The sequence below is a fragment of the Elephas maximus genome, chromosome 1 (assembly GCF_024166365.1).
Source record: "Elephas maximus indicus isolate mEleMax1 chromosome 1, mEleMax1 primary haplotype, whole genome shotgun sequence".
Lineage (NCBI taxonomy): Eukaryota > Metazoa > Chordata > Mammalia > Proboscidea > Elephantidae > Elephas > Elephas maximus.
In genome coordinates, this window is record NC_064819.1 from 154,301,201 (window position 1) to 154,445,379 (window position 144,179).

Below are 144,179 nucleotides of genomic sequence, written 5' to 3' on the forward strand. Positions count from 1 at the left end.
CAACTCCATGCAGAGGACAATGCCTGCCCCGAGGTTAGTGGTCCACAGGCAGGACTTGCTGAACTTTTACCCAGTGATGGCCCTCTAAGCAGAGATCAGTCCTCAGTCCTGGCCCTGGTCCTGGGTGTTCCTGGTGACATCCAGGGGGTGGAAGAGCCTTCAAAATAATTTCCCGCCAGACTCCACCCCTCCTGATCTCTGGAATTCCCCTGGGATCCAAGTTTATGGACATCTGTCCCTGCCTCCCCTGAGCTCAGTATCCCCACTCCTCCTTGACCTTGCTGGCCTAGCCTGCTTCCCCAGCTCCCCTCTAGGGCAGAGGTCTCCAAATTTGCTTGATTGTGCACCCCCATCAGTTAGCACATACCTCACTATGTACATTTACTAAATATAAATAAACCTCAAACCCATTGCCATTGAGCTGATTCCGACTCATAGCAACCCAATAGGACAGAGTAGAACTGCCCCATAGGGTTTCCACGGAGCAGCTGATGGATTCGAACTGCTGACCTTTTGGTTAACAGCCGAGCGATTAACCACTGTACCACCTATTAATGTATTATGTATATTATGAAACATACAAAAATCAACATTTTAGAAAGATGAGAAATTAACATATAGATAGATGTTTTAATGCTTTCTTCCTGTACATTAGCGTATTATTTAGCCCACTTCCTAGAGTTGGGTGTACCCTTTCACAAAGTCTAGTGGCCTGGGGCCTGGATGCTGTCTCCGGCTGTAAGAGCTGCAGCTTGGCATGGGTGGTTGTATCTCAGAAGCTGGGATTAGGTAAGAGAAGGTGGACATACAAAACTGGATTCCTCCTCAAGCTCCTACCTAACGGGATTCTCCTACTGTGCCTCATTCTGGAATTGCATTTTCCTCAGGGATAGCTCAGCCTGGGCATAGCTATGCGAGGTGGAGAGCACTGGGCAGAGGCCTCTAGCTTTCTTGCCTGGTATTATGAGATCTCCTGATTCTCCTGAAAGGACCCTAGTTCTCCAGAACCTACTTGGTTTTAGGTACAAGCATTACTGTGTTACTGTTTCATTTACATAGACCGTATCATTGTCTCAGTCATCTAGTGCTGCTATAACAGAAATACCACAGCTGGATGGCTTTAACAAAGAGAAATTTATTCTCTCACAGCCCAGTAGGCTAGGAGTCCGAATTCAGGGTGCCAGCTTCAGGGGAAGGGTTTCTCTTTCTGTTGGCTCTGGAGAAAGGTCCTTGTCATCAGGCTTTCCTTGGTCTGGGAGCATCTCAGCGCAGGAACCTTAGGTCCAAAGGACACGCTCTGCACTCGGTGCTGCTTTCTTGGTGATTTGAGGTCCCCCACTCTCTGCTTGCTTCCCTTTCCTTTCTTCTCTTGTAAGATAAAAGGTGGTGCAGGCCACACCCCAGGGAAACTCCCTTTACATTGGATCGGGACGTGACCTGAGCAAGAGTGTTACATCCCACCCTAATCCTTTTTAACTGCAGGCAGAGATTATAACACATAGGAAAATCACAAAAAATGGAGGACAACCACACATGGCCTAACCAAGTTGACATATATTTTGGGGGGACACAATTCAATCCATTACAATCATTTAATCTTCAAAACAATCCTGAGAGATAGGCCAGCTCCCCATTTCATAAGGAAGCTGAAGCTAAGAGAGGTTAAGTAATACCCTTAAGGTCACATAGCTAATAAGAAGTAGAGCCTGACTGTTTCTAAGGCCCCAAACTAATTTTGCAAGTTCACGGTCAGAATAGTCAGCTTTTGATAATGACATTAACAGAAAATCAGTTAATGTTCATGGAGTGCTTGTCCTAAACAGTGCTAAAGGCTTTACAAAGACTTCACGGTTGCATTTGTTCCTCACAAACCCACCATGAATTGATACTATGATTAGCCATTTTATAATTTTTATAAACTCAGGCTTAAGGAGGTTAAGTAATTTGCCCAGAGGTGCCAGTTCTAGATAGTTGTGACTCCACAATTGGAAATTGTAACTTTCACCTCCTTCTCTCGAGTCAACACAGTCCAGGTGTGCTGATTGGGCCTGGTGGATGCAGCATTCAACATGCTCTGAAGGGTTCTCCCACACCTGAATGCTGCCTCTGTTGGGAGGGGTTTACATACAAGAGAATTAGTGTATCCGCAGAGTCAGGAGTCCAGTTCATCGTCTCTGTGACTCTCTGAACCTCTGTTTTCTTGCTGTGAAAAGCAGGGTCTGGAGAAGATACTCGCCAAGACCTCATTACCTCTAACTTCTATGGCTCTTATAAGATGGAAAATGGGCATTTTTGTGTGGTGAAGAGAAAAGTCTGAGACCAAAGGTGTGTCCGCTCTTTGACACAGAGTCAATTCTGCCCTTCTCCACCTCTTAAGCACATGCTGTATTTGGTTTTGTTTTTAAATATTACCTAAAAATCAATCCCTCATTTAATTCCTGAATTTCAAATAAATCTTCCTAGCTTCTGAAGAGTCCTTGGTTTCAGAAGGCTGAATCGTTCCCCTGAATCCGCTGCCCTAAGAATATCAAATAGAGCTGGCCTGGCCTTGTTCTCTGTGGGTGGTTTACTCCTTGATGCAACAGCATGAAGTCAGGGCTTCTTTCCAGAATGCGCACAGTCCCTGAGATGCAAAATTCAAGAGTTTATATTGCAGTCTAAATTCAAAATCTTTCCTATGAGTTAATAAGCTGTAAATATAATATTTTTACTGTTCTTACCTGCCATTTAGTCACCCCAACTCATGGCAACTCCAGGCACAATGGAACAGAATGCTGCTTGGTCCTTCATTATCTACGTGATCAGTTGTGGATCTGACTGTTGTGGTCCATGGTGTTTTCTTTGGCTGACTTTCAGAAGTAGATGGCCAGTCCTTTCTTCTTTGTTCATCTTCGTTTGGAAGCTCTGCCGAATCCTTCAGCAAGCCATCCTCAAGCCTCCACTGACCGATGGGTGTTGGGTATGCATGAAGTGCCTTGGCTGGTCTCCCATATGGAAGGTGGAAATTCTACCACTGATCCATCGATCGCCTCTAAATATGATTTTAGCTAATTTTTAAACTTATCAAGTGTTGGGTATCAGTAGGGAATGTTTACAGATAAAAACTTAAGCCTGCTTATAACCTTCCCATCATAGTTTTCTGTATCTAAACTGTAACACCGGTCAGTGAATTCTCACTCATCTACTAGACCATATTCTCCTGGAGGTCAGGGCCACATCTTATACATTTTGTTTTTCTACAGCCACTAGTTCAGTGTTGTATATATTTGTTGAATTGAATGGGTTTTCAGTGAAACGGAACTCACAGCTCTAATAGAAAGTTACTCCCCAGTAGAGCTAAGACATCCTTGCACGTAACCTGTACCTCATAGATAGGCAGAAGTTAGAGGATCTCACAAATCTTCACTATTAGGGAGCAGGAGGAGACAGTAAGAATACTGGGACTCTGTGCAAACCAAGAGTTGTGGGAACTGGTCCCTGCTAATTCTTGGATATTTTAGCAGATGCCCACATTACACAAGCAATGTGCTGTGGAAATTGGCCAAGTACGAATATATAACTGGGTTTCCTTGGCCTCACTATGATTGACAATAGAGAATTTTTTTTTTATATACCACCATTTACCTTAAGAGCAAGGAAGTATCCTGCATTTAGTCTCCAGGAAACTGTGGTTTTCCATGTGGTAGGATATGAGGGTCTCACATGTTCCCTCATCTTTTCCACTAACCTTCTGTCATATGAGCTAGAGGCTCTCAGCTTTACACTTTATCTTATTATCAGAACTCTAGTGATGGAAGGTGCTTAAGAGATAATCTACCTGCTTTGTCCAATACAGTAGCCACTAGCCACATGTGGCTATTTAAATTTAAACTAGTTAAAATAAAATTAAAAATATGTTCCTCAGGCACACTAGCCACATTTCTTCCAAGTGTTCCATAGCCAATTGCATGTTTAGCAGTGCAGACCTAGAATATTTCCATCATCACACCAGACTACTTACCATATAGGAGGTGACATATAAAATGTCCCAGGAGGGATTCCTCAGTGACATGCCAGTACACATCATTACAAATGAATAGACAGGATCCTCTGGCCCCTCCCTGGAAGAGGCCAGATCAGGCAGGGTGAAGAGCCAGGGAGGATGAGTCACAGGAGACGATGGTCCATCATGATTCAGAGGATGGAGCAGGCAAGCCCATATCTCATCCATCTCCGTATTCCCAGTGTTGGGCCCTAGAGCTGGGGCTCCGTTATGCTGAAATAAATGACTAGACGAGGGGTAGCACAAGAAGTTGGATACCAAGAAAGGGACTCTTAGAGAAGATTGGAGAACTCTGACCAAGGTCTTAGATAAGAAGTGGGGCATCCTTGTGCCAGCTTGTCTTGTCCTGGTTCTCCAAAATTACGTTCTACCTCCCGGTATGTATGGCATCATTCTGGAGGTGCTAACCTTTGCCTTAGTTCATATACCTACCAGGCTTGGTAGTGAATTTCAATCCACTGTGAAAATGTAGACCAGGGGTGAGTTAAAATTTTTTTGTTTTCAGTAGCTGTAGAGCCATTGAAGGAGTATAGGATAGGAACTCAAAAGGCTGTGGTCTAACCCCCAGCACTCTTTGATCCTGGATACCTCACTTACAATCAGTAGCCTCATCTGTGAAATGGGACCACAATAAGGACAACTTGTCAAGATTGTTGAGGGGAGATAGTAAGTGAGACAGTTACTTGCAAAGGAGAGAGCTCTGTACAGATGTTAACTAGTTATTATTTTTATTATTGTTCCCTCTTTCGGCTTCCTCTTTCACAGCAATTACAGTACTGAATTCTGGGTGGCTACCATTACCTTAGGTTTACCAGATGTATGTGTTTCCCTCCCTCCTAAGATTTATTTTGTTTAAACAATTGATGGATTTACCTAATATGCTTATTTGAAGATGATGTAGTCATAGCCTCTTTGGTGTTATGAGCCAGCAAAGAATAGCTTAATGGTTCAATTAGCTCCTTGAGGAGATACACAGTACTTGAGATATGCCAAATAAGCAGCATGCAACCTCTGTGGGGAGAAAAGAAGTCAGACGACTTCTTGTGAAGACACAGCTTCCTGCAGAGCCAGATGTAGCTCGCCTTTTTCTCTTGCTTTCCCCCAACAGCAGTGCTCAGGGGGGATAAACTTTACTTAACCTAATTAATTTTAATCACAGCTTTCAAATCTCATACTGTGAAAAGAATTACAAATTGGAATACATTAATAGAAGCCATAGTTTATGCTGCGAGCTAATCATGAAATGTGCGTTTACATTTTCTGCATGAGTTTGCAATTACTATTAAAATAAAATTCTGTTATGTCCTTTTAAATTACCAAAATGTGAAGAGCAGATTGAGCCAGGCCCATTTTTGTGCTAAATGACTAGAAGAGCATGTGAATTTCCAAGAATTAGATGGCTTCCTCCATTTGAGTTACAGTGAGGAATGATTTCCAGCCATCGGCTCCCAGACAATTTCCATTTTTAAATAATAATCTTTTAAACTGATTTTGCAAACATCTTACTTGCTTTAGCAAGCAGTCGTTTGAGTTTAGTAGAGGAGAAATTATAAAAGTATATGATTATATATGCACATGTAAATGTATATATATATACACACGTATGTGTGTGTATACATAAGCATACAAAAAGAATTGCTGTTGAGTCCATTTTAATTCATAGCGATCCTATAGGACAGAGTAGAACTGCCCCATAGGGATTCCAAGGAGCAGCAGGTAGATTCGAACTGCTGACCTTTTTGTTAGCTGCTGTAGCTCTTAACCACTGCACCACCAGGGCCCCGTACATAAGCAGATATATATCTATTTTACTTTTAGGTTACATATAGATTTTTATGGGTATATGTATATAAGTACAGGCCATCTCGTTCCTCAAAAGATCTGAGGCAGTTTAGAGGAAACACAGAGTATAACAATAAAAATTTAACATGGAATTAGTTCCTAAATTAGAGCAGAATGACGTGACATCCGTTGAATAAAGATCATGGCTTATACGTTTATAGGATTTGACAGTTTTTACTTCCTTCCACACACATCATCTCACTTGATCCTCACAGTAATGGTCCTGGAAGGTGGGCACTGCAGGTATGATTGTCTCCATTTCACAGGGGAGGAAACTGAGAGCCTGTCAGTGAGCAGCAGAGTGGGTCTTCACTCTGGTCTGAGACACTTTCTATAGGAAGGGCTCTGACATCTATAAACACAATATTTGAACAAAGATAGCCCAAGCAGGAGTGATAAATACGCATAAGGAGTGACTGAGTGCTGACGACATCCTGATGTCTGGATGTCAGACATGCAAAATATGAATGAATGATGCATCCTTCATCACACATTACGAAGCTTGGGCTGGCTGGTTAGGCCACTTGGATGAATTCATTCAGATCTTGATTTCTCAGGAAGATTTCATGTCTAGTGATCCCTAGCATATTGATGATTGGGGCTCTCGCAATGCATAGAAATGCAGCCAATAGTAACAACAACAATGTTTTTGCTATTGTTGTTGTTAGGTACCGTCGAGTCAGTTCCAACTCATAGTGATCCTATATACCACAGAAACAAACACTGCCTGGTCCTGAGCCATCCTCACAATCGTTGTTATGGTTGAGCTCATTGTTGCAGCCACTGTGTCAATCCATCTCATTCAGGGTCTTCTTCTTTTCCGCTGACCCTGTACTTTACAAAGCATGATGTCCTTCTCCAGGGACTGGTCCCTCCTGACAACATGTTCAAAGTATGTAAGATGCAGTCTGGCCATCCTTGCTTCTAAGGATCATTCTGGTTGTACTTCTTCCAAGACAGATTTGTTCGTTCTTTTGGCAGTCCATGGTATATTCAATATTCTTCGCCAACACCACAATTCAAAGGCGTCAATTCTTCTTCAGTCTTCCTTATTCATTGTCCAGCTTTCACAAGCATGTGATGCGATTGAAAATACCATGGCTTGGGTCAGGAGCACCTTAGTTTTCAAGGTGACATCTCTGTTTTTCAACACTTTAATGAGGTTTTTTGCAGCAGATTTGCCCAATGCAATACATCTTTTGATTTCTTGAATGTTGCTTCCATGGGTGTTGATGGTGGATCCAAGTAAAATGAAATCCTTGACAACTTCAACCTTTTCTCCATTTATCATGATGTGGCTAATAGGTCCAGTTGTGAGGATTTTTGTTTTCTTTATGTCGAGGCGTAATCCATACTGAAGGCTGTGGCGTTTGATCTTCGTCAGTAAGTGCTTCAAGTCCTCTTCCCTTTCAGCAAGCGAGGTTTTGTCATTTGCATAACGCAGGTTGTTAATGAGTCTTCCTCCAATCCTGATGCCCCGTTCTTCTTCATATAGTCCAGCTTCTTGGATTATTTGCTGGGCACACAGATTGAAGAGGTGTGGTGAAAGGATATAACCCTGACACAGATCTTTCCTGACTTTAAACCAATCAGTATCCTCTTGTTCTGTCTGAACAACTGCCTCTTGATCTCTGTAAAGGCTCCTGAAGAGCACAATTAATTGTTCTGGAATTCCCATTCTTCACAGTGTTGTCCATAATTTGTTATGATCCACACAGTTGAAAGCCTTTGCATAGTCAATAAAACACAGGTAAATATCCTCCAGGTATTCTCTGCTTTCAGGCAGGATCCATCTGACTTCAACAGTGATAGCCCTGGTACCATGTTCTCTTCTGAATCTGGCCTGAATTTCTGGCAGTTTCCTGTCAATACACTGCTGCACCCACTTTTCAATGACCTTCAGCAAAATTTTGTTTGCCTGTGATATTGATACTGTTCGATAATTTCTGCATTTGGTTGGATCACCTTTCTTCGGAATAGACATAAATATGGATCTCTTCCAGTTGGTTGGCCAGATAGCTGTCTTCCAAATTTCTTGGCATAGATAAGTGAACACTTCCAGTGCCGCATCTGTTTGTTGAAACATTTTAATTGATATTCCGTCAATTCTGGGAGCCTTGTTTTTCGCCAATGCCTTCAGTGCAGCTTGGACTTCTTCCTTCAGTGCTATCAGTTCCTGATCATACGCTACCTCTTGAAATGGTTGGACGTGAACCAATTCTTTTTGATATAATGACTCTGTGTATTCCTTCCATCTTCTTTTGATGCTTCCTGCATCGTTCAGTATTTTCCTCATAGAATCCTTCACTATTGCGACTCGAGGCTTGAATTTTTTCTTTAGTTCTTTCAGCTTAAGAAATGCCGAGTGTGTTCTTCCCTTTTGGTTTCTTATCTCCAGCTCTTTACACATGTCATTATAATACTTTACCTTGTCTTCTCAAGCTGCCCTTTGAAATCTTCTGTTCAGTTGTTTCACTTCATCATTTCTTCCTTTTCCTTTAGCTGCTCAATGTTTGAGAGCAAGTTTCAGGTCTCCTCTGACATCCATCTTTGTCTTTTCTTTCTTTCCTGTCTTTTCAATGACCTCTTGCTTTTTTCATGCATGATGTCCTTGATGTCATTCCACAACTGGTCTGGTCTTTGGTCATTAGTGCTCAATACGTCAAATATATTCTTGAGATGGCCTCTAAATTCAGGTGGGATATCCTTAAGGTCATACTTTGGCTGTGGCGTTGCTCTGATTTTCTTTAGTTTCATCTTGAACTTGCATATGAGCAATTGTTGGTCTGTTCCACAGTGCCCTGCTGGCCTTATTCTGACTGATGATATTGAGCTTTTCTATCGTCTCTTTCCATACATGTAGTCAATTTGGTTCCTGTGTATTCCATCTGGCAAGGTCCATGTGCATAGCCGCGGTTTATGTTGGTGAAAAAAGGTATTTCCAATGAAGAAGTCATCCATCTTGCAAAATTTATCTTGGGCATTGTTTCTGTCACCAAGGCCACATTTTCCAACTACTGATCCTTCTTCTTTGTTTCTACCTTACTCATTGTAATCACCAGTAATTATCAATGCATCCCGATTGAAATTCGATGAATTTCAGACTGCAGAACCTGATAAAATCTTCACTTTCTTCATCTTTGGCCTTAGTGGTTGGTGTGTAAATTTGAATAATAGTCGTATTAACTGGTCTTCCTTGTAGGCGTATGGATATTTTCCTACCACTGACAGCATTGTACTTCAGGATACATCTTGAAATGTTCTTTTTGATGATGAATGCAACACCATTCCTCTTCAAGTTGTCATTCCCGTCATAGTAGACTGTATGATTTTCCAATTCAAAATGGCCAATACCAGTCCATTTCAGCTAGCTAATGCCTAGGATATCAATGTTTATCCATTCCCTTTCATTTTTGATGATTTCCAATTTTCCTAGTTTCATACTTCTTTGTATATTCCAGGTTCTGATTATTAATGGATGGTTGCAGCTGTTTCTTCTCGTTTTGAGTCATGCCACATCAGCAAATGAGGGTCTTGAAAGCTTGACTCCATCCATGACATTAAGGTTGACTCCACTTTGAGGAGGCAGCTCTTCCCCAGTCGTCTTTTGAGTGTCTTCCAACCTGAGGGGCTCATCTTCTGGCACGATATCAGTCAGTGTTCTGCTGCTATTCATAAGGTTTTCGCTGGCTAATTCTTTTCAGAGGTAGACTGCCGGGTCCTTCTTCCTAGTCTATCTTAGTCTGGAAGCTCAGCTGAAACCTGTCCTCCATGGGTGACCCCGCTCTTATCTGAATACAGGTGGCATAGCTTCTCTTGTTCCTTAGTTCTGGTCTTACTTAATTCCTGTCACAGCCATCTGGGCCCATTTTCTGAGCAAGCATCAGGCCCGTCCCACAATTCTTCCTTCCTTCCTTCTCAGTTCCACCTTCCAATTCTAGCTCCAGGAAGCCAGCAGCCCTTGCCTACTAGTCAGTTCTCTGCTTGCTTGGGCTCCTGGTGAAGGTCAGATCTGGACACAGTCCTCCACAGCCTCTGCACTGAGGAGTACTGAGTTGAGGGAGGTGACTTCTCTCCGATCTTTCTCAGTTGGCCTGCAGTCAAGACTGGGGGCAAGGTGATTAGATCCTAGCTACTCAAAGTGTAGTCTGTGCATCAGCAGCGTTGGGATCACCTCGGAGCTTGTTAGACGTTTAGAATCTCGGGGCAATGAATCAGAAGCTGCCTTTTAACAACTCTCTTATGATTCAGATGTACGTCAAAGCTTGAGAAGCCCTGGGTGCGGCCCCCGCAGGGCACCAGAAGCCAGTAGTCCTGGAGTCAATTCCATTTATGGTAACCGCATGTGTATCAGAGTAGAACTGTGCTCCATACGGTTTTCAGTGGCTGATTTTTTTAGAAGGAGATCGCCAACCTTTCTTCTGAAGCACCTCTGGATGGAATCGAATGTCTAACCTTTCGGTTGCAGCTGAGTATGTTAACTGTTTGCACCACCCAGGGACTCCCCCAGAGGGCACAGGGTCCCCAAATCACCTCTACAGAGAACTGCAGACCACCTGAGTTCTTCCCTCCAGAAATCAACGTTGGTATCTGCAGGGCCTCCAACAGGTGTGTGTGTGTATTTGCAACATGTACTAAAGTCAAATCTATTTGTGCAGTATTCATTTTTTTCTTTCTACAGTTTCTAAAGTAAACCTTTGAACCTCTTTCCCTAACACCCACGTGTAATGTAGGCTCCTATCAGTTTGTTGCCTATTAGTTTGCTGGTCCATCATGCCACTCAGTAATGCCCTCAAAGCACAGGACTCAGGTCCCTTCTTATTAAGGACTCAGGTCCCTTCTTACTATGGGAACCCAATTACATACACACACAAGCCATGCTATTTCCTGCCCCTGAGCCTGAGCTTATGTTGTCTCTTCTGCCTGGGATGTCCCCTCCTTTGGCTAAATTTTAGTCATCCTCGAAGTTTCATTTAAACAGTCAGCTCTACCTGAGCTTCCTCTTTACTCCCCCAAGGCTCTATATAGCATGGTACACAAACACAGAAAAAGGTTGCCATAGGGTTGACTTCAACTCATGGTGATGTTATGGTATCGCTCTCATCACCACATTGCTTTATAATGATGGGTTTATGGCTTGATTATCTACTTGAAACACTGAACACAGCGAGGGCAAGAACCGAGTGGTGTTTATTCACCTTTGTATCTCCAACACCCAGCACTATGTCAGGCACGTTGGAGAAGCCCTGAAAATGCTTATCACATAATGAAGTGGAAAAAACAAAAAGCTTAGCATGTTATGATGGCTTTTCGTTTTGTCGTTTGAAATTCAATCAGAATGAAATAAAATTACTGCAGACTCAAAGTGTTTGGGGAAATTCCTTTAAAACCTTGCAACCCAAGTAGAAAAAAAAGATCAAAGGAAAATTAGATGGCAATTTGTTAATTTTTTTTTTTTTTTTGTAGCAGCATTTTAATTAGAGAATATTCTTCTTGTTGAAATGAGGAGCTCCCAGAGAAATACTTGATATGGTAGCATATCCCTGTTCACATTTTTTCGGCAGTTATTACAGGGTCTGCTGAGTAGCCTTTGTGAAGGAAATCTCCTAGGAGGCTGCACGAGAAAGACACTGAGCACTTACACAGCACTCACACAGCACTCCCACTGTCAACAATTAAGCCTTTCACCCCTCCTCGCCCATCCTCGGTAGGGGGAGAGGGGAGAAAGCCAGCATTATTGACATGATTTGATGGCTGAAGTAAGAGACTGGAGAATAAGTGACTTGCTCAATTCCGCACGACTGGACTGTCACACACAGAATTCAGTTTTGAATCTTCTTCTCATGGTGAGCATTTCTTTTTTTCCTGCCTCAGAATTTAATCCCTTTTGACAAATATCATACATCATACCTGAAGACTCTTCATAAGGAAGCAAGCGGGTTGGGCTGGATCTGTGGTTACTGGACTTTGTGGTGTCACACAGATGAGTAAAATTTTTTAAACTAAATTTGGGGGTGATTGTAGAATTACCAGCTTTTAATTTTGCTAATTAGGAATGCTAAGAAAACTTATTAGCAGAATTGTGTCATAAAAGGAAATAAATGTGGATGCAAAAACATGGGGAATTATTCCAGAATAAAATTCACTATTTTACAAATACATTGAATATATTTAGCTTTAGGAAAAAGTCACCACGTTGCTGTTATTTTTCTCATTCCACAGTAGACCAATGGAAACCAGCAATAGTTTGGAGAAGTATTTGTGAACCACTAGCTTTGATGCTCTTTAATATGTGTCAAAGAAAATCACACCAGACAATGTAAAGCCGATAAGGGTGACTTTATTAGAAAGGATTATTGCAAACAAGGAGGAGGGGAGGGGAGACTATTGCAATAGGAAAGAATGACCAGAACTGAGTCTGATCTCAACAATGTTGAAGCAGAGGGTGGGATGGTTTTTAAAGACTGAAGTGAACTGGTGGAACAATATTGAAGTACTGAAGCACCTTCCTGTTGCAGTTGAGTCAATTCTGACTCATAGAGACCCTACAGGACAGAGTAGAACTGCCCCATAGGGCTCCCAAGGAGCAGCTGGTGGGTTCAAACTGCCAACCTTTTGGTTAGCAGATGTAGCTCTTAATTGCTATGCCACCAGGGCTCCACGAAAGGACGTTAGACGGAGGTTAAGCAATGGTATATGTCGATCACATGGGGTTATCTCCTGAACTTACTGTTAAGGTCAGATAAAATATGTCTCATCTGGATTCTGTAAGGGCCAGGGAGCAGGGACATCAGTCATTTTCTGGAGCACAAATGGTGGGAGGATTTTTTCAACCATCTCCGTTTTTCATGATCACATGGATTAGGTATAATTCAACAATGTCACATGCCAAATCCATGCTTTTTGTTGAAACCCCAAAGCCAAGCTTTTGTAGCAGGATAGGGAGGTCAGGTTCACCTGCTTGCATTTCTCACCCAGGCCAGTTACCTATTTGTATAGGCACAACTCACTTGTGGCATTACTTTTCCAGACTCCGCGTGTTATGTTTCTGCTTTATGTTCATTAAAGAGAGAAGATGGAGGACTAAGAAAGCCTTGACATGATATTTTTAGTGAGTTTTAGGTGGTTATTGTTAGCTGCTGTTGAGTTCAGCCCCCAACTCATGGCTACCCCCCTACACAGCAGAAAGAAACCCTGTCCAGTCCTGTGCCATTCCTATGATCGCTTGCAGATCAGACTGTTATGAGCAATAGTGTTTTCATCGGCTGATTTTCAGAAGTAGATTGCCACACCTTTCTTTCTAGTCCATCTTAGCCTGGAAGCTCCACTGAACCCTGTTTTGCATAATGGCAAAGTGCAATCCTCCAATGACGGACGGGCGGTGCCTGCTCCTGAGGTGCATTGACTGGAATTTGAACCTGGGTCTCCTGCATGGAAGGTGAGAATTCTACCAATGAATCACCACTGCCTTCTCTGAGTTTTAGAAAGGATTAGGCTAAGCAAAATTTTGAGCTGAGGACATTATCCTGTGGTGTGCCCACTCTTACTTTTGCTTTGTCCACACAAGAAAAACAACTTACACTGTAAATTAGGGAAATTATGTGTTAAGGGGTTATAAAAGCACAAAATTCTATGCACACTAGGAAATTATGGAGGGAAAGGCTAAAAATAATTGCTGTGATTGGGTTATGGAGGGGATGGGGGACAGATTTTTCTTTTACATTTCTAAGTCTTGTTACTGTATTTACAGTACTCTTGGAATTTAAAGCAATTTTGCAATTATAAAAAAAAATGAGAAAAATAGAGGACTTACGTTTTTATCTTCTGACCTGTAGGGATGTCAGTGAAATACTGTAAGTGATAAAAGCAAGTTCCAACCAAATGTGTTGTGGCAGATTGTGTTTTCCAAAGATGGCAATAACATTATCTTCCCTCCCACCCGCTCTTCTTATAATGTGATCCTAAAACTCCTCCCACTGAGCTCCACCCCTTGGCCTTTTGTAACTGCCTCAATCAATTGAGCACTGAGAAAAGTGATGGAATGTGAATTCTGAGGCTGTCGTTGTGTGATAGTCGGTTGTGACTCATAATGACCCCATGTGACACAGAACTGCCCCATATGTTCCCTAAACTGTAATCTTTATGGAAGCTGATCACCAGATTTTTCTCCCGTGGAGTCACCAAGTGGGTTCTAACACTAATCTTTTGGTCAGTAGTTGAGCGCTTAACTATTGCCACGCTAGGGGCTGTATGTTGTAAAAATGCCATGTACTTCTGCCCTGCTTTCTTGGGATGCTCACTGCTCGTCCAGTTCAGCTGCTGAGCTCTGAGGAAGTTCACAGAAGCAGCCCATGTGGGGAGCTCACACGCAGGTGTTCCGGTGGACAGCTCAGGCCCGGGCCCTGCAGACAGCCAGCACCAACTGGCAGAAATGCGAGTCAAGAAACCTCCAGATCATTCTGGCTCCCAACTACTCAGTCACCTCCAGCCTTTGAGTCGTCCCAAAGGAGGCCTCAGAAAAGCGACAAGCTGTCCCTTCTATGCCTCGATCCCATTCCTAATCCACAGAATCCCTAATTCGAAACGTAACCAAATGGCTGATTTATACCATTCGGTTTTGGAGTTTGTACATAGGAATATGTGTATAATTCTCTTTTAGTAAAAGTAAGCAAAAACAAAACTGAAACCCAAAAAAAAAAAAAAAAAAACCCAGCAGCTGGTATATCTGTACATTTAAAAAAAAAGGTTTTTTTAAAATGTATACATGAACAAAGCACAAGCAGAGAAAAACATCCACTAGGGTATTATGTTAGGGTGCGTGTATTGGGGAAGGAGTCCTATGGTACAATGGTTAAGTGCTCAGCTGCTGAACAAAAGGTTGGAGATTCGAACCCAGCCAGAGGCAAAGACCTGGTCAACTACTCTCGTAAAGATTGCAGCTTAGAAAGCCCTGTAAGGCAGTTCCACACTGTAGTATAGTGTTGCTATGAGTTAAAACTGACTTGATGACATACAAAAACTTGGGGGATGGAAGAACAGGAAAAGTGATCTGCCTTCACACGTCCTTGCGCTGAAGGCTTCCACTTGTCACTAGCATATGTTACCAATCAAATAAAGAAAAAAAAAATTATCAGTAAGTTGCCATTGTACTGATCTCAAAATATCTAACTTGGGGTTTTTAATAGTTCAGCTAAGGAAATGAAATCCTTGAGCTCAACCTCCAAGCAGATTTCATTGGTAAAAAGAATTTAATAATGAGAAGAAAACTTCCCTTCATTGTTCTAGTCCCAGATCTGTGGCCTGCCTTCCCCGCCTCCTCCCTTCTGGGAAGAGCTGCGACTAGGAGGGGAGCCTGTCTCTCTGTGAAGAGATTATTTGTTTCCATGGTAACTTGCCTTCTTCATCTTCGGAGTTGTAAATTGGGAAATTCTATTAAAGGGTTATCCAGGCAGTTGCTTTTGAAATGGTGTCTGATACTAGCTGTTTGCTTCATTCACCTTGGGCGCCCAGTAATCTTTTGAATTTGGTGTTTTCTGTTTCTACCAAATGAAGCAAGTAAAATCAAGCAATCTGAAGCTGATTATAATCTGTCGGCCTGTTGTGCGCTTTTGACAGAACGTTGTCAGGTATGGTGTCCAGGCTGTCGTGGTGGAGCCCCCTGGTGACCGTGTGATTTGTGCGACCCGGGACGCCCTGTGCTAGTTTCCGGCGTCTGGGCCAGTGGTGCGCTCCTAGGGCAGCAGAGCCGCTTGGAGATGGCCCGTGCGTTTTTCCGTGGGGGAACAAAGAGAAGCTAGCTCTGCTGTCAAAAAAAAAAAAAAAAAAAGACGAATTTGATTGTTAATGGATTTCAAGTCTTCTCTACGTTTTTTTTTTTTTTCCTATGAGATTGTGATTTGGGTATGGTGGAGTTGTTTATACTCCTGCTGTGAAAGCAACTGTAACTCAGACAGGTGCAAATGAAGTAACCATATGACCCAAGGCTGCTTTTAATTTTTCCAGTAGCATCTGTGTTTGTAGAGCTACATTTACTGGCTATTGTAATAAAGGTTTGGGGGATATTTTTGATCAGTGTGGCTGATATGCATGAACGTGTATCAAGTTTTTAATCTCTCCAGACCCTTAACAAATGGCATTGTAATCACAGTTCGTGAACACTGAAAATATCTCTAAAGCATCTTTTGTACTCAGGAAATTCAGCTATTTTATTTCTCTTGAAAGTAACTTCATCTAATTATACTAAAAAAAATTTTTATTAGTTATCGTTTTTTATGACTAATCACTGATCAATACCTGACCTCCAAATTTTTAGCAGATTTTTATGTAAAATATCAGCATTTTAAAATAATATTTAGAAATTTCCAATTGGAAAATAAACATTTCTGCAATTGCTGAAGAAAAGCACATTAAGCAAAAACAATTCTGAGAGTTTTAGGCTCTTAGCTTTATATGAAGTTTTTCTTCTTACACTTAGGTTCTCCCAAGAAAACCCTAAATTACAGTTTAGGATCCTCTGACCTGGGGGATTCCTCAGTCTTAATGGAATGCAGAGACTACAGAACTCGGGTTCACCGCGGTGAGAAACACAGGGACTATCAGGGAGCTGGTGCAGAATACAGACACCTTAGACATGTGATAAATCAGAAAACTGGGCTCACTTTTGCTTTTTCTGAACAAGCTTTGTGTATATTAATATTTCATCAAAATGAGGGAGTAAACCAAGAAAGACATGAAACCCAGGAGCCAGGGATCCAGCCCAGGAAAAAGGTAAAGGGAAGTCACAGAATGTCAGCTCAGCGCTGGCCCGACAGCATAGGCTCTGGAGGACGGACAGCTGTAGGACAATGTCTCCAGGGGGAGGGAGAGGGGTGGATTGGATGGGAGCTCTGTAACTGTTTGAGAATATGAGAAAAACATTGACAGATGTCTTAGTTACCCAGTGCTGCTACAACAGAAATACCACAAGTGGATGGCTTTAACAAACAGAAGTTTATTCTCTCACAGTCTAGTAGGCTAGGAGTCTGAATCCAGGCTGCCAGCTCCAGGGGAAGGTCTTCTCTCTCTGTCAGCTCTGGAGGAAGGTTCTTGCCATCATACTTCCCCAATCGTAGAGCTTCTCAGTACAGGGACCCCAGGTCCAGAGGACATGCTATTATCCTGGCTCTTGTTTCTTGGTGGTATGAGGTTCCCATGTCTTTCTGCAGGCTTCTTTCAAAAGAGATTGATTTAAAACGTGAATTTCACCTCATTCACATCATAGAGGTAGGATTTACAATACACAGGAAAATCATATCAGATGACAAAATGGACACACAATACTGAGAATCATGGCCTGGACAAATTGACAGATATTTTGGGGGGACAATTCAATCCATAACAATAGGCGTGGGTGATAAATCAGTTGGAGCATTGATTTTAAAAAGTGATAAATCTATAGGCAAATGAAACAGGAGAAACAAATAGTTTTAGGAGAAAATCAATATAATTATAGTAACACATTACTTGGCAGTTCACTCAGCAGTGAACATTAGTTATATAGTCAGAATAATGCAAACATATTGACGGTTGACTTAATCCAAAATTGTGATCTAACTAAATTGGGATGAAAGGGTAGGGGAAATGGGAGAGGTATGTGTAAACAAGCTAAATCCTCTGCTACTACAATAAGAAGTCAGAATTTGGTATGCAAAATTGACAAATCGAGAAATACCAGTGTAAATGTATTGTTAACTGTAGCTGAATTGAGGACCTTATGTCGTCATGGGGAGCTGCATCATTCTCACAATCACCAGTATGTTCAAGTCTATTGTTGGCGGCAAAAAAAAATAAACAAATAAATACATAAATTTTTTTTTATTTTTATTGTGCCGATCCATTCACCGAGGGTCCCTCATGCCCTAGCTGGCCCTCTACCTCACCAAACATGGTGTTTTCTTCTAGCAATTGTTCTCTCCTGATGTCCTTTCCAAAGCAAGCCAGTTGAACAATGTTGTGATACATAGGGTTTTCATTGGCTAATTTAAAGAAGTAGATCACCAGGCCTTACCTCCTAGCCTTAGTCTGTAAGCTCCACTGAAGCCCATCAACCATGGGTGACCCTCTTGGTATTTGAAATACGTGTAGCTTCCAGCTTCACAGCAGCATGCAAGCCACCACAGTACGACCATCTGGGTCGAGTGTAAACATATTATCTGCAACTGTGGGGTAAATATCAGAAGAAATAGGTTGAAAGAAGAGAGTGGGGCAGCAGCTGCTTGTATTGTGGAAGACTTTAAATGCTATTTGACTAGAAAACTATGTGCAGGTTTTACTTTAAAAAATTAATCTTTAAAATGCATTCAAAAAATAAGGCAAATTGTTGCTGAAATGTATTCTGCTTCTTTGCTCTGAGGTTCCTTCCCTTCCTCCAGCCTGTGGCCATATCACCAAGGATATACTATAAACTCATGTCTCTTAATGAGCTGACCCAGCAGGCAGCAGTGGAGGATCCAGTCAGCATTTCGGGGCTTGTTTTGCCCTCTCGTTAAACAAGAGCCAAGTTCTGAGGAGTTTTAATTAAGCTCAAATTGGGAATGAAGGAGGGGGAGGAATGTGGAGAAAAGATGAAAACCCCACTCCTTGTTGCAGCATACCTTGTCATCCATTATTGCTTACATAGCAACGATCAGCCCTACTCAGCTACCCCTGGGGAAATTACCATATGTAAATATGAAACTCAGGATTACAAAAGGTCATTGAATTCTCGAAGTGATTACTGTTCAACTTAGTCTTCAGGGATTAGTTATTTACACCAAGTTAATAACTGAAAGAGTATTTCGTAAATGATCCATTTAGTCATAGTGTACATTTAAGGTTTTACAAAAATAATCACTACAATTTATGGTGATTAGAGTATTAAGTTCAATTTCCACTTCTGTTTGGAGGCAGCTGTTTCTCTCCAGTGTCCCTCAGGTTTAATACAGCAGGGTTCATGGGTCATATGTTGTATCTGCGACTGCTACCCTGCCGTTTTAGCCGAGAGACTCTTCCATTGTGCTGACCTCACAAACGGATCCCTTGCACAAGGCTGAGCCCAGTGCTGAGGGCAGTCACTCTTCCCACAGTTCTAGATCCTTCACTGGGAGCTTGACTTTGAAATTTGTTCACAGGATGTTCACTGATTCTTAAATTAAAGCAACATTTTCTTAAGGACTGTGAAAGAAGTTATGTTAATATTGTAGTAATTTGTGGGAGGATTTACAATCTTTTCTGAAAGGAGAAAACAACAAATCCATATAAAATTACATTTTTTAAACATTTTGATACATTTTTCTTTTATCGTCATCAGAAGTACAGTAAAACTTGTGAAAGCTGGAACCTACCTGTGTAAGACGGAAACTTATCAGAGAAGGAAAACTCAAATATTTTCCACTAAAAGGAGAGAGAGAAAAGTAGTAAGACTGTACCTTGTCAAAGGTGGAAAGCTTTCAAGACGCAGAAAAATAGGGCAGTCTGGTGGAGTTCTGGCTTTCACAGAACTGTCACTGTATATGTGACAGAGGAAATGAATTAGCCCTACTAGGGAATGAGTAAGGTTAACAGTACAGAGAGATTATAGAACTGGATCAAAATCATCCCTGTGAATCTGCAGATGAGGAAACTGGGGCTGGGCTTCAGGACTCTCCTAAGACCAAGCAGTGAGGAAGCAAGGCAGTGTCCAACCAGGACCAGAAGGAGGTTCTTCCCAGGTCTTTGCTAGTCCCTCCTACAGTCAGTTCCAATTCTCCAAAGCAAAGCAAAAGCCCAGTTGACGACTGCACCTCCCTCCCTTCATCCTGGTACAATTCTCAGAATCAAGTCTCTTCAGGGTGCAGAGCCACTTGGTCTTTGCAGCTAAGTGTGTAAGTACAAACTTCTTGGGAGGGAGAGAATATCAGAATGTCAGAAAATTTTGTCTATAATACGTGTTTTTACTTAAAAGATTTCCTTTAGCACTTTTGTTCCAAATCCTATTTTTGCTGAATGTTAGGAGCATTCAAACCCACCCAGAGGCACCTCAGAAGACAGGCCTGGTGATCTGCTTCCAAAGGTCCAAACAAAACAAAGCCATTGCCCTCAAGTTGATTCCGACTCATAGCAACCCTATCGGACAGAGTAGAACTGCCCCTTGGGTTTCCAAGGAACGGCTGGTGGATTTGAACTGCTGACCTTTTGATTAGCAGCCCATCTTAAACGATTCACCACCAGGGCTCCTCCTTGAAAACCCTATGGAGAAGTTCTACTCTGCACACATGCAGTGGTCATGAGTTGGAGTCGGCTTTTGACAACTAACAAGGAATGGGGTACTTTATTGTCCATTAAAACGTGACGTATCTACCTCACAAGACTGTCCACTTCAAGCTGATTTTGAGAACACACTGATACATTCCTTTAATTTTCTTTGGTAAGTAACCGTCTTTTTTTAATAAAGAAAAAAGAGAAAAAGGAAAATCTTAGTAATGGGGAAAAAAGGTCAGACTATTCACTGACAAGACATTGGCAGTTCCTATCATTTGTAATCCCAAGGGAGACATGCCAACTAATGGATGTCATGGTAACAAGTACATTTCTACTTTCTCTTAAGTCAATAGTCTAAAAAATTGCTTTGTTTCCCAGTAACTCCTTGTGTAGAAGTATTTATTTCCAAATACGAGATCTGAGATAATAGAAAACCAAGGGACTAACCTACGAAACACTTCATAGAGAATCTAGGGCACGGTTTTGTCCTAAATGAAGCAGTGAAAGATGATTTTGAAACTATTTCCAAATAATACTTTATTGTGTCTCTGATGGTTTACACAGCAGTTTAGGTTCCCATTCAACAATTTCTATACAAGTTGTTTAGTGACATTGGTTAAATTCTTGACAATGTTGTGGACTTTCTCATTTCCATCCCGGTTGTTCCGTTGAAAACATTTTTTCTTTTTGAAATAATTTTTATTGTGCTTTAAGTGAAAGTTTACAAATCAAGTCAGTCTGTCACATATAAGCTTGCATACACCTTACTACATACTCCCATTTACTCTCCTCCAATGAGTCAGCCCGCTCCCTTCTTCCAGTCTCTCCTTTGGTGACCGTTTTGCCAGTTTCTAACCCTCTCTACCCTCCTATCTCCCCTCCAGACAGGAGATGCCAATACAGTCTCACGTGTACACCTGATATAAGTAGCTCACTCTTCATCAGCATCTCTCTCCAGCCCATTGTCCAGTCCCTTCCATGTCTGATAAGTAGTCTTCGGGAATGGTTCCTGTCCTGGGCCAACAGAAGGCTTGGGGGCCATGACCACCGGGATTCTTCTAGTCTCAGTCGGACCATTAAGTCTGGTCTTTTTATGAGAATTTGGGGTCTGCATCCCACTGTTCTGCTCCCTCAGGAATTCTCTGTTGTGTTCCCTGTCAGGGCAGTCATCGGTTGTGGCCAGGCACCATCTAGTTCTTCTGGTCTCAGGATGATGTAAGTCTCTGTTTCATGTGGCCCTTTCTGTCTCGGGCTCATAGTTACCGTGTGACCTTGGTGTTCTTCATTCTCCTTTGATCCAGATGGGTTGAGACCAACTGATGCATCTTAGATGGCCGCTTGTTAGCATTTAAGACCCCAGATGCCACACTTCAAAGTGGGATGCAGAATGCTGAAAACACTTTTTAAGTCATGTAAGTCCTTGTAAGCATTTTAATACTTCTAAGTCCCATTTTTTTTGTGTGTGTGCGCTAAAATAAGACGCCCCCTTCCACCCTATTGTCAAAGCACCCTCTCCTTTTGAGTTGAGGCATATTTTACCATGTCTGCTTAACTTTGGTGAATAAGACTTGCTTATTTATGGAATAGTCTGCTTAACACAACCTGCTTCAATCCATTGCACTGTGGACCCATCACCCCCGCATTTGTCATTAAGACAAGTTGTTATTTATGTGAAAGGGCAGGTTGTTTAGCTCCTAAAGGAAACTCTAAGGTACAATTACAGCAATGTTAAGACATTTCAGGCAGGAAAACTGGCTCAGGTACTAGCTTAAAAAAAAGAAAAATAAAGCTTGATTTCCTGTATTTTTTGGCTTAAAGATCTACCCAAAGAATGCATGATTTTTGTTGCTTTTAAGATTGAGTCACTTAAGTTACCAGCATGCAGTTTTAACTGTGATTGTTGGTATGGCTAATATTGGGAAGAAGTGGATTTGTCTCAAGTGTGAAAATAAGCTAAATTAGCTTATGAACTAAGGTATCACCCTGCAGTTTTTTCACTGGCCTTCTGTCATGTCCCCTGGTAGGCAATGTCATCTGATGGCAGGGCCTGAACAGGAGCACTGTGGAAAACTTCTCCTTCATCTGCTTAAATGAATAAGCAGAGTTAAATGCCGTTTCATTGCTTCTAAAGATAATGCAAGCATGAAGATGACTCAACTCCTTTGGTTTCTTTTACATTCCTGGATCCTATCCTGTCATTCTGAATCATAATTTCCAAGGTGGGGCGGGGGGGGAGGGGGGGAGCAAAGTGTGTACCTTTTTTAAAGAACTTTTAAAGCCGTGGAAGTTCTTATTTATCACACGGGTACTGTGCTTCATCCTCATCAAATCCATGGGAGTACCTTTGGAATGAACCCGCTTTCAGATCCACCCCTACCTGCAGTGATTGAGGCTGGGGGCCTGTGCCGGGAAGGGAAAGTTCCCTCTCCTGTGGGATGCATGCAAGGGCTTCAATTGCTGTGCCCATGACAAAGGGTACTGAGTTCCTGGCCCACTCAGCTGTCATGCGGGGTGCCTCGTTCTAAGGAAACATAGCTGGAGTGGTGGCTAGAGTTCTCTCCCTTCCGGGTTTTTTTTTTTTCCTTTACTGCACAGATAATAAAAAGAGAGTTTTAAAAGGGAAAAATCACCACAATGCCAACATTTGAAGACATTCATCACTTTCGTTTTTCTATTTTCGTCTATAGTCTTCGTTATAATTGTTCCATCCAATGGTATTATTTCTTTCCCATTACGGAACAGGTAGACTTTCGTGAATGGGTTTAGGAACCTAGCTCTCCCTGGCTTTATGATGTCTACAAGTAAATACATTCCAAGTCCTAAACCAAGTAAAAATAAGCTTTTTGTAGGCCCCAAGGCTTAAAAGCCCTGGGTTTGAAACTGAATCCATCATTTACTAGCTGGGCAAGTTATTTAACACCAGAGTTTTAGTTTATTTCTGAAGCAAGAGTTGTTATTGTTCAGTGCTATCAAGTCCTCCCGGACTCATGGGGACCCTGTCTTAGTTTAAAATCTCCACTGAAACCTGTTCAGCATCAAGGCAACAGGTAAGCCTCCACTGATGAATGGATAGTGGCTTCCCATGAGGTGCACTGGTTGGTAATAGAACCTGGGTCTCCCTCATGGAAGAATTCTATCACTGAACCACCATTACCCCAGAGCAAGGATAAGAAATATCTGAAACATAGTATACATTAATAATGGTTTTTTTTGGGTCTCTTTTCATCATATCCTTACAACACCTCTAAATTTGTTAAAGGCGTTAAAGGTATCTAAGTTTTACCTGATGAATTTTGTTTTCTCTTAATATTTGCGACATCATGATAGAGTGCCTCCACCGAAGTCCCCCACCCTCCCCACCCCAAGGAGCATTGTCTGTTATTGAATATATTATCTCATTTCCAACTTAAAGCATATTTTGAAATTTTATTTTTCCAAGCTGCAGCAATTATAAAGACAGGAAAAGTATGCGTACAACATGTTGGTCAGATTTAAACATTAATGAAAATGTAAGTTGCTTTGTACATTGTGGTTGAGAGGCCAGCTTTTCATGAGACTCCTACTTTTACTATGGAGAACAGGGACAGGGGAAGTTGTGGAGGCAGTGGTCTACTTTTCTTCCCAAGGGACTGTGGCAGAGGCTGTCCTTGTCCCCTAGATCCTATAGACTAAGTGCTGGTCAATGGAACTTGAGTGTAACGTACATCTTCTGGATTGCATGTTAATAGGAAGGTGCAGGTGTTGGCCTTCTCTTTTCTTTCTTCCCTTTGACATTATATATGAGAAACAAATAACTGTTATCTTGTTTAAGCCATTATCTTGGGTAGCAGCCACACTTCTATCCTAATGAATACAATGAATGTATATCCTACCAAGATAGCGTACACTGTCTTGCGTACTAAGACTCGGGGATTTTCTGATAAGGGAAGAAAAAACAAAAAAAACAAATGTTCAGCTTAGGCCAAGGAAATCTATAGCAGTCCCAGAAAGCCTCTTATACAGAAAACTGTAACCCTGAACGGGCAAATAGGATTATGTAGTCAGACATGAGTTTTACCAAGATTTTTAAAGAAAGACCGTTGTCCAGTAATATATTAATGGCTCTAATATACAAAAAAAGATGTTTTATATGCATATAAATTCACCAATTTCATATGCAGCTTAGAGAATAAAAGACATTTCCAATCCTCAAAGAACATCTGTTAAAAGATTCTCATGATAACACTGTAAAACGAACAAGAGTGGTATCAATTTTTGCAAGGAAGAAGATGTTCATCACACTTCGGATGGATATTTAGTCAAGGACCTTTGTAGGAAACTGATTAAAAAGCTAAAAGAGTTCTAGAGAGTGTAACAAGGGAATATCATCATTCTTCAACCACAAAAGAAGTTTCATCCATTTTCAGATGTTCCCAGTCTCTAATTTGAACTTATAAATAGATCAATCAGTGATTAATATAGTCATTTCTGTAGTAACTAAAAAATAAAAAAACAAAGAATAGGTATCCACAAATAAAAGTATTAAGTCTAAAAGGTAACTGTGTTTGGTAAATTACTTTCCTTTTTTCAGAGGATAACTAGCATTTACTCAGTAATGTTCTGCTGCTTTTAAAGCAATTATCCTGCTGCCACATGGCGTCTGTATCACTGACCATAAATTACAGGATAAAGAATGCATTTCACTACTTGGAAATTTGAAAGCACCGTAAAACTCAGAGAAGTTAAATAATCATTCATTTTTCAGAAAAGCTTCATTTTGGAAGGTCCAAGTTACACATAATACAGAAGCCACTGATTTTGAAGGCTGCCCTGAAATAACTGACATGAAGGGCAGGTCATTTGAACAGAAGCTGAGTTCTCATGGGACCACATGGTAGGGAACATGAGAAATTGAAAACATCAGTCACTGATGGGAAAGGAGCACAGGTCCTGGTGGTAAGTGGGATATGGTCTGCCAGAGCAATCTCACCCATTTCTAGGTGCACACCTCTACCAGGTAGCACCACTGACAGGATCTGTACGAGAGACCATGCCAAATATAAATATTTTTAAAACTGTGTTCACTGTTACTTAATATACCGTTCTGCATACTTTTCTGTGGTGTAATGATCAACCTAGTCTTAAGATTCTGAACAAGCAGAAAGCTGTAATCTGAAAAAGAATGAAAGGCAGATTTTTTCTCTTTTTTTTCCAAGTTAAACTAATCAACCGTATTAGCTGAAAACTACCATGGACCTACCAATGTGCTACTTGCCACGCTACTCTGGGCAAATCTATCGCACTTCTATCAAGTAAAGCAATACAGATATAAACACACTTACTTTAACATGGATAACCAGTTTAACTTTGTGTGGATCAAATACAAGGGATTTTGTGAGAAAAGTATTAAGGTTCTATAAAAACAAAGCTGATTTTAGAAGTTTTAGAAGATATTACATAGTCAAGCTGACTATACTGAACATGTCTACAGTCTCCTAAAATCTGGTTTCTCACAGACTGTGCTAACAGTGAAAGATTTTCAAGTATTACTAAAAATGGTTTAAAAATTCCTTTCAAGGGAATTTAAAAGTTATTCAAGTGAGGAAAAAAGGCTTAAAAACTAAAGTCTCACAAGAGCATATACTGAATAATCTCATTCATGCAAAATTCTAAAAAATGCAAACTAATCTGTAGTCCTGGAAAGCAGATCAGCGGCTGCCTTGGGTCTGGGGTGAAGGGACAGGTAAGCTGCAAAGGAGCAGAGGGAACTTTTGGGGGTGATAGGAATGTTCAGTATCTTGATTGTGGACACGGTTTCACGAGCGTATATATATCAAAACTCAATGAATTGCACACTTTAAATGGATGCAGTTTATTGTATATAAATTATACCTCAATTTAAAAAACAAAGAATATATACATACATTGAAATATTATTCAGCCATAAAAAGGAATGAAGCTTTGATACATGCCACAACATGGCTGAATCCTGAAAACATTATGCTAAGTGAGAAGTCAGACACAAAAGGTCACTTATTGTATGATTGCATATATACGGAATATTCAGAACAGATAAATCCATAGAGACAGGAGGCAGATCAGTGGTTGCCACAGGCTGTGGGGAGGGGGATGTTAAGACACTGCGTAATGGCTATGGGTTTTCCTTTTGGGGTGATGAAAAATGCTTCTGAACTAAATGGTGGTGTTTGTGTAACACTGTGAATGTAGTAAATGCTACGGAATTGTTCACTTTAAGACAGTTAATTTTAGGTTATGTGAATTTCACTTTAATAAAAAAAGAAAAAATACAAAGACAAAAACTCAAACAAAACAAACCCCCAAAACCCCCAAACAAACCAAGCCCCCATCCCCCCCAAACAAAACCCAAAGCTAAGCCTCACTTTCCTGTAAAGTGGAGAACAAGTCTTCCAGACCAAGCCTGACAATACCATTATTTGTATTTTCACTCTTGCCACACATCTTTCAGCTGGGGGGGAGAGGGATGGACGAATGAAATGCTCCTCCTCCTCAAATAAAGGGATGAGAAAGCTGAAGGCACCTCAGAACTTGGTGAGCATTTAAAAATGCAGTACAGCAAAGTTGTTTAGAGCATAGACTTGGGTTTAAAAGACACACATGTGGGTTTCAATTCTGGCTTTGTCGCCATCTATGGACTGGTCACAAAGCTCCTGTGCCTGCTAGTTAGAAGTCACTTCAGTTAGAAGTTACTTCATGTTCCCCTTCCTTTGTCTGTCATTCGATTTAAAATTTTTCTTCATGTGCTGACAGTAGCCAGAGTCCTCATGCATGAGATTCTACCTAAAACAGATATGAAGGAAAAGCAGATTCAGGCACACGTCTCTTAATCTGTTTTCCCAATTGTAAAATGGGAATACCATCTAACTACTATGGGACTGAAATGGACATATAGCTCAGCATCAGCCACAGAAGCATGGCTTATGGCAGGTGCCCAGTAAATATCTGTTAATGAGTGAATAAGTGGATGGGATTATGAAGGTAGAGATGATGAAGGTAGAATGTGTGCATATGTATGGGCTGAGAGAGTGTAAGTTGACAAAGGAGTGAAGTACTTAGTACAACCTAGAAATGCTATAAGCATTTGCGGGTAGAGAAAATATCAGTTTTCTAATGAGAAGAATCATTTAGCAATGTATACCATACTGCAATTCATACATGTCAGATTTACAGAAATTATGAAGAGCGCCCATTTAACCAAAAAATTTGAATTGGGAGGAGATAATGTGTTAACTGGCCAATCACCCAGCCTCTCAAAAAGCATGATTATGCTGAGTATTACAAGAATACATTTCATTTTTTATTAGATTTTATGTAAGGTAAACATACTGCTTAAGCACGCCTCACAGCTTCTCTGACATAAATCATTTATCATTTTTACGTACAAATTCTGAATTACAATCTGAATTTTATTAAAAACAAATATAAACCTAAAAAAGCTTCCTTCAAGTACACATTATGCATAATTTCTGCATTACATCTTACATAAAATGTTCTGAATGATTAAGTAGGACCTATTACCCTTTGAAGCAAAGAGTGGGGCTGGTGGCTGAAAACCACATACATATAACAGAAAGAGACAAACGTGCAGATGAGGAGGAAAGGCCTGTGATCTCTGGCTACAGGCAAAACCAAACCAAACCAAACCCGCTGCCGTCGAGTCGATTCCGACTCATAGGAACCCTATAGGGCAGAGTAGAACTGCCCCATAGAGCTTCCAAGGAGTGCCTGGTGGATTCGAACTGCTGACCTTTTAAGAGTTGAAACCAGGAACACAAAAGAAACTTGGAGAAAAAGACATTCAATACTCTACTTCAGCAGAAACAGTCAAACATTTGTAAACAACTTTTAAACAAACCTCTTCAATATGCTGTGTTGCTATATGGTAAATATTCTTAACTGATTTTTATTTGACTCAAAAAAGCTACTTTCACTGCTGAGGAGTGAGTACTTGACCCTTAGATTTGGTAAAAGCTTTGCTTTCTTTCCTTGGAGGTAAGAATAAAATGTAATTAGTGCTTGTTCAGGGGTTGTTTATGAATTTCCTAGGCTAGGGTCTCTGGCCACTTGGTTTGCTTGTTTGCTATTTCCACCCAAAAATAGGTTTAAAATAAACTGTACAGCCAGAATTAATTAAAAGATGTGGCTCCTTGTTGACATCACTCTTTGAAAGTCTGACAGGCGAGGACACTGGTGATACTGGCTGTGGATTTTAATTATCCCTAGTATCCTTTTCCCAGGATTTAAAAAGTATGAGAATGGCAATGGCAACTACTTAAAAAGAGTAAGGCTGAATTGCACTTAATGTCCAGGACAACTACAGTACTAAAAATCCCAAGGAAACTGTAAACAAGCAAGCAACTGTTCAACAGCCTTTTGCATTTGGTACCATTACGTAAAGCTACTATTTTCTTCCATTTACTTCTTCAGATATTTTTATGAAGTGACTGCATGTAACAGTAACACAAGAATGAATTTTCCCTTTAAGTGTTATGATACAGCAAAAACACATTAATGGCTAGAAATAAAATCTGAAATCTCTAACGCTAAATCCTAATGGAAAAGTCAAGCCTTACAAATCCACACTTGGACACCTCATGCTCTGAGACAGAAGAAAAGCCTCTGAAACTGGCTAGGGCCCTTCTGGTGGAGTGACACACGTACATGCAAGCAGCAATGCTCTGGATGAGTTACGCTCCCCCTTAGTCTACAGTTTTCTGCAAATTTTATTTTACTATTATTATGTTGAGCCCAGTATCAGTTTCAGCTAGGTCATCAAATTATTTGGGAATCATAAACTTTTTATTTAAGCAAAGTGACAGAAGACATTTAGTTCCCAGAAGCTTTCTAATAATAGATTTTGAAGAAGCTAAAAATGACACAGTTTAGTACAAACTGTCCTTTACCTTTATTGCTTGTATATATAAGGAATACATTATAAAACTCAGCGGAAGGGGGAAAAATAATGGAAAAAAAAAAAAGGTTACCTGCTTTAGCATTTTTAAGAACAGTTTTGGTAACTTCTTAGACCAACTTGCTTATCTGAAATAGAGCAAAACTACAACACAATCGTAATTCTATTTATCACAGCCATTATGCTTTCACTTTTTATTTTCTCTTCATAAAATATTAATGCTATAAAAATGAGGTCAATGACATTCTTATTTAAAAGACACCTTGTATTGGTATCAAAATGTGATTGATTTAATGCCAACTGAAAAAATACAGCTTCTATAATCTATTATTTCAATGAAGTTTTATTATTATACTTTAAAGTTATTTTCAAGTTGGTAGCAAAGTTACTGTTAACAATATAAATTTTCTCTTTATAAGTGTTGAAATGTTCTCTTAAGTGTTGAAAGGCAGCAGGCGCTCTTGGAGGGCTTGCAAGGAAAATGAATTATCCAAATATCTAGGATAAGTAGGATACTTGATGAATTTATATCTACTTCTTTGACTTCCTCACTAGCTTTTCATGATTTGCCACGTTTATTCCTCCTTGGTATTGTGAAGAGAAATCGAAGCCCAAGTCTTTTACTGGAGCAAGTATTTCCATTTTCCACTATTTCACTTTCGTTATTCAAATACACTGTAAAACAATAATCACTGCAGGAAGGAATGATTATTTAAACTGGATGACGTTCATTTCCCTTTTAATTTCATTTAAGAGATTAGTATTAGTCATAAAAGCTTTACAATTTCAACACACATCCACACAATCACAGAATCACAAATCTTTACCCCTTAAAAAAGACTTCCATTTTGTTCAATGTTATCGTAAGCTGATTTTAGTCTAATGAAATGAGGTAAAACTGCTTTCATTAAATACAACAGCCACCACTTACCTTTAAAGATTTTACAGGTAGAACTACGTTCAGTACTGATCCAAGGATGCTGGCATCAAGACCCTCACTTTGAATTATCCCTAAAAGTTTTATATCTCTATGATGTACCACCAATTATTCTAGAATTACAATACCCTGTCTTTAACTTGGCATATACTATTATTTTGGGAAAAAAAATATTAATGTTTTGAGATGAGATACAAGAACATTATTCTTGAGGTTCCACCTCTAATATGGAAAAAAAAAAAAAAAAAGACAATATTTGCACATAGCAGCTAGTTTGACATCCCCTGTTGCTGTTAGCCTAGCCTTCACACAACGAGCATGCATATACAGCCACGGTTCACTGCATGTGTTCTGACGTTCATAAGTACTGCTGCTTATTCAAGTCACAGATGCCCCCGTGTTATGCAATGAGACAGCTGAGTTGCATGTCCACCATGAGAATAGGAAAATAAACGATGAAACAAATGCAGCAAATAGAGGCGGCTGGCATTCAGAACACGCCAAAAAAGCGAACACTCATGAACTGTCATTAAAAGGGATTTTCTTTCCTTAAAAAAAAAAAAAAAAAAACCCAATAGTCTTTCTTTGCATATTTTTAAAATTTAAGGGTCCCAGAGAATCATGAAGTGCCTTGTCGTTTTTGCTGCTGACTTCTGATGACTTCTAGTTGTTTTTTGCATTGCTGGTAGTAAGTAGAAAGACTTTTGTTTTCATCTAAAAGCTTTTTATGTTCCTGTACCAGACGAGATGTATTTTGCTGGTCCTTTTCATCCTGGTCCAGTTCTGCAACTAGTTCCTGCCTAAAAGAAATATCACATAATAAAATATTACACATGATGAAAAAATTCATACCTTATTAGCTGATGATGGAAGCTCAATTAGAACTTTTATTCTGAGTCTACCATGCATCTTAGGTAAGCTACTCACCTTTAATTAGGGGTGACATGGAAACTATCATCCACTCTCTAGTATAATCACACAAATATCATAATACTTCTAATAAGGAACTGTACTTAGACAATTAATGAAACAGATTAAATGGTACAATAAAAGTTTCAGAAATTTTCAATTGGTACCCTTTCATGCCAGGTAGAGGAAAAGGCTGGGAAAGGCTCCAGTGGGCTACAGGAAAACAACGTTTGAAGTTTTTATCATTCACTTTCTACTTGTATACTCATATTCTCAAGTCACAATCCTAATTACAGTGCAAAGTTGTAGCTAACAAAACATTTGCAAACTAATTAAAATAGATGCTATCCAACTTAAGTCTCTTTCCTATTTTAAAACAGTAAGAACAATCCAAAGTACTGCTTTTTAAGGCACTCACTTTTGTAAACATTTTTTAAAAAGACCCAATCAGAATCTTTTATAGTCTGGTGAACTTCTTTAATTCCTTATTATTTGGGGGATATGAAGTACTGGCTCTTAAAGTGAGCATACTGGATATAACTGAATCCTCAAATAAAATGACTTCTTAGTTAACAGTCCTCATTTAAAATGGATTCAAACTGTCATCATTTTCACATTCCCTCCTCTACCTCGCCATTTATTTTTTCTCCAATATAGGACTCCTGGTTAAATGATTCAAGTATGAAAAACAGTATAGGTTAAGAATGTGAAATAAGAAATACAGTCTATTTTTAACATGAAGTGTCAGCAGTTCCATAATTAGTTCTATAATTTCTAGACATGAGCATTTCATTTCCTATCTAGTCTTATCTTTAAGTTACAAAGTTGAATTCATTTAAATTGTTATATCATTAAATTGGGTTATAGCTATTCTTTGTATTTTTTTAAAGCACAAAAAGAAACATTTTACAAATTAATTCATAAAACAAGTGTTTCCATTTATTTAAAGTTAAAAGAGGGAATTCTACTACTATATGTACATGTAGTTTCATGTTTTTCTCCTGTAACACTTCATTTTAATTAACACCATAAATCATCTTCATATGTATAAAATTTCATGAGGGTTGTGCTTAAGAAAATTGACCACTTAAAAAAAAAACCAAACAAAAAGACCTGTGAAGGAGTGTGGAAACTGGGCTGTATTTTGTAAAAAAAAAAAAGGAGCAGGAGGCTGTTTCTGGACACTCAGAAAAAGCACTTGTGGGCATAAAGCTCTCCGGGAAAACACTCGGAGGGTGTGAAACAGAATCCCCTACTAAGGTAATTCTGCTCTTCCAAACACACGCCCGGAAAGACTGTATCTACAAAAATGTTTCTAAAATAAAGCACAACTGGAGATTAGTAAATCAAATTATCTTCCTACGTCCAAAGAAACAAAAAATCTTTACACAATAAATCTAAATAGCTTTTAACTTTAAAATTCTGAGAACATAAAACACATGGTTATATACAATCAGTTTATCTTCCTTAGAACTAACATAATATGATATAGTCAAAAGAGTCGAGTTCATGAAAAACAGCCAAAGGGTGTTCAAAACAAACATGAACATACATAAGATCTCCAGGCTGGAAATATACTTTACGACTGATTCTAGGAATTATAAAATTTTCACATTTTCAAACAAAGTCCCACTGTACTTTAATATATTTCAAACTCTAAATACTAATGTGTTTTTATTTTTATTCATAAAAACAACTTACTTTCTCTGTAATAACAATGCAATTTCTGTTTGAACTTTCATATATTCTTGTGCCATTTTACAATGCTGTTCAAACACTGCCATAGATTCTTTGGAGTTTGGGCATGGTGCTAGAGGCTGAAAATAAATCAAGAATGTTAAAACGTAATTAAATCAAATTCAATATCTAGCTAAGAGTAAGGCAGACTGTAATATTAATTTCTGTAGTACTAAAGTAGTGATCTTTTAAAAATAAACGTTAAACCATGCCCTAGAAGATCTCAGTGTCCTCTTGTCAGAGTTAACTCAGAACTCAATTTACACTTGCTGTTTTAACACTTTTGCTGTCATCGAGAATCACGATTAGAGTACTCCCTTAGCCTTTGGTAGTACATTTCAGGTGGCCAAACTGTTTGTATTACACCAAAAGATGTTTATGGCTCTCATAATCATGAGGAGGCCTGAAGTGTATTACTTATATTTTAAGTCACTATGAACATGAGAATGTATCACAAAATGTATTAAATAGGAAAAAGCTTATTTATTTTTTTTGAGTTTTATATTTTAATACACAAAAATAAAAGAGTGAAAACGCTACGGTTAGCAGTCATGAACAAAGATACAGCAGAGTAATTTGACTATTAGGATAAGAAGGAAACCCTGGTGGTACAGTGGCTAAGAGCTACGGCTGTTAACCAAAAGATCGGCAGTTCGAATCCACCAGTTGCTCCTTGGAAACCATATGGGTCAGTTCTACTCAGTCCTGTAGGGTCACTCTTAGTAGCAATCGACTTGACAGCAACAGGTTTTCTGATTATTAGGATAAGAACATATGATTTTGCCAATTTTAAAGGTGATTAACCTAGTTGAAAAAATAATTTGTTTTAACTAGGTTTTAAAAAGTTCAACAAGGCCAGTGAAAAGCATAAATGAAAATACAATGACAGATAGGAATTCAATTGTCAGTTTTAAAGATAAACTCTCTAAAAAGGAAAAGTGAACATTTACTAAGGAAGCGCTCCTTTACCTGTAGTTGGTGATCCAGTGTAAGATAAGCCATTGGTATGGAGTTATCTGACCCATTCGTATCTGGAATTGAAGCATGTATTATATTTATTTTCTGTCATAAATAATTATAAACAAAAAGCAAAAAAGTATGCATCAAATTTGGTATATTTTCCTAAAGTAAGTAACATGGAGACTATAAGTTATTTTACTGGTAATGAAAAAAGTCTATTTTGAATTCTAAAGGTAAACAAAGGACAGTCAATGACCAGATAATTACAATGTAATCATACCTACAAACTGAGTTGGCTATAAACTGAATGGAGCCCTGGTGGCACTGTGGTGAAGAGCTTGGCTGTTAACCAAAAGGTCGGCAGTTCAAATCCACCAGCTGCTCCTTGTAAATAAACCTTACGGGGCAGTTCTACTCTGTCCTATAGGGTCACTAGGAGTTGGAATCGACTTGAAGGCAACAGGTTTTTTTTTAAATAAACTGAATAGAATCTAATATATTAAAATAGGGAAAGGGAGAAAGCAAGAGACACTTGGTCTTCCAGTGAATCATTTTCAATTTATATAGAGTCTAACGTGACAATGCCCTCCATCCCACCTGTCCCAATAAGAGTCACCGCAGAAAATGAGTGGTGTTACAGATGAGAGCATATTACACATACGAACAGTATAGAAACAAATAAGGGATTGTTTACAACTGACATTCAATGGGGCTAATTCAAATAAGTAGCCAATCTTATCAAACTATTTGAACAGAAACCTTTGTATTTCAAAAGAGGAAAGATTGCCAAAACAACCATCACCAGAAGCATGGGATGGGCCTGTCTTAACAGTAATGCTTCTGTGGAACAGCTTCAGAAATAAACTGTGAAAACAATATTAACCAAAATTAAACCTGTTACCATCAAGTCGATTCCGACTCATGGTGACCTCGTGTGTTTGTAGGGTTTTCTTGGTTCTATTCTTTATGGAAGCAGATCACCAGGTCCTTCTTCCATGGTGCTGCTGGGTGGGTTCAAATTGCCAATCTTTAGGTTAATAGCCAAGTGCAGCCAAATAAACTGTCTGTGCTGGCCAGGGGCCTTATATAGACAGACCACTCTATTTTAGTAGTTGCTTTCCCATTGTTAGTAGAGAATAAATGAGTGAGTCGTCCAGCACTTTTTCTGACAAGCAATTCCTTTATGGAGTGGTACTGAAAAAGGCAATGTCAGGAGGGGCACTACATTCAATCCAATAAAAACCTGAGAGTCTGATTGTTCAGTAACCTTATTTACTGTTGGCTGATTTTTTTTTTTTTTTTAAGCCAAAGAAAATGTGCTTGCAAATAACTCCAAAACTAAGCTAAATCAGATCAAATGAGATAATGCATTAAGAAACACCATGCAGAGCTGACCAATCTTAAGCATTCAACTCGTGATTGTGGTGATGATTACTGTTATTATTGTTAATACTAAATGGAGAATCAGGAAGAAGGAAGGACAGTTTTAAAGTCAGGTTTTTGTATTTCGGATTGAAAAAGTAATGTTTATTAAATACTAGAGTGAAACAATAATAAAGTATTGCCTAGTAGAGCCTTAAGGTACTTAAATAAAATCATATTCTAACACAAATGCTTTTCTGAAATGACTAAGCAAGAAATATACTTAATTTGTTCTCTCTCTGACCAAATCTCTCTCAACTCCCAACAGTAGTCTTGAACTGTGCTCCCATAGAACACAGCTTTCCATAAACTAACACTGATTAAAAATGATTTCCCTCTGACTTTATAGTAATTAAGTGACTTGAAAGATTTTCCTCAATCTAATGCTTTCATTCCTATCTCTTTCTTAAATTTTTTGATACTTAATTTATATTATTATATCACCACCCTGTATGTGATACGTATTTGAGCAAAAAGTTTATCAATGTTTCATAGTATTTTGATGGCTGAAAAAATCCAAGGATTCTGCTATTCCAACAATTAGAGCCCCTCCATGGTGAGGAACTTAAGGTCCTTTATTGAGTTTCATCCTGTCTCTAAATCCAAGAAGTAGATTTCACTTTCTCACTTACAGTTTTCTAGAATGAAATTTAGCTTTTATCCCTAACAGCAATAATTGGTCCTAAGATAACAAAGTTATTCCATGAACGTTTATTTTCTTTTTTAATGTTTCAATTGCTGCTGTAATTTAGTTTTTTCCTCTGAATGTCAAGACTCACACTGGTTTGGTTAAATTAGGTGAAATATCTTTTTTTTGGCACACGAAACACAATGCTTACCATGATTGCAGACTTATACGTTCTGTTCCCACAGAATGCCTTTTTCTCCCTTCTGATTTATGATTAAATTTCCATCGATGTATTACAAAAAAGTCAGGGACTATGCAAGGTCTTATTTTATTGATTTCTCTTTTAACTATTAAAAAAACACTCAGCTTGTACGGCAAATTTATTATATAACATGATGAGGTTATTTTTAATGGGTCAGTATTATTACTCTAATAGGACTGCAAGCAATAAGCCATGTCTTATAATTCCATCTTTGTAAAGTACTAAGCACAGGAAACTCTTATGAGCTCTTTTCCTCTCTGTAGCTCCCTCTACTGGGTCTAAGTATCTCTCTTACTATATCTTCTTAGATATGTATGTCATTCTTTATCCTCATTATGTTATAAATTGAAACTAAAGAGCATTTATTATCTGCTGATTATTACAGAGCCCTGGTGGCTCAGTGGTTAAGAGCTTGGCTGCTAACCAAAAGGTCAGTAATTTGAATCCACCAGCTGCTCCCTGGAAACCCTATGGGGCAGTTCTACTTTGCTCTATAGGGTCACTATAAGTCCGAATCAACTTGGTGGCAATGGTTTTGGATTTAGGTGTTTTAACTTCTACATGTACTCAACTTTTTTCTGGGTCAGTGGGCCTTCAAAGAAAAAGCCTTTACCTCTTTCTTCCTATGATTTATTCTACTGCTTGATTATCAGCACTCTTCTTAGAAATAGTACAAAACTGAACTTAATTAATTGTAAACATAAACCCAAGTCTTAATGATTAAAATTGAATCCAAAATTATTTAAAAGGATAACCATCCATTTATGACATATTTCAACGTAAAGACAAAATTTAGTTGATGGTACTGCAACTGAGGCTTAGGTAAGATTTCTAGTTACTGATATTTTGTGTACTGGAAAGGAAGAAAAATAAGACAGGAGTTGGAAGGGTAGGAGAACACATGAAGTGGAAAGCCAGCAGTTAAGTGAGAGTACTTCACAGAAGTCTGACTTTATCATCATCATGAACCCCTCACCTGCCACATGGTGACCGGCATCCTGATTAGTCTAAATCGAGGTTAGGAAGTTCTGCCAAACTGAGAGACAGATTCCAGAAAATGCTGTTAATGTTAGGAGAGTACTCCTCACTGGAAGTTTAGGAACCAAACAGAGCTGATATCACCTGAAAGTTAATGACGAAATGTGGCAAGAGCATTTCCCTGTCTACCAAAGGGGAGAAGTACATCTATGATGAATTTTGCATATGTGCTGAGTGGTGAATGTCCTGGACAATCCTTGGCTGGACTGTGCTGGGATGAAACTTAGGAGTTTTGGCCACCACTAAATTTAAACTTAATAAAACTAGACAGCACACCCCTGGCTAAACTTAGTTCTATCTTATGTGACATAGAGAAAAGCCACTCAGTTAATTTTTTAAATTAGAAACTTGACTAAACCGTGTCAAAAATCTATAAATACATGGAAGCAGTACTTTGGTAAAAGCAAAAAGCTTTTGAATTTCAATTTAATTGCCATTATTAATAACATAGCTGATCTATGTTATTAAAAAAAACCCATATGGTTTCACTTTCCAAGGTCTAAGAGATCATCTTTCCCTCATCTAACTTAATTAGCACACCAAAAAATAGCTTTTATAGAAGTATACTGCTGGGTGTTTATCAAGGTATTCTTTAATACTAAGGAAAGTTAATTCCACATGGCATGTCATTCTCCTGTTGGCCTATAATAAATATCCCATTACTACCTTCAGACAGGTAGATTTTAATACCAATATTGTGACCAGTTACTATTTATGTTTGGGAGTTTCAGTAACTCTTAACAGGCTTTTTATAATCTATTCAAAAGAATATGTCACTGAAATGAAGCCCTCCTATCAGTTAGAAATGATTCAAAGGACTCAATGGTCAGCAATTTTTTTCTCATTAAGGTATATGATTAACTTGTGTCTTTAAAATAAACAGAGATGACGATATATGATGATAATTTTTACCATTCTGCTGATTTTAGCATTTTAACAGATAATGACTTTTTACTACTATCATTCAGTAGGATATATTATAGTAGGAAAATCACAAACCGAATTATCAAGCATACATATTTCCTAACTGGAAAAAACCTACAACTAACTAACTTCAAAAGACATGCTTAGAATCTGGAAAAAATGCAAAAACCAAGGCAGTCTCTGTCTGTCTCAGTATTCAAAAAGGCATTTTAAAATTTATTGCTAAATGTTTGGCCATAATAATATGAAGACCTAAATTACTATATAATGTCTGCCTTTGTAAAGATTATAGCAATGACATGACTAAATGAATATAAATATGATTAGTTCAACTACTTCATAATTAGAATGACAAAATAAACTGGTCACCTGTGGAATCGTCAGGTGTCCATGGATGACTTCGAGCTGGTTTTTCTGAGGTTGGTCCTGAGGTAGTGATCATTCTGACGCTAGGACTGGATGACCTACTGTTCACCTGTAGGAATAGGAAAAAATGTAATTACTGATTAAAAAAAATGAAAAGAGAAAATTTCTATTAAAAGGCAAAGGAGACGCTTCCATTTCTAGCAACAGAAGTCCAGAAACATTCTTGCAGAAAACCAGACCAAAGTTCTAAGAATACAATATATATACCTATGTATACGTAAACACACACAAAAATGTATAATTAAAAAAAATTGTAGGCACTCACACACATAATACCTCCTAAAAACTGATGAGTTTGCAAGAAAATAAATACTGAGACCAGAAACATATCAGGATCAGGAGTCTGGTGAGTACTTCAGCTGTGACTCCTGGGGATTTAAAGTAATCACCAATAGCCTAGAGCTTTCGTTTTGACTGCCTGCTGCGCTCTGAGGAACTGGAGATAAAGGCTTGAACCTTTGTAGGATGGGGAGTAAGACCAGATAATACCCTCCTGCTTAAAGCTAAAACACAGGGAAGGCTTCACCCTTAGGGAAAGAATGAACTAGGAAAAAAATCTACCCCACAGAAGCAGGCAGCAAGTAAATTTGTATTGGTCTTAATATTTTTTAACTCTAGGTGGAGGGGAAAGATGTCTCCACTGTGAATCCATAAAAACATTCCCAGAATTGATGGAAAATACAACAGGTCCTACACATAACAAATCCCACATAGGAAAAATAAGAGAAAACCCACATATGAAACACATTATAGTCAAATTCTAGAAAACAAAAACAAATAGAAGATAATAAAAGATGCAAGAGAGGAAGGATAAGACAGATTACCCACTAAGGAATATCAATTGGTGGGAGGTGAAAGAAAGTTTTATGGACTCTGGAGAAAAACCACAGTATACCGGCAACAGAGAGAGGTGTTGGTTGCACATGACTGATGTAACTGGTGTCACTGAATTATACATGTGAAAGATGTTTGAATCAGCAAATGTTATATTATCTGTATTTTTAAAACAACAACAAAAAATATCAGTTAGGCTTTCAAAGGCAAGAAGGGAAGCTAGGAGAAAGCAGAATGGTATCTTCACAGTACTGAAAGACAACTGCCAATCTAGAATTGTTTAGCCAACAAAAATTTGAAGAACTAGGTAAAAATAACATTCTCAGATGAGCAAAAACTGAGTTTACCATCCACAGACCCTCACTACAGAAATTTCTAAACCAGGTACCTTAGGAAGAAGAAAACACTTTCCAGTGGAAGAACTACGATGCAATCATGAATACCAATAAAAATGGGGATAAATCTACACAATGACAATATTAAACAGTGACTAATTTATTGAGTTATCAAACAAATTAACTAGATAGCACTAAAATTCTGAATAACAGCAGCATGTAAGCAAGAACAATATTTTAAAATCCTGTATTGTTCAGGATGAAGGTAAAGATATTAACTTTAAACTTTATTAAGTTGTGTATGAGTGTTAAGATTTCAAAGGTAAAAGAACAGAAGCACAATATGTAACTCCCAAACCCAAGATAAAATTGGAATGAGAAATATATTTATTCAATTTAAAAGAAGGTGAGAAAGGAAGGAAAAAAGAATAAAGGGAACAAGAGAAAACATAAGAGAATGCAAATTCCTCTGAAATCCCAATACATGTAAATAGATTACACTCTCCAGTTAAAATATCTTTAAAACAAACAAACACCCCATGATGTCAGTCTGGATTAAATGCTGGATTATTTTTATAAGAAACATAGCTAATTTGCAAAGACAGTGAAAATAATGTTAAGGGCTGAAAAAAGATAATGAAGCAAAAGCTATCCAAAAGAAAGTCATGCAGCTACGTTAATATTAGAGAGAATAGATTTTAGGGCCAAAAAAAAAAAAAAATTTATAGAGCTATAATGGTAAGTGGTTCAATTCAGAATTTATCAGTTCAACTTTATATGCTATACCTATTAACCACATCTTCAAAGTAGGTTAAGCAATAGAACTGCAAGAAGAAAGGGACATACCAATCATCACAGTGGGATATTTTAATACTCCTCTCTGTTAATGATAGATAAAAGCAGACCAAAACAAAACAAAATCATACCATATAACTTGAGCTTGATTAAAAACAACTTGGATTTAAACATATGTATGAATCCTATGCCTAACATTCTTTTAAAGTACCTATGGAACATTTATGAAAACTGAACAGAAAGCATAAGGCCATAAAGCAAATCCGAAGGAAGTCTTTAAAAGTTGTTGTTGTTAGCTGCCATCGAGTCAGAGACCTTATGCACAACAGAAAGAAACACTGCCCGGTCCTGCGCCATCCTTACAATTGTTATGCTTGAGCTCATCGTTGCAGCCACTGTGTCAATCCACCTCGTTGAAGGTCTTCCTCTTTTCCGCTGACCCTGTACTCTGCCAAGCATGTCGTCCTTCTCCAGGGACTGATCCCTCCTGCAAACATGTCCAAAGTATATAAGACGCATTTTCACCATCCTTGCTTCTAAGGAGCATTCTGGTTGTACTTCTTCTAAGACAGATTTGTTTGTTCTTTTGCCAGTCCATGGTACATTCAATATTCTTCGCCAACACCACAATTCAAAGGCGTTAATTCTTCTTTGGTCTTCCTTATTCATTGTCCAGCTTTCACATGCATATGATGTGATTGAAAATACCATGGCTTGGGTTAGGCGCATCTTAGTCTTCAAGGTGACATCTTTGTTCTTCAACACTTTGAAGAGGTCCTTTGCAGCAGATTTACCCAAAGCAATGTGTCTTTTGATTTCTTGACTGCTGCTTCCATGCCTGCTGATTGTGGATCCAAGTAAAATGAAATCCTTGACACCTTCAATCTTTTCTCTGTTTATCATGATGTTGTTCATTGGTCCAGTTGTGAGGATTTTTGTTTTCTGTATGCTGAGGTGCAATCCATACTGAAGGCTGTGGTCTTTGATCTTCATTAGTAAGTGCTTCAAGTCCTCTTCACTTTCAGCAAGCAAGGTTGTGTCATCTGCATAATGCAGGTTGTTAATGAGTCTTCCCCCAATCCTGATGCCCTGTTCTTCTTCATATAGTCCAGCTTTTCAGATTATTTGCTCAGCCTACAGACTGAATAGGTATGGTGAAAGAATACAAACCTGATGCACACCTTTCCTGACTTTAAACCAATCGGTATCCCCTTGTTCTAACAACTGCCTCTTGATCTGTATAAAGGTTCCTCATGAGCACAACATAAGTGTTCTGGAATTCCCATTCTTCGCAATGTTATCCATGATTTGTTATGATCCACACAGTCTAATGCTTTTGCATAGTCAATAAAACACAGGTAAACATTCTTCTGGTATTCTCTGCTTTCAGCCAGGATCCATCTGACATCAGCAACGATATCCCTGGTTTCACGTCCTCTTCTGAAACTGGCCTGAATTTCTGGCAGTTCCCTGTCAATATACTGCTGCAGCCGTTTTGGAATGATCTTCAGTAAAATTTTGCATGTGTGTGATTTTGCTTTAAAAATTAGGACCATATAAACTACATAGCAATGATTTTTTTTTTTTTTACAGATTTCAAAATTAATTTCTAAAACTCATGTTTAGAAATTTAAAAACACTTCTAAATAAAAATTCATTGGTCAAAAAAGAAAACAAAATGGAAATAGGAAAATACTTCTAACCAAATTTTAACATGAATTACACTAAAACTCACGAGATGCAACTGAAGAAGCACTTATAGGAAAATATTTAATTCTAAATATTCATATGAAAAAACCCAGAACAGTGACAATTTATAAGGTAGACGTCTAATGTACACAGAAAAAGAACCAAAAAATAAGCTCCCCCCCGCCAAAAGAAAATATTTGAAAACTGATACATGCCTGGCAAGACAGATCAAGAGAGTGAAAGGGACATTCTAAAAAACAGGTAAGAAAAGAAAAAGTGAACAAAACTTCAGACACTGAGGAGATGAAATAAAAGAATATTATGAACCAATCCTGTGCCTAGTTAAAAAAAAAAAAAAAAAAACCTTAAAGTAAAATTGACAAATTTCAAAAAAAAAAAAAGTATGTAAATTACCAACACTGAATAAACATGCAGCAGCAGCCCTATACATTAGAGAAAACCAAGACTTTGAGCCAGTTCAGAATGGTTCAGTCATGGCCATTGGAAAAAGGGGAAGCACACACATGGCACAGCAACCATACTCTCACCCTCAGATTTTGACACGAGTAGGAAACAGTCAGTGGTGCCCTGCTCAAAGAGGGTGGCTGACACAGCACGGCCTTAAATGTGTGTCACTCTCCACAGCCCTGCCAATAATCCAATCTCCTGCATGTTGTTGTTGGGTGCCGTCGAGTTGGTTCCAACTCACAGTGACCCATGTACAACAGAAGGAAACACTGCCTGGTCCTGCACCATCCTCACAATCGTGCTTATACTTAAGCCCATTGTTGCAGCCACTGTGTCAAACCATCTCATCGAGCGTTCTCCTCTTTTTTGCTGACCCTCAACTTTACTAAGCATGATGTCCTTCTCCAGGGATTGATCCCTCCTGATAACTTGTCCAAAGTATGTGACACATAGTCTCACCATCCTTGCTTCTAAGAAGCATTATGGTTGTACTTCTTCTAAGACAGATTTGTTCGTTCTTTTGCTTGTCCATGGGGGTATATTCAATATTCTTCACCAACACCACAATTCAAAGCTGTCGATTCTTCTTCGGTCTTCCTTATTCACCGTCCAGCTTCCCATGCATATGAGGCAATTGAAAACATCATGGCTTGGGTCAGGGGCACCTTAGTCTTCAAGATAACATCCTTGCTTTTCAACATTTTAAAGAGATCTTTTGCAGCAGATTTGCCCAATGCAATGCATCTTTTGATTTCCTGACTACTGCTTCCATGGGTGTTGATTGTAGATCCAAGTAAAATGAAATCCTTGACAATGTCAATCTTTTCTCCATTTATCACGATGTTGCTTACTGGTCCAGCTGTGAGGGTTTTTGTTTTATGTTGAGGTGTAATCCACACTGAAGGCTGTGGTCTTTGATCTTCATCAGTAAGTGCTTCAGGTCCTCTTCACTTTCAGTAAGCAAGGTTGTGTCTTCTGCATAACTCAGGCTGTTAATGAGTCTTCCTCCAATCCTGAAGGCCCGTTCTTCTTCATGTAGTGTAGCTTCTCGGATTATTTATTCAGCATGAAGACTGAAGAGGTATGGTGAAAGGATACAACCGTGATGCACTTTAAACCACGCAGTATCCCCTTGTTCTGTCTGAACGATCGCAGTACTGCAGTCATCTGTATCTCCTGCATGAGGTGCCTGAAACTTTCCGCTCATATACTGCAAAAGTTTCAGGAGCCTGATATGGGGCACTGGGTTATTGGCGACACGACTGTGGAGAGCAACACATTCAAAGCTATGTGGTTGGTCGCCATGATTGAGCATGACACCACTGCCTGTTTCCCACTCAGGTCAAAATGCTACAGGGGAGATATTTGGTTGCTATGCGAAACCCTGGTGGCATAGTGGTAAAGTGCTATGGCTGCTAACCAAAGGGTCAGCAGTTCAAATCCACCAGGGGCTCCTTGGAAACTCTATGGGGCAGTTCTACTTTGTCCTATAGGGTCGCTATGAGTCGGAATCGACTCGACGGCATTGGGGTTGGCTTTTTTTGGGTTTATGCAATGCATATGCTGCCCTTCTTTTCATAGGCTACGACTGAACCATTTTGAAGCCCTTTAGAAAATACCAACCCCAAAAGGTTTTACAAGTGAGTTCTAGCAAGCATTCAAGAAAGACATTTCCAGTCTAAATTATTCTAGAAAAGAGAAAAAGAAGAAACATTTCTTTATATGGAAGACAATAAAATCTGAACAATAAGGACCACATGAGAAAGGAAAATTACTAGCCAACCTGGCTTATGAAAACAGATAAAAAATCCTAAAAAAAAAAAAAATATTAGCAAATGTAAAAAGCAATAACAAATCAATTAAGAAGTTGAGTTTACCCTAAGAATGCAAGGGCTGCTTAACACTTCTATCAATGCAATTCACCAAAATCACAGATTAAACAAGAAAAGCCTCATCAGATGCATAAAAAAACATTGACAAAATCTAGTATCTATTTAGGAAAAAAATATATTCAGCAAACTTAAATTTCATGAAAGAGAAGATAATTTCTTGATGAGATGAAGAGTATTTATAAAAAGTCTGGAAACATGACATGTGGACTAGTGGGAGGATGATGGGGGGCCACAGGGAGGAACACACAGGGTTTAGTAATGTCCTATTTTATAAGCTGGGAGGTGGGTTCATGAGTGTTCATTTTATTATCAGGTTTCATATTACATATATTTTTGTCTATGTATATTTCATATATGAAAAACTCTCAAAGAGGATATATAAGCTAAAATGGGTTTCATAAGAATTTCTTTTTTAAAAAGATCTTATTTCTTGAAGTGCCGTATAGGATACTAAAAAAAAGTATGAAGTTATATAAAACATAATAAAATAAATATTCATAAAGAACCTACGTCCAGTTTCTATGTAAACATAGAAACAATTTCAAGACTATGTCAATTAAAATGTGAGGCAATATAAAGTACCCTTGAGTAGAAATCAGCAGAATTGAGTTCTAATGACAGTGTAATATCTGTTTCATGTCACTTCAACAAGTCTCAGTTTCTTTGTCTGGAGAGAGAATGTTGTTGTGTGCTATGAGGTCATTTCTGACTCATAGCGACCCCATATGACAGAGTAGAATTGTCCCATAGGGTTTCCTAGGCTGTAATCTTTACGGGAGCAGGTGGCCAGATCTTTCTCTCAGAGAGCTGCTGGGTGGGTTCGAACTGCTGATCTTTCATGTAGCAGTCAAGCACTTAACCATCAAGGGACCAGGGGTGATGGAGTGGGTTAAGGATGTGACAACTTCCAATGTCCCATCCAATGTTAAAATTCTATGATTTTAAGCCTTGAAAACTCATATTGGATTAAGGAGATTAAAGGGTTTTGGACTTAATATTACCATTAAGATAGTAAAATTAGTGGAAGGTACTTTTACAGCAATTTCAGATATATAATAATAAAACAATTTTGAAGAAAAGTAAAACTAATACTATTTTCATCTTTGATACCTACTGAAATTGTTTCAGAAAATCTAAAAGCTTTTCTCTAAATAATTTTAAACACTCCATCGGAATGATCTTTCCAAAACCCTAGGTTCATTCATGTCTCTTACACAGGTCCCCCGTTTCTCATGATGCTCATTTTGTTTTCTTCTCTCACTAACTTCTCCGTATCCTGTAAAGCCTAACTCAGGTTCCCTTGGTCATTACAGCTCATTCTTGCAACCCCTCTGGTTCTTTGTGCACAAAACTAGACCCTGTGCTCGAGGACAGGGAGTACCTATCAGTGGTGCAGAACACAAAAAGCTCATTTATTGGTGATTATTGGATCAACCCTGAAATTCTCATGAGATTCAACGCCCTCCATTAGGAGGTATACCTTAACTGTCCAGACTTTCTCTCCCCTGACAATTCCTATGACCTTGTTTCCCTCCTTGCCTTTAATCCTGCTCCCAGATTCACTCAAAAGATAGTCTGTTTAGTGCAAAGAGTATATGTGAAACTGAACAATATAAAACTACTGTTTTTCTAAGTCAAAAACAGTCAAATATTAGCCATTTCACATGGCTTGGTCTAACATTTTGAAGACCCTGGTTCAAATCTCTGTTCTGTCACTTACAGTGATGTGAACTTGTATGAGTAATTCAGCCTCTATGAGCTTTAGACCCCTCACCTACAAATTGTAGATGAGAAAACCAAAAACCCACTGCCATCAAGTTGATTCTGACTCGTAGTGACCCTACAGGATACAGCAGGACTGCCTCATAGGTTTCCAAGACTGTAAATCTTTATAGAAGCAGATTGCCATATCTTTCTCCCATGGAGTTCAAATCGCTGACCTTTTGGTTAGTAGCTGAGTGCTTTACCCACTGTACCACCAGGGGTCCTTGTAGATGAAAGTGGTAGTAATAGTTCAGAACTCAGGTCCTGGAGACAAGACAGGCCAGGGTTTGAGGTTCAGGTAAGTTATTTAACCTCTAAGCCTCAGCAATAAAATGAGAACAGTATTATCCACCCCATTGGGTTGTAAGGATCAAATGAAATAATGTACATGAAGTGTATGACACAAGAAGAAAGCTCACTAAATGGCAGATAATGAGGCTGTTGTAGCAGCTGACAATTCCTTTTCTAATTCAAATCCTCATTATTTTATAAAACATATTCAATGACTAAACCCCATTACAAAAATTTTTTCTTCTCTGAATTGCAGCTGCATGTGTAGTCAGTTCCTATATAAACCTGAACCTGAAATGATTTACATTCCTCTCAAAGTCTGTGATTCCTCAAGTGTATTATAATCTTCTGAGGGCAGACCATGTATACTTTTACATTGCATTTCCCCAGGATTTAGGGAATTGTTGATGAATATACATAGCCACCTAATAAATACTAAGTAACAGCACAGGCTGGTGGCACTCAGATCTAACGCTGACGCTTAAGCTTACATATCTCTGGTATATAAGAATGAGAATATTCATGAAAGAGAACCAGGGATGAAATATATTACTCTTATTTTAATGACACTGTTATACTTGGTAAAACAAGTACAGCTGTTATGAAATTGTTCGAGTCCTTTTAACCTTTTCTGAATAACAGTAAGTCTTGATTTAAAAAGAGTATACTAATTTGATCATAGTTTTAATTTCTATTGTAAATCAAGAGAAATTTTTCTTTATAGTGCTGGCAGAAGAAATTCAAACAACTGAAGGTTTCAGAGTCAGCCTAATGTTATGTTAAAATTCTTATTTTAATATCTGAAATGGAAAAAAAAAGTATTTGTGACATGTGAGACTAAATACCAGTTATAAGAACTTAAACATGATAATGTATAAGAATTTAGTTTATAAAATATAAGAATGAATTTTGTATATCTTTTAAAAAAGGCTGTTGAATAAGTATATCTGAATCTAATATAAATTACAATAATCATTAAGCTTAAATTTTTCCCAAGATAATTCTTTGCTAAATATTTATTTTTCTCCCTTCTACTTTCCAAGAAATTCTAAGATAGCACCTCATTTGCATAGCCAATTGTTCTACTTGAGATTTCCTACAGCCATGGAATTTAGAAAGAAGACTATGTTTTTAGTTTCAGTTTGAAAGCTACAAAAAATGTAATTATGAGTTACATTTAAATCCATAAAATAGCAAAATGAGTCTCTGTGTTTCAAGGGGCATGTATCTCAATGAATGACATAATATGCAAATGTGTCTGTAATAAAAATATTAAACACTTAAAAACAAGCCATAATTGTATTTTTGGATATGTGAAGAATGCAAGGTATAAATAAGAGGAACAAATTTTTCTTTTGGGACTGAAAGGGCCACATAAACTAGAGACTACATCAACCTGAGACCAGAAGAACTAGATGGTGCCCGGATACAACCAATGACAGCCCTGACAGGGAACACAATAGAGAATCCCTGATGGAGCCGGATGTTGTTGTCCTTAAGTGCCATCGAGCTGGTTCTGACTCATAGTGACCTTATGCACAACAGAAGGAAAACTGCCCGGTCCTACGCCATCCTTCCAATCGTTGTTACGCCTGAGCTCATTGTTGCAGCCACTGTGTCAATCCACCTCGTTGAAGGTCTTCCTCTTTTCCGCTGACCCTGTACTCTGCCAAGCATGATGTACTTCTCCAGGGACTGGTCCCTCCTGAAAACATGTCCAAAGTACGTAAGATGCAGTCTTGCCATCCTTGCTTCTAAGGAGCATTCTAGTTGTACTTCTTCTAAGACAGATTTGTTCGTTCTTTTGCCAGTCCATGGTACATTCAATATTCTTCGCTAACACCACAGTTCAAAGGCGTCAATTCTTTGGTCTTCCTTATTCATTGTCCAGCTTTCACATGCATATGATGTGATTGAAAATACCATGGCTTGGGTTAGGCACACCTTAGTCTTCAAGGTGACATCTTTGTTCTTCAACACTTTGAAGAGGTCCTTTGCAGCAGATTTACCCAAAGCAACGCGTCTTTTGATTTCTTGACTGCTGCTTCCATGCCTGCTGATTGTGGATCCAAGTAAAATGAAATCCTTGACACCTTCAATCTTTTCTCTGTTTATCATGATGTTGTTTATTGGTCCAGTTGTGAGGATTTTTGTTTTCTGTATGCTGAGGTGCAATCCATACTGAGGCTGTGGTCTTTGATCTTCATTAGTAAGTGCTTCAAGTCCTCTTTACTTTCAGCAAGCAAGGTTGTGTCATCTGCATAATGCAGGTGGTTAATGAGTCTTCCTCCAAATCTGACGCCCCATTCTTCTTCATATAGTCCAGCTTCTCGGGTTATTTGTTCATTATACAGATTAAATAGGTACGGTGAAAGAATACAACCCTAACACGTACCTTTCCTGACTTTAAACCAATCATTATCCCCTTGTTCTGTACGAACAACCGCCTCTTGATCTATGTAAAGGTTCCCCATGAGTACAATTAAGTGTTCTGGAATTCCCATTCTTCGCAATGTTATCCATAGTTTGTTATGATCCACGCAGTCGAATGCCTTTGCATAGCCAATAAAACACAGGTAAACATCCTTCTGGTATTCTCTGCTTTCAGCTAGGATCCATCTGACAGCAGCAACGATATCCCTGGTTCCACGTCCTCTTCTGAAACCAGCCTCAATTTCTGGCAGTTCCCTGTTGATATACTGCTGCAGCCGTTTTTGAATGATCTTCAGCAAAATTTTGCTTGCGTGTAATATTAATGACATTGTTCTATAATTTCCACATTCAGCTGGATCACCTTTTTTGGGAATAGGGATAAATATGGATCTCTTCCAGTCAGTTGGCCAGGAAGCTGTCTTCCATATTTCTTGGCATAGATGAGTGAGCACCTCCACCACTACATCTGTTTGTTGAAACATCTCAATTGATATTCCATCAATTCCTGGAGCCATTTCGCCAATGCCTTCAGAGCAGCTAGGACTTCTTCCTTCAGTACCATCGGTTCCTGATCATATGCCACCTCTTGAAATGGTTGAACATCAACTAATTCTTTTTGGTATAATGACTCTGTGTATTCCTTCCATCTTCTTTTGATTCTTTCTGCGTCGTTTAATATTTTCCCCATGGAATCCTTCACTATTGCAACTCGGGGCTTGAAGTTTTTCTTCAATTCTTTCAGCTTGAGAAATGCTGAGCGTGTTCTTCCCTTTTGGTTTTCCATCTCCAGCTCTTTGCACGTCATTATAATACTTTGTCTTCTTGAGATGCCCTTTGAAATCTTCTGTTCAGTTCTTTTACTTCATCAATGCCTCCTTTTGTTTTAGCTGCTCAATGTTCGAGAGCAAGTTTCAGAGTCTCCTCTGACATCCATCTTGGTCTTTTCTTTCTTTCCTGTCTTTTCAATGACCTCTTTCTTTCTTCATGTATGATGTACTTGATGTCATTCCACAACTCGTCTGGTCTTCGGTCACTAGTGTTCAGCGCGTCAAATCTATTCTTCAGATGGTCTCTAAATTCAGGTGGGATATACTCAAGGTCATATTTTGGCTCTTGTGGACTTGCTCTCATTTTCTTCAGTTCCAGCCTGAACTTGCACATGAGCAATTGATGGTTTGTTCCCCAGTTGGCCCCTGGCCTTGTTCTGACTGATGATATTGAGCTTTTCCATCGTCTCTTTCCATAGATGTAGTCAATTTGATTTCTGTGTGTTCCATCTGGAGAGGTCCATGTGTATAGTTGCCGTTTATGTTGGTGAAAGAAGGTATTTGCAATGAAGAAGTCGTTGGTCTTGCAAAATTCTATCATTCGATCTCCGGCATCGTTTCTATCACCAAGGCCATATTTTCCAACTACTGACCCTTCTTCCGTTTCCAACTTTCATGTTCCAATGGCCAGTAATTATCAATGCATCTTGACTGCAAGTTCGATCAATTTCAGATTGCAGCAGCAATGGGATGCAGACCTCAAATTCTTATAAAAGGACCAGACTTAATGGTCTGACTGAGACTAAAAGGGTCCCCAGAGGTCATGGTCCCCGCGACCTTCGTTAGCCCAATATTGGAACCATTCCCGAAGCCAACTCTTCAGACAGAGATTGGACTGAACTATAAGACAGAAAATGATAGTGGTGAGGAGTGAGCTTCTTGGCTCAAGTAGACACAGGAGACTATGTGGGCAGCTCCTGTCTGGAGGTGAAATGAGAAGGCAGAGGAAGACAGGAGCTGGCTGAATGGACATGGGGATTGCAGGGTGGAGAGGAGGAGTATGCTGCCTTATTGGGGGGAGAGTAGCTGGAGTACATGGCAAGGTGTATGTAGGTTCTTGTACAACAGACTGACTTGATTTGTGGACTTACACTGGGGCACAATAAAAAAAAATTTTTTTTGGTTTGTTTGAAAAATCAAAATAGTTTGTAGCTTAAATTTGCATTACTGCTTGCAACTAACTATGGAAGAAATCTTATTTTATAGGGGCAATTTTTTAAATAAAATCACTGGTAAAATTCTTCTGATGGTTACAATGCTCTCCAACTATTAAAATCCATTTGGGTTGCTCCTTTAAAGATATTACAATTACTTTATTCTGTTCCTATACTTCAATTTAAGATAGATGAACTTCACTTACCACAGGATTGTACATGAAAGTGGTTACAAAAGTACAGAAACACAACAGCAATTTAAGGCAGCAAAAGAATACTAAGCCAAATTTAAACCCCAGGGGCAAATTACCATGAGTAGACATGAATTACAATTGGACACTCACCAGAACTTTATCCCTACACTTATAAAAAGGAATTAGGAGTTACTTTACAGACAAAAATAAGACTTTGCTTTTTATGTCTCACCTGAAAGACTAGGAAAATATTTTCATAAGTCAAGAATTTACGGCTAGTGCTATGATTTAGACTGACATTTAAAAGCTATTTAAAACCCTTAGAAATCCTCTGCTAAAATTACATGAGCACAAAAGAAAGATTAAATGCTGATTTACTGCTGACATTCTTGCTGAAATAACACTTTAAGGTAAATATTTTTTTAAAAAAAGAGAATAAATGGTAATGTGGATTTACATGAGTACTTTTCCATTATGGCAGTTACATATAATTTAAATCTATACATGACAGGTGTATCTAAAACTTACTTTCTAATCCAAAGGCACAGGCTAAACCTAATCCTGGTTTCACTCGTTCTTTGTATGGAAATTTTTGAATTTGATTATTCTTATGTTCTTTAAATTCTCTAATAGAAAGGTACACTATGAACCAGGAATTATTTAAACCAATTACAGAAGTTTCTGATTTAGAGCTTTATCAAAACTTCATACTAAAGGAGGTGAAGATTGAGGGGGGACAAAGGGAGCAGTAGTATACTAATTTTTTTTTTTTTAGTATACTAAACTGTATCTGTCAATAACAATATATAATGATATATCTTTTAATATGTCATAAAAAGCCTTAAGACAAATACTTACCATGATCCCTGACAGATGTCTTTCTATGATACAGAAGGAACAGAATGCAGTCGGGTTCTACATCTTTCCAAGTGCTATTTTCATTTATTTCTGGATAGTAATACACTATTTGTGAGAGCCCAGGGAGGCACACTATGGGGAGGCAGGCACCCAGCTGTAGTAAGCATCTACTGTGTAACTGGTACTTTCACCTGTTATAAGAACCCTGAGAGGTGAGTGTTATGGTCCCCATCTGCAGATAAAATTTCTGATGTTCAGGGAAATTAAGGAACTTGTCCAAAGTCACACACTGACTAGTAAAAGTGGATTCTGAAGTCCACATAGAAGTGTAGTATATCCAATTCTCTAAATAACCATAATTGTATCATTTTATTTTCACCGACTACAGCATTTGCCATAAGAAATTTTAAAATAGATCCATATTGGATACAATTCCAGAAGGCATATTCAGGCATTCATGAGAATGTATAATTTTAGTGAAACATAGAAAGGCTCACGCAGATGTATAAAAAATGTGTGCACTCTGTGGAAATTTATTATCAAGGTGGGTTGGTTAGCCTTGCTCAATGATATGATACAGCTAAAATTCATCATCACTGACAGCTATTTAAATAAATTTAAATTTAAATTAAAGGCAGCCTATCAGATGCCAAATATTTAAAATTTAAGAGCTATAGGATTACCTTAGCATGCACTGTATCCAGTTTAATACGCAAGATAGAATGAGACAGTATATCTAGAATGGAGTTCCTAGGTGGTAGAAATGCTTAAACACTTGACTACTAGCCAGAAGGTTGGTGGTTCAAACCCACCCAGAGGTGCCTCGGAAGACAGGCCTGGCAATCTGCTTCTGAAAGGTCATAGTCTTGGAAATCATATGGAGCAGTTCTACTCTGCACACACGGTGTCTTCAAGAGTCAGGACAGACTCGAGGGCAACTAATAACAACAGTTTGAATGCTCTGGAATCATACAGAGCTAGACTGAAAACTTGGTTATTCACTGGCAGAGTAAGGGAAGTAAGAGGCTTGGGCAAGTTTCTCTAACCTTTAGTTCACTTATCTGCAAAATGAGGAAAATAAAAAGTGCCAACTTTTTAGGGTTAAGATTTAAATAATGTTTATCAAGGGCTAGCCTGGCACACAGTTGGTACATAATAAATGGCAGTTGTTATTACTGTAGTTCTTTCATTGATCTGTGCATAAATCTTATCTACCCATAAAAGCTCCTTGAGGACTGAGGCTTACTGGTACTGTCAATGCCCTCCAGCCAAAGACCACCAGGAACATACCTGTAAGTGGCACAAGTTGGGTTTATTATCCATTTCAGCCAGGATGAACGCTCACCATGAGGAGGTGTGGCGTGTCTTAGTAACAGGATCTTAATGAGAACCTAGTACAGGATTTGGGCTTCCGTTGAGTGATTTTGGGGGAGGGTAAAAGGAAGCAGGGGCTTGCTTTAGTCTGGTTGTTACCAGAAAGCAGGTGGAATTCTGTAAGGAGGGCAGAATATAAGATAAAGCTGTAATTGGTAAAGCAGCAGCAATCACTCATATTAGCTGGGGCGGGGGTGATGCTTGGTATTTTGTGGTGGCAGTGACCTTATTTTTGTGTGTGCTTAGACATTATGAACTGGTCTTGTATTATTTTATTGTGGTCTCAGTGTAACCCTGTCAGACGTTGATGTTCTGTGAGATTGTTGATGTCCAGGAGGAGAATGGAGCCCTGGTGGCACAGTGGCTAAGAGTTTGGCTGCTAACCAAAAGGCCGGCAGTTTGAATCTACCAAATACTTCTTGGAAACCCTACGGGGCAGTTCTGCTCTGTCCTATACAGTAGCTATGAGTTGGAGTCTACTTGCCGGCAATGAGTTGATGGCTGTACTGGGTGGGCCAAATTCTTCTCCTTATGCTCTTTCAATTTCTGTGGGCAAAAGAAGAGCTGCACATCTATTTAATCACTACTAAGGCAGACTTCAAAAAGAACTATACCTTCAAATTTTGAAAATCCATATTGTGAATACTTTTGTTCTTCAAATAAATATTTCCTCATGAACAATTAAAAGGATTTTAGGATTATTTATCACAACATTTTCAGGGGAAAGTTTTCATAGTACATTGAGATTACTGTATTTCATCATCACTCAAAACTCAACATCAGGCATTTTAATGTCATAAATACTTAATTTTGAAACAGTGGGTTAATTTTAAAAACTGGCTGTATACTGGCAACATATCATCTATTTTAGAATGGGTTTTATTACTTCCCACATCAATTTATGACAATTCATTCAAACAGACTCTCCCCTAATCATACTCTAACTCAGTTGTTGTGTTTTACTAGCAGAAGGTACTGCAAATTAAAAAGGATAACAACTACAATGCCAAGTAATACAGAACTTTGAGGAAATAGGTAAGGCTCGGTGTGGAGATATGGAAGTGGGGAAATCAGTCCTGAATTACAACAATGCCGTTATTCTAGATTATACAGAAAAGCACTGGCACCAGCAGATATTTTGGAAGTGTTTTAGGGCAAGCCCCTCATTCCTACTCAAAGGGAGAACACTTGGCTAACGGTTCTCTTAACTGGAATATCAATGTCAATTGTAAACACAGTTTAAAAGGCTGAGCTCATCAAGCCTGTAAGGAATCCAAGTAAATGCTGGATGTCACATTGTTTGTTACTAAACGGGCTGATTAAACCTTAAAATATTTGAGGGGGAGAAAAACGGAAAACTTCAGTCAAAAGGTCTGGGGTCTCACAAAATTAGATATACAAAAAAAACTGTTAAATAGGTGAAATCGAGGCTTAGAGTCACTACTATGTTAAAAAACATACAAATTAATGTATATTTGTGTGTGTATAGGCACTATGGGCTATGAAATAAAAATGTTTCCAGATATACATGAAGATCAAGGATATTTATCACTTAAATATCTCAAGTGGTTTTTATTAGGTAAGTTGATGACTTATAAAGGGCTTCCAAATTTTTATTAATGACTACAAAGAATTCCAAAATTTAAAGTATGTTATAAAAGTGACATAATAATAAACACCTTTCTAGGATGTAAAGTGCTAATATATAGTACCATAAATTAAATCACTTTATAATATATAATTTAAAAATTTTATATTAATATGGATCATGATGCAGTATTTATATTACTTCAGATGCATGCTATGCTTATAAAACTTATTTCAGCACAACTGAAAATAAAGCAATAACAAAAAAAAAACCCCAAATTAGTCCTCATTCGTTTTATAGAATACGATATGAATTATTCACAAAAATATAATTACAATGGATACACCAAATTAAAAGATCTTAAGAGTTCTCCAGGTATGCCAATGTCCTATGTGACCCCAGGGGAGAACATCTTATTGGGGAAATATTTATTCCTCTCATTAGTGGAAAGGAGACAACATTAATAATTCATTTTATAGGACAATGACCAAGTTGTAAATTACAAAACTGATAACTTCTTTATTAAAGCATACATAAAATGACATAATAGACATAAAGCATTGATGAAGAATTTACTTTCCATGAAGTCTGATCAGTCTATCCATTGCCTTCGAGTCGATTCCGACTCATAGCGACCCTGATCAGCCTACCTTCGTAAATTACCCTTCCAGTTAAATTAATAATGGCATCTATAATTTTTTCCTAAGTATTTAAGTTCAAGTGCCAATGAACTCCTCTATCACAATTTTAGGTCAAAGTTACTTCAACTCATAGAACTAACTGTTCAGAGTATATAATAGTTCATTCTCAATTTCTACGCATTATTAGTCTTCAAAGATAGAGAATTTGAATGCTAAGCCTTACCTGACCAGGTTCTGTCCCAGTAACAGTCAAGTCTTGGATGGATCTACGCCTTGGCTGTCCGTTGCCTTTAAAAAAAAAAAAAAAAAAAGTAAAATACTGAAATCTACTCAGACAGACAGTAAGTGTGTAACTGTAGTAGGAAGCTGCAATTTGTTGCTCCTTGGATCTACACAAACCATTGGTGGGAAAAAGATTAAGTGAGTTTGTTGTAATAAAAAGAGTTGTGAAAGATGCAGGAAAAGAGAGAGACAGCTGCAATATTTTAACTCAAAAGTTGCTGGCCTACAACAAAGTATGTCCTAATCCAATAACCACTCCTACCACATGAATAGCTGCTGAACTCTCTTCCACCATCTTCTGTCATGTATTTAAATAGACGAATGCCTGGGGACTGGGGCTGATGACGGCATCTATTTCAAGGGCCTTACGTTATAGTTTCTACAGCAAGATAGCAGGAGGTTGTAAGGTATTACTGAGTTACAAGCAGTACTTGTTCATTTCTGGGCCTGAAAGGACGTTTAGGCTTAAATTTATACCCAGTCACAACTCACTCAATGCCAATAGTTTCTGTCAAATCTAGTAAATTATTTGTGACCAACTCTAAACTTTCTATTGGACATGAATGACTCATTCCTTTCTCAAATACACAGCTTGTTGAAATAGGCTACTGTGATAACCTGTTTTCAGAATTTCTATGCCAAGAATAATTGAATAAAAAAAATCAGTTTATGAAATAATGCTACAAATGTTAAGTCTTCAGCAAAATGAAATGAATTAAGCAACAGCTTCACTCAGCACTGTTATTTGGGAATAGGGCGTTTATACAGTATCTTCTAAGATGAGAGATCAGCTGTCTAAAAGGAAACACCAAGATACTATGAGTAACAGCTGACATAATGCTCAAAATTCCTTTGACTTTGAAAGCTGTATTAGGTAATTTCTCAACTATTAGAACACGCTCAGAACAGAGACTCTAATGCAACACTATTAGCAGGCAGAATTCATTTGTACAATTCTGTATTTCCATAATCTTACATATTTTATGCTAAACTAATCTGTAATATAATTTAACATCTTAATCCATGTGACCCACTATTACTTTACACATAAACTAAAAGGATGTTACAAAAGAGTAAGAGTGCTTAATGCAATATGTATGCTGCTGCTGTTGCTGGCTGCCAATATGCGTAGTGAATATAAAAAATCAAATTTATAACCACCCTTCAAAGTGTAAGACATCATCATTCATTTCTACTTTAGGCTATGTTTTAGAATTCTTTACATAATCTTAATTCAAATTTACTTCAAATTTTTTTTTATTTCAAAAAGTTTCAACTTTCTATTACAAATGAAAGTAACAGATATTAATGGTGCTTTTGTTAGTACCTTTAATTAACCCTGTTTCCTGAGGTTAAAAGGATCCCTACCACCATGACTAACGAGCAATTGTAGGCACATTTCATTCAACATGCCCATAAGCTTAGATGAGACAGGCTTATGAAACTGTCTGGAATTCTCTTTTCAGTTTAGCAGCATTTGTGAATCGGAGGAACCACCCAGCACATGTGTCTATAAACCATTACATCATCATTGCAGTAACAACAAAAACAAACTGAAATAAAGGTAGCGGGTAGGAGGAAGAAGGAGTAAACACTCTGATGGAAGTAGGGTAAAGAAGAGCTGACAGTTAACAAATGCCATAAAATGAGAAATCTTCACGCTACAGCATGGGCGGAATCGAGCATTAGGCAATGCATTTTAATTAGCATAACCATAGCAGAAATCATCTGACAGTTCAGACAAAGCAAAAAAGGATTGCAATCAACGAATACTTGTTGCTCCAATATTAAGCTTTAAGTCATAATTTAGAAATCTGAATATAAAAAAAATCAATCTCCTATTACTATAAATGAAAATTACTGTGTAGATTCTCAGTAAATTTGGGCTGATTCTGAATTTTTGGGGGGGAATGGAATGCTAATTTAGAAACTCACGCATTTTCCTTTTTTTGCATGGTTCTTTGAGATGTACATACCTACATTACACATGGTAGGAAAGACGGAAACAAGGGGCAAGATGATGTACAGAGATGCCTGATTAAGGAATCTGAAACTTGCAAGTGATGTCCTGAATATATCACTCTGCAATGAGTTCTAGAATTTTCATGACTTACCATAGAACAAATAACATTTTTTAGAACATTTCAAGGTTAGAGCAACAAGAGGAACACATCACATCTTCAGCCCATTTCTCTCTCCCCACCAAAAAATAGAAAGGGGGTCAGAATAGTAGATTATAGGTCAATTCAGTTCTTTTTACAGTAACTTTATAAAGACAGAATCCACCTTTCAAAAAAGCTACTCTTTTAAATACAACTGATTTCCTGAGATGGCATTTGGAAGTCATCACAGAGTTCCTCCAAGGGCTAAGATCCCAAACACTTACTCCTTGGTTTCTCTTTTCAGTTTATATAAGCTCATACATAGCTTTCTTTACCTTAACTACCCTTCTTTTCCTGTTTCCTCATCTTCCTAAAAAATCTCTTCTCCATGTAAAGATCAATACTACATTTTCCTGGAGAAACTTCTTATCCAAAATATTGGAAATTTTGAGATTTAGAAGTCTTGAATATTAAAATATTTGCTGGACACTGTTCGCAGATAAAATACAAGATTAAATAAAATAAAATCTGTACAGCATTATACAGTCGTCCCTCGGTATTCGCGGTGGCCTAGTTCCAGGACCCCTGCAGATACTAAAATCCAAGGATACTCAAATCCCTTATATAAAATGGCATAGTGTATCTATCTGCATGTGACTTACAAACATCCTCCCACATACTTTAAATCATCTCTAGATTGCTTATAATACCTAATGCAAACTAAATGCTATGCAGTTGTTTCACCACAATTGAAGCCTTGCTCTGAAGGTACCCTTTCTCTTCTGAGTTTCTCCAGCTCTTCCGGGACGGCTGACACTGGCTTGGCATCAGCTGATGCTGATTCTCCCATGATCTTGAAGTTCTCAAGGCTGTAGCGCTTCACGTAGCCAGCCAGCCATCCCTTACTAGCCTGAAACTCCTTCCTCTCCTTCGCCTCAACCCCCTCATACTTAGCCTTTGGGGGACTGCTCTGCCCACTTCATTGTTTTTTAGGAGTCACGAAACAAACGGTACACACAACACGTTAGCAAAGGAAGGAGATATGAGACCAACAATGCTCAAACTAGTGCTGGAGGGAGACTGAGGATCTCAGCGAAACGGCGGGAGGCTACACAGTGTACGCTCACACTTCACTTTATTCACGTGGATTCAGCACAGTGCAAGGTGTGCAGCAAATTCAAGTTCTGCTTTTCGGAACTTCCTTTTCCCCCCCAAATATTTTCTATCCGAGGCTGGCTGAATCCATGGATGCTGAACCCGTGAATATGGAGGGCTGGCTATACTCAGCAGTATTATATAACTGTTTCATTATGAACTAAAGCTGTTATTTTAAAATATGTCTTCTCATTTAGACTGCCCCAGACTGCATTTTCTTTTACTAATTTCAACACATTCAGGCTCTTGCCTTACAAAGGCCCTTCAGGTGTGGTTTTCTTTATCCTATTAAAGGGAAGCAATGTCACTGATGAGTTTTACTTCCTAATAAATCAGCTTCATTAGATCTGATTTCAATTTTTTAGACTGAAAGCTGAATTCTATCTTACTTCCTCTTCATATTAGAGCTGATGCCACTATTTTAGCAGAATAATTACACTAATAATTGACTTCCTTCCAATTAAAGGAATGTTTATAAACATTAGTATCTGATGGTTCCTGAACCAAATACAGTATCAGAAAGGTTATATTACCATCCTGGTGGAAAAAGTGAAATAGCACCCAGGTGTCCCTAAATGGTATTAACAGGATTCTGCCCAAGGCTGTCCGGCACTCTGCAAGGTCCCCAGCCTTGCTTTTGACAAAATAACCCTATATGCAATATTTAAAGATATTTGAAATGAAAGAGGATAACACATCAATATCAAAAATCTAACTACCCATTTACTTTTGTTAAATGTTTCCATATTCTACTTAACTACTTATCATATTTAGTAAATGGGCGAGATACAATAACACTAAATGTCCTTCCTTAATGAAAAGTATTTATTAAATTTTTCTCAGTTAAGAGATCTAAATATACCTGATAATCATATGGCCAACTAAAGGTTCTTTTCAGTTTTAAGAATAATTTTACAAATAATAAATATCAAATAAATTCTTCAGAGAACTGGGCAAAAATATTTTATGTATTTTAATAAGACTGATTAAAAAACATTTGTACATAGTCTTTATCATATCCTTGAGAACAGTATGTAAGACAGGAAACCTTCTTTGGTCAAGGCATCATAATACGTTATTTCAGGCTTAGAAATAACAAGTTATAATAAAATGCTACTGTTCAAGGTTTTTAAAGAGAAGCACTATAAAGCAACACTTATCTATAGAATGGATAAGAGAATTTTCAAGTGCTTAAAATGAAATCAGGCAATATAATCTAGTCTGAACTAACAAATTCAAAATTACTGGTTATGATATTACAGTGGGATTAATAAAAACTCTTTAAATATAAATATTCTATAAAACTTTTCAATTTAGTTAATTTTCTCAAGATATACTTATAATATATTACAATTATAATACTGATACAATATCAGTATTTGGAAAGATTCACTTCACAAATCACATTTTGGAAATTCATTTTATAACAGCAATCTGGTATAAAATATGTACAATGAATTTTATATTAGAGTGGGAGGAAGTGCAGAAGACTAATGCTTCAACTAAACCTTTTACAGGCAAAAGTATATGGCAGTACTTTTTCCCAACGGATTTCAAAATGCATTATAATCACAGTTGATTTCCTTAAGTGCTGTAACTACTCACACAAGGACTCCTGAGAAGATGTGCGGATCTGCCTTGATCACTGATGCTAGAACCATGAACAAAATTCACTTCCTTAACTACTCAGTCTCTTAGCAGATGCTTTAAGTTAGAAAAAGCTGCTACTCTGTTTTTGTAACTTTTAGGTATTTTGCCTGTTCATCCTTGACTTTTGGATTTTGAAAAGAAATATAAAAATTTAGGCATTCTTTTAGCAACAGATCAGTTGTTATTATTAGAATGTGTTATATAGTTTCTCAATCATAATTCCTATTTTATTTGCATATTTGAGATGAAGGCAGGAAAATAAACACAGATCCCTGAAAGCTTAAGCTTCGATAGTAACAAAAACAAAACGTGGGGAAAAGCAAGAAAATCTAACTAAAATAACCACAAAAACAAAGATCTGTGTTCTTATTTCTCATTAAAGTCAGAAAAACCTAAAGTGATGTAATAATTTGTAGTTTTAAGAATGATTTTAAAATAATACCAAAGGTCATCAATCCTTAAAAAAAAAAAAACTGAAATGTACTAGCTGAAAAGGAGAAAGGGTTATGCTCTTGAGACTTCACATTTTAATGAAAAACATTTAAGAAAGCCATTTCCTTTTCTCAAAGTCCATTCCAATTTATCAGCTTACAATATGTCCAATAAGCAAAAGTATTAGACAATTGCAGGTCAAATGATCTAAATCCTGAGCAAGAAACATTACTTTGCTTAGGCAGAACAGAGCTACCTGGCAGGATCTTCTCCAAGTTAGCAAAATGTCATACCTGATTGGTGATTTGTTCTCAAAAGTGTGTCTCAGCTGGTAATGAGACAGATAGATCTCACTCTTTTAGGACAAGTGGGAAGTGGGAAGTAAGAGAAAGGGTTATTTATACTAGAGTTTCTCAATACTTCTTCAGAGACAGGAATAATCTAGACAAGGTATAAAAAATTGTATAATCTGATCCACGGGAAGTCTTTAGGTATTAAAAATCAATTTTCTATATGCCTGAAAGATACTAAACTGAGGAATATTGCTATTAGCCATAGGCTACGTTTTCATTTGATTGACGGCATAGTATACAACAGTGTTGAATAGCAAGCAAAAACCAAGATTACATTAGGGCCTTTGCATTTGTTTATCCATGTCTAGGTAAGGCATTTTAGCCAATATAAAGAGGTATTGAAAAAAAATCCTTAGAGTAACAGTGTGCATGCGCGTGTTTAATTTTAAAACTTGGCAAGTTTTTAAAAAACGCATTTTAGAAAAAGATACATTTGTTCACTGCCCATAAGTATGCATAAAAATTTTTGAGATGCATAAAAGAATGATCTTAGTAAGACAGGCAGTTCATTCTAAGAAGTACATCAGATTTCATTTGGCCAAAAGAAAGTAATATTGAAACTATCTGTAACAGATAAAAAATAAAGCTTACGACTGAGTTCCAACGCTAACTAATACCAGTTTGGATATATCAGGAAGTATCTGGTAATACCACAGAACTTCTGGGAACACACTTTGATAAAAGAAAAATACTAGAAGGTACCAAGGAATTTGGGGGATTAAGTATCATCCCCCTTTATGATTAAAATGGCCAAATAAAATATCTGACATTCCCAAAGGGTGGGTTATATTTTTATACTTAATTTTAAAATATGATCTAGGAACAAATTAGTGTTTAGCTTTTACATCCATCAATTTCATTTCAAGTACCTGCATTCTTTTATTAAATAAAGTGAAACTGATTGTTTGGATGGCTGGGGAAAAAACCCAATAAGAATATTTAATAAAATGTTTTACTAAATATTTTCATTTAAACAGCATGTTGCTTTGGCAATTAGCAGAACTAAGGTTTTGTGACTCCATAAGGACTCAATGTCAAAAAGGTTTCCCCAGTGGAAGAGCTCTCCTTATCTGAATACCAGAGAGGAGCAGAATTACCCTATCTTCTATAACTCAAACAAGAGCGTGGAAAACAGATGTGATCTGCAGTCAGAAGGTCTAGGCTGGAGTCTCGGCTGTGTTACTCTGGGCAAACCACTCAACGTCATCAGATCTAAGTTCTTCATCTGTAAAATGGTTATAATTTCATCTGATAACTTAGTTACAATGCTGTCATGAAGATCAATTAAGATGATGTACTTTAAACTACTTTGTAGACAACACAATATCTAACAAAGGTTTCTTAGCCTTGGCACTGTTGACATTTTGAGATGGATAGTTCTTGGCTTGGGTGGGGAGGGTGTCCTATACACTGCAATATGTTTAGCAGCATCTCTGCTCTCTGCCCACTAGATGCCAGTAACACCTGCCAGCTGTGACAACCAAAAATGTTTCTAGACTTTGTCAAATATCCTCTGGGGGGACAAACTCACTCCTGGTCCATAATAATTCTTTCCTCTCTCCTCCCTGCCCTAATATCTGGAACAGTATTGACTATATAGTCTACTATAAAAAAATTACTCTGTGAATTGATAATACATATATTTGTTTTTAATGTTTACTCATAAGACCTGGATTAAGATTATACTGCATTTGCTTAAATTTTTTAATTTCCTCAAACACGTAAGATAATCTCATCTTAGCAGTATGTAAGCTTAAATGTTGTCATTTCTTTTGTCAGGATATTATTCCCTTAGACCTAGTACCTTTTCAGAATGGTGGTAAAATGACCTCAGGTACTTCGTTAATTTTTAAAGCAGTCCATGACTCAATAAATTAAAATTACTACGTGAGAGATAGGGTAACTCTTTTCTTTTGAACAGTAGTGACAATGTCAGAAAATAAGATAAACTGCTTTGATAATCAGCCTCAAAATTAATTATTCTAATACAAAACACTTTTATACAGACAAAAAGTCCCAAAGAACTGTATATTTTATATTTTTGTATCCTAGTTCCTGGACAATGGAGATGCTCAGTAATGGTCTGTCCATTTATTTACCAGCCACATATTTATTAAACACTGTGTGTGAGGCAAGGAGCGAGCCCTGGTGGCTCAGTGGATAAAGCGCTTGGCTACTAACCAAAAGGTCAGCAATTTGAACCCACCAGCCACTCCATGGGAGAAAGATGTGGCAGTCTGCTTCTGTAAAGGTTTACAACCTTGGAAACCCTATGGGGCAATTCTACTCTGCCTTACAGGGTCGCTATGAGTTGGAATCAGCTGGACAGCGGTGTTTTTTTTTTTTTTTTTTGTATGTGTGAGGCACTGAGCCAGATGCTGCTGATACAATCAACTGTAAACAAGAACGACACGGTCTCTATCCTCACAGAGTTTTCGCTTTAGCAGAGGAGAAAAGAAGCATTAGGCACTGAACTACAGATACAACACTATGCTAAAAGCCCAATGCCAGGCAAAGTACAGAGTGTTAAAGAATTCATCCAAATCACACATGAATGTATGTGGGAAAAATTGTGTATTTCCTTATCAAAATTTAGGAGCAAAAGATGGAGGAAAGCCTAGAGTAGAGGGATAAACATAGTTATATGATAATATATATTAGCTGGTATCAAATGTCACATATGCCATTTAAGTTTCAATAAAAAAATGATTTAGGTTCATCTATGAAATGGTCACCATTAGAAATAAAAGCAGTTTATCTACTCGAGACATTGAAGTACCTACCATGTGTGAATTAGGTATAAAAACCCTTAACCTCAATATGTAAAAAGATCTTGATAATAAACAAGAATCAGAATTGACCATTAATTTTACATAATTCTTTGGCAAGATACCCTGCAAAACAGCAAATCTCACGTAGTTTTACTTTGTTTTTGTTTTCTAGGTTAAGGCAGAATGGTATTTAGAAACTCTATTCTCTACATTTCACTTGCAACGAACAGAAAGAGACTGGGATGGAGCCAAAAAGTAGTCACTGTGGAAGGAAAGGAGCCAAGGAAAACAAAAGAAATGTAAATAATCTTTTGCTTTTTCTGCTGGGTGCAAAGACCGTTTGGGTTCAGCTCATCTGCTCATTTAAGAGAGGAAGTTGGCAGAATCCTGGGCTAGCATCTTCCCTTCTGTGAAAAGCTTTACTTTCCCTTCTATTTCATCCTCATTACTGGAGACTTGAGGTATTTTTTCAAGGCCACTTTAGTATAAATAAATGTGTAAAATTTCAATCTGTCTCCATAATCACCGCAGGCAAGGTATCTATGTTCATGTCCTATACAAATTGGAGCAAGAAGCATTTTAAAAGTACCAGGGATCATTATTCTGGTTTCACAGCTATTAGACCAGCTCAGGTGGTCTATGATACCTGATATGACGATCTCAGGGACATCCAGAATGTTGCCAAATGAAGCAGTTTTACGGTGGCCTCGTTTAGGCTTGGAATATGCTGCAAAAACACATATATACAGTATACATGCAAAAAACCACAAATAGGAACACAGAAAATGACTAACTATAAAAACAGAATAATCTTCAAATAGTTAATAACATGTCATGCAGAACAGCATGCAGAACTATCTAACTTTTCATCCATGCTTAGGCGTGATTAAAAAGCAAACAATTGCCATTACAAGACTTCTGACGCACTAGTTTTAATTAGCAAAATAAAACAAAAAGGACAGAGACAAACAAAGCTGCAGGATGATGAGGCAGCTAAATTTCAAATGTGTTCACAGGAACAATCCACCTAAGTGAAACCACTGATATATAAGGAGAGGTTAGATGAAGAAGGGAAGGAAGAGAGGTGTTAAAAAGAAATAAGCTAATATTTCTGCTTTAGTTACCTTATTTTATGCAAATAATGTGCACCTTCTACATTTGTTTGTCAACCATGCCCCTCAAGGTATTTCTGTAAGTGTGCTATGCTTTTTTTTTCTTAACAGCAACACGCATGGCGTAGTGATGCTTACAAAAATACCTGGGGAGGGTGGCAGGGTTGGCAAATGATCATAGAAGGTACACATTATTTGCTTAAAAATGCAGTATACAAACACAGGAATACATATTCAAATTAGATGTTTCTTGAAGTGTTATACAGTAAAATTCAGTGATTAAATGAAAATTATTGAATTAATGTAAGAAATGCTTACGCTTTCGTAATTATAAATACTTACTTCTAGTAAACTGAGTAGTCCCTAGAGTTTTCAGAGTTAGGGTACACTCCCGCTAAACACAATTGGTGTTAAAAGTCTGGGAGAGTATGAATCTTTCAGGGTAAGATATTTCACGAAAAAATCTGGATTGCGTAAAATTCTAAGAATGCACAGTGGCACTTTTTCTACACTTGGGCACAAAAAAGAAGAGAGTAATTTTAAAGAGTGTGGTTACGCTTAATCTAGTGAAATATCATTTCTGTAAATAATAAACCAGTGCCTGACTAGAAAAATAATACTAGAAAAGACATAAAACTATTATTATGATACCATTTGCTGTAAACTTTAGGGCAGCAATCAGAATCTGGCAGGTCTATCTTGAATGACATCTGTGACATAAAAAAGGTTCCTAGAGTATGAGCGTATGGCCTTCTGTGCACCATTCATCTGACATTACACAGAGACAACCCTGATTCACAGTAATGCTTGTGTCTCATGGAAAAGGATGGCTTGTTGGTGGTTGGTTCTGAAGATCCATTCATGGGGTAGAGACTGCTAGTTCCCTGCCAATCTCTTATTTTTCTCTCCTTGATTTTACCTAGATAAGAGACTACTGATCTCCTCTGCCCTTGAAGCTATGTGTAGACAAGTGACCACACAACTTTGGCCAAAGACAGCTAGGTGGAAGTTGTTAGGTAGGGCTTTTGGAAAAGCTACCTGAAACAGCTTGGGTATGTGCCTTTTTGCCCTCCTCCTACTTCTTCCTTGTTGCTGCCCGGAATGTGGATGTGATGAACGGAACTATAGCAGCCATCCTGGAACACAAGGTAACCTTGACGATGGAAGCTATACAACAGGAACTGTGGCCACAGAGAGATAGAAGGAGCCCAGTTCCCTAATGATCATGGAGCCTACGTCCAGACTTGCTTATGTGTGAAAAATAAATCTTATGTATTACAGGCTCTGTTATTTTGGATATTCTATTGTATCTAACTGATTCTGACACTACCTGAAATTCAATAACCACGATTAGGTGAAGATAAGTATAGCATGATGATGCATAAGTACCACTGAGAATAGTATTATGGTGAGACTCAAGTGTGATATTTCCAAAAACGGTATTTTTAACGAGAGCTTTTTTTTTTTTTATTAAAAATAAAGTCAATCTTGGAAATAACCAAGCCTGGACAACTTTTCTTTTGAAAAGAGCTCCACGCAAAATGAGATCATTCTATTTAGAAAAAAAAAAAAAAAAGACCTAAAAAAATAACACTTGGTTAGCTAAGTTAAAAAAAAAAAAAATGGAAATATACATGTACACACATATATAGTTAAAAAACTGGAGATCATACATAAAAATGTTAAGTGTTTATCTCTTGGTGGGATAACTACGGAAAGTTTTTCTTTGCTTGTTTACAATTCCACATACCTACATCAGAAACGTATTTACTTTTATAATCAGCTCTCCCCTCTACCTCTGGGAGAAGGTCAACAATAACAAAAAACCTCAAATTAAACCAGCATTACTAAAATGAAACTTGGTTTGAAAAGAAGGTTAACAGTTCACTCAGGTAACAAAACATGTAATTGTTTTTGTGCTGACCAGTTCTTTCAAGATTAATCATTTTAAGAACTGACAAAAATGAACTTAAATACTAGCTTTTTCAAGATCCAATAAAATTACTACAAACTTTTATTTTACATTAAAAGAACTAACCTCAACCAGTTTAACTCTTTGTGCCACTGGGAGGAAAGAGGAGCAGATAGCAAGGCAGGTCAAACTATATTTAGATCTGGAGCACACTTTTCTATTAGTTTCAAAACAAGATATTTGCTATTATTTGAGTCCAGCACAAAATTCTAGTAGAATCACTCAAAATCCTTCAAAGGCAACCAACATTTTGTTTGTAGCAAAATTTGAATTTCTCAACTCAGACTTCCAGCACACATTTGAGCTAAAAGAGTTACATCTGATAGAAATTGTGATTAGGAAGTTGTATTTTATGATCCAAATAATTTTTATGAATCACACCTTCCTTTGAGATAAACTATTGCTAGAAGCTTTAAAGTATACTGTAAACCTACTTCCTGCTTTAAAAGAGACACAGAAAAATCCTGATATCCTGATTATTAAAAGAAACTACCACGCCAAAAACAAATTACATACTTTTTCAGCCCTATTGAGACCTTTAGTTCCTTTTTACCTGTGGATGCAGCTATCCTTGCTTCTATTTCAGACATGTCAGCACTCATCCTCTTGCCCTCGGAGGTTGGGGGTAGGCTCTCCACACTGCTCCCACGGGAAGCTCCCAGGCTTAAACGTCCAGATTCACTCTGTTAAAATTACAGGCCAATTTGAATTAATGAAGGTCTTTAGAGTTATGAATTCTGAGCAGCCTAGGAGGAGGAAGGTGCCAACTGGGATTCTTATGCATCTTGTTCTGCTCTGAAAGAAAAGGAAAGTTTGTAGGGATAGGGAACTACAGAGTAAGGCAGTAGCTGATGATATGGCCATTATAAAATGGCAACCACTAGAGTTGAAGGTTAAATGCCCCAATTATTAGTCCCAGGTCAGAAAAATGAAAGCACTTCTTAAAATATTTTTAAACCAACAATGGGAAACAATAATAAATTTGAACAGCATGAAACGATAGCTTTAGGACAATTCCCTTAGCTGGGTAGCTGTGTAGCCAAAAAATATCCATTTTACATTTTAAACATCTACCATTAAAGCTGGGATGATCACAGGAAGGGAGTAATGAAAGATGGTGCATAATTTCAGTTAGTACAATGTTATGACTACTGGTAAGGTTACCATATGATTTTACTTTTAAGAACATCACAAACCTGCTGCTTCGCCTGATTTTTCAACAATTTTGATTCTAAGCGCTTAATAGTATCATTTGTGGCAGGAACTTGCTCCATATTAGTGTCACTTTTATTACTGGTATTTGTAGAAGCGATGTCCATGAATGAGCCTAGGAAAGCAGAAATATTTATGACTACAGGTTGGGAATAACACAAAACGATTCACTCAGTGATAGACCAAAACCAAAACCACTGCCATTGAGTTGATTCTGACTTATAGCGACACTACAGGACAGAGTAGAACTGCCCTATAGGGTTTCTAAGGTGGAGCTGATGGATTTGAGCTGTTGACCTTTTGGTTAGCAGCCAAGCTTTTAACATCTGTGCCACTGGGGCTCCCACTCAGTGATATATAACACAAATTCCATTCTAAATGTAGCAAGGTATGAATAGAAATAAGATTTTTCAAGACAGATGAGAAATTAACCATAGAAAATAATACATTTATAAAAGCTAATGAAGATACTCTAACAAATCCATTTTAAATTGAACTTAAAGATGGCATAAAAAGAGAGCCAAAACGCCTGAATAGTCCTCAGAGTCAAATATATAATACTGCTTTCAAGGATGAAGGGAGAGATATGAAGGAGAGGAACAGGGCATTCACTCATTCAAAAAATATTTATTAAGGATGCACACTGTATGGCAGTTATGATAAAGCAGTGAATCAAACAGACAAAAGACCCTGACCTCATGGAGCTAACATTTTAGTTGGAAAGACAGACAATAAATAAGTGGAATATACAGTATGTTACATAATCATGAAGGGTTAAAAAAAAGGGAGGGTGGAGAAAGGAGTGGATTATTGCAATTTTACATAGGGTAGTCAAGGAGGGGCTTGCTGAGAAGGTGAAGCTTCCTTCTCTGCAAGAAATGAGGTGCCCATCATATGGATCTCTGGGGGAAGAGCAATGATATCAGAAGGAACAACATATGTACAAGTGTCAAAGAAGGGCTATGTGTAGCATGTTTCAGGAACCAAGAAGCCTGTGTGGCTGAAATGGTCTGGATGGGGTGGGTGGTGGGTGAGCTGTGGTAAACAATAGTCAGTGATTTGAACAGTGGAAATTGTGAGAAGAATTTGGATTTTGGAATAGATTTTGAAAGTAGACATTAATAGGATTTGTTGAGAGGTTGGAAGTGAGATGTTAGAAAAAAAGAAGAATCAGAATGACTTCAAGGTTTTTTCCAAAAGCTAATAACTGAACACACCCAAACACTTCGAGGGACAGAGTAGCAGGGGTGGGGGTTTGGGGACCATGGTTTTGGGAGACACCTAGGTCAATCGGCATAACAAAGTTTATTAAGAAAATGCTCTGCATCCTACTTTGGTGAGTGGCATCTGGGGTCTTAAAAGCTTGCAAGTGGCCATCTAAGATGTGTCAATTGGTCCCAACCCACCTGGAGCAAAGGAATGAAGAACACTAAAGACACAAGGAAAACCTTAGCCTAAGAGACAAAAAAAAAAAAAAACCTCATTGCCGTTGAGTTGATTCCAACTCATACAAAATGGCCACAAAAACCAGAGACTCCATCAGCCTGAGAGCAGAAAAACTAGATGGTGCCTGGCTACCACAAATGACCGCCCTGACAGGGAATGCAACAGAGAGTCCCTTACAGAGCATGAGAAAAGCTTGGTGTAGAACTCAAATTCACATAAATAGATCAGACTTAATGCTTTAACTGAGACTAGAGGAACCCCAGAAGACACGCCCTTCGGACTCTGTTAACGCAGAAACAGAACTATTCCCGAAGCCAACTCTTCAGACAAAGATTAGACTGGACTATAAAACATAAAATACTCATGAAGAGTATGCTTCTTAGTTCAAGTAGCTACACAAGACTAAATGGGCAGCTCCTGTCTGGAGGCGGGATGAGAAGGCAGAAAGGGATAGGAACTGGTTGAACAGAAACGGGAAACTTGGGGTGGAAAGGGGGAGTGTGCTATTCCATTATAGGGACTGCAACTGGGGTCACATAATAATATGTGTATAAATTTTTGTAAGAGAAACTAACTTGAGCTATAAATTTTCACCTAAACACAATATTAAAAAAAAAAAAAGGACTTCAAGGTTTTTAGCCTGAGCAGGTGGAACAACTGGGTGCCTATTGATTGAAATGGGAAAGATCATGGGAGGAGTGACTTTGAAGGGAGTATCAGGAGCTCAGGCTGAAAAATGTAAAGCTTGAGATATTCATTAGATATCAAGTAGGCAATTGGATATATTAATGGGAGTTCAGGTCTGGGGTTGGGAAAAAATCTTCAGCAAACAGACAGTATATAAAATCATATTACTGGATGAGATCACCAAGGAAATGAGTGTAGATAAATAAGTGAAAAGGTCAAAGGACTGAGCCCTGGGTGCTAAGCATTTAGAGGTGGAGATGATAAGACATAACCAGCAAAGGAAACTGAGAATAAAGGGCAGGGATATAAGATGAAATCTAGGCAAGTATGGTTTCCTGGAGATCAAGTGAAGAAAGTGCTCTAAGGAGAGAGTAATGAATTGTGTTAAGTAAGATGAGAAGTGAAAACCACCCATTAGATTTAGTAAAGTGGAGATCACTGGTAACTTGACAAGAGTAATCCTGGAATAGTGGTGTAAGAAAAATCTGATTGGAATGGGCTCCAGAGAGAATGGCAACAGAGAAGCTAGAGATTGTTATACAGAGTATATATGCTGTAGAAACAATCCCAGTAGAAAGGCTAAAACCGATGATGCAGGAGAGAGGGGAGAATTGCTAGGAAGAGCAGATGGGACTCACTTCACAAGCAGAAGCATCGGTTTTTGGCTAGGAGCATGGGTGGTTCAGCCATAGTACCAGGAGAGACCACAGATGAGGTGGGCACAGATGCAGCTGGCTGGGCATATGCAGCGGGGGACCTTGCAGAAGGCCACTTCTGATTACTTAGATTTTCTCAAAGAAATAGCAAGTAAGGTCAGCTGAGAGTGAAGAAAGGAGAGGAGGTATTTGAAATTTGAGGACAAAGTCTAAAGTATAAAATAAGTCCCTGAGAGAGGACAGGGTGGATGAACTAAGAGGCAGTACAATTTCCATCGGAACTAGACACTCACTTGGGGAGAAACAGCATGTACGATTCCAGCCTCTTTCAGTTGAACTGGTATAGGCATGGAGTGAGCTGGGTGTTGGATATAATTAGGCTTGTGGTTTTTATTTGTGGTTTTTTAGCTAAGCAAGTTTGAGAGAGGGGCTAGAAAGCAAGGATTGTGCCAAAGGAATTATAATAACTGATGGTGGAATTACGTAAGTGGAGTGAAGAAGGAAAAACCTGAGAGTACTGAGGATCACTGCAAAGGTGAAAGGATGAAAGCACAAAAGGTCACAGTATGGGAACAGAGAGAGGGTTTGGAGGTAGAGGCAGAAGCAAGCCCTGGAATTTTAGAGTTCACTTTAGAATTCAAGGATGGAAACCTTGGTGGCATAGTGGTTAAGTGCTACGGCTGCGAACCAAAAGGTCGGTAGTTCGAATGCGCCAGACGCTCCTTGGAAACTCTACAGGGCAGATATACTCTGCCCTATAGGGTTGCTATGAGTTGGAACCAACTCGACGGCACCAGGTTTGGTTTTTGGTTTTAGAATTCAAAGCAAGTCAAAAGATTTTCAGTAAAATCAGAATTTGAGAATAACTAGCTAAGTAGTAAACCAGCCGTAAAATAATAATTCTTGAGGTGGTGGTGGGAAAACAGACTAGGAAAAATATTTGCCAGTAAAAATAAAATTTCTAATTTAAAAAAATTTTATGTGTAAGAAAAACATGATGTAAAACATACCATATAAATTTTATTAAATATAATAATAAAATGCATAAAAATGTTACATATTTTGAGAAGTACAATTTTTCTACTATTTTTTTTTTTGTTGTTGTTAGTTGTGGTTGAGTCAATCTGGACTCATGGTAACCTTGTCTGTGCAGAGCAGAACTACTCCACAGGGTTTTCAAGGCTGTGACCTTTTAAAATCAATTCTCCAGGCCATTCTACTATCCTTTTTTTGATGATCACAGCTACAGACCCCACCATTACTTCATATAAAAAAAAACTGAAGAACTTTTAACTAAAATACAGCTTATTAAATAAGACTCCCTGTAGAAGAGAACCAAAATATATGGTATTCACGATGAAGAAATGTGTTTCATTATACACATTTAAAATAATTTTCTAATACTATATATGATTTAGTTGTATATACTATAAACTATTTTTCAAATTAAGAATAGAGTTAAAAGCAATATAATATCCTATCTTTTTATACATAATGATGCCAGAATTCCAAGACTTGGAAGCAGATCTTTAACAACTCTAATCTGGGTACCTTCATGAAGAATGATGTACCTGAAAACTCAAATTATACTCAATTACATGAAATGAAGGAGTTAAAATGCAAACGGGGACATCATTCATTGTTTCTTAGTTATAATTTCACGGAAATTGAAGACCTCTCCCCCAAAAATCAGATTATTACTCTTCCAATCTCCATTTACCTGTACTGGTGGCAGAGTTGCTCTGTCCTTCATCTGAATACTGACAAGGATACTGTAAAGGCTCATCTGCTCCTGGAAAGTACTATATATAAAAAAGCAAATCACAATTAAAATTTTCTTTAATATAAATCATATCTTCCTAAAATTAACTTGAAGAGTACATCAATTATTTTCTTGTCATGAATCTAACTGTGGCAAAGATGTTGTTTTATTTTCCCTAAGGCATACATTAAATTTGCAGAAACCCTAAGTTTTTCATTTTACAAAGATGATGATAATGTTGTCTCTTTTGAATTTTAACTGTGACCGATGCCATGTACCTACCTAAGCATCTAGTTTACATGGAGCCTAGATGATCTTGAAGAAAACAGCAAATATTTTTCTAGAGGAACATACGAAATAGAATAATAGTATCACTCCTCATAACTATAGGAAACACATTTATGTTCTCATAACAATGATATAAGCTTCCAGGTTGCTGCAATGATTGTTACAGTCTGACAACTGAAACTGGTATACCATAGGATAATCGTTAGGACTAATTTTTAGAATATGATGAGGATAGATTACGGATGTCCCTCTATGACTTAGAGACGTATATTAGAAATATCTGCTGGACCAAAAAAAAAAAAATTAAGGGAAAAAAAAAATGTGTTTTTCTCAAATTAGATAAAGGCTATATAAGCACAATTACAGTCTGAACAATTTATACATCCCAAAGCTCTAAGTTATCTGATTTTAGAGACTAAGCTGTGTTCTTATATACATATCTTTAGACTCTAGGGTTCTATGTATAGCTAGTACACAATTATTACCTATGCTGTTTTCAACACACTGAACCAAACTAAATCTCTGGCCATGTGGTAAATCACAGTAACAGTGTATCTTAAGATCCAAGGGTTAAATCCTGGTTAGTCTACATTTAAGGGGAATGAAAGGTTCTCCTTCTGAACAAATTGTTCTGGAATTCAGGCACTTTCATAAACGTGAACTTTTTAATGTGACAGTGCCACATGGCAGATTTTGTTAGTGCACTAAACTCTAGAGGCCTAGAATATTTCAAATAATTCTAAATTATTAGACAAGGCAATTCTAATAATCATTTTAAAAGGCTCCATTTAAGTTCAAAAATTCAATAAATCCTAGAATAAAGTTTAACATTTTAATCGCAGATGAAAATATGCAAGGGAAAACATACATTTGATTCTTGTTATTTGTGGTAGTTATGGCCTATAAAGCAAATACTGAACCACACTGCTCCCGGGGCAATTACTTTAAGCCGCCGGTCACGGCATTTTCATCAGCCGGTCAATACATGACCTTGTTTTATGTGTTTTTCTGTTTAAAGACACCTTGTTTAGTCATTAACACTGAACACATACCTGAATGAAGCTTATCTAACCCATTTTCTCCACAAGGCATATTACAGCCTTCTTGACTGTAGGAACACTAGACAGCACTTCACCACTATACTCTGGGGTCATTTTAAGCAGTGAGATCCCCCCAAAAAGGGAAAAAATGCACAAATGATGGCATTAAGCAGGCTGTTAAAAGGACACTTGTTTACAGTATGAGAGCTGAAACAAGAAGACATAGCATCGCCTTGTTCTGCCTCTTGAAATGTGTGCACTAAGCGAGTCAAATTTTTTTCCCTCCAAGCATGTCTGTGAATGACTGGGAAAGCACTATGAGTATTAATTTTGGGGCTAAAAGTAAGTTTTACTGGGTAGGTGAATTCACAAATATAGAATCCACAAACAACAAGGACTGACTATATTTCTAAAAAGTAAAAAAGATGACTTATAAATGTGTCTAAGAATGTGACCTCTCTACTGCTCTACACAAATGACTGAATGTTTGAAGATATGTACTAAAAGAATTTTAAAATTTAAACTAGTATTATATTAGACTCAGAAGATGCCTAAATCCTGTAGTTTTAGAGATCATCTAATTCAGCTTCTCTCACACTACTGATGAGGCAACAGGCCCAGAAACAAAAACACTGGTCCGCTAATGTCTGTCTAGAGTAAAAAAGAAGTCCAGAAACCTAGTCTAGCCATCTTTTCATTATAAAGAACTTTTTTTTTTTTCAAACAATGTTTCCTCCTCTGATTATGAGTAATTCATGCCCATTCTAACTTGGAAAATACAGAAAAGTATAAGGCAAAAAATAGCAATAATGTCCCCTTTATTTTAAAACCTCATTAAAACTCGGTATGTATCAAATTCCCCTAAACTCAAAGCCCCTCAAAAGAAGGATTATACCCGCATCAAGTGAGTCATTATTTTCACAATTTCCTCCATAGATGGGCGTTGAGAAGGATCTTTAGACCAACAACGAGTCATCAGGCTCTCAATGGGCTTAGGTAAATTTTTGATCAGTGGTGGTCTAGTACCTATAATTGAAAATTAGAGAAGAATGTATTTACCCAAAAAAATGGTATAAATTTTTTGTATGTAGTTTTAAAGCAGTATTTATTTTACAGATCTTATAAGATCTACATTCTGGAGTAATAAAAGTTTTTTTTAAATCTCTTAGGTCAACATTTATTCCATCTATGTATATTTTCATAAAGGGGAAGCTATACCTTTTTAAAAGTTAAAAATTTTAGAACGTACTATAGTAAGACTGAGATTTAACAATATTTCATTTGTCATAAACATTCTTTTAACAAACTAAAAAATCTTACCTGAACCAGTGCTTTCAGATTCACTGCAAAAATTTCAAACCTGTTTGAAAAACTCATCTTCTGTACTTACAAATGTAGTCAGCTATGGTATTATGGAAACCCTGGTGGCATGGTGGTTAAGAGCTACAGCTGCTAACCAAAAGGTCAGCAGTTTGAATCCACCAGGCACTCCTTGGAAACACTATGGGGCAATTCTACTCCGTCCTACATGGTTGCTTTGAGTCGCAATCAACTCGACAGCAACGGGTTTGGTTTTTTTTGTATGGTATTATACTTGCTAATTTACCTTTTGTGGGAGGTAGATCTTTTGGCCGCTATGAGTCAATCATTTCACAAACTGAAAACTGTCAACTTTTGTGTAATTACTAAGACTGTAATATTATTAGCAAGGTCCTACTTATGGTCTCAAATATACCGAGATCTTCGCATATACTCAGTTCACTAGTTCTTTTATTCTTTACTTCACTGATATTCGATTATTTACTGATAATCAACAGAGAGAAAAAGAAGGCAATCCATCTTGGTCAATGCTCTAGCATTCTCTACAGTAACATTAAAGGTAGTACCGGAAACTGCTAAAAGTGCTACGATTCCTCAGATGATATTACTGTCTGATAAGTCTATAAAAGACCTAAGTAGCTAGGCAAATGTTTGTTTTTTATCATTTGTGGGACAGTATATAAAAATGCCACCAACCAGGATGACTATAATCAACTGACAGAAATTAAATAACAGGAAACGTTAGGAAGGTTAAGTAATTATCTTTTATGAAAAAAATCTATTTTCCCAAAGCAAATGTGAAGTAACTCGATTAATGCAGAGGATGGACACATTCCAATATCACGTGTGGTTAGAAATATTATTACCAGATCTAGAAAAGGAGCAGGAAGGATGAAGGCCACTGAGTCCATAAATCAATTTAACTTAAAAATACCAGTATTAGACCACAAAAGATCTGGATTTGAATTCCAGTTCTAAAATTTACTAATTTTGTGACCTTGGGTAAGTTACTAATCCTCTCCAGATCTCAGTTTCTAATTCTGTAAAATGAAGCAATAATGAGAATGAGTGAGAAGATAAAAAAGAATGGATACATGAAGTACATTGTGTTATGCCTTTATGAGTATAAATGACAGCTTTTATTATTATTCTTTGTTTTCTCTCCTTGGTGAGACGCTTGCTCCCAAAATCTCAAGATAAAAAAGCTACTGTGCCCAAATTATCTTAACCATGTGAGAGAGTACAGATTTTTATTTTTTCCACACAGTACAGTCCGCTGTTTCGCCATCAGTCAGAGAGGGCCAACCTAAGCAGTTGGCTCTGGTTTGTCTACAGAGTCAGCACCATCTCCTCAGTCCCAAACACTGACTCAGTGCAACAGAGGCAGGACCATGCCCAGCCTTGCCATACCTCACCTATCTTTGTTTAAGTGGGTAGGGTGTAGGAAGGGATGGGTTAACAGGCAATATTCAGCTAACAAAAAATTGTTCATTTTAATGTGAGAATGAATGATCTTCCTTGGGAGAAGGGAACAGGAGTAGTTTTGCAAATATGAAAAAATACAAAAAACATTTAAAGAAAGTTTCTTTCACGAACCGTTGTGAACAGCCCACATGATACGGAAAGCGGGGCCACCAATTTCATCAAAAGGTTTCCGACGTGTTATTACTTCCCAAAGGATAATACCCCAGCTGAAGACGTCACATTTTTCACTGTAATTGCTACCTAGAAAAAAAAAAAAGTATAATTTTAAGACTTTTTTCCCCACATAAAGAACTGTTTTCATAATTTTAAAAAATGGGCATTTTGTAGAAATACAAGAAGCTTCTAAACATAGAATTAAGAAATTACTCTTTCTAAAGTATCTTCTGTCTTTTCAATAAACACATACTTCTTAATGCATTAAGCAGCAATGATGCACCAAAAAAAAAAATTTTTTTTTTCACTTTAGAAAGTCAATTTTTTTATCTTCTCATCAAGAGGCATGGGGCTTGTCTTTATTTAATTTGGACTGATACTTTTTCTGGGGCAGAGTATAAAACATTTGTACTTTCTGTCATTTTTTAACTTTAACCTTTCTGTATCCATCTTTCTTGATGAATAGCATTGCTCCATATCACTGAAAAAGAATTTTCTAATTTAGTGTTAAGATTTTTTTCCCCCTCAGTATCTGGTGGGATAAAATTCTTAATTTGCAAACTTAAAAAAATTAGTTGTAAATAATGAAAATCATAGGTAAATGTATAATAAACAGATTTATGCAGCAAAATTTATAGGAGTACTAAGTTGATAGGTGAATTATCACAAGAAACAGCAAAAAAATGAAAAAATTTTATAGCGATAACTACACACGTTACACAGTACACGATAATGTAGCAACACAATGAGATTAAAATGTAATTTGGGCTATAGGCGCCATTTTTCCCAAATGAAGAAATAATCTAAGCTTTGTTTTATACCTCCGGATCTCATTCAAGTTCTTAAAGAAAGGTCCATAAATTTCATACTAGATTTCTTCATAAAAATAACAAACTATACATGTAAAGGAAACCCTGGTAGTGTAGTGGTTAAATGCTATGGCTGCTAGCCAAAAAGTCAGCAGCTCGAATCTACCAGGTACTCCCTGGAAACTCTGAGGCAGTTCTCTTTCCCACAGGGACGCTAGGAGTTGGAATTGGCTCAACTGCAGTGGGTTTTGGTTTCATACATGTAAAACATCTATACATAAAAAAATTTATGAACAACGGGCCAAAATATGTATTCTGTATATTAACTTAAAAACAGGAGGTATTACTTAGTTTTGTATAAATCAATATTTGTTTGTCCACCAACTTTTTATTAGAATTTAAGGGCAAAATGGCTCTAGTCAAATGACTAGCTACATAGCAAATTTCTCTTTTTCTGGGGTGCCTAAAAACAAGTAAAGAATTGAAAAACATTAAATTAATCAAAAATAAAAGAAATAAGCCATAACCGGAATCTGATTACTGAAAACATCTGAATCATACTACTTATATATCTGCAGTTCAACTTCTCTCACTGAAAAGATAATCTGATGTTTTTAATACAGAAATTTTTTATAAAGCTTAACACCACTCTTTAAGAACTTGAGTAAAATATGGAGATGTAGAAGAAAGTAAACATAAGCTTGCCCTGTATTTGTAGTTCTGAATATCATATTTCTGCCCAATTTTCCCAAGGCATGCTAATTTAAACTTCAGTACTGCCAATTTTTAATCTCTAGGAAACATTACAAAAGTACACAATGTTTGAACCTGTATAGAAGGTGCAAGACAACTTAAATCTTCCTTTAAGATCTAAAATCTAAGGCTGTATTTATTTAATATACCCTTAAGACTCTAGTATACACCTTAAATGAAGTCTCTAGGTGGTGCAAACGGTTAAATGGTTGACCAGTAGCCAAAAGGTTGGCGGTCTGAACCTCAGAAGGTACCTCAGATGACAGGCCTGGCGATTTGCTTCTGAAAGGTCACAGTCCTGAGAACCCTATGGAGCAGTTCTCCTCTGCTTACGTGGGGTTGTCATGAGTGGAAACCAATTAGACGGCAACAACAAATTTACCTTATAATTATGTACTACACTGAAATAAAACCATAGAAATGGGGTACATTATCAATTGCATCATGCTCTTCCACTTACCTTCAAAAACTTCAGGTGCCATCCATGCAGCACTCCCCTTGTTATTGGTCATATGTGTCTGAATGTCACAGGCTGTACCAAAATCACAGATTTTTAGAACTGTCCCCCCTGCAACCAGCAATAAGCTGTAAAAAAAAAATAAATCAAAGGTTGCAAGACTAATACTTAATTCTATGATAAAAGAAGAAACATTTGTGGAAACAGAAAGGGTTATGCAAACTATTACCAGTTAACTTCTGTGAAAAGTTACCTGGTCACTACAATAGCCTAATCAGTTTAGGGGATAACGACCAAAAGTAACTGACCTTAGCCTAGCTCTCACAGAAGCACTGCTAGACTCACATTTTCATGTCTCCAGCTCTACCTCCAAAATCTTTCCTGACCATATTTCTCTCTGGGCCAACATAAAAAACATGGGATTTAAAGAAAATCAACATTATGGTGACCTGAAACGGGGGTGAATGGATATCAAATACTTTCATAAATCACTGCCCCCTGTACTTAATCTACTTATTCCGGTGCTTTTCAAGCTGAAGGCAGAAACCTAATAATGCTCATAAAAACAATTTAGTAGGCCAAGACAGCATTAAAAAAAAAAAAAGGTAGAAAAGAATTGAAAATATCATAATGCATCACAACTACTTAGTTTTGAGAAACTTGTTTTAGTTTTGTACATGTAAACATGCACACACATGTGCTGGATTGTTAAGTATTACTGCAAACATGGTCAAAAAGTTTACAAACCTGCTTTGGTCTTACTAATCACATGGTGAACAAAAATGAGAGCCATTAGTGGAGCCTAATGAAGCAAGATGGGTCCCTGGGTAGTGCACCCAGTTAACACTCTTGGCTACAAAGAGAAAGGTTAGAGGTTCGAGTCCAACCAGAGGTGCCTTGAAAGAAGGGTCTGGTAATCTACTTTTTGAAAAAATTAGCCAATGAAAGTCCTGTGGAGCACAGTTCTATTCTGACACACATGGGGTCACCATGAGTCACAACTGACTTGATAACTTTTTGGTTAGTTTTATGTAGCAAGACTGATTAGCTGTTCACTGACCCTATTTCCTTCCTGTTCCTCCAGGGCACACTACTAGATTACACTTCCCAGCCTCCTGTACAACTAGATGTGGCTATATGCTATATGACCATTCTGGCCAATGGAATGTGGGTGGAAGCCATGTACTTCACTTCTGAGCCTGGTCCATAAAAATTTCTGACATGTAATACTTTTTTTTTTCTTTCCCTATCTGCCAGCTGAATGCAGAGGATTCTGAGCTACAAGATGGAAAGAGCCAGGGATCCTTAATCACCATGTGAAAAGCTGCCCATCAGTCAGGAACATCCATTTTGGACTTCATGAATGGAAAATAAACTTGTCCTACACTAAGATATCGAAATTTCAGTACTTATTACTTATTGCTACTTTAACCAATATAAGAAATTGGCATCAAAGTGGGTGCCATAACAAAAATCTAATATATTTGGTATTGGCTTAGCAGTAGGTTGCAAAGACACTGAAACTGAAGACTGGAGCAACGAAGACCCGTGCAATGCTGTGGCAAGATACTTGGCAAAACTTGTCTCCTGTGTCAATCTATGGTTTTAAAGGGCTTGGAAAACTGACTGCTTCTAGACTCCGAATAGTAGGAGTTAAGACTGAAAAAGGCCCGTTACGACAGCCATCAAGCAAAGAACAGATTAAGTACTTCCCACCTAAACTTGATTGTCTCAAGATACCTTTGATAGGTTGAGAAAAGAGCACTGGGGTCAGGGATCAAATCAGGCTGAAGAAATTGCCTAATGAAGAATTCTGGTTATAGTCACAGACAAAATGGAACTGACTGGCACCAGAGAAATCAAGTCTACTTTGAGCAAGTTATATCGTCAAAGAAACCACAAGCCTAGAATAGAGAAGTCTTTGAATCTTACAACAATCCTCAGGACCCCAGCTCTGCTTAAGCAGGGAGCAGGCTGTGAAAGCCGTACAGCTTCGGAGGAGGGATACACCACAACACCCACTCCAGATACGGCTGTGGAGAATAACAGACAAGGAAAAGCCTGCAAAGGGGAGAAGCCAGGAGTCATGAAGAACGAGGTATAAGGAAGCTCCTTCCGAAGGACAGAATCAGGGTCTAATCAGAAACCTTGCACACTACCAGGGCAGACGGACCAAACACAGGGTGTCATCCCTACAGAACAATAACTGCAGTACATCGCCATTCTCCCCATTTCCGAGTAAGGTCTTTAACCACCCTCTCTTCTGCCAGTGTGTGTGTGTTTGGGGGTGCGTGGTGGGAGAGACAAATAACTAGTCTTTCTAGTTCATGTGCTGCCAGAGCCACATCTGTTGTGGACTGCTGGAGAGGACAGCACATCATCTGGAGATGGTGCTCTGTAAGCTGGATGGTGACTAGAAGAGCCTTTGGAATATTTCCCTGGTGGGGGGGAGGGGGTGGAGTGGGTCATTCTACATGTGGTCAAAGATCTTTGGAGACCAGAAAGGCAGACTGTGGACGGCTGGCCAGTTGCTGATCAAATCCATTTCCTCTTCCTCTTGAGCATCCAAAGCTAGATTTCCCAACTTCTCTTGCAGTTAGTTAGGTGTGGCAACAATTGAGATGTAGCCAATGAAAGCGGTACAAGTGACGTATGTCACTTCTAGGTCTGGTTCAAAAAACATGGTTCTCCATTCTCTTTTTTCATGTGCTGGCTAAATGAAGAAGTTTCCAAAGCCTGACAGATGGCAGAACCACGAGATGGAGGGAGGGTAATAAGGACCCTGAATGAAATGTCACCAGCCAAATAGGAGCACCTGTTTTTGATTTCACGAAAAAATTTCTATTGTGTTAAACTGCTTACTGGTTACAGTAGTTAGTGTTAAACCAACTACTATACCCAGCTATTAAGATTCCCTTAAAAAACTGATACTCATAGCTTTAGGCTTTTCATATCCCAATGCAACTTGTTAATTCTCTAAGAATTAAAATGTATAAAGTATTCTGAAAGTGTAAAAAAACTATGCAAGTAAAAGATAATTTTTATTAGTTTAAGTTTATTACTCATGACTCCTGGCTTCTCCCCTTTGCAGGCTTTTCCTTGTCCATTACTCTCCACAGCCGTATCTGGAGTGGGCGTTATGGTGTATCCCTCTTTGGAAGCTGTATGGCCTTCACAGCCTGCTCCCTGCTTATGCAGATCTGTAGTCCTGAGGGTTGTTGCAAGATTTAAAGCCTTTTTTGTTCTAGACTTGTGATCTGACAATTTGCTCTTTACATCATTACTGAAGAGGTTTACAGACGTAGGTTATTCCACAAATGGGTAGAAACTCCTCTTTATATTCCTCCCAACCATCTCTTCATACATGCAAAAAAGATATTACTGTTTTATATAGCCGATGTTTATTTTTATGTACGTTTACTGATTTTTCCCCCTTCTTCAATCTTGGACTTGCCTTCCATAATGGTTTTCTTTATCCCTGAAGCACATGTTTTAGATAGGCCTTTTTTTTTTTAGTGGAGGTCTCTTTGTAGTGGGCTACTCTCAGGGTTTGTTTCAGAATGTTTTTATTTATTTTTAAAGAGTAATTGAGACACAGCCAACCCCAAAGCACTTTGAACCTGCCTGGTTGGGGTTTTCTTGATTGTGCACATAGGGTAAGTTAAGCCTACAGTAGCATGAGGGCAGACTCTCGGCAGACAATTATAAGTTTGCCTAGTCAGAGGATAGATTTTCTACTGCACGTTTAAGTTGTCCTTTCCAAGGGTCTTGAATTTATGCAAAGGTCCCAGTTCTGACACCTCACCTTGAACAGAACAAAGGGCCTGTCTCCAGTTACAGAGGAGTCATTAGAACCAGGGGCTCTGCATTCTTGCTATTGGCAGAGGCTCACAGGAGAGCCCTTGACTTCCATGCTTGTTTCCCATCAGGGTTCAACTCTCTGTATCTTTGCTCTGATGTGTTCCCTTACTTTCTTGTAAGATCACCTATACACGTAAAAGGATGTTTCTTGTAACATGCAGCATTTCTGGGTGTTTGTTGTGAGATGCTCTTCCAGTTTATCGTTAAGAGTTAAAATTCTTTTTATCATGTACTCGAAGAATCAAAAGCCATATTTCTATACAATCTTTATGAGCAAACACAGAGTGTTAGAAGACAAATGTGTAAATATCACGGCTTAAACTTTACTGTGCTTCTCAAACTAGGATATGAAACCTTGCCTGTATATCAGCATATGCCGGGGTAAGCGGCAGAGTGCCTAGGAAGCCCCAGGTTAAAGCTAATGCATCTTCCTGGAACATCACTTTTATTCAGTTGTAAGTATTTTAACATTCTAATAAATGTGTTTTAATTTTATTGTGATAAAATTTACGTAACAGTAAGTTGGCCATTTTAACCATTCTTAAGTGTACAATTCAGTGACATTAACTATATTCACCATATTGTGCTACCATCACCACTACCCACTCCCCAAACTAACATTTATTTTAAAACAAATTGCATATTACATGAAGTTATAATATAAAAATCTTATGCAACTTTTCTTAAGAAGGCTTCTTTGGCCTCTGCACCTATCCTCAGAACTACCAGGGTTATACAATCTAACTTTTTTCTGAGGGGTGGGAAAGTTTGAGAAGTACCAATTTAGGGCATTAAAAATTACAGAATCTCAAAATGTCAAGTGACTCAGTACTACTGTATTTGCTAAAAGCAGCTACAAATCAAGTCTTCAAAGTCTAAGATTGCTCATAAGGCCAAGAATAGTTTCTACTTCAAGTATTCACTCTACTCAAGAGGGAATAAAGGAGTATTATTTATCTATTTAAAAAAAAAAAGAGGTAAATATCCCTTCCCTACATACTGATATAAACAGATATCCATGTAAGCAAACAAAACACAACAAAAAACCAACATCATATATAATATAATCCATGTATGCTTTAGAAAAATATATAGTGGTTACCTTTGGGGAGTGGAATTGGAAGGCAAGAAAACCACCAAAACCAAAGCTGTTGCTGTCAAATTGATTTTGACTCCTATACTTTATATTTTTCTATGTGATTTAACTATGTTTTTAAATCATGAGCATGTATTATTTCTAAAATAACAATTTAATTAAAGAAAATAGAGTACACCAATATAGAAGAAAAAAATCAACAGCAGTATATGAAGATTAATTTGAATTACGAATTTTATAAACTTTTTGTATATAATTTTGTACTTAAATTCTAACTACAGAGGTTATTTAAGAAATTAATTCCCTTTTAGTCCAATGTGTCTAAAATAAGCCAGATAAACTACTATTCACATCTCTATACTACCAAAAACACTCTCATGATAATTCAAGTGGGAAGAATGTTAACTGCAACTTATCTCTATATATACTTCAACAAAAAAATTTTCTTGTTGAAGGTCTTACTACTCTTTATCAAGGTGATTATAAAACTCTGTAAATGGTTTCCTTGTTTCATTCTGGCAGATTCAAGATACTGCAATAATTTTTCTGAATCATGACTTTTATGTTAGTACTCCTCTATTCATAAGGCTTCAACAGTTCACCAGGCCTTGGCATAGCATTCAAGGCTCACTGAAATCTGAACCTAAATTATCTCTTAAGCCTTACTTTTACACAGTTAAGACCAAAAACACATTTTTATTTCTCATGTACATGTGAAAGAATTTCCAAATGATAAAATCAGGGCACAAGTACAACTTGACATTGTAATAAAACACCTCATCAAATCATCAGGTGCCTTCTTATACGTATCATTCTGAGAACTCTTCCGGATCACAGAATCCTGACAATAAGATGTTAACATGTGTGTCTGTACGCTTACATAAGAAAGCATAGCCATTACAAAGAATTTTCTTTTCCCTAGTACCTTCTAGTCAATTCTAAAATTCAATTTTAATTCTAAAGCCAACCAACACTGGGTACCCCAGAGAAAATTTACAATACAGAAGTATGAGTTCATATAGTTGAGGAATGAATGACCCAGGCTAGACTGCTTGTAAATACAGTAATGATATTTACTGGTAAAAGGAGAGTTTCTAGCTATGAAATGATTTTAGTAGGATATATCGATCTGTCTAATCTAAGGTTCTCAAATAAACCTGAAATGTATGGACTTATCAGGCATCATTAGATGGAGAATGGTGATAGCTGCTTAAACTGCGTTAATTTACAGAATACAAAATGGAGATGAATCAGAATCGACTCGACGGCAGTGGGTTTTTGAAATGGAGATGTTAGAAAACTGAAGTGACTTCCTTTTGTGAACAATGTCTCCACATATATTATTCAGTAACTAGTCAGTTATTCCAAAACCAAAACATATCCTAATGTGGAATAAAAGGACATTTTGGGGAGCTGCATCTGATGGTTTCAGGCTCTTCCAGGAAAAGAATGCACTGTCTATGCTTGATGCTTGCTGCATGCTTTGAATCATAAGTTAATTTTGTGCTGGGTTAAGATCTATGCTTCTCATGAGTTTGCTTTGATAATATACTCTGACACCAGCAGAAAAAAAAAAAAGGAAATGAACATCCATAACCAGGAAAAAAGAGTAAGTGATTTTTTCTTCACTAACCAAGGCAGGGTAGCTAAGACAACAGCCTCAGGAGTCAAGTTAAAAACATAAAAGTACCATCTGGGCCTTAAACGTTATTTTACAAGGACCTAGGGAAACAGAAATCCATTCACACCTGGGAATAGAAATAAAGCACACTACCAAGAACAGTGATTTCAAGAGTTGAAACCTATGCAGACTGCATCAAATTAGACATGAGAGTGACATGGTACACCCAGAAGGAGGATTTAATGCTTTCAGCCAGTATGAAGAGAATGAAGTAACTTGGGACTATACTTGTAACTGATTTCGTAGGGGAAACCTCTGAGGACTGATACGGTGTGGGAGCAAAAATATGTCGGGACAGTTTTAATCCATCACGGGAGGATAAAGAAGAAAAAACAATCAGAGGAAAGAAATCAGAGAAAAGGGGACGATACGTATCACATATACGTTTCCTTTAACTGAGTGCCTATACAAATATGCAAACCCTGGTTGGCACAGTGGCTAAGTGCTATGGCTGCTAACTGAAGGATCAGCAGTTCCAATCCACCAGGTGCTCCTTGGAAACTCTACAGGGCAGTTCTACTCTATGAATCGACTCGAAAGCTAACTGGTTTGGTTTGGTTTAGTATACAATTATAAACAAACAAACAAAAGTTTTAGCTCTTTAAGATGTTTAAGGAAAAAGGTCCCACAATTCTCAATATGGAGAAATCCAGAGTATTTTAAATTTCTACCTAGATAACAAAGGTGCCTTTTTGCTTCCCTCTGAAAGAGCAGGTAATAACCACTCTGCAAATTTTGTAGAATGTCTACTACCTATGAACATCGTGCTAACTGTTGGGGATATAGCAGGTAACAAGATAGACTTATCCTCGTTCTCATGAGCAAATAACTCTAGAGGCGATATTATATACTACAGACACAAACTGAGATTTGCGGGCTACAAGATTCTAGAATTATGCTAATTTAAGATAGGAGTTATTACGAATAAAAATTCCACTAAAGACAACACTCTAAAATGCAAGCTTAAATTCCTAAATGATGAAGGTGAGTTAAAAATAAACTCATTTGAGCAAGCCAAAAGGGTAGAGAAGAGAGAAATTTATGTGTAACAATCAGTTTGAATTCGGGAGTATGGGGAGGTGGGGGAAACCCTGGCGGCGTAGTGGTTAAGTGCTACGGCTGCTAACCAAAAAGTTGGCAGTTTGAATCCACCAGGCGCTCCTTGGAAACTCTACGGGGCAGTTCTACTCTGTCCTATAGGGTCGCTGTGAGTCAGAATTAACTCGACGGCAGTGGGTGGGTGGATGGGAGGGTGCTGAGGAAGAGGTCACATTATTAGAACTTACTTTGGTGGTTTCAGGTCCCTGTGAATTAGAGCTTTGGGTTGCATGCTGTGAAGATAAGCCACTCCTTGGGAACACTGTAAACACCAACTCATTGCATGGGCAGCAGTGTAATATGGCAATGGTTCAGCACCATGCAGCACTGCAAAAGAAAGGCACAAACTAAAAAGAACTTTATTGCATATAACAAAAGACACTAGGTGAATGCAAGCACTATCAGAACACATGACTAGGTTTTCTTCTACGCATGCTCTCATCAGTCCTGCTTTTAATTCTTTTCTAGATAAAGACTGAAGTATTTATAATTTTGAGTGGGTAAATGCCACAAAACTACCTATTATTTAATAGTGCTACTATTAATGTTATTCATACATTCAAGTAAAATTAATATACATTACTATATTCTTTCAAATTGACAGACACAGTCTTTCACACAGTAACATAAAATATAAGCAATCTGATAGCATACTACGAGAAATACTACAAATGGCAACAAAATAATTCCTATCAACATGTTTAAATTATGCTTTCTATAATAGCTAAAAAGTAGAAAGAGTTCAACCAAATAAACAAGGGAGTATTAGATATCCAGTAACAATGACAAAAACACATGGACAGTCAATATAAGTCAAAGTTTGTATAAAACTGGTGCTAGAAAAGATAATACATTTATATATACAGTTGTTTTTCAGGTAGAAGAGTTAGCTTTATTCTGTAAGCTGACGAATGATACACAGAGTTTTCTTCCATTATTAAAATTAAAATGTTCTGTTAACTCAGTGTTCACGATTTCATTTTGAAAAAAAAAAAAAACAAAGCAAAGTGAAACAGAAATACGATGAAGGAGTTTTAAAATGAGAAGACTCAAAGCTAAAGAGGGCAAAAACAAAAATTAAAAGCCTGAACATATTTTAAAATCTATTTAAAAAGCAAATTTTACCTCACTTAAATGTTTCAAACATTATGATCAGCATAACTAATTTAAAAAATTGATAGATTTCTACCAAAGAGGACATTAAAATGGCTACTAAACACATGAAAAGATGCTCAGCATCATTAGCCATCACAGAGATATAAATCATAAACACAGTAAGATACCATTTCACTGCCACTAGGATGGCTAAGATTAAAACAAAGAAACCCAGAAAATAACAAATGTTGGTGAGGACATGGGGGAAATCGGAACCTTTATCCATTGCTGGTGGGAGTTCAAAATGGTACAGCCATTGTTGAAAACAGTGTGGCTGTGCCTCAAAACACTACAACAGAACTACTATAATCCCACCCCCCCCAAAAAAACCCAAACCTGTTGCTGTTGAGTCACTTCCGACTCAGTGATCCTATACAACAGAGTAGAACTGCTCCATAGGGTTTCCAAGGTGTGGCTAGTAGATTTGAACTGCCAACCTTTTGGTTAGCAGCCAAGCTCTTAACCACTGTGCTACCAGGGCTCCTGTATGACCCAGCAATTCCACTCTTTGGTATATACACAAAAGACTTGAAAGCAGACTCAAAAAGAGACTCGTACACCAGTGCTCACTGCAGCACTATTCATAATATCCAAGAAGTGGGAACAACCTAAATGCCCATCAACACATGAACGGGTAAGCAAAATGAGGTACATACATACAATGGAATACTACCTAGCCAACAGGAGAAATGAAGTCTTGACAAATGCTACAGTATGGATGGAGCCTGAAGGCAGCATTCTGAGTGAAATAAGTCAATCACAAAGGGGCAAATACTGTATGACCTCACTTATATAAAAAGATAAGAAAAGGCAAACGTATACAGGCCAAAGTTTATTAGTGCTTACCAGGGGCAGGAGGGATAGGGAAAAGGGAGGTTAACGGTGATGGAAAAATTGCATTGATTAAGGGGAGGCCTGCACAGCTGATTACTGTATCTGCTGTCAATAAGTTGTACACTGATAAAAAGCCGAATTGGCAAAAGTTGTATGACAGATACATTTATAACAAAGACAAAAAAAACTGCTCCCTTTGCCATGAGACTAGAAGAACTGGCTGGTACCTAGCTACCGTTACTGAACATTTTGATCAAAGATTCCATAGGAGAATCCCAATCAAAAGGGGTGATACATAGAACAGAATTTCAAATTCTTACGGACTCAAGACATCCTGGAGCCATGAAGGGTGGCTGCACCCTTAAACTACTGCTTTGAGATAATCTTTAAACCTTAAACCAAAAATATCCCAAAGTCATTTTAAAATCAAACAACAGTTTAACTTAACTAGTAAAAAAAGGTCTGCCTTGAGCATTATGCTCTTTTAACAACCATCTTTAAAAAAAAAAAAAAACCTGTTGCTGTTGAGTTGATTCCAACTCATAGTGACCCTACAGGACAGAGTAGAATTGCCCCCACTGGGTTTCCAAGGGGTGCCTGGTGAATTCAAACTGCTGACTTTTTGGTTAGCAGCTGTAGCTCTTAACTACTACGCCACTAGGGTTTCTAAGGATCATCTATATAGGATCAAATTACAACAGCCAACTCGAAAGATTAGATAGGAACCTTAGGGGGCAGTGATTTTATGTTAACAAGGGATGAACAACTCAGAAAATGAGGGTGAAAATGACCACAACTCGAAGAATGTAATCTATGTCACTAAATCGTACATGTAGAAACTACGGAATTGGTGTGTGTTTTGCTGTATATATTCGACAACAAAAAATGATAATTTCTAAAGCTGTAATACCTTTTCATTTTTCATCTTTAGCAGATTTTACAAAATTATCTTCTTCTGATACTCTGATGATAAATTGTGAAGAACATTAAATAATTTAACACAGTTTTTATTAAAAGCTTTTCAATTATTTTAACTGACTAGATAAAGACAGGTATAATGACACTCACCATTATATAAAGAGCCCCCTTCAGCATATTCCATCACAAGACACACCTAAAGGAAACATGCCAGAAGAATTAACCCCTGAACTGCAGTATTTTAGGGGACTTGAGAGATAATTTAGTTTAACTCCCCAATTTTACAGATGTATTAAAAACATTCTTTCAGCTCCTACTATATGAATGGCACTAGAGGGAGAAAAAAAAAAAATCTATGATTTAAGACCTTTTCTTCTAAGAGTCCCCTGTCTAAGAGGGGGTATGTAAAAAAAAAAAAACACCGTCACAAGATCTTTTGTGCTGCATAAGTGCTATCACAGGATAAACAAAAGCCTCATATGAGATCACCGGGTAAGACCACCTAAGACAACTCCTCTAATATAATGCGTTGTAAAGGGCCAGAAACAACCAACTGAATAATGGTGCAACTTGTTTTTTTCAGAAATACATCTAAGATAGTAAGTCTAGATATCTTCATAAACTAAAGCCTACACACATTTCCCATGTCATTTTTTTTACAGACTTCTGCTAATAAAAAAGTGACAAACTTACCGGATTCAAGCAAGCTCCATATAGCTTTACAATATTAGGATGGTTCACCCGGGATAACTGGCGAAGCTGTAACAAATTAAGATTTCTTTAAAAAAGTGATACTTTTTGAGGTATTGATGTCACAGAATCATTAAAATCTTAGGGCTGTACAAAGCATTTGTTCAATCATTCAACAATTACTGTCTAGCATGTAGCAGATACTATGGTCATAGGCATGGGGAATACCAAGATGAATGGCACAGATCCTCTGCCCCCCAGGTCTCACAGTTTAGTTGGGGAGACACACACGTAAACAAATAATGTGCAAAGTACTATAACAGGAATTATGAATAAGGCAGAATGAGTACAAAGCAGAAAAAAATAACCCTGAGATAAAATGTCAGGAAACCATCCCAGAGAAGACAATGAGCTGAGTTATCCCAACAGAGGAAGGCTTGTCATTGTTGTCATCATCATTTTCATGGCTATGGCTGAATAGTGCACTTTATGTACCAGGCCCTTGTAGGCACTTCATAGACATTATAAAATACTCACAAGTCTGCAAGGGAGGTGTTATCATTTTCATTTTAAAGATGGCAGCTTTAAAGAACTGAAGCTCAGAGAGTTAAGTGAGCTGCTAAACATCCTACAGCTAGGAAGTGGCACAGTCAGGGTTTGAACCTCAACACGTCAGACTTAAAAAATCTGCACTCTTTCCACACATTTCAGCTATGCCCTCTACTCCATTCTCCCACCTCCTGAATTAACTCCCTCCTCTCCATTCCCACTGCTGTTACCTTGGTAATTCTAACATGAACCACTGCAGTTAAGTAGTACAGTCTTTCAGTTGGTCTCCTTACTTTCAGTTTTAATTTTCTCCAATCCAATTTTCATGCTATAGCCAGTGAGGAGCTTGGCTGTACTTACTTTCCCTTGTTCTAGACCTCAGTCTTCTATTAATGTATTCTCCATAACTGCTTCTTGCTCTTTCTTTTCTCCTTTTGTCTTCTCTTTTCTGCCCTCCCCCCTTCTTCTTCCTCTCTTTCACTACTCCTACATTACACTGCTGGCTCATATGAAGTCTACTAAGATCTATAAATTTTACTATAAGCTACTAAAAAGCTGGGTCTCTCTTCAGGCAATACTTGTGAATTTTGGGACCTAAAAAAAATTATTATCACTATTACATTTCATCTTACTGTTAAGATTCAGAACTGAGCTTCTGGTAGCAGAGTGATTTCAAGCATTTATTTTTGTTCTCTCACCAATCTTCACTAAAACAGTAAAGGAATGTTTTAAATGCATGAACTCAGAAGGTTGAAGAGAATGTGAAATGAGAAAACAACATTTTTTGCAAACTGGAAAGCAAATGACATGCAACAATTGACCCTGCAGAGCTGAAAGAGCTGAATCCTAAAATGACAGTAAGAAAAAATGAGAAGAAGCCAGACTTATCATACAAAATGCTCAAAAGGATGGGGAATAGAGATGCTACTAGGAACCCCTGCAAATGAGCTAATAAAAGATAGAAAGGATTAGTTGAAAGACCCAAAGACTCCCTCCCAGAATTCAAGCAGCCAGTGATTGCCTCTTTATCATTCCAGCGAAGGCTGGAGGTTTACTCCTTAGAGAAGGTGTAACAGAAAGTTTCTAGATTGGAGGACATCAAACACAACTGAAGGGGTGGGTACCCAGATAAAACCAGAGGAGATTAAAGTTTACATATTAAATGTTGGGACCCTTTGCCTTCTTCTCACACTTGGCTTTCAAAATACCAAGGTGTATACCCTCCAGGCAGAAGATGGGAATTCAATTTGTCCAAGAGACAAAATATAAAAATGTAGACACTGAGGTTTTTCTCATTAAACATCCCAACCATACCGTCTTCAAATGACCGTGCATGTGTGCATGCACACAAACACACACATACTCCTTCCAATCAGTTTTTTTAGTATCTCTTACATGTGAGTGGAAAGTTAAGGATCATGAAGCATTTGACGAAAGCTTCTAATATAAAACAGACAAAAGGAAAAAAGCACCTTGGTAGCAAGAGATATCAATCAGGAGAAAGAAAACAAAATTTGGTACCTTCAAAGATAGGATAATATGTCCATAAAATACAAAGAGAATATTATAAATAAATAAGAATGTAGAAATTTAAAATACAAAACATTTAAAACTCACTTGAAGTGTGTAAGAAAATCTTACTGAAAGTAGAGCAAAAAGACAGAAAGAAGAGAGAAAAAAATTACAGAACCAGTCCAGGAAGTCTAATATCTGTTGTTTTTGCTGTTAGGTGCCGTCAAGTCCGTTCCAGCTCATAGTGACTCTATGTACTTCAGAATGAAAACACTGCCCTGTACTGTGCCATCCTCACAATTGTTGCTACGTTTAAGCCCGCTGTTGCAGTCACCGTGTCAATCCATCTCATTAAAGGTCTTCCTCTTTTTCGCTAACCCTCTACTTTACCAAGCATGATGTCCTTCTCCAGTGTCTGGTCGCTCCTGATAACATGTCCAAAGTATGTGAAGCGAAGTCTCACCATCCTTGCTTCTAAGGATCATTCTGGCTGTACTTCTTCCGAGACAGATTTGTCCATTCTTCTGGCAGCCCATGGTATATTCAATATTCTTTGCCAAGACCATAATTCAAAGGCGTCAATTCTTCTTCTGTCTTCCTTATTCACTGTCCAGCCTTAGATGCATATGAGGCAATTGAAAATACCATGGCTTGGGTCAGGTGCACCTTAGTTGTCAAAGTGACATCTTTGCTTTTTAACACGTTAAAGAGATTTTTTTGCAGCAAATGTGCCCAATGTCCAATCTAGCTTCGCAGCAATATGCAAGCCAACACAGTATGACAAACTGACAAAGAAGTAACGAAGCTATCTCTAGGAAGTGGAAAATTTGGTAGGAGGTATAAAGGACTGAAATTTTTTGGCAAGAACCCTTGAAAAACATTTCGACTCTTTAAATTATATGGATGCATAGCCTTGATTAAAAACATTTTTTTCCAAGCCATTATGATCTTTTGTCTTCCTACATCTAACACATATGCGATTTCACCCAGGTTTGTGAAACTGCCAATGTATCAGTACATGATTGATGACCCTATCTAAGTCACAAACAAAAATGCTGAGTAAGTACGGCTGAGGCCAGACTCTGGGCACACTATCAGACACTATCTTTCTTTATGATGACATCAAACCATTCACGGTATTTCTCAACTCATTCAACCAATTATAAATTCATTTGATCCTATTAAATAAATAAGTTCTCATTTCTCCATATCACACACAAAAAGCCATGAAATATATTTTGAAATTATTATGAAATGAAAACATAGGTACAAATTCTAAATGTTTATAAGGTAAAGGCCAATTATTCATTGGTCAAAAAGGTTAAAATGTGGCCAAAATATTGATTTAATCACATATGGTAATCCAATGTAAAAATAACAAAGTTAATTAAGGAATAAATCTGATAATACAATAATATCACGATTACTGAATTTTCCTTCGTAATCAAATGAGAAAGAGAACAAAGTTGTAAATTTTCATGCTAAATGAGAAAAACCAAAGTTCTTAAAATAATCTTATTTAAATTTCTAAAAATAGTTAGAAATAAATGCATAAAATTTCTTAATTTTAGATAATGGGAGAGACTACCATTTCTTTTCTACTTAAAAACAAAAATTCTAGGCCTTGAAATAAATTTGAATTACATGGATAAGATTTTAATTCAGGGATGAATTCACTTATGTAGTTAAGTCTTCTTTTTTCTAGTTTTTAATTAGAACTAAGAATGTGAATGAGAAAATGTTACAGTGGCATTACCTTTGGTTCATTCAAATTGTTGATATTCAAGTAGAGAGATGAATGACAACTGGAAAACAATCTTCTTAAAAATATTCCATTCACAGAGTAACTTATGAGAAGAACTACTAAAAATGGCATTTCAACTTACCTCTACAATAAAAGCTTTCCTCTCAGACTCACTTTCAATTTGTTTAATAGCAACATCTTTTGCTCTCCATTTAGCTTTGCAGACTACTCCAAAGGCTCCTCTTCCAACAACCTGAGTTTAAAAATACCATGAGAATCAGAAACAAATATATCAGCCCAACATATAATATTAAGGCCAATCTGAAACATTTACCAAAAAAAATTTTAGAAATTATCAATATCTGGATTTGTCACTGAGAATGTACAAATTTTCAACACAGTAAGATGATGACAAAATGCACACTACACCTACCCCTCACTTATCGACTATCTTGTTACCTGACTTTTCCCATTTATGACAAAAAAACACTATCTGACTATTCTGCACATTAACAACGCACATCTGGCAATAACGAATGCTGAGGTGTAAGGTGACAGTAATGCTGGCTGTGATGGCAAAGGCTATGGGTCAGTTTGGCTGGGCCATGATTCTCAGTGATTTGGCAGTTATACAATGATGTAATTTGGCAGTTAAGTAATAATGTGATTTGGTGGTTATGTAATGATGTAATTTGGCAGTCATATCATGATGTAGCCATCCTCCATTTTGTAGTCCAACATGGTCATCCTCCATTTTTGCATAATGCCGATTTTCACATAATGACCTGGTCTTTGGAACCTAATCATGTTGATAAGTGAGGAGTATGTAGTCTCTATCCTCGAAAATTTATGGTCTAGACACCTCCTCATTCTCAACCAAAACTATAAAAAGCAAAGAAAAAAGACTCATCGAGGAATAAACACAGTAATGCAATTTGTTAAATGCAGAAAACGGGTAACATGAATGAGAAGATGCTTTAGAAAAATAAAAATAAAAAGCAGGAAAATACGTTTCATGCTATCATATCTAAGAAATTAAAAATGGCTTTTGAATAATTTGGTATGGGCAAGGGTTGGACGCGAAAGCATAAAAATGCAGATAAAAAAAGGTTGGCTACGGTGAAGGACAGATAAAATGCGGTATGTTTATACAATGGAATATTATTCAGCAAAAAAAAAAGCGAACTATGGACACATGCTACACCCTGGGTGAACCTCAAAAATATTATGCTAAGAAGTCAGACACAAGAAGCCATACATATTGCATGATTCCATTTGCATAAAATGTACAGAAAAGGTAAATTTTGAGACATAATTTTTGTCTATACAGACAAAAAATATATCATGGTTGCTGGGGGCTGAGGGCAGTAAAAATCCCAACAAACCAGTTGAAAAACCAGTTGCCATCAAGAAAATACTCAAGAGCTTGTTCATGATAAAGGCTACACAACTTGGAAAATCTGCTAAAAATCACTGAATTGGACACTTCAAATGAGTGAATTTTATGATACGTAAAATATATCTCAATAAAGCTATAAAAAAAATTGGTCATTTATTGCACTATTGTTGAAGTTAACTGATGGGTACATGCTGTTGTTGCCATATGCCGCTGATTCCACTCCGACTCACAGTGATCACACCGGACAGAGTAGAACTGCCCCATACGGTTTCCTAGGCTGTAATTAAAAGGAGTAGACTACCAGGTCTTTTCTCCCAAGAAGCCACTTTCGGTTAGCAGTCAAGTACTTAACCATTGTGTCACCAGGACTCCTTGATGGGTATACATGGAGCTTCATTACGACTCTACTTTCACAAACATTTTAAATTTTCCATAACATAAACAAGGTAAAAACAAAGAATAGCTCTTGATACCTGTTACAACAAAGTCATCAGTTAAGTAAGTACCCTTTACTCCAATCTCTCGACTTCCAATATATCTAAACACTCTGTGTCAAAGCCTTTTCCTGGACAGAGGTGTCAAGTGAAAAATCTACCCCATAAGGTTTCAAAGGCTGTAATCTTTATGGAAGCAGATCACCAGGTCTTTCACTCATTGGAGCCGCTGCATGGGTTCGAACCCAACCTTTCAGTTTGCAGCCCAGCTCTTAACTGTCACGCCAACAGGGCTCTGTTTACCTCTCACTTATTATGTACTTTTATGTAGCAAACGCTGAGCTAAGTGCTTTACATACTTCATTTACACAGCCTTAGGAGGCAGGTATAATACTATCCTCATTCTATGGATGAAGCACCTAGCTTTAAAGAAGTAAAATAACTTGCCCAAGGCCAGACAGCTAGTAAGTGGTGGAGTGAGGTTTGATGCCAGGCAGTGTAACACCAGAATGTTAGCGATCCCAGTTCCCAACACATATAAAGTTCTTCATATATAAGAAAGTAGCAGTTATGTCTTCCCTTGGAGGAGTGTTCAGTTTAAATAAACTGACATAAATAAATCCCTGGCATAAAACTCTTCTATAATAAAGCTGGAGATAGCTAGGGTGATCAAATAATTTATTATCTAAAGCAGGACACTTTGGAGAGTTAAGAAGGGATGCTAGTAATAACTATGTCAAGACAGTAGTCACAAATTGGGAAGTATGGTGCCTCTAGCCACAGCTCACATTCTACTTCAAAAATCACACATAGTACTATGGACATTTCTCAAATTCCTCAATCCATAAAGCCATCCAAAAGGCTAACATTTATTGAATGCTTATTATGTGCTAGGCACTGTTCTATGTGCTTTTCATGTATTAACACATTTAATCCTCCCCATTTTAAAGGTGAGGAAACTCAGGCACACAATTATAACTCACTCAAGATCCCACATCCTGTAAGCATTCAGGGAACCCAGGTTTGAAGCCTAGGAGTATGTAATGACCATAAGATTTCTACATTCAGCTTCTTTCTGTCTGTCCTTGACTAAAAGGAAACTGGGCTTGCCCTAGGAAAAACTGCAAGGTAGGCCAAAATCTCTGGTAGCTAATCTTTCCTTTGGTGACTTTCCTTTTTACCCTACCTATCTCTGAGTGCCGAGGGTCCTCCTGCTGTTTAGGCTTCTGCTCTCCTCCACACCTCTCATAAGAGAAAAGGAACCAACATCAGTTACTTGTACTTGTCAATCAGTTACCTGTCAACCTGTATCATGAAGAGGTATTGGCATTAGGATAATGCAAAGAACTGCATATCCAGGTTTAGCCAATAGACTTGAGTTTGAATGTAGGGTCTGTCTACCTATTAGATCTTAATGCTGGGTACGTTAAATGTCTTTGAGCTTCAGTTTTCTGAAAATCAGTTATAAAGGCGATAATCACATTTTTCTCAGTGAATATCTATAGGGCTCACAGATTAATACTAAGCATTTTCTTATATGCTATAAGAGAACAATAAGTGCTCGGAGTTGGCTATGAATTAGTGTAAGGAGCTGTGGTATTCATTTCTCTCAAGGTGAACTAAAATGAACTGCAAATAGACCCCGAAACAAGATTCAAGTTTATGTCAACATTAGGCTAAGGAGATAAGCGTGGAGACTAACCTACTTGTTGATATTACTATTAGCTATGAAAAAAAGATTATGAAATAATTTGGATATATTCTTCAAGTGTGTATTTACAAATACATCAAAATAACTGATACTTAGAAGGATTTCTCTTGTTTCACTTACCTATTCTCAGGTATATTGATTTTCAAATGTCCATGCAGGGATTGCAAATATCTATATTTGTGGATCATGCACTTGTAACAAAAATTGTGACTGTTCGTGACGCACAAGTGCCATCTAGTGATGAAGTGATGGCTGACACTGAGCCTTCTACTTAAAACCACAGGGACAAAACATGGGCCTGTAAGGATATGATAAACTTTCACCCTTTTGCTTAATGAAGCAATTTTGAGGAACATCCTGAAATATAAAACAAGCACATTCTTGTAAGATAAGTGCCCGTGGCCTCAGGAAGCCTCCACTTGCCTTAAAGCCATGCAATATTTCACGTGTGTGGTGAAACAACACAATATAAAATGATAATAAAGGCCAAGATGAGATGTCCAAGGCTGCACACATAAACTGAAATACACAATAGGAATCATAATTGCTTGAATTCCAAGGAGAATGATGTTATATAAGCATAGAGCCAATGCATAAAGAATTAAATTTTGGGGTATGGACAAATTACTTTGCATTTTCATGGCATAAATGTAGAGATATTAGGGGCAAAAAGAAAAAATATATATATAAAGAATTGACTCCTGCCTTCACAGGATGAAAGTAGAGAAGAAATTTAAGACTAAATAACTGTACTTATTTAAATGCTCACCAGCTACAGGGTAAAGAAGGCCCTGATCTACTTGAAGTGTACTTTCTAGTGTGTGTGAGGTGTGGGTGGAGGGTGGGGGAGGGAAGGCAGGGCAAAAGATAAGACACCATGAATAGATGGATCAAAAATAATAATAGCATGTTGCTTTAAAAAAAAAAAAAAAAAGCCCAGTAGGATGATATGAAAAAGAGAAGGAAAAGAACGAAAGATGAGAATCCATGATGGAGGCTATAGAATCTCCCTCAAGTGGAATTCAAAGGCAGAAAGGACTTCTACAACCCATCTCTCACCTAGAACCCCAAGAGGAGGCAGCCTTACAGAATGTGCTGTGCCAACATGGGAGCCGCAAAAGAGTAAGAATAATGGCAAGGAAGACAGACAGAGGGAGGCTCTATCCCAGGCTCTCTCAGCCCCAGCTGAGGAAGAATTCTTGCCAAGGAAATTAAAGAGTCTTCTGACAGGAAAGAGGCTGCTGCAGGGCAGGGTGTTGACAGCCCAAATACAGGAAGCTGAATGGAGAGCACAGTTGAGTTTCAGAGGATCAACGAAAGCCAAGGGGACGGCCTAGTCAGTAAGCCGGGAGAAATGTGTAAGGAAGGAGAAATGGGTCTCCTGCCTTCAGGGCTGAAACTGATGCTTATGCCAAGAGAATGATGAGTTTTATATGTTAAGTCATTAAACTAATAATTCTTGAGTGCCTACTATATCTAGCTACTGTTCAGGATACCAGAGATAAACAGTAAACAAAAAGAAGGCCCTGATCTACCTGGAATGTACTTTCTAGTTTTTTTTTTTTTGAGGGGGGTGGGGGGGAGTAGAGGGAGGAGAAGAGACCACGAATAGACAGACTGAAAGGAGAAAAAGAAAAGAATCAGATTGTTATAAAAAAAAAAAAAAAAAGCCCAATAGGATGATATGAAAAAGACTGGTGGTAACTTGAGGCTGAGTAGTAGTATAGGAAGGCTATCTGAGAGGTAAGTAACCTGATATCTGAATGAAAGGAGAAGCCAACCAAAAGTTAGGGAAAAGAAACAATCAATGTAAAAAAAAAAGCCTTTACAGAAAACTAAAAACAAAACAAAACCCCTGATTTCTTTTTTAAAACAGTATTCGAGTCACATCTATGGGCTAGGCGCTGTTCTGTGCACTCGAGGTGTATCAGTGAACAAGAGAGACCAAAAACCTCGCTCTAATTGATTACATTCTCACGGAGAGAGACAAATAAATAAGATATATAAGAAAAAACATATATTTTAGAAAATGATATACATACTAAAAGCGAGCATAATTGTGTGTGTGTGTGTGTGTGTGTGTGTGTGTACACACACTCTCCCACCCTACACACAATTTAGACAGGGTAAAAAAAAAAATTTTTTTTTTTTTTTAGTCAGGAGGGCCTCACTGAGAAAGGTGACAGTTTAGTGATGACCTAGAGAAACACCTGGAGAGCTTGCTGTGGCTGGTGCAGTGGGAAAAGGGAAGAATGATGCAAGATGAGGCTGGAGAGACAGAGGCCAGGTCCTGAAGAGTACGCACCAATGACGAGTGTAGACTGCAGTCTAAGTGCAACGGGAAACAATTTTTAAGGCAGTTTTAAGGGAAGTTTTGGGTTTTAAGGAGGAAAGATGTGATGTGATTTATATTAAAAAAAAAATTCTAGCTCTTAAGAATGGATTGTAGAGCGGCTAGAGTATACAAATAGGGAGATCAGTTAGGAAATAATAGCTGTAAGGACAAGGTCGATGGTTGTTGTTGTTAGTTGCCATGGAGTTGATTCTGACCCATAGTGACTCCTTGTGCACAGGGTAGAATAATTAATGAAGCAACAGGCAAACCAGGAAGAGTGTCACAGAAGACAAAAGGAAGTTTTTCAAGAAGAAAGTATATCACTAAATTACATACCTGAAAAATGGTGAGCTGACAAATGTCAGGTAACATATTTTTGCAAGAAAAAAAAAAAAAGAAAGTTGATGTAAGAACTGAAAAGCATTAAGACAATGGCTCTCAAAGGTGGTCCTTAGGTGAGAAGCGTCAGCCGTAACCTGGGAACTTGTGAGAAATGAAAATTCTCATTCTCCAACCAGAATTACTGAGTCTGGGGTGGGGCCAGCAATTTGTGTTTTAAAAGCCTTCCAGGTGATTCTGATGTTTGATTTGTGGCAAGATTAAATAATTTTCTCTACTGAGCTGAAGGAGCCCTGGTGGTGCAGTGGTTAAAAGCTCAGCTGCTAACCAAAAGATCGGCAGTTTAAATCCACCAGCTGCTCCCAGGAAACCCTATGGGGCAGTTCTACCCTGTCCTATTGGGTCACTATGAGTCGGAATCGACTGACGGCAACGCGTTTACTTATTTCAGTTGCTGAGTTGAAAGGCGAGAGGATTCATAAGCAAGCTGCCATCAGTTATAGAAAAATTGTTACCTTTTGGAGCAACCTCCAAAAATAAATAGGGAAATACAGACATAGAGTTACGTACGTAAATAAATATATGCGTATGTCCATGCTGGACTGGGTAAAAGAATAATTAGATGATATATTGATGGGAAAGTTTTTTCATGTTGTATTTTGCTCTCACCCCCTGACTACTCTCCACCCTAGGAATTTTGATACAACTTTCCCTATGGGAGCATGTTGGAATGGGATTTAGGGTTCACGGAGGTACTATATAGAATGAAAAAGAGTACCCCTGGGCATTCCAATGTCCTCCCCACACCTTGCTTCAAGAAATAACATGTTAAAGAAGTACAATTTTATTTTTTCTATATAATAACAACACAATTTAATGTTTAACAATATATTACTACTTTTTTATGAAGAATTTTTATAAACATGACAAAGTTTAAGTCTCATCAAAACTCTGTGAATATATAAGATTTTTTACCCCCATTTTACAGAGGAGAAAACTAAAGCTCCTACAATTGAAGTTATCTATCCAAGAACACGTAACTAGTAAATCAGAGTCTGTTTTCAGATATGTCCACAGGTGCTAACAAAACAGAGGCCCTACTAAAAGGCTTGTTTTAATGAATAGCTACAGCACTTGGTCCAATGCTTTGTACATAGGAAGCATTAGAAAATACTCAGTAGTACGGTAAAATTGCCAAATATCTTTTCAAATTGGCTCAAAATTTCAATAGTTTATATTCAAATTAGACTTCTAATTCCTTAGAAAGGATTAAAAAGACCTAATAGCCATTGGCTGCTGATCAAAAGGTTGGCAGTTTGAATTCACCAGTCACTCCTCGGAAACCCTATGGGGCAGCTCTACTCTGTCCTATAGGGTCACTATGAGTTGGAATTCACTCAATGGCAATGGGTTTGGTTTTTGGTTAATATTTTTTATGATATAAGAGTGAACTGAGTCAGCAAATGGTTTACGGTAGATAGTTTCCAAAGGTGACCGCCATCAATTGCTTTTCTGTCTGTCTGTGCGTACCATTCTCCCATTGACAAGTGGAGCTTACTTCACTTTCCCTTGAATTGGGCTAACCCATGACTGCTTTGAACAGCAGCACTGTTTTGGGACTTCCAAAACCAGGCCTCAGGAAGCCTAGCAGTTTTCTCCTCCTTCTCCTTGGAACTCAGCCACCACACTACAAGAAGCCCAAGAAACAGGGAAAAACCATATAGAAGACAACTGAACATTTGGTTGAGAGCCCTAATAAGCTTTAACAGTCAGCAAGCACCACCTTGCCAGACATGAGTGGGTCATCTAGAATGTTCCAGCTCAACTAGGCCCCCCAGATGACTGCAGCCCCACTGACACCATGCAGAACAGAAGAAGCTTCTAGCTCAACCCAGAACCATTTCAAAACAGGATGATGGACTATTTAATAAAAAAAATGTTGGACTATATGCCTGACCATTTGAAGAAAACAAAAACAAATTACCTTACACAGAAAAATTTCAAGTGAATTATTTAAATGCAATACCTAAAACCATGAAAATTCAAGAAAAATACTGGTAACTATTGTTACAATCAAGGAGCCCTGGTGGTGCAACGGTTAAGCACTTGGCTGTGAACTGAAAGGTTAGCAGTTTGAATCCACCAGCAGCTCCACAGGAGAAAAGACCTGGTGATCTGCTCCTGTAAGGATTACAACCTAGGAAATTGTCTGGGGGCAGTTCTACTCTGACATATAGGGTTACTATGAGTGGGAATTGACTTGACAGCCCACAACAACTGTTATAACCAGGGGTAGGAAAGGATTTTCTAAGCTTGACACAAAAGACAGAAGTTAAAGGAAAGAAGTTCAGATTTAATTACATAACAATGTAAAGTTTTTCTATGAAACCCATATTTCAAAATAGAAATTCAAAGGACAAGCAATAGAAAATATTTGAAACCATGTTAAGTTACTACATAAAGAGGTCTAACAAATCAATAAAAGCAAAGAAAGGAAGGAAAAAAAGGCCAAGCCCAAAAAGTACACAAAAAGATGAATCATAAAAGAAATACAAACAACCAATAGGTATACGAAAGATGGTTACCCCTCAATATTCAAAGAAATGGCAATTAAAATAATAACATTATTTTCCAGTGAGATGCAAGGAAATTTTAAATTTCAGTGTAATTTGGCAATCGGTATCTAGGTAAGTCTTAAACATGTGAATTCATTATGATCCAGCAATACTACTTCTAGGAATTTATTCCATGCACTAATCAGACAGGTATGAAAAGACTGCTCATATAAGTTTATATCAAGAGTAACAAATCATGAGAAACAACCAGAATGCCATTAACAGAGAACTGATTAAGAAACAATTCCATCTCAGCCTCCTTCACTGCCCTTCTTCCTCTGTCCAAACCTTAGATGCTGATGCTTCCTAGGGTTCTATCCTTGGTATTCTTCTTTCTCCACATGTTCTCATCTGTCTTCTCATAGCTTCATACTCTTAAATCTTTCTCCCGTCCCCCCAGCTCAAGACATTTAAAACTGCATTTTCCCCTTGGATGGTCTACAGTCACCTCATGTCCAACGTCAAATGCTGACCCCATTATCTGTACCTTACTTTCAGCATATTGCAGTTTGCCTGACTTTGGTTAAGACGTTTTACAGATAATATTATCACATTTAATTACAAGCAATCACTGGATTACAAACGAGTTCCATTCCTGAATCTGCCTTTAAGTCGAATTTGTATGTAAATTGGAACAGTTAGGTGAGGTCCATATCTAACATCAGTTAGTCAAATGTTTGTCTTAGTATATACTGGCAGTCCCAGGTTAGGAACATCAGACTTAGGGACAACTGGTACTTTCCCTTCAATGTTATGTAAATTTGCCCTCACTTTGAAACAACTGAACCAACCCCCACTTGCAACACATTCTTCATCACAATCACCTTCACTTGCTGCATGTGCAGCGTTTAAATCACTGAAAAGACTCTGACCACTTTCTTGCACTTAAGTAAGGCTAAGTAAGAACCATATGCACCAGTTCCAACTTACCTACAATCTGACTTAAAGACAGAGTTGGGAACAGATCTCTTTTGTAGCCTGGGGTCTGCCTGTTAATAGGCTTTATGGGGTTGGTTCGTAACTACAGGGTGTACGTAAATTGGGTGTTCGTAACCCAGGGACTGCCCGTAAACCAGTCCTCACAGTATGGAAAGCGGCATTACAAGATTTTTAGAAGAAACTGCAATAATGAAGGTAAAAGTAACAATGAAAGCACATGTTAACAAGAAAATGGCAGGCTTTATTCTTCTATTTGCAGAATTAACTCTTTGTCAACAGCCATACTGTGAGTTAAAAACAACAAGCTAATCAGATCTAAGATGTCATCCTAAAAAATCCAAAATTATCAAGAAAGGTAACTGGAAATATGGCTTTACATTTACTGTTATTAGCAACGAATCTTGATGCAAGTAGTTACCGTACCTTAAGCCATGATCAAATGATAGCATGGAGCTATAACTTAAGTTTTGCTGTTACTTCATCACCTACAATTTTAAAATATCTATTTTTGTGTGTTTTATAATGCACATAAGGTATTATATACACACACCAAAACCATGAGTATACAAAACACAGCGCTGAGAGACAGACGATCAAAAAAAAAAAAAAAACAGTGGAGGCCACAACCTTACAGGGCTCACTGGTGAAGAAGGTACACTATTACCTCCTCCCTAGCTCTCTCAGGCTGGCAGCGTTAAGATAATCCTCTGCTGATGGGGAAAACTATTACCAGCATATGGTTTACTCGCATATGGATCATTTTTAGTATCATATGTACTTTTAAGAAAATGTTTATAATATAAAGAGCCTGATAACAAATTTATTCTTTGCATTAATCAAGAATATAAAACAGTGGGGAAGATCACGTAGGGAGTAACTAGCATGGCTGGACTTTGAAGGCCAAGCCTAAACACGTAAGGAGACTGTATACATGATCAGAAAAAGAATAAAGCAAGTTACAAGCTACAGAAAGTAACCCAGCATTTTTCTTGACACATGGTAGATTTGTATGAACTGAGGTAAACAATGAAAAACTAATATTTAAACTGCAAAAAACAGGCATAAAAAAGCTACTTTTTACTTAAAACCAAATTTCTAATTCAAGTTCACAAATCAAATATGCTTTCTTGACTGCATTCATATCTGAATAATATAATACAGTTTTTGACACATTATCATTTAACAATTATTTTAAAAAACCGTTTTCCCTAAAGATCAATTTTCACCAATAGCATAAGAAAGGGCATACATCCAAGTTACAAGCATTGCCCTCCATCAAACACACCCACCTAATATGGTGAACACAGAAATAAATATTTCAGATATTCTTCACTGTCACTCATCCGTAAAAATAGAACTGAGGATAGCGAAGGTGGCTTTGCTTTTAAAAGATAAAAAGGTCAATTTAAGAAATATTTGCTTCTAAATTTATGAATGCTTTCAGGTTAGTTTCTTTTTGTTATGCACCCTCCCACATCATTATCATCATTATTTTTCCCCCCAATGGTTTAACCTTCTTGATTTTGCGTCTATAATTTAAGTCCCTAATACAGAAAAGCAGATTTAAATATAATATCTTAATTAAAAATGTAACAAAAATTATGAGAGGTGTTGAATATTTCCACATGATTTGTACTGAACAGCAGAGAAACCAAAATCAAAATTTGTTTTCTGGCTTTTTAAAAAAAATTATTTCAATGGAAATAATTCTTTTAAATATTGATTTCCTTAGATGGAGGACTAATCCAATTTCTTCATTCAAATCAGGTTACTTAAAAACAAACAAAAAACTAATGTACACTAAATGGAAGATGATACATATCCTTGTGCTCTTTTAATTTACTATTAAATAATAATTCTTAATTATCCCCAATTCATGTTATTTTTAGTTCAGTAACTCTAGCTGGCAGTTTGGCATGGCCCTGTTCTCTGGACTAAGTGAATGGACCCTGGCTACGGTGCCATTGCTCCAGCTAGAAATTTGGAACATGACAGAACAAGCATAGATCTTACATTTATTAGTTAGGACCTGGGGCCTCCAACTATTTCAGAACTTCAATATCTATTAATAAACTGTGGCAGAGTGGAACTGCCATCTGCTGACAAGACAGACTTGATAACACAAAAGTATAGCTTAGATTATTTGAACCTTCCTTCTAATTTTTCATGTAGTTTTTTAAAGCTTGCCATAGACATCTGACTAATAGATGTTTCTTTAAAATACTATGCTCATGCTATCTTTTAAGCTACACATGTATAACATAAAAGTTATCTCATGGCTACCTCTTCCTTTGCAATAAACATTGCAGATTTCTACTGAAACCAATGGTCACTAAGGATCACATGAAGAGTTTGATAGTTTGAATATCCAAAACTAAATACTGACTCACAAATCTATGGATGTGTTTATTCTGCCCACTACGAATTAGGTTTTTTCTACTATAAGTTGACCAGATATTTATAACCTAAACCTACAAAATATATATAACTGCCAAAGTTTTTTTTTTTTTTTTTTTTTTTAATGTATTTTAGGGAAACCCTGGTGGCATAGTGGTTAAGTGCTAAGGCTGCGAACCAAAGGGTCAGCAGTTCGAATACTCCAGGTGCTCCTTGGAAACTCTATGGGGCAGTTCTACCCTGTCCTATAGGGTCGCTATGAGTCGGAATCGACTCCATGGCACTGGGTTTGGTTTGGTTTAGTGTATTTTAGCCTCTAAATAAAAACCTTTCCATAACGGAGCTTAAGAACATATACAAAGGCTGCCATGATAAAATGTGTCCGATACTATGACCTTGGTCATAAGCAATATTTGAGGTCAGCACTGTGGGACCCCTTTTTAAAAAACAACCATGGCAAATAAGGTCTTTTTAGTACGCTGGTAAAGGTCCACAATGCTTGGCTGACTCACAGCACCTGGCCTTTGTAGCATTTTTTACCCCTGAGTTGGAATCGCTCGATGGCAACAGGTTTAGGTTTTTTTTTTTTTGGATTACACAAAAGTATTTGCAAAGTATATTGAAGTGTAATGGAAATCAACAATGAAATGAGAACCAGATCTTGTTTCTACTGTAAATGCTGCCTTAACCCAATCACATAGCTTATCTCAACTCCTCTGGTAATATAAGAGAAACAGATGGACACTACATTTTCATGATTATGCTATGATAACATCATTTATTCATTCAAAAAATACAGAGAAACTTTTAGGTGCTAAGCATTGGGTTACAGCTGTGAATGAAGCATCTTACATTCTACTAGAAAGGTACATAAGACACGTTTAGTCACTGGGAAGCACCATGAAGGATAAAGAACTGACAAAGATCTAGGTTGCTCAGGGAAATCCACCCTAAGGAAGTGACATTTGAGGTGGGACTTGAAAGGTGTGAAGGAGCCAATCACGTGAAGTTCTGGAAGAAGAGCATTTTAAGCCAGTGCTTCGATTTGACAGAGTCTGGTTTAACCCCCTGCTGATAATTTTTTCCATAACCCAGGTATACTGAATCAGAATCTATATTTTAATAAGATCCCCAGGTGATTCTTAGGCACGATAAATTTTGAGAACCACTGCTCTACTAGTGGTTCTCAGAGCTGATCCCTAATCAGCAGAATTAGCATCGCCTGAGAACTTGCTGAAAAACAAATTCGCAGCAGGGGGTCGAATCGAAACCCCTTCCAAGTCCTGTTTTAGGCAGAGGAACAACTACAAAGACTGATTCATCTGAACCTTTTCCCAACCTATAATGCTCACTTTATCCAAAATCTAGTTTAAAACTCTTGCCCACTCAATGGAGCCTTCTCTAACTAACCCTACTTTCAAGTTATGACTTAAATACTCAATATACAATATTCATAATTTTAAATTTGTAGTTCTAAACATGGAATTATTACCTGTTTTGTGTTTGTTCTGCTGTCACAAAAAGCCAAATATTTTAAAGGAGAGAATTCTAGGATTCTTCTATTCATCTTCTACAGTATCTTAACAGTACTGTGCAAAGAGGAGGAAGTTCATTAAATGCTCAGACCAAATACTATCAAGAAAACCAATATTTTTGTTTCATCATTCCCAGAAAAAAGCCTGGTTACAGAGTACTTCAGAAAGAACTAAAGTAACATCGTAAATCTGGTGGAAAGAGCAACTGACTAAAAAGTAAAAAATCTCAAATCCAATACCCAGATCTACTATTTACTTAGGCACGTGGCTTGTGACAAATCCAATTCTATGACCACCACTCACATCTGTAAATTGGGGTATCATTTGTCCTGTCTGCCCAGGATTAATTGGTCACCAGCTACATTCCATGGGAGATCATAATTGTCCTCAAAGAACTTCTAAGCTTACTGTGGAAACAACACACAACACTGGAAACAATGATCGGATTTTCATTTTAGAACTGGAAGAGACCTTAAATGATCTTGTTCAATTTTTACATGAGAAATCAGAGGCCCAGGAAAACGAGGTGACTTGCTCAATGTTATAGAAATACTGTGTCAGAATCAGTACAGCACCTAAATTTTCTAAGTACCAAGTCCAAAATACTTTTCCCTACACCACACGGCCTTTACTTCTTGCAACCTGGTCCACAATGTACATCCCTCACAATTTATTCTAACATTTTCTACACCCAGATCCAGAATGATAAAAACTAAATCACTAAAAAAAGGTAGATTTCTAAGGCTGAGAATGTACATAATGTGACAACAGAACTGCATTTAAGAAATGCCGAACTGAAATTTCTGAGTCACAACATTAGGAATCTAAGGATTAAAATTAGCTGATGCCTTAGAAATATGCATCTACTAAATGGCTGCATACCTGGTCTATGGTTCGAGTTATTTTTTATGTACTTTCTAGTTCTGGTCATATAATGCTGATTCAATTACACTGTTATCTGAGAAATACAGGATATGATTTTCTTTAAATGGGAATAAAATACTTTTTGTTTCTGATCATCCTCTATTATAATGATTTTAATCTAGAAATGGAATCTAAATTCAGAAATAGTTATTGAGCACCTAAGGTGCACCCTGGATTATATCAAACACTTTTAATGTGTGCAAATGAAGAATATGATGGAACTTATGTAATGGCCTCAACATAAGAAAGGTCCTAATTCAATCTTTCATATGAAAACAAACTGGGTATTAAAAAATCAAAACTAAACGACCGCCTAATGTTAGAAAGAACTTTTTATCAAAAAGCAAAAGTCTACGCCCCAGGATATCCTAAATACACCAAAGGAAGGCTGAAGCACTATCTAAATTGAAGGAAAGGTTTTGGAAACATAAACACCTAATCAGAAGTGAAATGGCTTTGGGGGAAGAGCAGCAAAATGAAAAATGTCTCAGTAACTTCCTTTCTTCCATAAAGCAAGAAGACAAAAAGCTTTACAAAGTAATGTGCAAAAACTAAGTTTGCTGTCGAAATCAAATGAAAATAAGCCTCTGAAAGAATCTGGTAGACCATAAAGTACAAGTTATTATTACATAACAATTTGTAGTCTACAAGCATAGCCAATTTACCGCAGAGTAGACAGAGTAGACGTAAATGCTTATTTAAAAACTGCAATTCTTGTATACTGACTCACTGAATTTTTATTCTTAAAAAAGAATGTTAGCCATGAAAGCTGGATCAACTATCCACTTCTGGAAAAGGAATTTATCATAGCCTCAATCGGAAAAAAAAAAAAAAAAAGCACACACACAAAATTCTCCTCTCTTTTCAAAACACAGATCTTCTTTTAGCCCTGTGACCTTAAGGCAGGTCACTATTCCTCTCTGGAACTCAGTTTCCTAGTAATACGTGTCAGGCCTCGTGTTGGGTGTTTCACATACACTGCCTAATAAGACTGTTATACAGATAAAATTAAATAGAAATTATTATCCTTGTTTTACAGTTAAGAAAACTAAAGTTCAAAGGGGTTAGTTAGGAAATGTGCCCTAAACCACATAGCTAACGTGGCACATCTCACATACTGAACTTTCCTCTTAAGTCAAAAGATCCTGTTTTTCCCATTGTGCTACCTTGTAAAAAAAAAAAAAAATGAAGGTTGTTCTTAATGATCTCTAGGTTGTTTCAAGTAATAAAAATGTATGATTTAGTAATTCATTATTCTTCCAAAACATGAATAGGGAAAAGATATATTTATTTGGTGAACATTAATTATCTCACTAATTTTAGCTTGCTGTAACCTAAAAGTAATTTTAGATTTTTACAGTAGAGATAACGCTGAGATTTCATAACATGTCCACAGGACATGCTGAGTTCTTTATAGTATAAAAAAAAATAAAATAAAAATAAAATCACTACATTTTTAAAAGGATAAATAAATGGTAACTATTTGATACATCCCATTTTCAACCAGTTTTTAAAAACACATTCTAAAGTGTCTTTAAAATATATACACACACTTTTACTTTCCTAAATTTCACAGTCCTTATTACCAATCGCCCCTCTATGAATGTGAACAGAAGTAACGTACTAAAGGCACACTAAAATATCTCGCTCTAAAATATCTTAAATTATTGAAGAATACAGAATGGATTCAGGTCTTCTAACAGCAATTTCTAATCTGGTGATATATTCTAGCTGTCGCCGAGATCATGAGTTCTCTCTCCAGAACATGCTACTTAAAACATCTTTTCATTATAACAGACCAGCGTACATTACTAATGGCGAATTCATCTAAATTACCCAACTGAAGGCAGAACATTTAATATTACGAGTACTGCTCTATGATATCAGCGAAACAGAATCATTCGGTACCTGCGGAAACACTTTGACTTCATCTACTACTTTAATAAGCATTTATTGAGCGCCCACTATGTGCCAGGCACTGAGCTGTAAATCGAATATAGTATAATCCTTGGCCTTTAAAAACACAACATGTAGAGAATTGAAACGGCCACGGTCTTTGCTGAATTTACTACTTACAGAAATGAGAACTGGTGGACCACACTTTCTCACCAGCTCATCCTCCTATTTGAAGTGACCCAAATCCAGACACCGGAGTATCAAATCCAAACTCGAGTGTCGAAGTGAGGAAAAAAGAGAGCTACCTCAGAGCAGCTGAGCGCGAAGAGTCCCCCCACACCCAGTCTCCGAGGGGTTGTGGGGAATCTCGGCTCGACCCCGCCGGGGAGGCGCCTTCAGAGCCAGGATCCGGCAGAAGCGGGGGCGAGCCGGAGACGGCGCTCTGTGCCGGGCCTCGCTCACCTCTTCCACCTCGATCTCCTTGTAGTCGATCTCTTCAAAATTGAGGACCTGGGAGGGGGCTTCGATCATCTCACCGGCCGAAGACGAGGAGGAGGAGGAGGCGGCAGAGGCTGTAGACATGATCCCTCGCCGCGCCCGAGGGGCCCGGAGAGTCTGCCACCCAGACACTCCGGGGCAGACCCGCGCCCACCCGCCTCCGGACCGACCTTCAGTCTGGAGCCGCACAGCCCGGCCAGCCGGCGATCCGTGGCGGGGGCAGGAACAGCGGCCACAGCCGTGTCCCGGCTCCGGCTCCGCTGCGTTTTCCGCCGCCGGGCCCCGCCCACCTGACTTCCGGTTCCGGTCTAAAATCGGAAACAGGAGGGGGGCAGCAGGTTCGTGGGAGGGGAGGGGAGAATTTCGTGACGGGGAAAGAGAAAGGAAGGGCAGGCTGGGGTAGGGTGAAGGCGCAGGGGCGGGGGGCGGGCGGGTGAGAGCCTGTCTTGAACCTGTAAAACAAATTTCGCGAGATCTTTGCTAAAGAGGCTCAGGAGACGGATGTTACCGCGAGAGTTGATGCGCTGACATAATTAAAATGCGCGAGCGGAAGTGACACAAGCCTGATGGCCAATGAGTGCCGTTGGTCTTTTAGGAACCAGCGGGAAAGATAAAAACTATGGTTCCCACTGTTTGTGAGTTGCGTCATGGCTCCACTCCATCTTCTTTTAGCGGCCTGCAGACGGGCAGAGCAGTATAGGACCGAGTTTTTACGACAAAGCCCACTTTTCGTTTTAAACCGAAGCTAAACTAAACTGTATCTTTAAGAAGCCTCGCAAAACGTGTTTTCCTCAACGTGGAGGGAGCGGTTGGCTATTATTTAAACCAGTCCCTGATACCAAGAGAGAGTCTGAAGAAGTTAATAGTACAGAGCTGGTCAGCGTATTCAACATAAGTAACGCTCTGGAGGCTGAGTGCTCACGAAAAGAAGATGACATATTGGTATAACAAAGTTAACACATTTAGATAAGGTAGATATTTATAATTTGGCATAATTTGACATGTTCATCTCGCGTTTTAGATTGTATTAATAGCATTTATCGAGTGCAGAGCACTATGTTAGATTCATTATATTTATAATTTTATCGTTACAATGGCCATGACAAGTTAAATATTTTTTCATCATTTACAGGACATGAGAAAATAAATTCAGAGAGATTAAAAGAATTTCTGATCCAAAACCTATGCAATCTGTCTCTAAGGCAAATGGTATTGTCTACGTTGTGCTAAAACTCGAATAGCATTGTCTATGTTGGGTTAAAACCCATTGCTGTCCAATGGATTCCAACTCATAGTGACCTAATAGGACAGACTAGAACTGCCCCATAGGATTTCCAAGGCTATAAATCTTTATGGAAGCAGACTGCCATGCAGCTAGTGAGTTTGAACCACCACCATTTCAGCAGCCAGGTGCCTAACTACTGTGTCACCAGCGTACTTTACGTTGTGTTACCAAAAAATATTAAACTAAGCTGTTAAAACTTTATTACTTTGACTTGAAGCCTAAGTGTGGAATTTTGGAGTTAGAGACTTAAAAATGATAATTATATATGGTGGTTGGAGCAGTGGGTTTGGATGAACTTACCTAGGAACAGGTCTCTGGGTGGGATAAATCTGTGTTTGACTATTAACCAAAGGGTTGGTGCGTGGAACCCACGCAGCAGTGCCAGGGAAGAAAAGCCTAGTGATCTGCTTTCCTGTGATTAAAAAAATAAGCAACTGTTGCCATTGAGTCAATTCCAGCTCATGTGACCACATGCCCCTGGGTGGTACAAATGGTTTATGCTGAACTACTAAACGCAGGCAGTTCAAACTCACTCAGTAGTACCGCAGTAGAAAGGCCTGGTGGTATGGTTCTGTCAAGATTACAGCCAAGAAAACCTTATGGAACTGTTCTTCCCTGTAACGTGGGCGAGCCATGAGTCGGAATGAAGGCAACGGGCTTGGTTTTTCTTTTTTTCTTTCACCTAGGAGCACTGTGTTAAAAAAAAAAAACCAAGACGGAACCCTGTGAATGTCAAATTCTAAGCCTCAGAAACAGAAAAGGAATGGTTTGAAAAAGCAAAATGACTGGAGTGGTGACCTGGATGGCATAGGAGGAGAGCTGTTCAATTAAGGAGTAGTAAACCAAATAAATGCTGTAAGTAAAAAAAAAAAAAAAACCAAACCCATTGCCTTCAAGTCAATTCCAACTCATAGTGACCCTATAGGACAGAGAACAACCCCATAGAGTTCCCAAGGAGTGCCTGGTGGATTCGAACTGCTGCCCTTTTGATTAGCAGGCATAACTCTTAACCAAGGTGCCACCAGAGCCTTAGTTGTAAGCAAATAAGTAAGTTAAGCACATTTCTGATTATAAATAGGTGATTGGATTTAGCAATCAGGAAGCTATGAACTAGAAAGCATTCTGTCATTTCCAATTTGTAGTTCTAGTGACACTTAATGATAGTTTGGTGAATGGATAAAAGGATGAAAGAAGAAATAATTTCTTCTCAGTGTATATACTCTCTGGATGATCTTACCCAGGGTCTTGGTTTCTCATACCATTTTTGTAATGACTTTCATTACCTAGCTCAGATTTTTTTCTGAATTCTGAACCTGTTGGATATTTTTATTTAGGTGCAACAAACACCTTAATTTCAAGATGGCAAAGCTAATTCAGAATCCATCCGCCAATACAGATATGTTCTTCCGATGCATTTCCTGTCTCAGTTAAGGATCCCGTTACCCACTCAGTTGTCCAAGTGAGAAATCAGGATGTTATTTCTACATATGAAATGATGCTCCAAAACAACAACAACAAAACCAAACCTACCCCATTGCCATCCGGTCAATTCCAACTCATAGCAACTCTATAGAATAGAGTAGGACTGCCCCATAGAGTTTCCAAGGCTGTAACCTTTATAGGAGCAGATTGCTAGGTCTTTGTCCCGAGTAGCAACTGGTGGATTCAAATACCCCAAATACCCGACCTTTCAGTTAGCAGCTGAGCACTTACCCATTGCACACCAGGGCTGCTGAAATGATGCTCAGTATACTAATGATCAAATAGAAGCAGATAAATCGATGGAATAATCTGTCTTGAAAAAATTATGTTACAGGAGACAGGAGTGAAAGGAAACAGGCACATCCTTCACTTTTGTTGAGAAAAAGGCAAAGATTGTTTCTATTGTTTATAACAGGCAGAAAGTAGAATCAAGTCCTCAATCAACAGAGGATTATATGTAGACTAGTACTTCTCTTGACTGCTTTGAGTCAGTTTTTCATATATCAGCCAAAATCATGTTTTAAAGTCTCCAGCATGATCATATCACTCTCCTGCTTAAAACTCTGTGACATTTTGTGCCTGGAATTTACGGTGCAATGAATTACTTAATATGGCCCTTCTAGCCTTGGCCTTTGTGACTCACACACAATTATTGAATGGGACTATGCAAATAAGGTGTATGGAACCTGTGACGGTTAGGGTTATGTGTTGACTTGTCTGGGCCATGGTTCCTGGTATTGTGTGGTTGTCCTCCATTTTATGTGTTGTGGATCCTGACCTCTACATGTTAATAAGGCAGAGTTGGTGGAAGGTGTGTCTTGGGTCACAATCTTGTGACTCAAGTCCCACCCTTACTAAAGTTACACCCTTTCCTGGGGTGTGGACTGCATCTGAGACCTATGTGTGTGTCCTTGTGAGGCTCTCTTTCTCCCTGCATCTGGATCCCCTGTCTAGTTTGTGATCAGCTGACCTCCCCAGAAGCCTGCTGTATGACCTACCAATTCTGGGATTCGAAGGCCTCCCCAGCCACTTGGGCCAGCGGCCTATTGTACAACATGATTCACCACCTTTTGCAACCTTGTGAGCCAACAGCCTGTGGTCTGAACTGCCAATTTGGGTTCATCAGCTCCTGCAGCCACGTGGGTCAGGAGAAGCCTATGCCTGACCCACAATTTGGGACTTGCCAGCCTCCACAACTTCATGAGCCATTTCCTTTATATGGTTGGGGAGTTCTGTGAGGCATTGCAGTGAATTAGGGACCCCAAAGATGGGAGGGAGAGTACTGAGGGGAGAGGGAGTAGTTGATGTTAGAGATGATGGAGTGGTATAGCAGCTTGGAAAAGTTGGACATTTGGGACATCTTTAACCTCCACCTCATAGTTACCAGCTTTGTACTAATTGTTATAAAAGAAATTATTTGTTTAGAGTTGAAAAAATACTCAGCTCCTGCCTGCCTCTCCCTGGCATGTTAAGGTCCAGTCACACAGGCTTCTTTTCAGTTTCTAGAATAAGCCAAACTCTTTACCACCTCTGGACTTTTGCAACACTATTTCTTCTGCCTGGAATACTTTCCTATCCTGCTTTTGGAGTACCTGGATCCTTATCATTTTTCAGGCTTTACATTAAAATTCACCTCTTAGGCCTTCTCTGACTATTCCAGATACTTTGATTATTTTTGTTCATTTCCTTCATAGCATATATCACAATTTGTAATTTGTTTTCTTTACATATTTATTGTCTGAATCATTATTAACCTGTGTATACCTTCATAACCACTTAATAAATATTTATTGAATGAACAAATGCAATAAAAATCTATGCAGCTACTAAAATAATGCGTTAGCTCTATATGTACAGATATGGAAAGAAAAAATACTATTTTCAAATTAAATAAAATTTTAAAAACAGCATGTAGAGTAGGATCCTATTTCATTATACATATACAACTTATATATGCATGGTAGAAAGTCTGTTGTTGTTGTTGTTAGGTGCCATTGAGTCAGTTCCGATTCATAATGACCCTATATACAACAGAACGAAACACTGCCCGGTCCTGTACCATCCTCACAATTGTTATTATGCTCGAGCCCCACTCTGTCAGTCCGTCTCCTTGACGGTCTCCATCTTTTTTGCTGACCGTCTACTTTACCAAGCATGCTGTCCTTCTCCAGGGACTAATCCCTCCTGATAACATGTACAGAGTATGTGAGATGTAGTCTCACCATTCTTGCTTCTAAGGAGCATTCTGGTTGTACTTCTTGTAAGACAGATTGGTTCATTCTTTTGGCAGTCCATGGTATATTCAATATATAAATGAAACTATGAGTCAGAATCGACTTGATGGCAATGTTTTTTTTTTTTTTTTTTTTATCAATAGTGGTTACCTCTACAGTAGTTTCTTAGGAAGATGGATGGGGGCGTATGTGTAGGAACTTCTGTTCTTTATAGCTTTCACTATACAGTTCTTAACATTTGAAATTTTCATAACAAGATGTATCCAAATAAGTTAATCATGTAGCAGAAAACAGGCCTATTTGGGAATTTTGCAGGTTATCTCATTCATTTTATTGCCCTAAACTAGTGTAATCCATCATGTATTTCCACCTAAGGACAAAATGCAGGTTATACTAACTTCATTAACTATCTTTTTTGATGTTTAACCATTGTAATGAGAGGAACTGCCTCCCTCCTTCCAGCATCATATAATATGTGCGTAATTAATGTTCCAATACAAGTATCTAATCCTAAAATATGGTTATTTTTTGACCTAAACCCAAAACCAAACCAAACCCATTGCCATCGAGTTGATTCCAACTCATAGTGACCCTATAGGGCAGAGTAGAACTGCCCCATAGAGTTTCCAGGGAGTACCTGGTGGATTCGAGCTGCCAACCCTTTGGTTCACAGCTGTAGCACTTAACCACTGTGCCACCAGGGTTTCCATTTTTTTGACCTAGTGAAGATAAATCTGTGTTTTTATATAGACAGCGATATCTTACCTAAAACATAAGGTTATTCACAGGCTGAGTACCTGGGGAAAAGTATGCTAACTCCTTGGAACTGGGATGGAGAGCTTAGCTGTTCTATAGAGTGGGATCTGGCTCTCTTAGCCTTGACCAAGATATACAGTTGTTGATAAACACTTACATTGTCTCTTTCTTTTATAACTTTATGTATGTTCTTCCCTTTGCGTGGAATGCCCTTCCTTCATTCCATATCTTCCTGGTTAACTTCTCATCTTTAAGACTTCCTCCCTCTACCCTGTCATTCCTCCACTCATATTACCCAACAAGGATTATCCCCTCTTACTTTCTCCTATCACTCTGTAGGTCCAGATCTGATTCGTCTTTAATACCCTGATGTTAGTACAGTGGATGCCACCAAGTAGGACTCAAGAGATGTTTGTTATGTGTTCTGGACAAGTGAATAGTTTTTGCCAGTCTTCCATTTCCGTAGAGTGTAAGATCTGTTTCCTATACCTTCAGTTTAGGACTAGAACCAGCTGACAAAGGGCTAATCACTACAGCCATGATGCTGTTAACCTGCTTGATTTTTTTTCTGACAACATTTTACATGAACACCTGTATATTCACCACCAAGATTCTACTATTAATATTTTATTATATTTGCTTTATCATATATCTATCCATCCATCCACCTATCCATCTTTTTTTTTTGTTGTTAGTTGTATTTCAAAGTGAATTTCTTGCGGCGATGTCACTAGTGAGGTCCAGAGTGGTGGAGACTGTACTGAGTGACACTGTCAGAAGAGGCTATACCAAAATGACTGTCTATAAAATTTTTGTGTAGCGTTTCAACAGAAATGCATTATTTTTTTAAATAAAAATACCCCCCGTAGTTAGTTATAACAACAAAAACATTTTTTGTAAGCCCAGCTTACATATATCAATATATCTATAAGACTAAAAATCCAGGCTAATTTATTCTTTGAACCTTCTGATGTGCTTTGTAAGAGCTGTCCTTATTACCCAATTACAGTGATGCTTAGAATCATGTGGTTTTGTTTGCATGCACTACAGGCACGCACTGTTGTTTTTGTTGCTGCTGGTATTTGCTGATTTTGTCAGATTTTCTGGTGTTTTAGCTACAATATTGTGGCAATTAGTTTTTGTGAACCTATACCAATAACTTTTGAGAATGAAGTAGTAATTAAAGGAAAAGAAGGGGTGATATACATGCATTAGGATTTATGAGTAACATTTGTACAAAAAACATTACTAAGGATTTTGTATAGTCTGCTAGGGGAGGAGGTCTGTGGGAGGGGGTGATACCGTGAGTTACTGCACTGAGTGACACCAACCCTAGTGACGCCACTGATTTCTTGCATGATTTTGAACATCGTCTACCCTAATACTTTTGCCTCTGTGCTTTATCTACTGATATGGCCTTCTGATATTAATACTAGTCTGAAATCAGTCCTTATTCTATTTGCTTTCAGACCGTTCCTCTGACTGGGTCCTCTAACTGGGTCAGTGCCTCTAGTCCTCCTTTCCCCACTGGCACTTGTTACTAAGTTTTAGCATGCCTGTACATTAAACCTATCCAAGTTATGATATTTATGTTTTATTTCACATTAGAAAAGCTCGATATATGATTGACAAACTATCTTTAGAAAACTCGCTATATAAAGTCCCCCTTATAAAGCTGCTATTGCATTTTCATTTTGGTGAATCGTATTTGGTTTACGATACACTGAATCAGTGTTTTTTACCCTAATGGTATATTAGACTCGCCTGGGGCTTTATAAAAATACAGATCCCCGAAGCTTACGTACAGAGATTCTGATGTAAATGGTTAGTGTGAAGCCTAGCATATGTGTATTTTTAAAGTTCCCCCTTTAGAATTCTAAGGTAACTTTTAAAAAGGTACAGATCAGTTTGACTCAAAAATGGAATTTTTGTTAATTTTGTGTTGCCTAAATGAATAATACGGAAACTCTGGCCTGGATATCTCTATCCTTGGTCCAGAATATAAGAAAAAAAACCCTTCCCTTATGTTAGGTATCTTTACCCTAGGATATCTATTTTCTTGAGAGACTGCTATCTTTTAACACTGTTTGACATCTTAACTTTTATTCAGTGCTAATAGATAAAAAATAACAGGTGGGAAAACATGCTTTTTAAAAACTTGTGCCTGTGCAAATAGATGTATAAACGGTCTCAGATAAAAATGCTTCCAGACCTTAGCGAAGAAACAAGAAAACCGCTGTGTAGACAATCACTTCAGTTTTAGAGAAAATGTCAGGTCTTGATTGAGATAATGAATTAAAAAAAAAATTTTCCTGGCACCTTTTCCCTAATTTCTGATAATAAATCATAGCCCTGTTTATATGGTAGACACCATAAACTATGTTGGGCCAATCACTGTACCTGACACACATGTCTTCAGTTTTGGCCCAAGAATGGGCATTAGATCTAAACCAGACCGATCAAAATCTTTCCCCCAAATTTTTCTAATTGGAGCTCTTAGTGAAGGGTTTTCTTTCTTTCACTCAAGGCTTGGGATGTAATCTGGGAATTAGTTGTATATGACTATATCCCTCACTGTGTAAAGAAACCCTGGTTGTTTGGGAGGGAATGAGGTTTGCATCCAGAAAGGTCAGGATATGTTCATGTCTCTGGAATCAATTATCTCCAAGGCCAAATCCACCTCTCCATTCTGTGATTTGGTTGTGTTAGCCACTACATACCCATTTTTTTTTTTCATTTCAACTGATTAAAGATATATTCTTGTCACTTGCAACCAAGGAATCCTAAGTAATATGGTTTGAATCTAGAGAAATGAGAGCACGGAGTTGAACCCATATTACTTAGCCTCAGTTTTGAATCAGCATTTGCCTTTAACCTGCTCACTTCTCATAAGTTAAGGATGGAAGCTGGACTTCACAATTTCATGTCTTAACTTTAGTCACCTGTAACGTTGTAGCTCCACAAATTCTCAGAGGTGCATAGCAAGCATTTAGGTGGCCTTCTTAAAGTCCTTCTCTCCCATTTTGAGTACCCTCCACCATTCACGCTAATGTCAGCCCCCTAATAACTACTCTTTAGTCCCTGGGTGGTACAAACAGATAACACACTTGACCACTAACCAAAATATTGGTGGTTTGAGTCCACCAGAGGCACCAGGGTAGAAAAGCTTACCAAGCTACTTCCGAAAAACCAGCCATTGAAAACCATATGGAGCATAGCTCTGCTCTGATATTCAAGGGGTTGCCATGAGTTGGAATCGACTCAACAGCAGTTGGTATCTGACATGGATTGAATTATGTACCCCCAAAAATGTGTGTATCAGCTTGGTTAGGCCATGAATCCCAGTATTCTGTGGTTATCCTCCATTTTGTGATTGTAATTTTATGTTAAAGAGGATTAAGGTAGGATTGTAACACCCTTACCAGGTCACATCCCTGTAAAGCGAGTTTCACTGGGGTGTGGCCTGTACCACATTTTATCTTACAAGAGATGAAAGGAAAAGGAAGCAAGCAGAGAGTTGGGAACCTCATACCACCAAGAAAGAAGCACTGGGAGCAGAGCATGTCCTTTGGACCCAGGGTTCCTGTGCAGAAATGCTCCCAGACCAAAGGAAGACTGATGTCAAAGACCTTCCTCCAGAGTGGACAGAGAGAGAAAGCCTTCCCCTGGACCTGGCGCCCTGAATTTGGACTTCTAGCCTACTTGACTGTGAAAGAATAAACTTCTGTTTGTTAAAGCCATCGACCTGTGGTATTTGTTATAGCAGCACTAGATAACCAAGACAGTATCTAATCTTCAACCCTGTCTTCAATTTTAACCCTCTTATACTCTTCAGGAGATGAGGGACCAAGGGTTTCAAAATATATTTCCGTGTTCTAGTGGGATTCTTATCTTACTTTGCTAATTTTGGAATGGGAGTATGTGGCACCAATATTCGTGGAGCCTTAGCAGAAACTGAGATTAATGTAGCTCTGTTTTAATGCCTGTTGCACCAGCATGTATTTCAGAAAAAGAGGTCTATATTTTATCAGTTAATAAGATTTTTGTTATAAGTAATGGGAAACCCAATGCCAAATGGCTTAAGCAAAAAAGGGGATTTATTGGTTTGGTTTAGCAGAAAGTCAAGAGCTAATACAGGTTTCTAGTTTCTTTTGATTCGTAAGCTTAATTATAGTAACAATAATTGACTTTCCATTACTTTCTGTCTTTTGTGGTGTTTGCCATTGCTGTAGAACAGTGTTTCTCAACCTTCTTCTTTTTTTTTCTCTGTTATTGCCCCCATATGGAGTCTTTTAGATATTTTTTTCTTAATGCCCCTCAATAAAATTTTAATATCACAGGTATATTGTGTATCTGTTCATGTACTGTATGTATACCTTTTTACATAAAAAGGTTAAGATTTTTTTCTCTCCTTAAGATATAATTTTCACTCCCTTGGAGGTAATATCACCCCATTGACAATGCATGCTTTAGAAGTTCCGTTGTTCACATGACATACCACACTCCACAGTACAACAAATTAGGGCACTTCTATTGAACTGGGTAGGATTGAAAGCTATCTCAGAAAAGCAGGAAGCTTCTGTTTCAAAGCTCTTGGGAACTGTAAGAGAAGTGGTGAAGGGGAGGTTTGAAGATGCAAATATCTTGTTTAGCTTAGATCCAGGCCTCACAGAATCTTATGGACTTTGAGAAGAAGGAGCTACTAACTTAATGAAAAGTCTGAATACTCTTAGGAGGGGCAGAGTAGGGAAGGATTGTTGAGTATGCAAACCAACAAATGTTCACTATTGATATGTTTATTCAGGTTGAACTCCATTCCTAAGAAGTGCAGTCTCTATTGCTTCTCCAAGAACCATGCCCAATCAAATATTGGAAGCTCATAAATATCAAATGATGTATTGCACTGGGAAAATCTGCTGCAAAAGACCTCTTTAAAGTGTTAAAAAGCAAAGATGTCATGTTGATGACTGTCTTAGTTATCTAGTGCTGCTACAAAAGAAATACCACAAGTGAATGGCTTTAACGCCAGCTCCAGGGGAAGGCTTTCTCTCATCAATCTTCCCCTGGTCTAAGAGCTTCTCAGCACAGACACTTTCTGTCCAAAGGATGCATTCCCTTCCTGGTTCTTCATTCTTGGTAGTATGAAGTCCCTCTCTCTCTCTCTGCTTGCTACTCTCTTTTATATCTCAAAAGAGATTGACTCAAGATAAAATATAATCCTGTAGATTGAGTCCTGCCTCATTAACATAACTGCCTCTAATCCTGCCTCATTAACATCATAGAGGTTAAGATTTACCACACACTGGATAATCACAGATCACAATATGGTGGACAACCACACAATACTGGAAATCATGGCCTACCCAAGTTGATACAGATTTTTGGGAGATGTCATAGATTATATCCCCCCAAAAATCTGTGTATCAACTTGGTTAAGCCATGTATGGTTGTCCTCTGTTTTGGGATTGTGCTTTTACGTTAAGAAGATTAGGGTGGGATTGTATCACCACCCTTACTCAGGTCACCTCCCTGATCCAATGTAAGGGGAGTTTCCCTGGGGTGTGACCTGCACCACCTTTTATCTCTCAAGAGATAAAGGAAAGGGAAGCAAGCAGAGAGTGGTGGACCTCATAAAACCAAGAAAGCAGCGGTAGGAGCAGAGTGTGTCCTTTGGACTGAGGTCCCTGCAGCTAACAAGCATCTTGACCATCAGAAGATTGAGGACAAGGACCTTCTTCGAGAGCCAACAGAGACAGAAAGGCTTCGCCTTGAGCTGACACCTCAAATTAGGACTTTTAGCCTACTTTACTGTGAGGAAATAAATTTCTGTTTGTTAAAGCCATCCACTTGTGGTGTTTCTGTTATGGCGGTACTAGATGACTAAGACAGAAAACACAATTCAATCCATTGCAATGACTAAGATGTGCCTGATCCAAGCCATGGTCTTTTGAATCACCTCATATGTATGTGAAGCTGGACAATTAATAAGGAAGACTGATGGAGAATTAATGCATTTGTATCATGGTGTGGTGAAGAATATTGAATATGCTCTGAACTACTAGAAAAACAAGAAAATCATTCTGGAGGAAGTACAGCCAGAATGCTCCTTAAAAGCAAGAATGGTGAGACTTCACCTTGCTTACTTTGGACACATCATCAGAAAAGACCAATCAGTGGAGGAGGACATCATGTTTGATAAAGTCGAGGGTCAGCAAAAACAAAGGAAACGCTACACAAGATGGATTGACATGGTGGCTGCAAAAATGGGCTTAAGTATAACAACAACATGAATAGTTTTCTGCTGTATTATACCCAAATCTGGAGTAGGCAAAGGCTAGACCACCCCTTAGCATTTCAGTGACACTGCTGGAAAATTGCTCCCTCCCCTCTGCATTTCTTTGGTATCTGGTTTTATTCCATATTTTCTACTCCCCATGTCTTCGTCCTGGGTGCTGCAAATTTTTTTTCCAACAAAACTAGCTACAAATACTGCTTTGATATGGTGCCTGTGTGTTTTGTGGATACAATCTCCATACATTGGTCTTAAAATAGTTTACATAAAAAGGTTGAACTGATCTCAAAATTCATTCATAATTATTATAAATTTCAACATTACATTTGCCAATTAAAGAAAAAGAATAATTTTTAATTCTTTAATTTCAACTGTTTCAAATTTTGAAAGTCTTGTAAAAATATTTTAATTTTTTTCATTTACTTGTAGGAACACAGTTTCTCTTTGATGCTGACTATCAATAATTTGAATGATCACCCTTAAAAAGTCTTGACCAGAAATTGATTGTACCCATTTCAAGTATAAAATCTTACATTAAAAATCACATTAATGAAGGAAAGCTTATGAAAATTCTTATTAAAATGGTTGAAAAATATATTTCAAGTTTTATACAAATCCAGTGTTTAACATTCTCTAATACTTTGTATTTTTTATTTTTCATAATTATGCAGTGTGTAGCCAAAACAATCTTGAAAAAAAACGAACAAAAATAACCTGAGTTCTAGAACCACTACATTATACTGTTCAAATATTTCAACAACAACAAATCATGAGACAGATAGAGAAATAGGGAAGGATGGCCCATTCAAAGAAACTGTATAAAGTAACAGAAACATCCCTAAAGAAGACCAGACATCGGACCTTCTAGATACAGATTTTAATACAACTGTTTTTATCTCTGAAACCCTGGTGGCATAGTGGTTAAGTGCTACAGCTGCTAACCAAAAGGTTGGCAGTTCGAATCCACCAGGCACTCCTTGGAAACTCTATGGGGCAGTTCTATTCTGGCCTATAGGGTCGCTATGAGTTGGAATCGACTCGACGGCAATGGTTTTGGTTTTGGTTTTGGGGCTTTTAGCTCAAAAGCTAAAGGAAAACGTGGACAAAGAAATAAAGGAAATCAAGAAAACAGTGTATGAGCAAAATGAGAAAATTAACAAAGAGATAAAAATTATAAAAAGAAACCAAACAAATTCTGGAGATAAAAAGTACAATAACAAATTAAAATTTCACCAGAGGGTTTCAACAGAGGATCTGAGCTGGCAGAACAAAAAATGAGTGAATTTGAAGATAGACCAATTGAAATGATCCAGTCTGAGGAAAAGAAAGAAAAAAGAATAAAGAAAAATGAATAGCGCATAAGATACCTGTGGGACACAATTAAGTGGACCAATATATATGTGTTATGGGAGTCTCTGAAGGAAAGAAGACAAAAGAACAGAAAGAATATTTGAAGAAATAATGGCCAAAATTTTCCAATTTTTACAAAATACATGAATTTGTACATACAAGAATCTCGAAGAAGTCCAGCTAGGATAAACCCAAGGATCCATGCTGAGACACATTATAATCAAATTTTCAAATATCAAAGCTCGAGAATCTTGAAAACAGCAAAAATTAAAAAAATGAACAGTCATGTACAAGGGAGCCACGATAAGAGTGTGTCTATTTTTCCTCAGAAACCATTGAGGCTAGAAGGCAGTGAGAATAAAGTAGTGGAAAAAAGAAAGAAGGAAAAAAAAACTCATCAAAGAATCCTGTGCCTAACAAAACTTCTCTTCAAAAATGAGAGTGAAATTAAGACATCACCAGATAAACGAAAGCTGAGGAAGTTTGTTGCTGCCAGCCAATCCACTGCTGTCGAGTCGATTCCAAGTCATAGTGACCCTATAGGACAGAGTAGAACTGCCCCCATAGAGTTTCCAAGGAATGCCTGGTGGATTCGAACTGTCAACCTTTTGGTTAGCAGCCATAGTTCTTAACCACTACGCCACCAGGGTTTCCGACAAACTACCTTAAAAGAAATGCTAAAAGGAATCTTCCTGTTTGAAAGGTAAGGACAGTTTGTAAATTGAAGCTACATGAAGAAATAAAGACCTTTGCGAAAGGTAATTTCAAAGACAAATATAAAAGCCAGCTTTGCTGTATTTTTGGTTTATAACTATATTTACTATGTTTTACGTGATATAAATCAAGAAATCAAATGACATATTGCATTGGGCAAATCTGGAAAACACCTCATCATAGTGTTAAAAAGCAAAGATGCCACTTTGAGGAGTAAGGTGTGCCCCACCCAAGCTATCATATTTTCGATCGCCTCATATGCCTACAAAAGCTGGACAATGAATAAGGAAGACTGAAGATTTGATGCCTTTGAATTATGGTGTTGATGAAGTATATTGAATATATATCATGGACTGCCAGAAGAATGAACAAATCTGTTTTGGAAGAAGTACAGCCAGAATGCTCCTTAGAAGCAAGGATGGTGAAACTTCTTGCAGACCTTTGGACATGTTATTAGGAGGGACCAGTCACTGGAGAAGGACATCATGCTTGATAAAGCGGAGGGTCAACTTTTGAAAAAGGAAAACCCTCAGTGAGATGGATCAACGCAGTGGCTGCAACAATGGGCTCAAATACAGCAACAATTGTGAGGATGGCACAGGACCAGGCAGTGTTCTGTTGTATGTAGAGTTGCTATGAGTTGGAGCCAACTCGACAAAGCCTGACAACAACATGATATGAAAACAAAAGTATAAATAATATATAGTCCTGGTTACATAAGGCCGAAAGATATAATTTGTGGCACCACCAACATAAAGGGGCAGGTAGAAGTGATACAGGTGCAGTTTTTGTATGTTATTGAAGTTAAGTTGATATCAGTCTCAACTAGGTTGCTATAAATTTATGATGGTGAATATAATCCCCATGGTAACCATAACGAAAATTTCTAAAAAAAAAAAACATATGCAAAAGGAAACGAGAAGGGAATCAAAATGACTCACCACAAAAAAACAACTAACCCCCCCCAAAAGCGCAGTATTTGAGGAAATAAAGGACAAAAAAGATATAAACACAAAACAAATAGCAAAATGGCAGCAGTAAATCTTTCTATATTGGCAGTTGCTTTAAATGTGAATGGATTGAACTTTTCCATCAAAAGGCACAGATTGACAGAATGGATAAGAAAACAAGATGCAACTATATGCTGCCTACAAGAGAGTCATTTTAAAGTGAAAGACACAAATGAGTGGAAAGTGAAAGGATGGAAAAAATGTTTGGTGCAAATAGATATCAAAAGAGAGCTGGGGTAGTGTCTTCTTTTTTTTAATTTATTGTGCTTTAGGTGAAAGTTTACAGCTCAATTTAATGTCTCATACAAAAATTTATACACATATTATTATGTGGCCCTAGTTGCAATCCCTATAAGGTGACAGCACACTTCCCTTTTCCACCCCGGGTTTCCTGTGTCCGTTCAATCAGCTCCTATTCCTTTCTGTCTTCTTATCTCGCCTCCTGACAGGAGCTGCCCATTTTGTCTCATGTATCTACTTGAACTAAGAAGCACGCTCTTCACGAGTATTATTTTATGTTTTATAGTCCAGCCTAGTCTTTGAAGAGTTGGCTTCAGGAATGGTTTTAGTTCTGGGTTAACAAAGAGTCCAGGGGCCATGTCTTCAGGGGTTCCTCTAGTCTCAGTCAGACCCTTAAGTCTAGTCTTTTTACATGAATTTTGAGTTCTGCACCACAATTCTCCTGCTCCCTCAGGGACTCTGTTGTGTTCCCTGTCAGTTGGTCATTGGTGGTAGCCAGGCACCATCTAGTTCTTCTGGTCTCAGGTGATGGGGTCTCTGGTTTATGTGGCCTTTTTGTCTCTTGGGCTAATATTTTCTTTGTGTCTTTGGTGTTCTTCATTCTTTTTTGCTCCAGGTGGGTTGGGACCTATTGATACATCTTAGATGGCTGCTAGAAAGCTTTTAAGACCTCAGACACCACTCACCAAAGTGGGATGCAGAAAATTTTCTTAATAAACTTTGTTATGCCAATTGACCATTAGTGCTGCTGTAACAGAAATGCCACAAGTGGGTAGCTTTAACAAAGTTATTTTCTCACAGTTTAAGAGGCTAAAAGTCTAAATTAAGGGTGCCAGCTCTCGGAGAAGTTTCTCTGTATCTGCTCTGGAGAAAAGTCCTTGTAGTTTATCTAGCATTCTTCTGGGTGTTCTTTGGAGAACTCCATGTGACATGTTTCTTCCCCCTTTTGTGCTTGCTTGCTTCTGTGCCTAATCTGCTCTTTTATATCTCAGAAGTGATTGGCGTAAGACACACCCTACACTGATAAAAAGCCTCATTAACATAACAAAGAAAACCCTATTCCCAAATGAGATTACATCCACAGGTATATACATTGCTATGGAGTCAATTCTGACTCATAGTGACCCTACAGGACAGCACAGAACTGCTCCATAGGGTTTCTAAGGAGTGGTTGGTGGATTCGAACTGCCAACATTTGGTTAGCAGCCACCAGGGCTTCTCTACACTTATAGGGGTTAGGATTTACAACAGATTTTTTGGGAGGACACAACGCAATCTATAACATGTGGTTTTTTAACATCAGACAAAATAGACTTCAAGTCAAAAAGTGTTATGAAAAGCAAAGAAAGATATTACATAGAAATAAAAGGATCAATTATTTATCAAGAAGAAATAGTAATTATTAATACAGTCATGTGCTGTATAAAGTCTGTTCAGGCAACATCCAACTGTATATACATCCGTGGTGGTCCCATAAGCTTATAATAGAGTTGAGTAATCCTGACTGGAGAATGGGACACAGCAGACATAACCGGACATAGTATTTATAACAGCTTCTTGCATGCAACACGTGTGTCTCATGTCTCTTGTATACAGCGTGATTGTGCTGCCAGGCGTACATGCATAAACTATAATGCATATGTCTTGAGAGTCGTAATAAACACCTATGTTACTGGCTTATGTATGTACCGTACTGTACTTTCTATCATCCCCAGGTTTTGAACGTGCAGCTTAAATGTACGGCCTATAGTTACGAACCAACCCCTGTATAACTTATAAATATTTAGACATACAGTATATGGGTCTCCATTGGTACTCTTGCCCTAACCCACTACTGTCGAGTTGATTCCGATTCATAGTGACCCTACAGGACAGGGTAGAACTGCCCCATAGAATTTCCAAGGAGCGCCTGGTGGATTCGAAATGCTGGCCTTTTGGTTAGCAGCTGTAGCTCTTAACTGCTGTACCACGAAGGTTTCCAATCTTGCCCTGGGCCCCACAAATATTATATATGTTATATTTCTGTTCCTATATTCTTAGGATTTATTGGTATGGAAATTTGGGATTTGCCATTTCTCAAATTTCTCGTGGATGACTCCATCTTACCACTTATCATAGCCTTAGCGCCGTTGCTGCCTCCTCGGTTAGTGATATTACCTCCCACCTTGCAGCTCTCCATCCGTTCACTTTCTATGCCATCATCCAGTTTTATTTTATCTATAGCCGGTTACTTTTCTGATATTATCTTACTTCATTTTTTGCTTCCTTGTTTATTTTCTATGTTCCTACTCCCTCCCACCCTACCCACTGGATGTTAACTCTTCTGGAGCTTAACTATTTTGTTCACCACTCTCCTCAGTGGAGCCCTGGTGGTACAGTGGTTAAGAGCTGCCCTAGTAACCAAAAGGTTGGTAGTTCAAACCTGCCAGCTGCTCTTTGGAAACCCTATGAGGCAGTTACCCTGTTTTATGGGGTTGCTATGAGTTGTTCTCCAGAGTTATGGGTTTAGTTTTTTTTGTGTTTGTTCTCCTCAGTATTTAGAACAATGCCTGAAATGTAGTAGACAATAATTTTTTAAATCGTAAATGAACATATAGAGTTCTAAGTAAATGCCATTTATTTCAGGTAAAAGGAATGGGCTAACCAAATATTTTCTATGTGTAGGATCATTGGGTGAAGATTTAATGAATAGCTAAATTGATATACAATTAGCATACCAATTATTTGTAATGGAGATTTCTTAAGTATTTGAAGGTTTTGAAAGTTCTTTGTTCCACTTGTCAATTTAAATCTCTCTCCATTCTTAATATTAGTAATTTTGGGATACTTTCTGTTCCTAGGACAAACTTTCGTTCCTCTTCTTTCCAAATACCCACTATTTAATTCATTTGAATTGTTTGTTGAATTTTAATAAGAAGATTTTATTATGACATTAGTAATGGCTTTTAGAAATAACTAATATTTTAATTAAAGATATGTAAAATAAGATAGAATAGACAAAGTTTCATTTACAGTGCTTATGAGGCAAGCTTAAACATCGTGGTATAGCTCAGCATCCGTTTTTAAAAGCAGAAACTTAATGAGATAAGAACATTTTCAGAAATAAAAATAACCTTTGTAGAAAGGTGCTCTTCACTACAAAAGTGCATTCATTAAATGTTTTATTTCACAGGCTAATATGTCAAATGAGTGTTCTTGGATGGTCTTTCTCAGAAGAAATTCCAGAAGCAATTTGACTTCATTTACGGGAATGAATAAGGGTGTTTCATTTCACACAGCCTCGGGGAATCACAAATTAAAACTTTCCACTAAAATGGATGCCATCTACTATTCATTATTTCGACAAACAAACCACTCCACTCTGCTGAAGTTGCAATCAGGATAAGGGATTTGTAGTACTTGAAACCTGCAATTCTGAGAGGGCCTACTCTGCATTCTTATTTGTAAGCAGCCCATTTCACATCTTCCTCTGCATACCCCAGCACCCCACAGAGCTACTCTCAGTGGCGCAAAGCTCCATTAAGTAAATAGAGGCTCCGTATTTACAAGCCATCTCTGGGAATTCGCAGTGCTCTGAGAGGGAAATTGGTACTATCAAGATTAAGGTATTAATGAAAAGTTCTGTTGGGATGCTAATTAATCTTGCAAAAATTGTTAATCAATTCAATTATGTAACACACTTAAACTTTAACACATGGTACAGGAAAAGTAACAGGGTCTTTTAATTATGCCCAAAGGCATTCAGAAAGTTAAGGGAAATAGCGTAAATGGGAAATCATCCCCAAATGGTGTTTTAGTTTGATTTTCAATATTCACTTGTATCACATTTGACAAATTTGGGAAATCAAAACTGAGTGGTCAGATATTTGAAGTATTAGAAGAAATTCAGGAAGTGGAATTATGACAACTATTCCTTAGCGGCATCTCCTACCTGAAGGGCAGAAGACAACATCACAACGATTATTAAACCCATAGTGGTAGCTTTGGAAACCCTGGTGGCTTAGTGGTTAAGTGCTACGGCTGCTAACCAAAGGGTCGGCAGTTCGAATTCGCCAGGCGCTCCTTGGAAACTCTACGGGGCAGTTCTACTCTGTCCTATAGGGTCGCTGAGTCGGAATTGACTCGAGGGCACTAGGTATGGTTTGGTTTTTGGTTTGGTAGCTTTAGCCTAAATTGCTAAATGAAGAAATAATCCTTATAAACTTTTACTCCTTGGAGCCTGACTAACATGCTAACTGTTAAGTACTGAGCTACATAAGCTATGCTGTATTCCTATCAATATTAAAATAGCTTGCCATGTTAATAGGAATTTGAATCACGTCATTTTTGTCTAGTATTCAAATACCAATCCATCTGTAAATCTTTTAAAGATTAATTAATGAATATGCAAATGGTATACAAAAGTGTATAGTGCCCACCAAAACCCACTGCCTAGAAAACACTTGGTTTTTAAAAGTGTTAATATGAAGGAAATACTATAAAAAGGAAAGAAAACAGATGACATGAAGCAATAACAAAAGTTAGCCACAGCTTATGATCAGGCAATGAGTATTACACTTGAAGATTCTGATCCAGTAGGTCTCTGATGTGACTGAGGGAGCCTTAGCCCAGTTGGAGTTGAAAACCATTAAGTTTAGATATAGGCAACAAGATTTTCTTTGGTAAAGAATTTTAATAATTCATTTTGTAGAACTAAAAATTATTGATTAGATTTTAATCTTGGGCCCGTTTTCCTATTGCTTAAAAGAAGAACATTGGTGTTAGTGATTTTGTTCTGATTTATAGTATATTCTTTAGACTAAGCTAGACTATTTCCAGTAGGTTTCCATGGGACCATTTTATACCTTGGTGGGGATACCAGATCTTGGTTGTAATCTTTGATTTTGTAAGTTCAGTAACTCAGCTTTATCAGTTCACCCAAAGGATGACTAGGCTTTTGGCAGTTGATTCCTGCTTGTGAAAACCAAAAGGGATCATATGAACTAAAAATCAATACCATATACCAGTCTTTCTGAGTGAGGGACCGGAAGATGGGAGATCAGTTAGGCAGGGGATGGTTATAATACAGTCCATGAACAAAAGAAATGGTATTTGAGAGATACTGGTACAGCCGTGATGAGCTCATTTAATGTCCTAGAAAATTGTTTTATCAACTTGCTCTGAGCATTGTTTGAAAAGACAGCAACTAATTTTGTAACCATAGGAAGATGTTTAATTTTAATGGGCCCTAGGGAGTCCCTAAGGAGCCCTGGTGGTGCAGTGGTTAAGGTGCTCAGCTGCTAACTGGAAAGTCAGCGGTTCAAACCCACCAGTCACTCTCTCAGTGGAGAAAGATATGGTAGTTTGCTTCCGTAAAAAGTAGTCTTGGAAACGCTGTAAGACAATTCTACTTTGTCCTACAGGGTCACTAAAAGTCGGAAGCAACTTAACAGCAATGGGTAGGGAGCTCCTGAAAGATCCCTGGATTGTGCAGATTGTTTGTGCTCAACTGCTAACCTAAAGATTGGTGCTTTGAACCCATCCAGCTCTACTGTGGAAGAAAAGGCCTGGTGATCTGGATTCCTAAAGATTATAGCCAAGAAAACCCTATGGAGCAGTTCTATTCTCTAGCACATGGAGTTGCCATGAGTCGGAATCAACTTGATGGAAATTAACAATAACAACAACAGGGGAGTCCCTGGGTGGTGCAGATGGTTAAGGTGCTTGGCTGCTAACTCGAAGGTTGGAGGTTCAAGCCTACCCAGAGGCAGTGGCGTCACTAGGGCTGGTGTTACCCAGTGTGGTAACTCATGGTGTCACTCCCTGTCCCCAGACACACAGACCTCCGTACCAGACCATACAGAATCCTTAGTAATGTTTTTTGTACTAACATTACTCGTAAATTGTAATTCATGGGTATCACTCCTTCTTTTCCTTTAATTACTAGTTCATTCTCAAAAAAGCTATTGATACAGATTCACAAATACTAATATTCACAATATTGTAGCTAAAACACCAGGAAATTTGACAAAATTAGTGACTATAAACATACTGGCAGCAACGAAAATAACAGTGTACCCTTGTAGCTCGTGGAGATGAAACCATGTGAATCGAAGCATCATTGTAATAGGCTAATAATGACAGCTGTGACCGGAGTGCATTAAACCCAAAAACCTGTTGCTCTCGAGTCGATTCTGATGCATAGCGACCCTATAGGACAGAGTAGAACTTCCCCATAGGGTTTCCAAGGAGCAGCTGGTGGATTTGAACTGCCCACCTTTTGGTTAGCAGCCAACCTCTTCTTAACCACTGTGCCATTAGAAGGTTCAAAAATTATATTAGCACAGAGTTTTAGCCTTGTAGATATATTGATACATATAAGCTGGGCTTACGAAAAATGTTTTTCTTGTTATAACTAACTACAGGGGTATTTTAATAAAAAATAATAAATTTCTGCTGAAACACTGCACAAAAATTTTATAGACAGTCTTTTTGGTGTCATCCCCTTGTCAGTGTCACCCAGTATGTTCTGCACCCCCTGTACCACGTTAGTGATGCCACTGCCTAGAGGTACCTTGGAATAAAGGCCTTGTGATCTACTTCTGAAAAATTAGCCACTGAATACCCTATGGAGCACAGTTCTACTCTGACACACATGGTGTCGCCATAAGTCAAAAGCGATTTGAGGGCAACTGGTAAACTGGTAAAGGTTCCTTATAGAATCACCAAAGCCTACTTGCCTGGAGGCTTAGAGTTAGACTTCCAGTTGTTGCTTTTATTGTACTATGAGAAGATCAAATTGCTTTTGGGCATATTGTAGTCCTTTAAGACAAATGATTAATCGTAGCCTTCTTTGTTTGACGAATATAGACCTTCCCTGGAAAAAAATATGAGGACTGTACTGTTTGCCTATTTGATGAGATAATTCTACTTTAGGGTTATATCACCATGGTTTTCATAATTGAAAAGCCCCACTGCCTTCAATTTGGTTCCAACTCATAGTGACCCTATAGCATTCATAATAAAAAAGCATTCCCTTTATTTTCTTATCTGATCATTTACTATTGATTTAAGGTCAACTATGCTTAAAACTTGGGTTGAGGGGTAGTGAGACCTTTTGGTTTTAGGGAGAAGAAATTAAAGTTGAAATTTAAGCAAGATAAAACATTTTAAAGAGTACAAGTTCAATTAGTTCTTAGGAATTAATCCTTAGGGGGTGTTTAGGAATGTAGTCAGTACTGTAATGAGTGCACCAAATGTAATGTTATTATAGTGCATGGCTAATTAAGTAGAAATAGTTAATTTCAGGGGGACAAAATATAGAAAATATCATTCAGTTGATGTCAGGGTTTTAAATCTCTAAATTTCTTTAAATTTTCTAGTAAACACTTCTGGTTTCCTTGATAAGTTACAATTGCTTGAGGTTAGTATGTCATTATCCTGATCCAAACTGGATGAAATTTTTAGCCTAAAGGAAAATTTCATTCTGATATTATATTAAGGAATTCTTGATCAGTCTAAATGAGAGTAAGTTCCACACCCCCTCATATATCCAGACAATTCAGAAGTTTATTAATCCATATACACCATCTTCTTTAATTGACATATGGTGTTTATTAAATGACAAAAATTTGAGTCATTTTTGGTTTCAATTTCATACAATATTGCTTACCTTAACTCTGCTCTTAGAATTGATTTCTACCTTTTTCTAAAGGACTCATTATCAACTTTAATAAGCCTCAGATCGATCCCCTTTGGAAAACAAAGAATACAATATTTCCTAGGTCTCTAGCTTAAATTATAAAAAAGTAGATATTATATGAATTGATAATTCATCTCCAATTGAAGCATATTAAACTGGCATACAAGTGATTTCTGAAAGCAACAAAATTTAGCTGCAGGACTGAAATAAAATGTGAAATCTGGATTAAAAATTTAGCCTTGAGATGCCACTGGATCTAGAAAAGAATGTGGAGATTTAGTGTATGTAGAGAACAAAGAGTTAGATGATTGTGGAATACAAGATTTTTTTTTATTATAGGCTTCTAATTGAGTATATAATTGTGTTTATATTAAGGAAAATGTTAGGGTTTAATCTATTTTTACTCTTAGATTTTTATGGCTAAAAACAGAGAGCACTTGACTGACTCTTAACGGGAGAAAAAGTTCCGAATCAAAGCTATCCCCTCTTAGCTAGGTTGTCAAAAGTGAACTTTTAGAAAATAAATTCAACATCGAGCTCAGTGCAAGTGGGCTGTAATGGCTGTATGTGGTATTCCGGTGCTTTTGAACCTAGACAGTCCAGTCCTAACTCATTTATTCATTCTTTCATTAAGCAACAGTGATTGGTTGATTGTAGACAGCTAAATAGCCTAGAGCTAAGGAGGAAGTGCAGTTATATTTGCAAATCCTCTCTTATTACTCTAGAGTTTCTTCTGCTTGCATACCAATTGCCCTTACTTGCCTGGTGAACAAGAAGCTGTCTTAGGCTGGATTCTCTAGAGAAGCAAAACCGGTGAAGCATACACACACGCATACACCCACTCGTAGACAGAGATTTATCTCAAGGAAATGGCTCACGTGGTTGTAGAATCTGGCAAGTCCCAAGTCTGTGGGTCAATTGTCTTCATGACTCACATAGCTGCAGCCTGTCAGCAGGCTGCTGGCTAACAGGCTGTGGATGCTGATGAATCTAATATTGGCAAGTAAGATGACAGGCTGCTGGCTCACAGGCTGTGGAGGTCAGTGAATACCAATATTGGCGGGCAATACAGCAGGCCTTTGGCTCAAGTCCCAGGAACCAGAGGTCAGATAATGATGTGTCGTATACAGGATCCAGAGTGAGCAAAAGCCAACAATCTTTGCCAGAATGGCCATACATATTGGATGCAGGCCACACCCCTGAGGAAACTCCCCTTACAACTGATTGGCTGATCACAGCCAATCACATCATGGAAGTGATTACATTATATCACAAAATAGAGGATAACTACATCATTACATAACTGCCAAACTACATCATTACATAACTGCCAAGCCACTGAGAATCATGGCGCAGCGAATTTGATGCACAACCTTAACCATCACAGAAGCCATGGGTGCACCACCCGTATCCCCTCAGATTCTTTTACCATTTCACACATACCAGCTTGACTTCCAGGGACCAGTAACTAATCTTTGCTGGGGGTTTATCCTTGGGCTGCCAGAGCCCACTTCACATATGTGAATGGGCAGATTGAAAATTTGTGAGAATTAATATTCCTCCAGGCATGGCCCTTAACCCAATGACCTGTGGTACAAGAGTTTAAATACTCTGACATTAACTCCTTTTGCTAAAATAATTCTAGAGCTTCTCCTGTGGTGTTTGCAGTAGTTGGCTTAATAGTGCACCCTGTATTGGCTATCTTTCCCTCTCTATATTATCTCCCCATTCTCCTTTCAAGGTCACTGTCCCAGATAGATCATATGCACTCAATCCTTGTTCCTGGGTTTGCTTTTGAGAGAAACCCAACTAAGAGCTTGGCATTCTCCAAACAGTCCAGGAAGAATCTTTGTTTTTGCATGCAAGTCTACGAAATAGAGAAGTGGGGTAGGCCTGAAAACTTACATACTCCAACACATGACTGGCCGAATCTTAATGGGTATATTCGATTACAGATTTGTATTAGAAAAAAATGTTGTATTGAATTAATTTGTTTCACTTTGAAATCAACAAATGATCCTCCAAATTGTTCATTCTAAGTAATGGAAATAACTGGGTGAAGTGATTATTATTCTTTCCGTGAACAAAATTTATTGAACATCTACTAGGTGTTAGGTACTACACTAGGCTTTAGAGATAAAGTCATAAATAAGACAAATGATTGCTGCCCTCTTGGAGGCTTAATGTTGAGGTTATTTTGGTGTTTTTAGCTGTATTTGGCATAAAGTATGCTATTCTTGCAAACCTTAGTAGTTGTTAGTAGTAAGTTATTGGTATATTTCAATGTTTTTAATTCTTTTCCCTACTATTTTCATTGCAAAATTCAGAGTTACAAAACGTTTCCTTTGCTGTGCTCTTCTGTGTTGATGGCAGCTTACGACACATCTGGTACGTCTGTCTACTAAATTAGTTATATTATTATTGTTTGCTTTTTATCATTCTTTTTCAAGAATGACTTTTTTATTTTTCTAAAATTTTATTTGTTTTAGGGTCCACCTTGGAAACTCTATGGGGCAGTTCTTCTCTGTTCTATAGGGTCACTATGAGTCAGAATTGAGTTAATGGCAATTTTTTTTTTTTTTTATATTACTCTATTCTTGTCTCAATGAAATTGGCACTACTTGAAGTTCTCATATTTAGTTCAGCTGTATTTACACTTAAAATTTTATGCTTTTAATTTAGTATAAAAATGCTGAAAACTAAAGACTTATTTTGACTAAGTAAATTCCAAAACACAAATAATTCTTACTGTTATGCATTAACAGTATATATAAGTTTGAAGTAAATGTCACATTTGGCTTTAGACATTATAGCAATTTTCAGCTTAGATTAAACAACATTAAGTTAATGTCTCCTTAACAAAAAAAAAACCAAACCCACTGCCATCGAGTCAATTCTGACTCATAGCGACCCCATAGGACAGAGTAGAACACCTGGCGGATTTGAACTGCCGACCTCTTGGTTAGCAGCTGTAGCACTTAACCACTATGCCACCAGGGTTTCCAAATGCCTCCTTAGAAATCATAAAATTCTTATAAATGGTTGCTGCCTTCATGTCACATGTCAGAATAAACATATAGAAGCTAATTGGTATGGTTTCATCATGATCACTGGATTCTTGTATATGCATTGATGGAGTGCTCTTGTGTGGTGGAAACTTGAGGAAACATAACAGCAAGTTTATATACATAGAGTCCATTATTTGAAGGGTTGGAGCTATAGAAATGTGCACTCCATTAGAAAAAGCAATTGTTATTAGTCATTCTCTGCTTTTAATATTTTTTTGCACATAGAAATGATGCTTAACACTCTCTAGCTGACTTTTTATTTGTCTAATATTTGCTTCCCCTTCTGGCTTTAGCATTTTGGCTTTCCTTTGGAGAATGACCTTACTCAGACTTGGGTTTTAGGTGAGACTGACTACTCTTCTTCAGTGGTGAGAACATCATCTAAGTGTGGCCAATGAGAATAGTACATCCCTTTGGCCACAGCAATTGGCGAGAACTATGGCAAAGAGGTGATGCATTGGTTAAGCATTCAGCTGCTAACCAAAAGGTTGGCAGTTCAAATCCACCAGCTGCTCCTTGGAAACCCTATAGGGCAGTTCTGTTCTGTCCTGTAGGGTCTCTGTGAGTCGGAAATGACTCAACAGCAACAGGTTTGGTATGGCAAAGAGGTGTTCTCTCTCTGCTAGGGTTGCTAGGCTGCTAGTCTATATGCCTTGATCTGCTAGTCACCATCTCTGTGACCATTTGGGAAGAGCTTGCTTGCAAACAAAGTCTGAAAAGGGAATGGAGCATGTATGAAGAGAGACAGAATCCTCATGACAATGCCTGAGCACCTGGATCCAGTGGTGATCGGAGATCCACCCCTGAACTCTTACTCACAGGAACTATTAAGCTACAACTATTCCACTAATATCACCCCTTACCCCTTTATAGTTTGCGTGTTTTTTTTTCTCACTCGCAACTGAAGTTTTCCTAATATTTACTATACAGACTATGTGAAACCATCATTCTCCCTCCCCTTCAAGACTTCCCTAATCAACACACCAAATAAATAGGCATCTCTGATTTAACAGCCCTTGGCTGTTGGAATGTGTGCTGGAGAGTTAAGCTTTTCCTCACCGTGAAGCAATGAGAAGTGCCTGTGGTGCTAAAAAAGCCATGGTTAAATGCTTAAAGGATAGCAGAGCCATTAAAATTCTGAGTATGACCTAAATCTATAATCATAAAGAAAATCCACTATCCTTAGAGATACAGTGTTTATCCAAGAAATGTTTACTGAGTTCCTGCTATTTTAGGCCCTTGGGGATAGAGCAGTGAACAATAAAAATAAAAATCCCTGGCCTCTTGGGGAGCTAACATTCTTATATTATTCCAGAGGGCTTGGTGCCAAGAACTGGAGACATATTTGGGGCAGGTGGCACTCAGGAAGACTTCTTTCCTCTGTCTAAAACCTTTCAATGATTTACTGTTGTACCTAAATAAAATCCAAAGGCTTTGAAATGGTTTACCAGGCCTCGTGATCTGGCACTTGCTCACTTGTCCAAAATCTTACCCTAGGACTTACTCCTTTGCTTATGCTGCTAGTCACAGCAGCTTCCTTCCCTTTCCTCCAACATTAATCTGTCTCGGAACGTTCCATATCTTCTGCCCCATGTCTTAACTACCTAGCCCCTGACACTTCACATAGTCACAGCCAGGGATGAATTAGCCAGTAAGCAAGGTATGCACAGGCTTATAGTAAGCAGGGTACACACAGGCTTACTTGTATTTACTTACTGATCTGTAGTGCACAATTTCACATGGGTTTCACCACATCAAAGAAAAACAGGTGAAATTGTGCCCATGCATACCTTGCTTATTGGGTAATCCATCTCTTGTCACAGCTTAAATGGAAATTCTTCAGAAAGACCTTCCCTACTTATCTAGTCTAAAGTGGGTGCCTTCAATATTCTCCCAAAGAACCTGCTTTTTTTCTTTCATACTACTTACAATAAATTATTATTATTAATATAAAAATTATTATTATACATGAGTATTTATTTATTTATTTGTATGTATTTGTGTTTTTAGTGTTTATTTACTACCTCTCCCATTACTGTAAGCTCCATGAAGTCAGAGGCTATATCTGTTTTGTTCGCCACTGGATTACTCAGTGTCTGGCATGGGGCCTAGCACATTGTAAGGACTTAAATATATTGTCGAATAACTATGTGGCTTGACCTCAGGCTCTTTAGAAGTAGTCTCTACTGTTTCAACCTTGCTCTGAGCCTCATACCTTCCAAGTCAAGGACCCCTTCTAGCCCTCTTCTTTAGCTGCCTATCTCAGAGGTCAGTCTGGTACAATAGTCATCAACTATTTATGTGATAGCTGGGTCTCAGGCACCAAACTGGGAAAGTGACCACAGAAATTTGATGAGATAACAGGAACCAAAACAGAAACTCAGCCTTTACAACTATAGCTCCCAGAGCTGGAATTGAAAGGGGCTGGGTAATCCCAAGACCCCAGTGGTCATCACTGAAGCACTCAATTCCAAGCCTGAGAGTGGGCAGAAGAGGCTCAAGGAGCAACAGGGAAGCCAGTGATGAGAGTAGGGATATGGGCAAGTCTCAGCTTCTAAGCTTGCTTGTTTGGAGTATAAGTGTGTGAGTGGGGGCTGGTTTATGTACTGACTGCCTAACACAAGGGATGGCTGGATAGCTAAGGAATAACTGATGCTTCAGGTGGGTGAATCAATATAACGAGTTGTAGAGTGCTGGGGGAGTCAGAGATAGGGGAAATGAGGTGAGCTGACATTATGACCTTGCCTATTACCATCCTCCTGGCTCTTTGTTGTTTTTTAAAAGGAATGTAAACCAAGATGCCCATCAACGGATGAATGGATGAATAAATTATGGTATATTCACATAATGGAATACTATGCACTGATAAAGAACAATGATGAATCTGTGAAACATTTCATAACATGGAGGAATCTGGAAGGCATTATGCTGAGTGAAATTACTCAGTTGCAAAAGGACAAATATTGTATGAGACCACTATTATAAGAACTCAAGAAATAGCTTAAACAGAGAAGAAAATATTCTTTGATGGTTACGAGAGTGGGGAGGGAGGGAGGGAGCGAGAGGGGCATTTATTAATTAAATAGTAGACAAGAACTATTTTAGGTGAAGGGAAAGACAACACAATATAGGAGAGGTCAGCACAACTGGACTAAACCAAAAGCAAAGAAGTTTCCTGAATAAACTGAACGCTTCAAAGGCCAGTGTAGCAGGGGTGGGGGCTTGGGGACCTTGGTTTCAGGGGACATCTAGGTCAATTGGCATAATAAAATCTGTTAAGAAAACGTGCTGCATCCCACTTTGGAGAGTGGCTTCTGGGGTCTTAAACGCTAGCAAGTGGCCATCTAAGATGCATCAATTGGTCCCAACCCACCTGGAGCAAAGGAAAATGAAGAACCCCAAAGACACAAGGTAATTATGAGCCCAAGAGACAGAAAGGGCCACGTCGACCAGAGACTACATCAGCCTGAGACCAGAAGAATTAGATGGTGCTCGGCCACAACCAATGACTGCCCTGACAGGGAATACAACAGAGAACCACTGAGGGAGCAGGAGAGTGGTGGGATGCAGACCTCAAATTCTCATAAAAAGACCAGACTTAATGGTCTGACTGAGACTAGAAGGACCCTGGAGGTCGTGGTACCCAGACCTTCTGTTAGCCCAAGACAGGAACCATTCCGAAAGCCAACTCTTCAGACAGGGATTGGACTGGACTATGGGATAGAAAATGATACTGGTGAGGAGTAAGCTTCTTGGATCAAATAGACGCATGAGACTATGTGGGCAGATCCTGTCTGGAGGGGAGATGAGAGGGCAGAGGGGGTCAGAAGCTGGCCGATTGGACACGAAAATAGAGAGTAGAGAGAGGGAGGGTGCTGTCTCATTAGGGGGAGAGCAACTAGGAGTATATAGCAAGGTGTATATAAATTGTTGTATGAGAGACTGACTTGATTTTTAAACTTTCACTTAAAGGAAAATAAAATTAAAAAAAAAAAAAAAGATGTAAACAGACCCTGTCTCAGCTTACTTGGATCCTTTTAGATTTCAAACATACCTAGATCCAAGGCATTAATTTTCTTCCCAATATTTTATTATAGAAATTTTCAGACATATGGAAAAGTTGAGATAATTTTATTGTGAAGACCCAAATACCTACCACCTAGATTCTATCATTAATATTTTACTGTTTGTTTTAATCACATATCTAGCCATGAATTAATACATCTTAGCTATTTTCAAAGTAAACTGCAGATACTAGTATATCTTTCCCCTAAATACTTCAGCATTCATATCATTAGCAAGAGTTTAATATTTTTTACAGTTTTTTTTTTTTAGGTAAATTTTACATACAATAAATGTACAAACTTTTAGTATGCATTTTCTGAGTTTTGATAAATGAATACACCTGTGTAATCCAAACCCTATCAAGATATAAAACATTACCATCATCCCAGAAAGTTCCCTCGTGCCCTGCCCTTTCCCCAACCTACAACCCAACCCCTGAGTTCAGCATTATTATATATGTATATTTTTTCTTACCATAGTTTCAAAACATTGACCTATCCTTGTTTTTGCAGTTGATGATCAGTATTTCTTCTGAGTCATCCTCTTCCGTAGTTATTTGTTCTTCTCAGGATTCAAATAGAAAAAAAATCTGCTTCCAAGATTCAAACTGAACCAAAACTTGAAAGAAAGGATGTGATACAGCATAAATAGTGTCAGGTGCATAACGGCTTTCCCCAGTTAGGGCCTAGTGTTAAATTATCTAACTCACATTTCCTCAGTGTACATCAGCTATAGATAAAAATAGGGTCACAGGGTCACATTACAGAAACACAGCTGTATTTCGCTGGCTAGCACCTCCCCTGTGCTCTGTCCCTTACTCCTTGGGGGTAATTTTGGCCTCTTAAATTTTTTCTAGTGCTTTTAGGAAGTTTCTACATATGTGTTATATAAGCTTGGTAACATAGCCAAAAACATTTCTCTGCACTGATACTAGTTCATTACCCTGACTTGGGCCAAACTGGTACTCCTAAAGTCTGTTAACTAAAGATGAGTTATTTCCCAGGTGCGTTCTTAGTCTCTATCTCTTTACACATAGGTAGATCTTTGGTGGCCAAATCTCACTTGCCTTCTAGATACACTCAGAAATGTCTGAATTTTCTGTGGGTTGACAGCTTAGCTTGATTGAGGGATCCTGTTGTTAGGTGCTGTCAGGTCAGTTCTGACTCATAGCGACTCTACGTACAGCAGAATGAAACATTGCTGATCCTGCACCATCCTCACAATCGTTGCTGTTTGAGCCATTGTTGCAGCCACTGTGTCAATCCATCTCATTGAGGGTCTTCCTCTTTTTTGTTGACCCTCTACCAAGCATGATGTCTTTCTCCAGGGACTGGTCCCTCCTGATAACATGTCCAAAGTACTTGGGATGAAGCCTCACCATCCTTGCTTCTAAGGAGCATTCTGGCTGTATTCTTCTAAGACATTTTTGTTCCTTCTTCTGACAGTCCATGGTATATTCAGTGTTCTTTACCAATGCCATAATTCAAAGGCGTCAGTTCTTCTTCCATCTTCCTTGTTCATTGTGTGTGTCTGTGTGTGTGTCTCACCCAAATCCATAGAGAAAAATCAAAATGCTAACTCCTGGAAAGTGAGTGAATTGGGGGTGAAATGTGGAGATTTTTAAACTTAATATACTTGTGTTTTATTTGAAAAATTTTTTACAGCCCACCTCTATATATTTTTTAATGAACTGTGTTTTTAAAGCAGAAGAAAAGAATGGAGTGTGTAGAAGTTTGCTGTGCAAATGAAGTGGGTTTGTTAATGAACTTGCAGGAAGCATCAAGACATTTCTTGTAGCAATTCTTTACTAGACTTATACAAAATAGGTTAGGTTAGGTTGGTGATTTTCAATTTTTTTTTTGTATATACCATATTTTTGTTTATACATTCATCTGTTGATGGACCTGTAGGCTGTTTCCACCTTTTGGCTAGTGTGGATAGTGCTGCAATGAACATTGGTAAACAAGTATCTGTTTGAGTTTCTGCTTTCTGGTATATACCTGAGTAGAATTACTGGGTGTCTTAGTCACCTAGTGCTGCTATAACAGAGATACCACAAGTGGATGGCTTTAACAAAGAGAAATTTATTCTCCCACAGTCTAGTAGGCTACAAGTCCAAAATCCAAAAATTCTTCTTCATCTATGAAATCTAGAATGTAAGTTATCTGCTTCCAAAGATATAATGACACAACAGGAACAAGCTAGACATTTCCATTACAAATGGGAGAAACTGGAGGAAAAGAAGGAATAACAGACACCAAGCAAGCCAGCAGAACACATTACCTTAGCCCTCAAGGCTTTGAAAATAATCCTCTGTTCTCTGAGACAATTACACAATGGACCTGCCCTCCAGATTCTAGATATTGGCCACTCTCCAGATTCTGAGTGGAGTCTCCTCTGCCTTGGGCTTCAGCTTCACCTTTCAGGCCCTCTGAGAGAGCAACTCTGGTCCCGTGGCTTTAGGAGGCCCCATTCTCCTAGTGCAGCTGAGTGGCG

At 38.0% G+C, this 144,179-nt stretch overlaps 1 protein-coding gene and 1 long non-coding RNA gene across 7 annotated transcripts; both read right to left on the reverse strand.

The window, feature by feature from the left end:
* Positions 1-16,854: 16,854 nt before the first annotated feature.
* On the reverse strand, positions 16,855-19,418 carry LOC126071225 (uncharacterized). Its single transcript, XR_007516333.1, has 3 exons — positions 19,330-19,418; positions 17,931-18,081; positions 16,855-17,092 (listed from the first exon to the last, which is right to left on the reverse strand). It is a non-coding gene; the product is annotated as an uncharacterized LOC126071225 (long non-coding RNA).
* A 10,819-nt stretch (positions 19,419-30,237) lies between these two features.
* MAP3K7 (mitogen-activated protein kinase kinase kinase 7) lies at positions 30,238-111,807 on the reverse strand. Of its 6 annotated transcripts, XM_049897444.1 has the most exons (18): positions 111,189-111,562; positions 94,627-94,737; positions 93,131-93,355; positions 90,683-90,748; positions 90,140-90,185; positions 87,271-87,409; positions 79,350-79,474; positions 77,286-77,414; positions 75,265-75,395; positions 73,000-73,081; positions 68,475-68,605; positions 67,832-67,961; positions 64,841-64,921; positions 55,673-55,737; positions 38,256-38,361; positions 33,622-33,683; positions 32,617-32,732; positions 30,238-30,806 (listed from the first exon to the last, which is right to left on the reverse strand). In XM_049897444.1, the coding sequence occupies exons 3-18, from the start codon at positions 93,173-93,175 to the stop codon at positions 30,626-30,628; spliced, it is 1,635 nt and encodes a 544-aa protein (XP_049753401.1). In that variant the 5' UTR covers positions 93,176-93,355; positions 94,627-94,737; positions 111,189-111,562; the 3' UTR covers positions 30,238-30,625. The 6 variants fall into 6 exon arrangements, with proteins under 6 accessions (XP_049753401.1, XP_049753415.1, XP_049753372.1 ...); XM_049897458.1 differs by lacking the exon at positions 93,131-93,355 and having other exon boundaries at positions 111,471-111,807; XM_049897415.1 differs by lacking the exons at positions 93,131-93,355; positions 111,189-111,562 and adding an exon at positions 108,146-108,242.
* Between the last annotated feature and the right edge of the window lie 32,372 nt (positions 111,808-144,179).

Bases quoted from the DNA above. Each gene is read 5' to 3' on its own strand.
- MAP3K7 (XM_049897458.1), bottom strand. From the start codon at position 111,590: ATGTCTACAGCCTCTGCCGCCTCCTCCTCCTCCTCGTCTTCGGCCGGT. The intron at 73,082-75,264 runs GTATAATCCTTC...TTTTATATATAG, and splicing joins TAATGACTCACTTGATGCGG to TACTTTCCAGGAGCAGATGA. The intron at 55,738-64,840 runs GTATCATAGACC...TTTTTTTTAAAG, and splicing joins CCCTGAGATCGTCATATCAG to GCAACGGACAGCCAAGGCGT.